A 121,896-nucleotide genomic window follows, 5' to 3' on the forward strand; every position below is an offset into this window, starting at 1 on the left:
TTTGACAATTTTAGATGTTAACATACCAATATCTAGTATACTTATAATATGATTTATATTTTTGTTCCACTTCCTTTTGTGCACAATTGTGGTTCAATCTTCTTATTTTAGTTAGGAAGAGAGAAGAGTTCAAAAATAATTGATTCTTTGTTACATTTGTTTTACAGTTTCATTGCTTCGACCGTTTGCTTGCTGAGAATTAAGCACAGTTCTTTCATGTGGTTCGCAAAACTTTTGTGGTAATTTTTTCTTTCATTAATTTAACATTTAGCCATTAGTTCAAAATAAAAATACAAATAAGCTGTCCATGCAAATGTAATGTTCTGCATTTGTTAGGACATGTTTGTAAAAAAATTTAAACCGTCCTCTCTTTCAGTTTAGACTAATACCCCTTTACAAATCATGTCACATATTAAAAAACCATTGCCTTAATAAATTGCTACAGGTACCATTCCATCTATAGGAATATTACAAGTCACAACATTGGACTCACACTCTTTACAAAATCATTCCATGTGGAAACTCAAATGCGTTTTCAATTTCACATTTTTTGCATAACCATGACATGCATGTACCATAAAAAGGAATTGATTCACATTAAAAAGAATGTGGGTAGCTTACAAACACAAATATCATATTCGATACCCTATCATTCTCTTTCATTCTCTTTCAGTAAAAAAGAAAAATCATATTCGGCATGTTTCATTATACAAAAAAAGATGTTATTTAGAACCTCAAGCTAAACCCTAAACCATAGCTTTCACAAGATTTGACAAATAGTTTGACATCAGCATTAATAAAACATAAAGCAAAACAGAATGGCAAGTTGAAGCCAACCTCTCAGATTCCTATGACACCCCCATTTGAATCTCTCAATTGATTGCCATACCAAATACACATCACAAGTGTAGTACCAAAACAGCTACAATACAAAGAATACACCCCTGAATAATGCTTCTGGTTCTTTTGTCCCAATTTATCATTCTCTTTCGATCTGTCTGTCTTTTGTAGGATGCCAGGTAGCCAAAATGGACAGTCTTCCAATAAAATGAGACCTATTAAAACAAAGACCATCCAAGGCTGCGCGCAAAATGGATGTCTCCATGGCCTCGAGACCATCCATGGCTACGCGCAAAATGGATGTCTCCATGGCCTCCAGAGAATTCTCAAGGAGAATCCCTCTCTTCTTAATTTAAGAAATTCAGCGGTACTTCGACCCTCGTATAGATTCTAATTTAATTTTGCACTTTTACTCATTTCAATAATTTCTGTTGTTTAATGCTTTACATCCCCAATTTGATTATGTTATACTTTTTCCCTTTTTCTCTGATTCATATATTCTGGTGTGGAACCATCTTATCTTGAATATGCAGACCTAGGTCCAAACATTTTTTTTATATTTGATTTTTAATCAATTAAATTGTAATATTAGGAAATTTTGATAGAATGTGTTCTTTCTTCTTGTTCTCTCCCTGTTCAGTTTGATGAAACACCGCTGCACAAGGCTTCAGCCAAAAACAATGTTGGTGTTTTGAAGTATCTGCTTGGCTGGACGGGTCCTGGAAAGGTAGAACTGGAGGCGAGGAACAGGGTAATTCACTTAAATCACCGTAATATCTCCAGGCATGTACATTCTATATTTCAGTTTATATTTGTAAATTATCAAACACATTAAGTACGACAGTTTCTTTGACAGTATGGCGAAACACCTCTTCACGTGGCAGTAAAATATACGACAGTTTCTTGTGAATCTGCCAAATTGCTTCTTCAACACGGAGCAGCTCTTGAAGCCAAAGACAATGTAAATTTACTTGACCCTACTAATTTCAAGTTAAATGACTTACTTATGCATGTATTTAGCACATCATGAATTGATACTGTATTTAAAACGCAGCAAGCTTTAAATGTAACTTTCAAGATTTAACTATTGGTTTATTCTTTTCCTTTTTTTTGTGCTCTTTTGCATATTGCAGAATGGCATGACACCATTGCATCGGGCAGTTTTGTATGCAAACCCTTTAGGCGACTACACCACTGTTAGCATGTTACTTTCCCATAATGCTGAATGTAGCATAAAGGACAATGTACAAGTTTGATTTCTTTTAATTAGAATTAATTTATGTTATCCTGTTTCAAAATTTTTCTAAGCCCTGTCCTAAATTGAACACTCCTAATCAGAAAGGGAAGACTCCAATAGACTATCTGTGGGCGGGTCCCACTAGCGAGAGATTGAGAAATTTGCTTAAACAACAGCAACTGATGCAGAGAAAGAAAAAGGCACTTCAATCATGTCAAGAGGCAGAAGTGATGGCTAAGTTTGACAAATCTATTTCTCATGTTATTGGACTGAGAAAGATGAAGTTGCAAATGCGGAAGTGGGCCCGGGGATTGCTTTTGGATGAGAAGCGGCTGGCCATGGGCTTGGGCATTGAAGAAAGAAAAGTTCCACATATGGCTTTCTTGGGTAACCCAGGGACCGGTAAGATTTTGCTCCAAGACTACCGAAACAAAAACTTGTTTTTAATCAGGCTAATACATTAATATTTTTTGGTGTAAGGTAAAACCATGGTAGCTCATATCCTCGGCAAGCTTCTGCATCGTATAGGGATTTTACCTACAGATAGAGTAACTGTTGTGCAAAGGACAGACCTTGTTGGTGAATTTGTGGGGCAGACAGGACCAAAGACAAGACAAAAGGTACATAGATGCCCTTTTTTAAATTTCTGATCTACTTTTTGTCTCAACTTTAAAATGTCACTATTGATGTTAGAATTGAGCGCTAGAAATTAGAATGTGCCCGAGCCTGACATTAATTATACAGTAATGTAAGGTAAGGCATCTTCAAGTCTTAATTGTACTGCTCATGTGCTAACTGATATGATGCATTAATGCATTAAATTACCAGAATCCAATATTTGTTTTATTGAATTGAATCAAACCAACCCATACATTCGCAGATAAAAGAAGCAGAAGGAGGGATACTCTTTGTGGACGAGGCATATAGGCTGATACGGATGCAGAAATCTGACAACAACGACTTTGGGATAGAGGCGCTTGAGGAGATCATGTCAGTCATGGATGAAGGCAAAGTCGTCGTCATTTTTGCTGGGTACTGCGAAGCGATGAAGCGTGTGATTGATGCAAATGAGGGTTTTCGCCGACTGGTCGAGAAGTTTTTCTATTTTGACGATTTCACCCCTCTAGAACTTGGTGAGATTTTACACCTGAAGATACGTTGTTTGAAGGGGTACAAATTGCACCGGTGTTGCACTATTGACGCACTTGCCAAGCTTATTGAGAAGGAGACGACTGAGAAATTGAGGAAGAAGTGGAATGGAGGTTTGATTATACCATGGCTGAAGAATGCCAGGGATAATTTGGACGAACGGCTAGATTTTGATGTGGAGGATACTGAGGTGATGGTGACTTGGAGAAGGGGCTTCATCAGATTTCAGAGGAGAGTCCGGATGACTGTGTCTAGGACTAGGTTTGAATTACATTTGTTTAATTTGTTTAAATTAATATTTTTATTCTGGAAATGTTATTAATTAAATCAATTTCTAAAGTTAGATCAGAATGTCATTTATAGCATTCCCATTGAGTAATGCATGCATGCATTATTGGTTAATTATGACATTTTGGAAATGCCTTAGTACAAAACATGGATATGGATCAGTATGGACCAAACTTTCTGCTAAAATTGGAAATAACTCGGATCGAGTGAACTACATTTGTATTTGTATCAGTAGCATGGTTCAAATGCTTCAGGTCTTTCATGGACCATGGTACATGATATGTTTATGTTTGCGCATTTATGATTTATGAGAACAGAAGTTAAGTTAAGGTGTGGTGGTTTGGCATGAGCAAAAGTTGACTTGCAGGGATTGTAAAAAAATGTAAATCTCACTGTAAACTATATAAAGTTACCAGCTGTCAGAACTCAGAAGAAGAGAAATTAAAGACATGATGTATTATTTGAAGCTACTCTTATATAATATTCAATTATTGGGCCAAGGAAGGGACTTGAAGCGCAATAATTGATGCTTTACGAATTGAAGCTCCAAAATCACAACTCGAAGCACAATTATTGTGCGCATCTTCAACCACTATTATTGTGCTCACGTTTTTGGTCCAGAGACGCACTTCAACTACCGATATAAGCATCAATTATTGTGCACTTCATTTTAAATTTTTTATTTTACAATTTCAGTACCGATATAAGAATCACCTAATGTGAAATTAATATCAAATATGTTTAAAAATCAATATTTATTTATTTTTCAAATGTGCGCCGCGTCTTTACCAGTTAAACAAACCCAATCTTAATAAACTTCTTATAACAAGAGTACGGCTATAGACATTAAAATTATCTATTTTTCCCTTCTTCTTTTTTCATTTTCAAGAAAGCTACTAATAGCTAGGCTTGAGGAATTTCTTGAAAACTATTATTTGCGCATGAATTTTAAAAGAGTAGAACTAGAAGAGTGTTCTTAGTGTTCTTAGTGTTCTTAAGTTCACCAAATTTTTGGTGAACTCAAGTCTAAAACTCATCAAATCGGTTTCAAATGACGAATTCGAACCGTTGAAATCCGTCTACCTTACGAGTGATGCGTCTACTAATTTTTTTTTTAATTTTAAAATTAATTTTGCATAGAATTAAGTGGTAAAAAAACATTCAAAAAATGAATGTATTAAAATTAATTTATTAACCTTTTAATTTTGACCGCTTGACTTTATACTAAATTTTTTAAAATTTTTAAAATTTTCACATGTAGATACGTCACTATTAAGTAGACAGATTTCAACAGTCCAGATTCATCATTTGAAGTAGATTGATGAGTTTTAGACTTGAGTTCACTTAAGAACACCCTAGTTCTACTCATCTATATAAAAATATTAAAGAAGATTGATGAGTTTTAGACTTATACATAGTTTGTGTATTTGAATATGAGTGTATCAATTGTTCGTTTCATAGTATATTTAATGATTAATTTACGTCTATTATAGAATATTGGGATATTTATCATTTTTAATAACATGACAGATGGCATTCGGTTATATATGGAGATACCATATTGGAATATTTTTTGAATTTAAAGATTCACTAATTAATTAAGTCTAATATAAATTAACGGTTGGGAATACACAGGGATATTACAAGGGCTAGGCTACTATGACATTGGTGTTATTTGAAATTAAATAACACCAACTTTTAAACCCTTAGATCTGCCTTGAGATTCGTACAAAATAAAGTGCTTGAACAGTAAAAGCGGATATTACGAATCTCAAGGCAGATCTAAGGGTTTAAAAGTTGGTGTTATTTAATTTCAAATAACACCAATGTCATAGTAGCCTAACTCATTATTGTAGCTTGCTATCTCTTTTTTATATTAATTGTCAGCATTTTTCAAACACATGGAAAAGAAACCTCTAATCAATTAAGTCTAATCAATAGATGATGCATGAGATTATTGTATTGCACGAGAAAAAAAGAAACCTCTTCTTTGTTGGCTTCTTAATTAGTTTCTAAGTCAATGTCAATGTCCCCTAATAAAAGCCTACATGTCAAGATATAGAATTTGTTTAACATAGATGTCGTTGTACCTCAACTATACGTACACATCATAAGTTAAATTATTATTATTAGCTACATTTTTAATTATTAGATATAATATATACAATCAAACTTTATTTGCCACTTGATCATCTTTAAAATGAATTTAAAAGTTTAGCAAATCAATTTTGATGGTTCTTTAAAAGAGGACAAAACGAAAATCAGATTGTATCAAATTATCACTTGATATTTTTTATTTTGACAATTTTTTAAAATAAATTAAAATTAAAATCTAACATTACAAATATTATTTATTTTATCCACATCTATAAAATACTAGTATCGTGTATGTGCGTTGCAACGGAGACATATAATTAAAATAAAATTATACAAAATAACATATTTTCATAAAAAAATTAGGCTAAATGATAAATAACATTCCTTAAATGACATTCACATGTAAATATCATTCCTTAAATGATATATTAAATAACCTATTAAATAACATACATTTTTTTTTTAAATCTTTTGACATATTTTCATAAAAAATCTTATACGAAATGACATATTAAATTACAAATAATATTCCTTAAATGATATAATAAGAATGAAAAGAAATGAAGACATGACCAATTAATTATCAATCAATTCAAATTTCTTAATTGATATTAAAAATATATAAATAACTTGTGACCAATAAGAAAGATGATACAATTTGCATATGGAGTATACATGTGGCGGCTACTTGTCTAAATAAATTTAGACTTCTACATTTAAATAAAAACATCAAATAGATGCATAGAATCATGATATCTCGCAAACTTATCTATATTTTGACCTATATTTTGTACCAAAACCTGTGTTTAAACCATTAAATCGGTCATATTTCATTGAAATATCTATAGAATGCGGTACTGCTGCAAGTTTGTTCTTATTTTGTAGGAATTAGGCGTAATCGAGGAGAATCTGGAATTTGAGAAGTTTTTACACGGCCCGTACAACATTTTGTCCGGCTCGTATCAACCTCGACTCGACCACAGACTCGACCGCTGACTCGACCATAGAAGAAACACAGGCACACGACCCGGACAGGATCTTGTACAGGCCGTGTCAGGCAAATCCGGAAACAGATCCAGAATCTGGAAACAAGGCCTATTGAAGAAAGGTCGGCCAGAAAAGCATATAAACGAGATTTCTTGCACTAGATAGCTCATTCTGGAGTAGAAAAGCATTTTCTAGGTTTTGGATTGGCGGCTATTGCTTGGAGGCGAAGTTGAGAAGCAAAAGACGCGAATTTTGTTGTGGATCTTCTTCTTCTTTGGGTTTTATCATGATTTTTCTTTATCTTATCTGTTTTATTTGTTTTAGAACTATGCTTGAGTAAATTTCTTTGTTTCTAGGGTTAAGATGTAATCGAATGTTTTATTTTGCATGATAGTTATTGGATTTTTGTCTTGAAATTTGTGTTTGCTTGATTGTGTTTTATTTTAATTGCTTAGATAAAATTGTTTGATATATATTGGTTTGTCACTAGATGCATGATCACATCTAAAGCGCATTTCACCCATTATAATCTTTCAACCAAAACTAAGTACATGAGGTAGGTTTAGTGATCCGAAAGGTGAAACCAAATAGTAGCCGAAAGGTGAATATTTTCTCTTATCAACAGATAAGAGGTTTCCTTTAGAATACCAAACAAGCAACTAGGTAATTTGGACCGATACGAAAGTTGAGGTCTAGAATCCGACGAGGGTAAATATTGCAACTCCATACCAAGTTTTATGAACCAATATACGAGAGTTGAGGTTTAGGAACATTAGGTCTAGTCAGTAGAATCTTACACAAAGGAACCATACAAAGAAACATTAACTGGTGCATTAACTCGAAGTTCACACGGACCGTGTAAGACAGTACCCGACCCATGTAACTTGACTCGACCCGTGTAGGAAACTGCACGGCCCGTGTAGGAAACTGCACGGCCCGTGTCAGGGACTGAGAGGCAGAACTGAGATGAGTCTGAAACCCTGGAAACGCCTTTTTATTATTGATTTAAACCAAGTTATTTACTTTCTCGCATTTAATTATTGCTATTGAACTGTTTAGGAAACTTAAACAACCAAACCAACTTTTTCAACTTCTAGTCTTTAATTAACTTAGGTAGAATCTGGTTAAGACTTGAACCATCCCTTGGATCGATACCTGAATATATTACTCGATAGGATTATGCACTTGCAATCTGACTCGAAAGGTGTAACCAAGGTTTAAAAGGTACAGTTTATTGTACTGAAACTTTGTGCATACGCTTTTGTGTGAAGAAATCATAATATTTAATCGGAGGGCTAATATTCAATCTGAAATGTTATTTTTTAATCAAAATCGTTGACAAATCAAAAAAATATACGTGATTAATATAAGAGTGATTAATATAAAAATGGAGATGATACAAATTTCTTGCATTTTTACCGTATAGTAAGTGACATATATATATAATTTAAACTATTCAAAATTATAATGATCATTTATGCATTATCAAACAATACTTATATATTAAGTTTGATTATTAGGTAATCTATATGCTCAAAGGAAGACGTATAAATTTATTTTTTAAGTTTTAATTATTATATAACTTATTTAGAAATCTATTGTCAAAACAGGAAGGTTCAAATGTCTCTACTTTTTTTTGGACTCAATTATGTCTCAATTTTTAAAACTTGAATAACTTCAAATTTAAATATCAAATAAAATTTTGATTATGATTTATATTATTTTTACTATGCACACGTAAAAGATTATGGCATTTGAACTTTGTTTTGATTGTAATAAAAAAATAATAAAAATATACTAAATATATTGATGATGTGGATAATTTATGAAATTTGACTTTTTATCTTATTGATTCATATTAAACACGAGAAATGATAATTTTTATGTGCAAGTAAAGAATATAATATAAATCAGATGTAACGATTTTATTCTAACATATAAATTTTTGAATTTTTATTATTAAAAAAATAGAAAATAAAGGTGTTTGAACCCTTCTCATTCTCAACATTATCAAATAATTAACTACATTACAATGTGATTTCTCCTTGTCATTGTCAAAATTATCAAAATAACTTTTTTTTTTTTTTGGAGGATACTAATTAATAAGGAACTCTACACAGAGAAGCAAATTTTTTTGGAAGATGTAAATGCGCCTCCGCCGAAACTTGCAAGGTTGCGTAAGATACCGCTTCAATGTTATACCAATCCAATCACTATAGTTATAGTATAGCATGTTCCTTGCATCTTGATTTTACTTGTTGCCGACAGTTAATAGTCTTCAATTAATATACATATTTGTATTCAATGGATAATTATCCTTAAGTAAATAATTTATTTAATTCACATCATGAAATATGAATGCACTACTTGCATCTTTCTCCACAAACAAGTAAGAGGGCAGTTGGGAGTTGATAGTTTTAATTTAGAAGAGGTCGGCGCTAATTAGTATTAATTGCAATTTGCAAATGTATATATATAATTCGAAAAATTAATCAATCACAATCTAAACAGAGCCACAAAAACTACAGTGTTTAACACTAAGATCCCTTTGACAATGGAAAATCACAGAGATCATAGAAATTCATGCGCCAGACCTCAAAACTTGCTAACAGTACAACAGTATTCCAGCTATAAGCCTATAATACATGTACCAGGTGGTATCAGTACACAAAGAGGTACAGAGAACCACACAAATTAATCAACAAGCAATCAAACAACAAGCTTTTCAATTATAGGAACCAGTACAGACTGGTACCTAGGGGTATGCATTAAAGCACTGGTACCAGTGAGGTATGCGCGCATCAACCAGTAAACAGAACCAAATATTCATGTTAATTCAACACATGTATATATTAGCCTTGTCAGAAGCACAGCCTAAATCCCTCCTTTTAATTCCTATTCATTTTCGTCGGATTGATAGAGAGAAAAGGAAGGGTAGTGACTAGTGAAGTAGAGAGGCAGATTCATCCATAGAGAGAGAGAGAGAGAGAGAGAGAGAGAGGTGTGTTCATTGGCTCCACTTGGCTCTGCCTGACTAAGAGGAAATGATATGACATGTCAGCTTTAATTTATTTAAACCTGGCCTTCACCTTTTAAGTTAATGAATTCATGTGTTTTATGGACGCTATGACATATCAGTTTAAAAATTGATTCTACATATATATATAATATCAACATACGTGTCAAGATAAATGTCAAACTGATTTCAATGTTTGACTTTAGAAAGACATATCAGTTTAAAAATTGATTCTACATATATATAATGTCAAGATACGTGTCAAGATAAATGTCAAACTTATTTCAGATAATTTGGTCTTAATTGACTTCAGATGGATTTAATTAGTATCTTAATTTAATGATCTGTTCGAAAAAAAATGTTTACTATTCAGACGTACTGTGTTTAATTTCCTAAAAATAAAATGTCCCAAATATACTTGATTTATAATAAAAATTTGAAATTCTGTCTATCTTATTTGTGCCTTATCCTAGCTTGCTTCGCTCCTGTTTCGGGACGGTATTATATATATATATATGATTTAATTGGAGACGATACAATATAATGCAATTATCAATTTATCATTCATTTAAAATTTTTTTTTTTTTAGAATTCTCTACTCTGTTTTAGTCTATATATACGAGGACACCGTTTTGTGTTTCTTCAACCTCCATGCGATGTCATATGCATGCAATGTTATCCAAAACATTCCTCAGTCTCCTCTCCTTAATTTACCCACCACAAAACTTAATTAGCACATGCAAAGTCTTTTTCACAACCTAAACCTGACTGCTTTTTTGTAATCTATATATACTATCCATACATCATCTATTGCTCTATTTGGTAGAAATTATTAGTTCCTTAATTAAAAAGTAAAAACCCCTTCTTAATTAAGTACAGCCATGACTACCAATTGCAATGAGCAAATCATTATCATTACCGCACCAGAAACAGCCTCATTGATACTACAAAGAGAAGAAACTGACACTCTGATCTATCAGTATCTAGAAGAGGCAAGGTCTATTCTCGCCTTATCTGTACCAATGATCATAACCGGTTTAATCTTATACCTCCGTTCCATGATCTCCATGCTCTTTCTGGGACAACTAGGTGGCCTTGCTCTGGCAGGTGGGTCCCTTGCTATTGGCTTTGCAAACATAACAGGATATTCTGTTCTCAGTGGTCTAGCTATGGGTATGGAACCGATATGTGGCCAGGCATTTGGAGCACGCCGCCACAGCCTCCTCGGTCTCACTCTTCAACGCACTGTGCTTCTCCTTTTATGTGTTTCCATTCCAATTTCATTACTCTGGACCTACATGAAACCAATCCTGATTCTCTGTGGTCAGGAAGAGAATCTCGCATCTGCTGCTCATGTGTTTCTCATATACTCCCTTCCTGACCTTCTTCTCCAATCTTTCATCCATCCATTGCGAATATATCTCAGGACTCAATCCATAAATTTTCCATTGACTTTTTGTGCTATGCTTGCAATATTTCTTCATTACCCAATAAACTATCTTCTAGTGTCAGTTCTTGACCTGGGTATAAAGGGTGTGGCATTGGCATCTGTCTGGGCCAATCTTAACCTTGTTATATTTCTCCTGACATACACATACTTCTCAGGGGTGCACAAACAAACTGGTGGGTTTAACATTACTAAAGAATGTCTCAATGGATGGGGTTCTCTTCTTGCTTTATCCATCCCTAGTGCCATAAGTGTTTGTCTCGAATGGTGGTGGTATGAGATAATGATCATACTTTGTGGCTTGTTATCGAACCCACAAGCAACTGTTGCTTCAATGGGAATACTCATCCAAACTACATCTCTCATCTACATATTTCCATCATCTCTTAGTTTCGGTGTCTCCACCCGTGTTGGCAATGAGCTAGGTGCAAACCGTCCTAGCTATGCCAAGAGAGCATCAACTGTTGGCATAATACTAAGCTTTATACTTGGCTCCATCGCATTTGGTTTTGCCACATCCGTGCGATATTCATGGGCAAGAATGTTCACCACTGATGCCGATATCGTTAAACTCACGGCATCGGTGCTTCCAATTTTGGGAATGTGTGAGTTGGGAAACTGCCCACAGACAACTGGTTGCGGGGTCTTGCGAGGGAGTGCTAGACCGAAAATCGGAGCGAATGTAAATCTCGGTTCTTTCTATGTGGTTGGAATGCCCGTAGCGGTTGGTCTCGCTTTCTGCTATGGAATGGATTTCAAGGGACTCTGGCTCGGGTTGCTCTCGGCGCAAGGCACGTGTGTGTTGTTGATGCTTGCGGTCATTAAATCTACAAATTGGGAGTTACAAGCTGAGCGTGCGTTAATGCTCACTGGTACCAGTTCTACTAAGGAAGAAGAGACTAATGGTGAAATATTGGAGATGGTTAACAAAATAGAGAAGCCGCAAACAAGCGCCGCAATCGATGGAGATGAAAAATCAAGTTTGGTTATTGATATTAGAGAAGGATTGCAATCGTTGGATTAGTTTAATATCTGGGTCTTATCTGCTTGTAATCTAGTCCATGTGATATATATAATATATATCTAGCTAAGACAAGTTTGTTTTTACTTTTGTTTTTGTTAGAATATATATAAATGATGTAAACAATTTTTGATTGGTTATATATTTTTTGTATATGCAATATTGTATTTGTTTATTTATGATGTTGTAATTGGAAAAGTCAAACTGCAAATGGTACTAATGTAATTCATTTCTTTCAAAAGTCTTGGTAGTGGACTAGTGGCTATCAAGACTTGATAAAAATTGGCTACATGCATGAAAGAGATATTTTATTTACTTGAAAATAGCAGACAGCCAAAATAATTGTCTCCGGTCTCCTTAGAGCGCCGAAATTGGAAATTTTCAACCAAAAGTCAAAAATATAATGCCAAATATAATAGGCTCAGTGTCGGTGTAGGAAATTAATTGGAAATTTTCTTTTTTGAAAATTTCTCTAGAACTCTCACCACAACTTAAATGGCTACTGATATTGACACTAAAACTTATTGTTATCAGCGCAACATAATTAAAAAGTTTTAATTAATGGACAACTTTACTCTCATTTATTTTCCTTATTTCAATTTATTTTGTTTCTTTAATTAGCAAAAAAAAATTTTAAGAATCTTTTGAAAAACAAAACAACTCCCTTATAGTAAGAACATTCAAATTTGTCCGCATTTGTTTTTAACATATAAGAAAAATTCAAACTTATATGTATTTCCTTTTGGCATGTTGTTTCATAAAATTAGTAATTATAATCTCAAATTACCAGCCAGAGTAGAAATTAAAGATTAATTTTCTTTTTTCTTCTTTGATTTCCTTGAAATTAATGAAAGGAAATTTTAATCAAAATATTTTGTAATTTGATTATGAAAAAACTTTTGTTTTTACAAATGGCTTAAATTGTTTCTTTTAGCTTAGTCGATTGTTTTTGTTTTTTGAAAAGCTTTTAATATATGGTTAGTATAGTATCTTGATTTTTTTAATTGCCATATAATATGAACTTGTAAATAAAAAAAAAAACGTGTTAATTTGTCATGATATATAAAATAAAAGGCTTGATAAACTTTAAATTTCCAACAAAAAAGGATTTACTAATTGCTTCTCATCTGAACTTAGATAGCTACAAGAATAATTATGTCTCCATTAAAAAAATTAACTGGTCTACTAGGGGGATTAATTGTACAAGATATTTGTTTACTGTGTACGATTGTTTCTTAAGAAAATTAACATTGCAAAATAATTAAGAAAAGATGATTAAATATTTGAGAGGCCGTAATTGAAAGATAAATTTGTCTATCAAATTAAAATTTTAAAAAATATTGTGCGGATATCATTACCCAACTTAAATGTATTTATGTTTATAACTCTTAAAAAAATTATGTCAAATCATAAAGAACAGTAATTGCTTTCAAGCATATTAACATGCATTCATCAGAAAATAATATTCGATCCGTGTATTGTGAATAGTGTTTTGAAAAACGCCGGCCAGTTCAGAATCAGACTGGATCATCCGTGGACCGACATGTACTGATGGACCGTGGTTAAAATCTGAATCGGCCTGGACTGAGGATAAAAAGGGTATTAGCACGATTTTTGGTGGAGTTTTTTCCACTAGATCCCGATTGACTTGGACGGCTCTAAACTTGTGGATCTTAATCGGACTAAATTTGTCACGCCCCGGCGGCCAGGCCGGGCACGCGACGCGACAGAACGACATTCTCGCATCCATCCGCCGTCCTGTCAACCTACGTCGCAATAGAAATAAACAGAAACAATACGAAGTCAGCTACAAAGCCGAGTAACCAGTTATTTAACGACGCAGCTTCTCTATAATTGGCTTAATAACAGTAAACAACCATTTCAATAGGATAGGATTAATGCACACAATTAAATATCAAATTACGTATGCAAATTTAACCGATAATATCAGTTGGGTCTATGTTTTCAGTAAAATCAGTTCCATTCCAGTTGGAATCCCTGAAACAGGCGATTCCCAATATTTCCAGTCCATTAAAAATAATTTCAGTATCTAGACCCCATATTCCAGTTAAATGTGTTATCATAATCCGATTACCCAATTCAATAGCAAATAAACCATACAAATCGAAACCACAGATTATAGAGAAGTCTGGTTACCTGTTAGCGATCAGTTCAAAAATCCAATTCGAGATGCAACACTTGTTCGGAATCAATGCAACGTAGTAGGAATTCCAATCGGATATGAAATCAAATATCAATATATTTATCATAATATTTCTTTTATTTTTCCTTGAATTTTCTCTCTTTTTCATTTTCGGTTTTCATTTTTATTTCATCTCTTACATCAAAAGAAAGAGATGACAACCTTTTAAGGGTCGGGGTCAAAATATTTTGGAGGTATGCATGAGAGCCACGCGGCCAAAATGCCACGGTAGCATTTTCTTTTCTGTTTTTAAAGCTTGAATATTTGTAATTTAAACCTTTCAATTTTTTAGTATTATACATAGGGTCAATATCTTTTGAAAAAAATTATAAATTTTACTGGGGTGTTACAAAATTAGGACCGGACCGTGTCTAAACCATAAACTGTGATAAACCAGACTAAACCGTGATAATCCGGACCAAACCGTGATAATCCGGACCGGACCGTGCCTAAATTGTGATAACTCGTGCCTAAACAGTGATAAACCGGACCAGACCCAAACCGCCAGTTTTTAAACAATTTAACCGGGTTTTAAAACAATTGATAAAAAAAATGGACCGGCCAAACCCGGACAGACCAAACCATAGACCAGACCAAAGACCGGATCAACCCATGTGGGTCTGGACCATGGTCCTTGGCACAGGTTTGGGCCAACCATTCAAAACATATTTAGAGAAATGTAAAGTTTAATTTCTCTGGAAAATTACAAATTGCATCAAATGAGATATGTTTTCTTCAAAATATGATTTGAAACGGACACAGGCATGCACGTTGCTACACAAGTAATTTGAAATTCAATACAAATTAAATTCTGTTGACAATGAGAAACTAATTTATTTTGTTATCTAATCGGTTAACATATTTTTTCAGTTGACATAATTGTATTGTATAATTAAAAAATATTGCTTGCGATATATATAGATATATATAGCCGAATTTTTTATTAATATCCAAATTTAATATTAAATTTCAAAAAATAACCGCATCAGCAACGTTTCTCGAAATATACCCTTTCCGGAAATTTTTTTTCCGGAAACAGAGAATGACTACAAAGGGCGCTGGCTCGTCCCCGTCCACATCACACCCCATCAGCGTTTTTCAAGGTATTTTTTTTTTAATTTATTTAATTTATTTAATTTATTTAATTTATTTAATTTATTTAATTTATTTAATTTATTTAATTTATTTAATTTACTTAATTTACTTAATTTATTTAATTTACTTAATTTATTTAATTTATTTAATTTATTTAATTTTTTTAATTTATTTAATTTATTTAATTTATTTAATTTTAAATGGTTTAAAATAATGTCCAAATAATTTAGGAAATACCGAATGGTCTAGAAAAATTTAGAAAATACCAAAATGGTTTAGAATAATTTAGAAAATACCGAAATAGTCTAGAATTGTTTAGAAATTACTGAAATGGTGTAGAATAATTTAAAAAATACCAAAATGGTGTAGAATAATTTAGAAAAATACTGAAAAAGTGTAGAATAATTTAGAAAAATACCCAAATAGTGTAGAATAATTTAGAAAATACCAAAATAGTGTAGAATAATTTAGAAAATACCGAAATAGTCTATAATTGTTTAGAAATTACCGAAATGGTGTAGAATAATTTAAAAAATACCAACATAGTCTAGAATAATTTAGAAAATACCAAATGGTGTAGAAAATTACCTTAGTAATATAGAAAATTGTTCGATTAATTTAAATTTTTTTTAGGAATCTCTTTTACTTTCGGGTCCCTTTCGGAGCTCTGATTGTCTGATCGATCGGATCTGCGATTCAGGTTTTTAGATTTGAATTTTTTTTATTTTAATATAAAATATAATTAATGAGTTCATTTTAATGGTTTAGAATATTGTCTGATTAATTTAGAAAATACCAAAATGATGTATAATAATTTAGAAAAATACCAAAATAGTGTAGAATAATTTAGAAAATTTCTAAATGGTGTAGAATAATTTAGAAAATACCAAATGGTGCAGAATAATTTAGAAAATACCGAAATAGTGTAGAATTATTTAGAAATTACCGAAATGGTGTATAATAATTTAAAAAATACCAAAATAGTTTACAATAATTTAAAAAATACCAAATGGTGTAGAAAATTATCTTAGTAATGTAGAAAATTGTTCGATTAATTTAAATTTTTTTTAGGAATCTCTTTTCCTTTCGGGTCCCTTTCGGAGCTCTGATTGTCTGATCGATCGGATCTACGATTCAGGTTTTTACATTTGAATTTTTTTTATTTTAATTTTAAATATAATTAATGAGTTCATTTTAATGGTTTAGAATATTGTCTGATTAATTTAGAAAATACCAAAATGATGTATAATAATTTAGAAAAATACCAAAATAGTGTAGAATAATTTAGAAAATTTCAGGTGATTTACAATATTGTTCGAATTTTGTAGTATGGCAGACCCAGTACTTAAGCATAGATTTAGCCCCCTGTTGTGGATAGTTCACAGTAATCACAGGATATCTGAGGCGTCTAAGGAGGTAAACATTTACTTATTTCGTTTTTCATAACTCTGTAAGTAATCAAATAAATATTGTAATTAATTTTTTCTTATTTTAGAGTAAAGAGATTTTAATCGTTAGATATTATCGGCACAAATGTGAGTATAATGAGAGGTACGCACCGTTTTTAATTCGAATGGGCTTATATCAGCTCGCGACATTGCCCGATATCGCCCTCGATGCGGCCCTCATTCATGGACTTGTCGAGCGGTGGCGTCCGGAGACGCACTCTGGAAGTGCTTGTTTGGTAATAATCCAAGATTCTGAAAGACCGTTCTGCTTTGCGGACACCTTAAATTTACAAAAAGCATCTCTGCACCCCACCTCGTAACGTCTAGGTTCGCTCCTAATAACCCTGCACTCACAATTATTTTCAAGATGAAACTCATTGATTGCTATCTTTAGAGCCGTTTTCGACTCATAAAATACACCTTTAGCCAATGGATTATCTGTCATTTTTTTTGAGCTGCCGAAAAAATCGACATCCGCAGGCCGAAAACCGGATATGTCATTGAAACTGTCAACCGGATGTGTCATATTTTCCCGACCAGTAATCGGGTACTGTGATTGACGGGACTGTGGTTGTGACTGATTGGGCTGTCCGATATCATCATCGGAACCCGACGACTCACCGGAGAGCATCTCATCTCCACTCGCCAAACTATCAGAATCAATTGCATCCACAAGTACATGCGAATAATCGCGTACATGTCTGCGGACCGCACTGGAACTGGGTCGGGATCTCATTGGTATATCCACAGAGTGCCGACCGGTACAAGGTCGGGATCTAACTGGTATTGGGTTTTGATCCACATGATTCTGACTGCTACTGGGTCGGGATATAACTGGTTGATCCACAGAGTTGCTACCGGTACTGGGTCCGGGTCTCATTCTTACATCCACAGAGTACCGACCGGTGCTAGGTCGGGATCTAACTGGTATTGGGTCGGGTTCCACAGGATTCTGACTGGTACTGGGTCGGGATCGAGGTTCAGGAATCTGACTAGTACAGTTCGGTTCCAATTCTACATATAACTCCATAATCTTGAACCTTTGTGAAAAAGACGACACAATTCCTAAAATCATTTCGAATGATTGTTGGTCCATTACCGGTACTAATTGATAGTCACGTTGTCCATCGGTGGACATATTAAACCTGGCTTGAATTTCCAGATTTGCTTGACTAGCATTGTACCCAACAAATTTATAAATCTCATTCTGAAGATAATCAAAATTGTGGTTCACGGTTAGCAGTAATGAGTATTTAGCTTGGGTACTGTAATAGACCCCGTCATCATTATATTGGATTCCCCCCAGTATAAATTTTCGCACAAATAGTTGTCATTTTTAATTTCGATTGGTCTGGCAATTTCAAAAATAACAACATATAATTAATTAAAAATTGTGTTGCCATTGGTAAAAATATTCTAGACAATTTTCAATAATTATTCTACACTATTTTGGAATTTCATAAATTAATAGGGCAACATTCTAAACTATATTGGAATTTTTTAAATTATTATAAACCATTTTGGAAGGTTGTAAACAATTCTAAATTTGCTGGACAATATTATAAAAAATAAAAAAAATGTTGGAATGAAGTAATTAATTATAAATTAAATTAAATTAAAAATAACATAAAGAAAATAAAATTACCTCAATCGAAAACCGGTCGATCTGACTGTCAGAGCTCCGTAAGGAATCCGAAAAGCAAAAAGTTCCTAAAACAATTCTAAATCATTTCAGAATTAATCAAAATTATTTCAGAATTAATAAAATTATTTTAGAATTAATAAAACTTTTAAATTTATTCTGCACTATTTTTTATTTTTTTTCATTTAATATGACAATATTCAGAATTTAAATAATTTCAAATTAAATAGTTACATATTTAAATAATTACAAATTAAATACTTCTAAATTTAAATTATAAATAAAATAAATTTAAATTACAAATAAATTAAATTAAAATTATAAATAAATGAAATTAAAATTATAAATTAATGAAATTAAAATTATAAATTACTTAAATTTAAAATATAAATAAATTAAATTATAAATAATAAATTAATTAAATTTAAATTATAAATAAATTAAAACTTACTGTGAGAGAGCGGATGATGTGAAAGCGACGACACTCTGCGAATTTATAAAGTAAATTTAATGCATTTCCGGAAATTCCGTCTATTTCCGGAAAAAAAATTTCCGGATTCGGAAAGTTTCCGGAAATTTTTTTTCCGGATTTAGCCGGTTTCCGGAAAATTTTTTTTCCGGAAATGGGGCCTGTTTCCGGAAAAAAAATTTCCGGAAAGGGTATATTTCGAGAAACATTGCTGATGCGGTTATTTTTTGAAATTTAATATTAAATTTGGATATTAATAAAAAATTCGGTATATATAGTTTAGCAGTTCAATGTACGTGTCTTGAAACAAATTAAGATCATCTTCCAGACTGGCTTATATGTGTTGTTAACATATATTTAATTATTTATCATGCACTAAAATTATATTGTTTTGACTTTTTGGATTATGCCTTAGATACTACTTCACTGGATAACATATATTTGACTCTCTTTTTTTTTTTTCTTTTTTTTCATTTGACCACAATTTTGCTCATTTTATTATTATTAATAGTCAAACCACTGCAACAAATTAAATTTGTTCTCTCAAATAAATTCATTAGAGAACACGCTGCCAAATTGCCAATATCAACATGCATCCCAAATCTATTGTTTGTTTTATGTCTAAATTAACCTACATAAGTATTATGTGTAAATCTACATGCATGTGTCCGGTTTAATTAGTTTCTAAAATTTTGCTTGGCATTGCATATATTATATATATAACTGTTATATATTATTTTCTATTAATAAAAATCGGAAACTTTGGAAAAGAATATTTGACTTTATTCTGACTTCATGAATACATTGAGCTTATGATGTGGCCTTTTTTTCTTATTGCCCTTGTTTGGAAGCTAATTTGTAATTTTATATTGCTCAATTTTTAATTGGATTTGTAATTTTAATGGTCATAATAGGCATCCCTAGCTTGCACCTTCAATTCAGATGTTTTTGTTAAAACTGGATATTTACTATTTAAATTATTATTATTTTTCTTTCAACTTATGAGAATCAAAATTCGTGTAATGCTAGATGTAATATCATGAATCAAATAACTTGTTTTTTATTTGTTTTTTTACTTTTCCCTTCTGAGCTTGATTGCTAGTATTAATTACACCACTTGTATTTTCAACAATTTATTATTTCAATTTTGTTCATATTTCACATTTAACACAAGTGACACCCGACATTTTTATTTTTACCCCATTAAAAAATTATTTTAATAATAATAACCAAAGTTTAGCAACAATTTTAAAAATACCCCACCCGTGAAAATTTTCCACGGGCTGGAATTTTAATTCCCATTTTTTTTTTTATAAAACAGAAATTTGTTTTTATTTTTTGTATTGAAATATTAGAAATGTTGGATATATTTCTTTGAAAATAGATGGAATACAATATAATTTGATTTATTAGAAAGACTGTAACAAATAACCTGGATCAATATTTTTCAGGTCGGATTTTTCGCGGCTGTAAGAAAAATTAATATATTTTTGTATGTGTTATTGGAAAAAAATAAAAATGCTTAGATTCTGAGTTATTGATCCCGGTTCAAAAGTCACTTCTATGTAATCTAGAAAATACTGTGATCCTTCTAGGACATTTAATTTATGGAAAGTTGTATCTATTTTTGAAAAAAAATAAAAACTTTAAGTTATTTAATAATTATTATTAAAAAAGAATTCTCAAAATAGATACAACTTTTTATAAAGTGACTAGTTTAGCTGTCTCCTATTTATTAATAAAATTAATATTTCCTTATATTTGGGCATGTATGTCATCTCTATTTATTACAAGGAAATATTTTATGCTTATTCCCTCTGTGTAAAACATTAAATTTGGGTTGTCTTAAATTAATTAATTTTGCGAGGGAATTTCAATTAGACCATCACAAATATAAGCCATTAAGCCCTCATCTTTTCATTTTTTTTTTTACTTAACGGGAGGGAGCCTTGTTAAACATAACAAGTTAATACAATATATCTTGATTTTTAAAACATATAATACAATATATTTTATTTATGATGCCATATTTATTATCCTTGAATTAACAAAAAAAATGTAAGTTTCATAAATAAAAATCAACATGTATTTGTTCTAGGTGTACTTGTTGTAAGTTTCATAAATAAAATTCAATAACATGTAGCATATTAGTGAAATTATATATATATATACACTAATATCGTGCCCGTACTTTGCATCGGGACATATTTTTATAAAATAATAGACAAATGAAAAAATAGACAAATTAGACTCGTGCGTTCTGGTTGGCCAAAACCAATCGATGAATATATCTTGCCATCCATTTCGTCAGATGCGTCAGAAAAATCCAAATATAGATATACTAATTGAGTTAATACTCTTTTTTCTTGAGCAAATTCCAGAATGTAGAATCTAACCTTTCTGATATTGTCTTCTCTAGATCAATGAAACCACCACCACAATCCACATATGAACAGACTATGTTTTGTATTTATATACAAAAGGATATAACAGTTCCTTTTTTAAACATATATAGCAATTGTTGAAAGACAAGCACCACCACAGGCTAGGTGGAAAATCTAAGTTTGATCATTTTGAAAGAAAATATATTCTATTTTTTGCTGACCTGAATATTGTTACCGCGAGGATATTTCCTTGCTCCCTTCTCTGGTATATAAATACTATTATCCTGCCCATGCCCGTGCGTTGCAACAGAGACATATTATAAAAAAAAAAATTATAAAAAAATATATCAATCAAAATAATAATTATCCAAAAATTAAAAGATATGTTAATAGAGAATTTATATGATTCTGTATTTTTTAATTAACTTGAATCGTGATCTCTGATAATAATTTGATGACATGATGATTCTTTATTTTTAAGTACCAATGATATCAAATAATAGCTCGATTCGAATCTAATATCAAATATCGTACAACAATTCAATATCGACATATAATATGATATCGAAAAACATAAAAAAAAGGTGTTATCGTGTGTATATATATAATACACACACATTATAAGAGAAATATATCTACACACACACGTTCCAATTTATATTTTTCTTTTTTATTTTCAATTTAGAATATATACACACACACATTGATATATTCTAAATTGCCCACAACAATATGTATAGAAACAAAGAAAAAAAAAGTTGATTTCCATTGTGATATATATAGAAACCAAGAAGAAGCAAGGAAACAAATAAATAAGAAAATGGAAGGTGAAGTCTGCTCAATTGAAAATGAAAAATATAGAAACAAAGAAATAAGAAAACAGAGAAATATATCGCTAAATTTCATAGTTTGTTCAATTTTAATTGTAACGTATCGTATGGTAACACATGTAATAAGTATGTTTTTAACTAAATTTAGACTTCTATACATAAAACATATGTATTTAATCAAAATAAGACAAATCATGTAATTGAAGGGCTGAGATTAAATCCGAAATTTCATTTTTTAATCGTAGCCGTTGGCGGATTGGATATCCAACGTGCTTAATAATATAATGGAGATAAACTCACTACTGATCGCAGGTGACAGAAATAGAAAAAGAGAGATCAAGTTTGTAAATGGAATTTTGTTTTCCATTTGATTACAACAGTAAATTCAAGTAGCAAGGTTCATGTAACAGAGAACAGTGAACATAGTTCGAGCATATTAGAAAAAAAAAACAAAACAAAAAACAAAGCCTATTAGAACATAGTTCGAGCAGCATTACTTTAAATCATGCTCGTAATTAATTAATGTGCCAACAAGTTTGAAAAGAAATTATAAAATTTTATAAATAGTTTTGGCAACATAAAGTAGAATGGTCTTGAGTTTTACATTCATAATTTGTGTCAATATTCTCTTGGAATTATTTCTATATACTATTAGAGCAACTAAATTATTTACAATTTCTGTGAAAATTATTTGAACTCAGGCCAAACCAGAATAATAAATGGTCAATTGTAGAATAAACAAGCCGCAGTTATTCAGGATCCGCATTCCTTCAATTCTGCTTTCAAAAATACTCATAACCTTCCCAAGTTTTGAAACAGACGTAAAGTTTGAAAAAAAATATTATTTTTCTAAAAGTTATAAATTTCTTGAAGGTATCTTTGCATAACCTAGAGCACTTAAAAAATAACAGTACTGATCCCTGGCAAAAAAAATTATATATCTGGAACTGGTCTTGAAATACTCAAAACTGAGGTTTTTATTATTTTTATTTTCAGAATTTTCTCTCCGCGTCAAAAGATGATGATTCTACATTGAAGACTATTGATTTCGGCTTATCTGACTTTGTATGAGAGTTTTCTTCTTCTTATAATATGTATCCGTTGTAACGCACGGACATAATACTAGTCATCCAATAATCCATCCAATAATTCATATACTCTCTTGCTCTTGTTCTTTCTCTTAGCTCTATAATTTATAAAATGTATTTTTTATTTCTCCACAAACAAATATATGTTATATAGTAAAAATATTATTTTGCTATTATTGTTGAAAGAAGCTATATCAACCTCTATTGCAGTTGCACCTGCAGACAGAGGAATATCAGTGTAACTTGAGGCAGTCTTAATTGATTATTCTTGTGCTTAGGACGGGAAGTTGCTTTAAGCTCGCATTTTGCAGCTCCAAGTAATAAAGTTTTAATTATATTATTGATTATATTTTTTAATATATTTTTTATTTATTTAGTGATCAAAATTCAGATTTAAAACTAATTAATTAGTTAATATTTTTCCAACACATTTTCTGTATTGAAAATTTCTATTCTGATTATTGAAAAGAAAATAGGTCGTGTTTGGTTGTGGCTTATGATTAAGGTTGATTTCTTTACTTAGGTGGCGTAGATTTTTTTTATTGTTTTGTATAAATTGAGATATGGGCTAGTTTTCGAAAATTTGATCAAACTAGGCTTGTTCGTTAAAATAATTTAAATGAATTCTATTTAAAAAAAAAAATCCGGACTCTGGCTATTTGGGGATAGCGCAGGGGACAGTATTATTTTTGCTTTGAGATTCGTGTACAACGTATTTGGACGGTTGAGATTTTCCAGAAAGTCATGGAGTCCTTCAATCCGGCCTGTGGTATTCCTAAACGCACAAACGCACAGGCCTTCTAATATTCATTCGTGTTAGAGTAGATCGGACGGTCCAGATCAAAAACAAAAAATCGGGTTGCGAATTCCTGAGCAACGCGGTCAATCAATCCCAAAATTTTTTTCTTTCTTTTTGTTCATTTGGGAAGGCAGAAGGCTACCAGTGAGAGGTGAGATGGCGGAGGTAGAGGAGGATCAACCAAGGAAAAGCAAGAGAACGAAGAAGGCGAGTGGAGTTGGAGGGAAAGAGAGATGGCCTACCATTAAACCAAAGAAGGATATCCAGATCAATCGTCTCAAATCTACCCATCTTTTTACGGTTTCTTTCTTCTTCAATTAACCCTAATTTCAGATTCACGTTCTTGTCTTGTCTTGTCTTGTTCAATCAGCTGAGAAAAGAGAACTGATAAATATATAATTTGTTTTCAGATACCAAATTTACTGAGTTCTGGAGAAGCAAAAGCATTTATTGAGACAGCTGAGTCACTTGGCTTTGTTCACCAGGGAAGCCAGGGACCCACCAAAGGAGAAGCTTTCAGAGACAATCATCGCATTTCTGTCAATGATCCCCAACTTGCGCGCTCTATTTGGGAATCAGGCTTAAGTGCAATTTTCCAAGATATTAAAATTCGGGGCAAAATAGCTGCAGGGCTCAATCCAAATATTAGATTTTATAGGTGATCACTTGTGATTTCTGTTAACCCTTGCTTCTGTCAGTATAAATTAGCGGTATTATGACAAAGTTAAATTCACATCACACTTGTCAAATTAATTTTGTTAGCACTTGATATGTGACCAATCAAATTGCATATAGTTTTGTTACCAGTTTATGTAACAATTGCAGGTATACAGTTGGCCAGAGATTTGGCAGGCATATAGATGAGAGTGTGTACCTTGAAAATGGACTCAGAACATATTATACCCTCTTGATATATCTAAGTGGTAGAGGAGGGAACAAGGATGCTTCCTCCGACTCTCTTGTTGGTGGAGAGACTGTTTTTTACGATCAGGGACGAGTCGTAGCTGAGGTAACTATATATTATTATATTTCAATCAAATCTTATATGATTTCTTTCTTATAATGTTCAGCTGCTTGTTTGGTTTTCAAATACTCAATCGAGGTGAAATTGTCACCTAACCATGTTTTAATTGAACATCTGATGGTAAATAAAAACCTGTTCAGTTTAGAGCAGCATATAGAATGCTATCTGTACCTAAAAACCTGTTCGGTTATTTTGGAATTTAGGTAGCTCCGGTGGAAGGGATGGCACTGCTTCACATTCACGGAGACAAGTGCATGTTGCATGAAGCTCGGGTTGTCTCAAAAAATTTTAAATATGTACTACGATCTGATGTTGCTTTTGCTTGAGAGGAAATATATACTGATCTCCTGATTCTCTTTTTTTTTTTATATATTGGATGTATTCTGTTCTGGTTATAAATTGCTTGGTTGTGGCTTGTGGGCTTTTCATGTTTACATTTATTTTTTGCTTTATCTGGAACATTATTTGAACTTTGAAGAATACAAACTAATTTACACCTATAGATATTAAATATAGTAAATAATGGTAGATGAAAATTAGTTGTTGACATAGCCATATCAAAACTTTCAAAAGTTCTATTTTTGTTTCCTTTAGAACTTAAAAGTTGCTTAGCAGAGCTGTTCAAAGTAATTAGACAAAAATCTTTTATTTTTCCTGTTATTCATTAATGAGAAAATTTATTATCTAATGCCCTTCAACTTTTACTAAGCAATTTTCCTTTCTTTTCATGTGCACGTATCCCTTCTTATTTCAAGCAGGATAGAAAAATATCTGACAGAAGACGCACCAGCAAATTGATTTAGGCAAACTAAAATTTATATTCTAATTATTACTTTAATAAATATTTTGTGCAAGTATTAGCTAAACTTTCAAGTATAATTGTCAATTTTCCAGATTTAATCAGAACATCAATTTACATACAACACAGAGCGAACCAGGAAGCAAAAATTTAATAGGAAATAATTGTTATATTATAGAAGGATAACAGTTACTCAAAAAACAATACAACAAATTGTACACATATCAGCCTGAAATGTTAACAAGCTTAGCCTGTTTGGTCACTTCATCTACCTCAACTTTCAATCCCAACCTGGAAATTTCAGGTGTGGTAACTGGCTCTTTCACCTCAAGCTCAGCCACTTCTTTCTGGTTATCTTCATTCCCTTCTAACAAGTTTCTTACTGCCAGTAGACCCCACTCTCGCAGAAACAGATTCTCCTCATCAACCACGCATTGTTGCAGCAACAGTGGAATCGCCTGTTTATCTCTCACCTCATCTTGTACTCTCTTTCTCCGATGCAATAGGTTTCCAATTACTGATACAACATCTCTCCTATACCCCTGGTACGGGCAGACCTTTTTCATCACCTCAACAGGAGAAGATGAATTATCTTTTTTAACCATTGATTTTCTCACAATAGCAGGGGGCTCAAGTTCTCCAAGCAGAGATAAAACAAAATCTAATAAGCCACCATCTAGCAATAACTTAACCAGTCCATCCTTGTCAGTATCAGGTGAGCTTGCATCTTCCCAAGCACAAATATCTCTCAGTATTACCAGTGAATAACCCAACAAGTCAGTTGCAGGGCAGCCCGTTGGAATTGAAGAGTTAATCCGAGTACTGAAATCCACAACATTGTAGGTCATCTTCAAAAGTTGTAAAATTTCAGTTGCAAATTTGTCAGAGACAGTGACTTCTTCAGGTCGTTCAGTGAGGCATTTTGATAGTATCTGCAAAAGGAATGTATGTTGAACGTTGAAAAGTTCGGGTTTCAATTCATAGGTAAGAGATACGTCGAGATCTATTTCTATATTGTCAGATGAGTTCAGAGCCGAAAACAAGCTAGAAAATCTTTGTTCCTCAACACAAACTTTGAAGAGAAGCCATTCTATCCATTCCTCTTGGTAACCAGCTGAAAAAAGGTTAGTAGTAACTGTCAGAAATTTTTCTATGCTCACAAATTATAGTTCTTCCATTAGATATTATTAGCATCATTTCCTCTGTATGCAATAGTGCAATGAATGCAAAATTTCATATTTATTTTGACAGGCATACTGATTCAGAGTAATACCTCAAAACCAGAATCATTTTCTATTTTAGACAATCATAAACCAGAATTAACACCTTAAGAAAAAACAGCCTTCACCTTTGAAAGCAGTTTGAATAATCTCCACAAGGATTGGCAACCCCGAATGAGTACCAGAAAGCTCCTCCAATCTCCTTTTGCCACCAATCCCTGAGCAGCATGTGTCAATCAGCATACAGAGCGGGTCACGCACGCCTCTCTCCCTAACCCTGGCCAGCAGCAAGAACCCGTTGGGAAAAAACCGGTGCCAGACAGCAGCTCGATGCGGCTCTCCGGCTAACACAACATTACCTAGCAACTGAAGCCCGGCACAAAGTACCTCCACCGAGGCTGGAGCAGAAGAAAGGAGAATAGAAGCAACAATATCAGGGCCGGAGCAGTGGATGAAGGAGTCTTGGTTTGAGATCTCACCGGCGCAGAGGTTGCGAAGGAGGCGGAGGTATGGGAGCGTAAGGGGAGAGGAGGAGGAGGAGGAGGAGGTGAGGTGGCGGAGGGTGTTCGGTACAACGCCTGAGGCAGCTAGGCGTGAACGACCGAGTGGGGTTTTGGAAGCTTGGAGGAGAGATTCCAGGGTTTCATCGTCTTCATATTCATATGCCGCCATCGCCATGTCGTCTGTAGTCTGTACTCTGTAGATGTAGAGCAGTGCCACTGGAGGTACTCAAAATTAAAATGATGAATAAACGTGTAGCTTCTGAAAAGTATCAATTCATATTACAAATGTCAATTTGTAAAGTCAAAATCAAGAACTACGTTTCTGCATTTTTCTTTTCAAAAATTTAATAACCCGAAACTATTCTCTGTTTTTTTTTTTTATATATTAAAATCTCGCTTATTGTTTATCATGCAGGTTTAATGTTCGCTTTACAAGCCATGGTGTCAGCATAACTTTATCCTAATTTACTTGAAATCCTAGTTTTGCACAAGTGTTCAGCCAAAACTTATATTTTCTAGTTTTTGTTTTTGTTTTTTAAATCTCACTCACTGATATTCTTTTTCCAATATTTATTTTTAATGCTTCAGTGTCCATCTTTCCAATCAAAAGAACAATACTCGACTGAATGAGTATACAACATTAAATTCCAATTTGCATACAAAAAAACACCCGTTGCATACTTCCAACCCCGGTAAAATAATCCTTCACCTCCTATAGAAAAACAAAGAAAAATAATGGAAACAAAAAAAAAAAAATACACCCATTTCTGTCATTTTCATGTGTTAGTAAATTACATTTCAGTGCTACTCTCTTGCAATTTCAAAACCCTGCAAGCTAAAAATTGAACAATAAAATAAAATAGCTCTATTTAGGACTTCCCAAAACACTTTGATCAAATATCCTGGTTAATTTACACTGGCAAAAGGAAAAAAAAAAAAAAGAAGACAAGATCCAGAGATATTTTGTTTAGCACCTTGTCACAAGAATGAAACCCTAAAATGTAAAATATTGATTTCTTTTCACCACCACCTCTTCTCTATTGATTATTTTCAGGTTTCACGAGGTGTTCAAATTCATCACAATTTACGCCAATATCCTTTAAGAAAGAAATAAGACGGGGCAAGAGTTTAGTTAGGGTTAGCTTGAAACCGACAGAGCAAGAATACTCTGTGCTCTTCGCAGTGGGGCAAGCATCTGAAGTAAGGGACCCGATAGCAAAGCCCTGCAAGTAGGCCACACAAGCTTTCAAGATGTAGTAACCACGTCTATGGAAATGATCTTTAACAAAACCTTCAAAATGCTGCAACCACAACAAAGCAAATCACAACAAATTAATTTTCAGAATCATAAAAACCTTCATGGCAATTGAAAGAAAAAATATATTATTTTAGGACATAAAATACCAGGGGAGGCTTTCTGAGGAGATACAGCATGGATTTCAAGTTAAGCAAGTAGGTATTCTCATTATACGGTAAGACATTCTTCTCCCCTTCTATGGTCCCCACCTGCTTCTCATATCCAGCCTCATTAAAGTACGGCTTCTCATTTAGAACAAGGCCCTGGATTGATACAAGCACCTGCAAAATGGTTGAAGTAGATGGGTCCCACACCTCATTCCCCTTGCCTGTCCATGTGTTCAACAAGCTCAGGCAAACTTTCCCATCTGTGTACAAGTTGGGGTTCAGCCGCAGCCCTCCCGAGTGGTAGTAAGCCGTCTGTCAGGTTTTGCCAGGTTAAAAACTATATATAAAGCACTATAAAAAGGTTAATTTGAAATAAGAGGAAGTACATTTTGAATTTTGGTGAAAATTATGTAAATATATATCTCAACTATTTGTTCAGATTAAGAATTAGTATCATGCTCTACTCGGAAATTGTAGAGAACAAATATTGCAATGCTAAATTGATAGATATGTGAACAAAGTATTGTCTAATTCAAAAAGATGTTCATTTTACTGTTTCAGAAAATCAGATAGCTTCAATTAACCTCGACTTGTTAAGCAAACAAGGAAAGACTATAAATTAAAAAAAAAAAAGAAACAAACAAATCAGCATTAATTATATATTTTGGCTTGCATGTCAGTACCATTTGCCAAAACCAAGCTCCTGACATGGACAACATATGTTATCAAGTAACATAAATGAAAAAGAAGAATAAAAAATCAACGATTCAAAAGAGAGGAAGGGCAAACACAGCATGACAATGCAGTGAATAGAGAGGCCTTGCCATAAGTAGAACCCAATCATCCTTTTTTAAATAAAAAAAAATTAGTAGAATGGCTTACTGGTGGGACTTGAGGGTAGTCATATGGTAGGAGAAAGTCAAAGAAGAAAAGTCCGTCCTGGTAAGGTGTTCCAGGCACACCAACTATCACCGCCCGTACCAGATCCATGCGGTCTTCAAATACCCGTACATATATATCATCTGCAATCGATAGTAAAAAAAAATGACACCTTCAATACCTTTTCCTAGTAAAATTATAGCTGAAAGAACAAGGTGCTATTCTGGTAGAGAATATATTAAACACCTGGTAGATTCTTTTCAAGAATATTCCATTCCTGCTGGACTTTCCTGACCCACTTCTTTCCACCAGTAGTGCCACCCTGCAAATACAAACCCCTTATAAACAAAGTTGAAGTAATTTAATAGATTCAAGAATTTTTTGCAAGAATACGGAACCTGCAACTATTAGTTGAATTATCCTCAGCTACTTGGTACAAAACATGATAAGTTTACTGGTACGGGACCTGGCTGAAACATTACCTAGCCAACAGTGGTCTCAATCAATAATTTCCCTCTGTTATGGCAAATTCAACTACACACTAAAAGCCGAGATATAGCATCATATAAGATGGTACTGAAAACCAAGAATGGGGATGGATGAGGTAAGCTCCACAGTGAAATATACAGCACCAGAATTGACTGGCAACCAAGTATGGCTACCTTTGATCCAAATCACAGTGATAACAAAGAAATCATGACCCACCCTCCCATTGCTGTCCAGGAAATGATGATCCAACGGACTCTGCAAGATATCAAAGTGGTTAAATCCCTGAGCATCACCAATAGTTGTAGCAGCATCAGCATGTGAAGGATCAACCACCACATCAGCATTATCCCTGACACCACCTTCAACTACAGAATCTTCTTTGTCAGAATCTTCACTGCCAGTTATCTCTGACGCCTCAGCACCATCCTCAGATTCAGAATTTGGATGTTTCTTGCCCCGAGAGAATAACCCTGTGGCAAAACGTGCAACATAACCAATAGCCGCCAGTGGCACAGCGAGAGGCCCAGCCCGTGCTTGAGGGGCATTGTTTTCTTCTAGGTAATGAGACACGTTATCATTTTCCTTTTCTGATGTATTTTCTTCATTATGCTGTGCACTAGTCTGTTCCTGATAATGAGGCGGAGAATAGATAAGTGAAAACGGCTCTTATACGGAGATATCATAAAGACAGCAGGAGCCAACATATATTTGGAATGACAATATAAATCAATTATCCACAAAAGATGGATAATGATAACTCAAACGTAACACAGCTATTATTAAATAATCCCAATCAACAACAAGCACTAAAAAAGAATTTTAAATACAGAAATCCCCTCCATGCAATACCATTTAAAGTGCCACAAAGTTAGCACTATGTTCTTTAAGCTAAACCACAGACATAACTTCAGTTCGCAGCAAATTTGAACAGATAAAATTACAGAAAATTATTCATCTAGATAGAATAGCGTATCAAAGAAAACTCAAAACTTCTTATGGCAAGAGTAGAATGATCTTTTGGATAACCATACAATTGAATAAAACTAAGGGTGTATCAAATGAAGCTCAAAAGTCAAAGTGGTGTTTACCTCCATGGTGTTGTCAAGTGTATCCATTTCATTATCATCAACAGTTTCCCAGCTTGCGCCCTCGTCGCTCTCCCCATCAAAGGATTCTTCATCATCCCGACCTACCACATATACCTCATTGGGGCCCACCTGAAATAGCACGTACATTAAATATGAGACATGGCTAACTACATCCATGCATTCTAATACAAAACAACTCTAAATAAAAGCCAATACCTTTGATACTGTCCTATCACCCCACATTACTTCAATGTCACCATCAGAGAAGCCAATAATGTTTCCTACCCATGATAGATTCACCACAGTTTCATCTTTGTCAGCCTCGCTACTTTGTAAGTGTCTCTTGCATGTGCTATCTGCCGTCTCATTTGCCTCATCACCATCCATATCCATATTGCACGGGCTACCAGTTGCATCCTGATACTCCTCCTTTGTTTCGGTAGAGCTTCCATTTTCAGCATTGCTAGATTCAGTTGGATTAGAAACCGGTGGAAGCCGAACAACAACATCCCCAAAGCAATAATCAAAATCAGGGTGCATTTCCAGTTCATATGCACTCACTACCTCGCTCTCAAACTCTTTCTGGCCTGCAAATGTGAAATCTTGCTTGAGCCATTTCACCAACACAGTCCTGTCCCTTGCATTCACGCTCTTGACCAATCCCACACGGCGATTCTTTAGCAGTGGCTCTTCGGTCTCATTCGGGGCCCGCTCAACTACATACTGATCAGGGAAGAAATCATTGTCACTCGGGCTATGAATTGGAAGTAAAGATGTGGACTCTAACCCAAAATGAGTTGTACCATCCTGCCATGCCACAGTGACCTTTGTAGCCGTGTTGACAATAAAAAGAGCCTTCTCAAAAGTCTCCTCTCTCCTGCGAGCTCTCTTGTCAACTTTCCTGAAGAACACTTTCCTCAATTTCTTGCGATACGTCACATTTTCGTGAGCTGATTGCTGGTGTTGTTCCTTTGAAATCTTCAACTGAGACAAAGTCTCAGCAGCTGCATCTAGACTTCCATCTTCAGCATTATTATCAACATTTAAATGGCCATTTGGTTTGCCATCGACAACAACTTCAAGGCTGTTTTCTAGTTGCTCCTCATTTTCTTGCATTTCTATTAGAGTAGATGTTTGATTTGGCAGTGAATCGAGAAGGCACCAATCAGCCAACTGCCAGTTCGAATGAGCGAAGCAAGAGACCAAGGTCAAGTTCCTCGGGTTTTGCTTTTCAGGCGGGATAGACAACTGGGATGGTCCAAAATATGCTGATGCAATCCAATAAACCATTACTGCAACCGTCTCAACTTTTGTCACAACACCCTCTAATCGGTTGGCTTTCCATAAGCCTGAAAGCCATGTAGAGGTTTTAAAAACAGATGATGAGACTGCCTTCACTCGCTGCCCGGGGTAGTATGGGAAGCTGGTATCCTCAACAATTGGCTTTGCCACAGGCTTAAGCCTTAATGGGTCAGCCCGGTTCACTTTGCAAACAGAACCATCATCAAATAACACCGTCACGTTATCTATGACCTCATCAACCCGCCCAAGCCAGCAACCTGATACGACAAAATCACCGACAGTAAATTCAGTAACCCGCCTAAGATCCCGGGAGGACACCCCTCTTATCATATCACCATTCCCGGTACGTAAATCAACTGTAATATCAACATCCACAACCTGTCCAAGCTGGCCAGTGGGATCTGACACAGAGGCTACTATGTCCCCTTGCAAGAAGCTCCTATCCACAACAGTCACAGTAGTGATATCTTCAGTTGTGAAGGTGTTATCTAGCCATGAAACTCTAATCATCCCATCAGGCAGTGAATCCAGGTCATCTGTATCACTTCCTTTAAGACTAGTGCCACCATCACTGTTTTTGTCTCCACCACCATTGTTTTTGTCTCCAGTAGCATCAGAAACTGTGTTGTTGGTCTTTTCTTCTTCTTCTTCTTCCTCTGATTCACTGAAGTCAGAAACACTGGAATCGGAATCATACTCCCCTGCCACCTCAGTAACTATTCCTAGTGGTTCAGATTTGATGTTCAACCTGACAACATCTTGTCTGTAGACAAACGCCTCCTTTGGTGTGGCTTGCACACGATCGTGGCAGTTTGTGTCTTCACCATTTGAGATGTTCTGGTTGAATGTCACAGGACTGTTGGGTGCATTTTCCATTTAGACTTGCAAATAAATTACTAATCAAATAACCTAAATTTCAGAGAAAGTGAGAACATTTGTTAGCTTGGAAAAGAAAGGGTGTGAAGTTGTTCATTTCCTTTAACATATTTTCTAAGCAGATTTTAATATAAAATAAGAAAAGAGCAATTAATGTTTAGAAATTGGTGCCTAGACAGAACACAATCTTACAACAGGACAATGATCTATTAAAAATCAGGATATTATGTATATAATAATAATGTACCTAAAAAGTATATTAACATATGAACCATACATTAGCTAAATGATAAGTTGACCTTTCTTTCTCATTACGTTGTCACTCTTCGTATGATTTAACAATTATTGACCGCAATCTAATCACCCAAAAAATGCATCTTATAATCCAATAAATCCCCAATGAAATACATACAGCTCAAAGTATGTGGAGAAGGCAATCTCTAACCTGAAGAAACAAATCCCGATGTAATCCAGCTGGAAGAGTAAAGATCGGACTCGCGGCTCGCAGAACCAACAAGCGCCGCCGCCGGAGATATCGCCGATGTAAACAACAGGAGATGCCCTAAAGCCTAAAGCCTAAAGCCTAAAGCTGAGCTGATCGAGGTCGAGGCACACCAAAACCAATTTATTTAAATTATAAATTCCAAATTACGAATTTACGATCAAATTTTTTTTATTTTTGTCTGTCACTGTTTCTCTCTCCGTCTTTTCCCCTTCCTATTTGTTTGTTTGTTTGTTTTTTGTTTATAAGTTTACATGCTGTTTTAAACGGCGGTGGGTGGTTAAGCACCTGGGACTGGGAATGGGATTGTGCTTTGCTTGCTTACTATTTCTTTCACCATGGCCCAATTCAATTATACCTTCCCAATTTTGGGCTTTTAGAACTGTGCGATAACTATTATATTAACTTTTCAATATTTTTAAAAAATTATGATACTATGCATAGCATAGCACACAATGATATGTACTATAGATCAATATTTTCAATTTTCAATTCAAACAATTGATCTCAACAGTTTAGTTCAACATGATCTCCATATTAAAAAATTAAAAATATATTTGTACATCAAATTTTATACTTTTAGAATTCTTTTACTAAATTTAATAGGTAGAAGATCACTTGATCTAAAAAGTCACACCATTCAAATATAGAAGATAAACTATCAAAAAAAATAGTATAGAAATTCTAAAAAATTGTAAATTTTAGTCTGCAAGTAGATATTCATATGGTGATCACATTGAATGCTCCAGATCGATGATTTGAACTTTAAAAACGAAAATATTAATCCATAGTACATACCAATCTGTGTTATGTATATAGTACCATAGTCTCAGTCAAAAAATACTCAGTTTTTATTTATATTTGGCATTCTCATATTTTGTCAAATATTAACATTGCTAATTTCCGTCTAGTAAAGCACAAGGAACAATTGGAATTTTTTTTTTTTTTCTAGGTTTCTGACGAGCTGTCTCTTGCAAAGTTATGCTCGTATCAACAGTACTATTCCAAAACCAGCAAAAGTAACCCAAAATTATACATCTTTGTGGGCCAAAATATTTATAGTCCTGCTATTGTTAAAATATTTTTATTGGGCCTTAGTTTGTCAATCTGTTAGCTTTTTTTTTTTCTTTCTGAAACTGTAGATTTTGCCTACCTACTTCCATTTAAACAATAAAAAGAGATTTGAGAAGAAAAAAAAAAAGAGAGAACTCAATATAAGCACCACCTACAACATCTTTTTTTTTTAAAATACAGAAATAAAATGTGGAAAATAGGTATCATGTGAAATATTCTATGTGACTTGTTGTTGTGTCCTCTTGACCCGCCACACCATTTAGGAGAATATAATCCGTCACAAAGTACCACCATGATCCGTAAAAAAAAATAAGCTAATAGTTTTTCTTTTGTTCCTGTAAATAACTCTTTAGAGCTGTAATTATTTTTTCTATTATCAATATATTGTCAGGGCTTTAGCCTCTGACCTTCAAAAAAAAAAAAAAAAAAAAAAGGTCATAGGAAATTCATTGAATCTCCTCACGGCATAACCAGCAACATCATCTAAGTTTACAAATATCACGTTTATCATTTAAATATATAAAACCTCTCACAATTTAACTTTCTAGAACATAAAAGTTAGATAATTTTCTTTTATAAATAAGACTATCATATTTAACATTTAAGTTGTTAAAATTAAATATTCTCACTCTAAAGCATAAAATTCTCTCTTTCTTGTCTATTTACTTTCAAGGGACAATGGAATGGATGAGTCAGATCAAAACTTGGTCAAAATTGTTTTTGGTGGCTTTGCTTAATTAGGGACTAACTCAAAGAAAAGAACTGATTCTTTTTATATAACTTTTCTTTACATTTTGACATTAATTAGCTCATGATATGTGAAACACATTACAATCACTTTATATTTTAAAAACTACTTTACATATATTTTGATGAAATATTTTCTTTCTGCAATTATGTCTCCCTTGCTGCCCATTGCCTAGCCAATCTCTCATTTTGAATTCTGACACCCATGTACCTATTTTTATTTTTGCAAATTAAGGAAGTAGTTAGATAAACTAAATTTAATAAAAGGCAAAATTAGAATGCTTGATTAATTCATACAATAGTCAATAGATCAGATGACAAAAGAAAAGGGAGTAGGTACCTTCCAAGCATCATTACTGTCGCTTGCGGGTTTGTGCCGGGAGAAAACCTAAATGTTGAACCATCCACAACCCGAAGCGCATCGGTTCCAAACACTTTATAGTCCAAGTCCACCACCTGACCAACCTGACAACCCCCATGATAATGCCATATCGTCATAACAGTGTCCCGACAATACTGCTCCGGTGACCTTGTGTCTTCATTACTCCTCGGGAGTGTATTTACCGGGAAACGTGTACTTATATTAAGCAAAGTTCCCATCTGCACATCTGAGTAAGTAAAATTTGAGAAACCAGGTGACTTGATGATTCGCTCTATTGTCTGGATACCCCTTATGCACCGCTCTAGATCTATGGGCTCTTTGAAGTAATTGAAGGTGACCGAGGGGTTGTCGTCGATGTTTCGGTTTTTAAGTTTGAGGTAACCCGTGGAAATGGGGCCCCTTATTTTTTCGAGGATGAAGCCACCTTGGAAATGAGACTCCTCTAAGCTGTTCATGGCTTCAACTGCCCTCGCTATGGCCTCAGGTGTTCTTTCCTTTGGAGGCACCGTGGCCAGCTGGCCTGTCTGTCATAACATAATTATATATATAATCATTAATTACAATTGTCATACATCACATAATGCAATTATGCTAATCCTTTTCCTTTTTGTTTCTTAATAAAGAAATTAAGAGTGTTCAAAAGAGATATATAGACCTGAGGAGAAAACATGCCAAAATTTCTGCCAGGTGTCCCGCCGGTGAAATTAGATCCGGAGATGATAAAATTGGACCCACTAGCACCTTCAATGAAGCACCCGAACTTGGTTATTCCAACAACTTGAATGAGAGTAGTAGCAACCGGGTTTGGTGAAGGCACGAAAATGGCGTTCATGGGGTTGTCAGACATCCCCTGGCCAACCATCGGTTGATCCAATACTACGCTTATGTTCAATGCCTCGAGCTGATCTCTTGGGCCCACGCCGCTCATCATCAGGAGCTGGGGGCTACCAAGCGCTCCAGCCGAGATGATGATCTCATTATCAGCGCCTTGGTTTAGATATGCTTTGTGTCTTTTGCCGTATTGGTCCCAGAATATCACCCCATAAGCTTTCGGCCTTACCCTTCCTGTATATATATCAAGTGGATGGTTTATTTAGTTTTGCTAATTTGCTCTTATCAGAGGCCTAACAGTTAACTAGACTATGCTTTACCTTTAATCTTGAAGAGAATTCTTGATACTCTGGCATGAAGCAACACATTTAACCCTTCTGGGTTCGCATACTCTAACAAATCCGCTGCAGTATGTCGGTTTCCATCACCGTCAAAAATCGTCCCTCCTATCTTTGTCCCGAACTCATGATCATAAGTAAACCCGTTGAAAGGAGTAATCCCAACCTCAAGTAGCCCGTTTCTTAAAGCAGTCTGCCACTTTGGCATTGTCGGTTCAAAAACTACAACTTTCTCTACCCACTCGTATGATTCATTTGCAAGTCTACCATCCCACCCGGCTTCTCTCACATAATTCGGACTTGCACGTGTGTAAAAACCGGCATTGAGACAGCTACCGCCACCTAGCACACGGGCCCGAGAATTTATCACCCCATCCTCGGATACAAACCGTTGAGCGGCAGATGTTGGTGAGGTGTCCGCCAGGGTGTCCGGAAAATTCATCAAATTCGAAACATTTTTGTTGCTATAAGGTGAGTCTCCTCTCTCAAGCAACAACACCTTGTAATTGTGTGATAGTGTGGCTGCTAAAGGGCACCCAGCTGTACCACCTCCTATGATGATGTAGTCATAGTAGGATGTTATTGGCGCCTCTGCTGCTTGGTTCAAAAAGGAGTACCTTTGTGCTGTTTTTCATAAAACATATAAATACACTATATTTAGCATAAATATTGGTAATTGGAATAAATGAGATCGAAGAACAATACCTTGTTGAGAATAACCAGAGCCTACAAAGCTCAGAATTGTGAAGAGGGTGATAGATACTGATCTCCAAGTAGAACATTCCATTTTACACCTGAAAAATCTTCAGAAGATTTTATTAAACCCAAGTAAGCATTGAAGCTTATTCAAGTTTCTGCATTTGTGCATTAATGAAAAAAAAGTTTGAGTACTAATTTTCTTTGTGATCAATATATGCTTTTTTTTTCTTTCTTTCTTAATATTTTCAATGTTTCTACTTCATATGCAGAATTTATCTTCTTTATATATTCATAGAACAGAGCTCCTTGTATCAAGACAAAGATAAAAGGCAACGGCACTACGTACCATGCAAAGGAGGTGATATTTTTGGTTCTATTCTTTTTATGGCAGCAAAAAGATGGCCTCCGTTTGTTACCTGGATTTAAGCTTTCTATAACATCTACCTGAGCTCATGCATAAGTTGTGACCTCTAATTAGTATCTGTTTTTCGAAGTAGAACCTATAATCAACACAACAAATGTAGGTACTAAAGTGTTGGTTTGGATTTTGCAACAGGGGAACATCTTCTTCCCTTCTGTTTTTTCTTTTATTTTGTATGAATAAATGAGCTGATAGCAGTTTGCTTATGAAACAATGTCGTTCCAGCTTATAAGAAAACATTAGTTATCTTTTTATTTGAAGAAAATTATGGGTCATGCCCATATTCGATTCAATTGATAATTGTAGTTAAAGAGATTGTATCTACCAATAAAAATTACAAGTTGCTCAACTGTGTTGAGCTGAAAAATAAGAAACAGAAAATAAAATTAAAAGATAAAAAAGAGAATAAAATGTAAAAATTACTTCTAAGTTCCTAAGTCTCTAGAGCCAGAACCACAAAATTAATTTTGTAGGTGTCTCTTTAAGCCCTAGTGCAGTTCAAAGCATCTCCTAACATCTGTATCACTTGTATGAACAGGCCTTCCTTACTAGTAGACAGAGAATGAGTTCTGTACCAGTGTGCGATAATTCGTACCAGCCGGCGGACCATATCAGTCATGTATCAGTTAGCTGTTTACATCTTCTTCTGCTGGTACGCTGGCACCCATGTCAGCCTCTTGAACTTATCTGCCTCAGTTTGTCAGAAAAGTGACCATTGCAGCTGCGTTGCTGTGTGTTGCTGTTGTATTGTAAGAATTGCAACTGCCAAATAACTTCTTCTTTGTTACGTTCCATGAATGTTCTCGCACAACGCTCTCGCCAAAGGATGAATTGAGTTATTAATATATTAGACCTGTTCCTCTTTGGTAATCTAGAAGTTAAAATGGATGTTGTTTGTGCGCCAGGCATCACTAGTGATGTCAAAGCTCACTGTTGCCTTCAATGTGTTTGGAAGATTGGTGTGTCTGGTACCAATTCATTTGTCCAGTGATGGCTTAAACATAGGTTTCAAAGAGATTGATTCAGTTTCCCACTGGTCATACCATTTAATAAGAAGTGCCTGATTGAACATCTTTAGATCCATAATTCCGAGACCCCCAAATTCTTTCGGTTTACATACCAAATTCCAGTTTGCTAAACTCATTTTTTTCGGTTGATTTGAAACCCCATGCCATAAGAAGGCTCTTCTTATTTTATCTATTTCATTGGGTGAGTGCTTCATGCAGGACATGTAATAAGTGGGTAAGAAAACATTAATTAATTATGTAGCTGAGATTTTTTCCTGAACATATTTTGCTAAATAAAAATTTCAGCAAAAGGAGAGTTACATTTAATTAGATGTACAATTAATTAATGTTGTAGTTTATGAGAACAATTTTTCTTTATACATATGGTGGACTCTTATATTTTGAAAATATATAAGATGGTGAATGGTTTTCAATATTCAGTTACAAAATCTATGTATAGTAATTTTTGTTACATTTCCTTATCATAGAAATTCACATATATATTTCACATTGATTGTAGTGTAGTGTAGGACTTGTGATTTCTTCTTAATTGAATTGGATTAAGGAAGAAGTCAACTTGTCGGCCTCGATCTATGTAAAGAAACATTTAACTGGTACCAGATAGACAGCATTCAATTTGAAGTCCAGGTCTCCACGCACTAATCGATCGGTGTCCTTCTAAGATCAATAACTGATATCAATACAACTAATACTTAACAATTATTCATTTAACAAAAACTGATAACTGGCATACGTTAACAAAAAGTGATTAATTATGAAGGTAATAAACTAATATTTATAGCCTATACACCGGTCTGCATTTCTTTCTTTCTTTTTTCTTAAGGGGGGGGGGCAATTAATAAATATATTAATATTCATATATTCGTCTTCTAATCTGTTTTTATTTCTTTAACAATTTGATTATAGTTGGTCCAGGTCTTATCCATTTCTTATTAGCTGCATGCTACTTAGCTCTAGCAAAGCTAGTACAAATTAAACAGAATGTACAACTTTTTAAAGGAACGTAATTAATTAGTTCCTTCCTACAATAAGCTAATTAAATAGCTTCTATGTTCTTAATTATATATATTTGAATTGTTTTTGTGATTAACTACTAACCATATTCAATTGATGATATAACGTCTACTATTTCCTTTTTTTAGTCTAATATAATATACATGTTGGTCACCACCTCTCTTGGAAGATGTCACCATCAGCAAATTCTAAAATAGAATTTTATACAATTAGCTTAAATCAAAGTTGAACAGTAGAGAGAAGAATAAAGCCCGAAAATACGGGACCATTGGAATGTTGCCGAAACACATAATAATTATTTAGCAACACCACCTAAATATTTGCTAAATTAATTATACATTTCATTCAATTACAAGTACATGTTAATTCCCCTTTGAAAGAAAGTGGGCCATGTTGGTCATCTATGGCAAGTCTTTTCAATGTTTCTTACTAGTTACTACTACTATTCTCTATTAATTCTGCCAAAGCTTTCTAACATTAATTTTTTTCTTTCTGTCTTTCTTTTTCACCTTTTTCCCCTTCCAGAATCTAATAATGCTCCTCGGGGAAGCAGTCTGTTTAACTCAGACTCTCTAATTGGAAATCTTCACATGTCATTGATTCATTTCTTATTTCTGAGAAAAGCTTTAATTAATTGGGTCAGTCCATCTTACATTTTTCTTACTATAGAAATATATTAATTAACATATATAAAATGAATTCAAAGATCGATATATTCATTTTAATAACATTATTGTCACTTAGTTTAGTAACGTTGTTTGAACTGCTTTTCCGCTACACAAGTTCAATTGTCATTTTGGAAGCATGACTTTGATTTTGAGTAATTTAATTATAATTCCGATAGAAAATTCCAAACAATTGTTTTAATTTCTTGGTGAAATTAATTAATGCATCAGAACACTTGCGCTTTGCGTGTTAATTAATAAATGATGTTATTGTTGTGCATGCTTAATTTTGTGTAACGCATATATATGTGAAATTAACTTTTGACCCACCCACTTGAGAGTTGAGAGTTGAGACTTGAGAGCCTTGCCATTGCCATGTTGTGCAGTAGTATATGCATATATATAGTCATAGATAGATAGAAGCCTAAGCCTAACTTTTAGGCCATAATAGAATAGAGCATGACGCAAACAAATAGCAATGCTTAAAGGAGCTTTCGGTGAAATTAAAGCACAAGTACTCCAGCCTCAAAACTTATTGGAGGATATATATATAATATGATGCGCACCAATATCCATATACAACAATCCAAAGTTCCAAACACACACACCACAAAAAAGAAAAGCATAATTGATAATTTGATATAGATCGACATCTCAAGAGAACTTTACAATTAATTAATTGATTAATTAAGCAATCCCTACTAATTCATTCATGATATTCACATTTAATTTATCATACACTTAAATTGTGACTTGACCTCTTCAAGCAACACTACTTCTCTATCTAACAATACTAAATTATTAATTAAAACAACAAAATAAAACAAAAGGTAGGGATTAAGAAGAAAGATAAATAAAACTCTGATCTACTTACTCGTTCTCTCCTAATTAATTAACTAATTGTGCTTTTGAACTTAGCCGGTGAAGAAGAAGAAGAAGAAGAAGAAGAAGAAGAAGGGGTAATCATGATAACCAACCCCGGGAAAACATCGTCGGGATCATGAATATGTGGATTCCTCTCGACAATAAAAGGATCATCGCATTTATCACTGATGCTATGCAGAGTCTCTCCTTCACTGACAACGTATATTTCGTCACATGGCCGCTGCCCAACCAAACTGCTTCCCTTCACCACAATTCTACTCTGATCAGTCGTCATTTCTATCTCTACCTCATGATCTGACAAGACTGACATGCGGCTCCTGCCTTCGTGCAGAGAGCTCATGAGGATGAGTGCCAAGAGTGCCAGCGCGCATGACCATGATGCTGCGTCGGCAATTGAAAGCGCAGTTTTGAGGATTGTTTTGTCGAGACCTCCAGCCATGAGAGGAGTGAGAAAGTTGTGGTGTGGTTAAGGGGTTTTAGGAGATGAGATGAGATGAATTGATGGTTATGGTTATGGCCTTATGGGTGTGGTTCGGTTTGACTTTGCTCAAGTAGGAAGGAGTAGGAATAGGAAGAGGAAGGTGCGTTTTCATTTATTTATAGGGGCAGAAAAGGAATTAAGATGAGAGCAAGGTTGCGGGAATCGTGGATTGGTGGCTTAAATCCCGTGCTATGGGACCAATTTTGTTTAATCTGAACCGTCCGATGCGATCTCATTGGACTCATTTTTATATTACGAAACGAAATGGGTACTTGATCGGCTCCAAATCAACTATAATTTAATTCGGACTAATCTTATGATTGAATCAATGTGATGAATTTGACCTATTTATTTCATGTCTGTAGGTTGTCGCGCGATACCTCCCTCCCTCGATCAGTGGCTCAGTCCCTCGTTTTTATTTTTATTTGCCTAATTTAATTTGCGAACGTTACGGATCTTGCAATCTGCTATTGATATTCATCTACATCGATCTACCATTCATTCTTACTCTCAACATTGGCACCGCAGAATCTGAATTCTTGTGGCCTTCTCTTCTTGTCATTCCAAAATATGTGACGCTTTTGTGCAGTGATAAACGAATAGTTCGGGTTTGATTTATTGAGGTTAGAAATTTATGATTCAGAAATAATTCGGGTATAATATAGAAATGATTCAGTACTACAAGGAAAAAATAATTTGCAATTTTTTCACGAATAATTTGTGAATTAATATTTTATTTGTGAATAAAATGTATTATACGTTTTTTTTTTGGCGTTTTATTTGGTATTCGGTTCGGAAACATAAAAAAAAAACAAATAAAACACAAATTATTTGTGAATTTATCTCGAGTTGTGTCACTATGATACCAGCCACAATGTTAATTATGAAAAAGAAAGATGATTTTTAGTTTGTAATTTAAACTATATCTCTTTAATGTTGTCTTTAATTATATACCAATTCGAATATGATTGAATTAATATGAGGAGGACTTTCCTTAATTATCATTGGCAAGTAGTAAGTACGTAGCAACAGAGATGAGGTCCACATAAGAACCGGATCGAGTGATCCAATTGTTGTGGTTTTGAATATTAGCGTATTGAGGTTTCTTTATAAAGAAAGAAATTAGCTTAATTATATTAGACTGCTGACTCAGACTGGTTAGTGGATTAGCATTTAGCAGGAGGGAATTTAATTTGTACAACAAATTAATAAAAGGGAAACCAAGACCGGTACGGTAGTACTGTTGTATGGATTTGGAGTATTTTAGGTGACCCACTTTTCAAATCTAATTAATGAAACTTTTTTTTTAAAATAACAAATCTAAGTACCTTGAAATTGGAGACAATATATATGATCCAAAAATTACCAATAGCTCAAATCATATAATAAATAAAGAGCCATGCACCCAATATTGTTTTCATAACAGAAAGTATATATGTGTTAAATAAAAAATGAAAATAAAACAATTTTTTATTTTTTTTTACAACCCTAGGTAGGCCAATTTAAACAGCCACATTTCAAACTTGCACAGGTTTTCTTGTTCTGTTGAAAATTCCAACTTTGCTGCCGAGATGTAAATTTAAATTAAAAAGTGTTATAGTGGTTTTGATTCTTGAGATCCGCTGTTGTCGCGTTAAACGTGGTGAAAGCATTCATCAATTTTTAGGTCAACTATATATATATATATATATATATATGAAAATGCTAATATGTTACGCGTAGCATAGAGGGCCTCCATGCAACAGCTTAATATTTGAGTTTTTAAATTCCTAACGGTTGATCCAAACCGTTCAACATGATCTCCATATGAATATGTACTTGCAAACCAAATTTTACATTTTTTAGAATCTTTTTACTATTTTTTTAGATAGATAGAAAATCACTTGATCTGAAAATTCTACACCATTCAGATCAAGTGATTTTCTACCTATCTAAAAAAATATAAAATTTGGTTTGCAGATACATATTCATATACAGAACATGTTGAACGGTTCATATATTAGAACTTTAACTTTTTTTTGATATATAACTTTAACTTGTTTTCATCCTATTGGCTATATATTAATTGCTTTGTTCAGGTTCTGTGCCTCATACTTTGTAAGAAACTACTGACTTGTGCCCAAATGCTAATAAATTGATCTCCATTTACTTTCGAAATTTATGTGTATATTGTTTAGATTAAAATTTTATGAATACTGTAAATTTAATTTTTATTTACAGTATAAAAACTTTATATAATTGATTTTATTCACATTTAATCTCTATAGTTCAAAATGTGACTTCCCCTCTTAACTTGTGGGCTGAAGCTCAATGCTAATTAAATTGAAATTATTTGAAGCAAAAAGAGCAGCCGTCACTCTTAATTGGAAGAAATTGAGGTGCCCATTGGATTTGACAAAGATGATAAAGTATAAAATAAAATATTTAAGGTCGTTTAATTAATTGGTCTTGGGTCTCTGGGCCTATTAATTAATTGTTCTTATATATGATTTGTTTGAATTCAAAGATCGGAACAGCCTTTCTCAGGGAAAAAGAAAAAAAAAAACTAATTTATAAAAATCAATTAGTGAATGCTTCGTCACGAATAATATATTCGGTATATTATATTATATTATATATCAGCCCCTTGTTTTATTTGTGATTTGTGAGATTCAAAGGTTTCAATTTTCCCAGAGTTTATCCATCCCAATTCCCATGACACTTGTTGTAAACAGCACGCTTCTTCTCAGATTCTTAATTTTAATTATTTTTAAATTATCAGATAGACATATACGGTGATGATGATGACAATGATGATAATTATACTTGTCAGTACATAATAATAATATAAATTATATTTGATGGGGTCATGTATTAAATTTAAAGGCCACCAAAAAGGTCAAGTATTGGGATTTATGGTATATAAAACAGCGGAATTTAAAAAATTTTGATAAGAAAAAGTATCAAAGAAATATCATGTGTAACTGAAATTAAACCAAAATCAAATTTTTAAATCAAGAAATATCATTTTTTTTGTGTTTCTTGTCTCCAAACAAGAAAGGAATGTCCTTTAGATATAGAGTTGAAATTTCTTCACCTCTTTGTTAATGTTAATGGTGGTTAATATCTTGCAGCAACTTGGTGATTGATGTATGCATGAACTAGAACGCCTTGCACCAAATCGAGACTTCAAAATAGAAGTCATCCACGAAATCTACCAAGAAACATATTAGAAACCAAATATTCCTCTTGCTAGAGAGTACTAATTTAGCTGCTACTTAATCCCTATCATCCAAGATAACTATATCTTGATTCTAGGATTTTGTGGGTTCTCAACACATGAGATATCAAAACGAGAGAAAAAAAAGTATTTGGTAGACACAAATAAAACATTAATGACTCAAACACAATTCATATTAAATGTTTTACTTTGTTACGTCCAATCCCCTGATCTCTATCAGGTATTCATTTGATTAGATTGACAACTCTTTTGTCAAAATTAATGTTCCTTGTTAATTACCAAGACTATGGACACTTTAGAGTATTTATTAACTCTTTTATTAATTATTATTTTTTTAATTACCAAGCCTATGGAAGTTAATTATTATTATTTTTTTAACAAGACTAATACAATATTTGTGGTAAAATTAACTAAGTTTATGGTGACATTATGATGATTTCTAATTTCGAAGTGACATTTTTTAAATTTTAAAGTTTTAGAGTAACAAATAACTAATTTTTCCTTTTTTAAATGGTGAACTAACTATTTTGGTTTTGAATTTAACTGAGGATATGCGAAAAAGGTTTGGCGTGGGATATAAAATTGACGGCCTTCATAATAAGGTATTAATAATTGAAAATACTTGGTAGAGCCCGTTACTATGGGCCTCCTATTAATCAAACAAAGAGAATAAAAATGATTTCTCTCTTTGGGCCTACAAGTGAGCCCGTTAAACATCTTGGGCCGATTTCAGTGGTACCCGTCAATCAAATGAGAAACCCTAATTTCTCAGGTTATAAACCTCTTTTCTCTTGCATCTTTGTCTTCTTAAATTGTTTTTTTTCTTAGATGGTTTGGAATGATTAAAGCGAGATTGCGATGAGGATGAATTTGGTAATGGACTAGAGTTTCTGATTTGGGTTTTTACCCATTAGTTTAGTTGTGGTATCGAAAGAAAAGAACAAAGGGGAAAAAAACGGGGCAGGTCTTTGCCCTTTGGGCAGATGCTATTAAATCTGAGCCGTTGGACGAAAGGAATGGTGAAGATGCAAAACCCAATTTAAAATTGGGTTACAGTAGGATCCGGACTCCTCCCCCTCTTGCGACTATGGATATATTTAGAGTTTGGAGAGCATCGCTTCCTCCCCCTCTTGACCTCTTGACCTCTTGACCTCTTGCGACTATGGATATATTTAGAGTTTGGAGAGCATCGCTTCCTCCCCCTCTTGACCTCTTGACCTCTTGACCTCTTGCGACTATGGATATATTTAGAGTTTGGAGAGCATCGCTTCCTCCCCCTCTTGACCTCTTGACCTCTTGACCTCTTGCGACTATGGATATATTTAGAGTTTGGAGAGCGTCATCTCAAGTAATGACCTTTGCCTCCAGAGCCACTGTCGTCGTTAGACCAAGACCAGAATTTAACTTCAACTTTCACACCACCAGCTACAGCTACTACTGTTCCTCACCCTTTACTGTCTCCGCTTCCGCCACTGCTACATCGAATCATCGCCGGCGTACCTCTTCTTCCCTTAACACCTCCGACCGCGAGTTTGTCCGTGCCATTCGTCTCAAAAAGGTCCCACCCACTATTTCTATTCCTTTCTCTTCTCTTGTATTTCAAATCTCATACATGCTATTATCTATCTATCTGCCCATTCAAACTCAACTCGTCAGACTTTGACTGAGGCCAAAATTATATAACTTGACCATACCTTGCCCCAAACCAGCACCTTTTTTATTGTCCACTACTGCAATCCTTCAATGCATGAAACTCTATTTCAGAATTCCTGCCCGATTTCCAAATTTTAATGGTCAATGCAAGGTTCATTTTTAATTATGTTTTTATCTTATCAATTCCTCTTTGCTATGCTAATAAATTGTTCAATTGGGATAACATGGGATAACCTGACGCACGCTTAAGTACCACATTGATCAGACATCATAAGAACAATGTATCAAATAGGACATTTCTGGTACCAATTGGAACTAACATTAGGTACTAGTTTAGGCTGTCAAACTTTCAACTTATTTATTGGCAGGTAGAAGAACTAAGACAAAAAGGTTACGAGCCGTATGCATACACATGGGACAGAAGCCACACGGCAAGGCAAATACAACAAGGCTATGGATATTTGGAGAATGGTGAAGTCTTTACGGGAGTTGCAGTTTCACTGGCAGGAAGAGTAGTTGCACGTAGAGCCTTTGGCAAGCTAATGTTCTTGACACTAAGAGATGATTCTGGTACAATACAGGTTTGTGTGTGGTAATATACCTAATAAAAAAACTTGTTTAACAATTTAATTATTTTTATTGATTTTTTTTGTATGTTAAACCCTGATATGTATGGGCATTTTGTAATATGTCACCTCATAGGATTGCAAAGAACTGCTTTATGAAGCATACCATCGGCATAAAGTAATGTCCCAACTGTTATTTTTAAGTTGGAATTTCTGCTCACCATTTAGCTGCAATTTTTTGAAAAGGTTGTCACCAAATAGTTGTAGACGAGCAGATATGTCATGCTCTTTAAAGCTTGATTTTCAAAGAATTTGCATTGTCTAACAATAAAGAAATTAATTTGCAACTTTTCAGTCTCTAAAGCTAATTTGTTGCATCTGTTGTAGCTTTACTGTGAGAAGGAATGTCTTTCAGAGAATCAGTTCACAAAATTAAAGTCATTTGTTGACATTGGCGACATTTTAGGTGCTAGTGGTTCCATTAAGAAGACTGAAAAAGATTTTGTATAAAAGGAATCCCTTTTGTAATGGGGTATAGGTTGCAATTTTTGTGATTACAGTCAATAGTGGTTTTACTGTTTGGATTTTTTGAGCCAGTGCTATCATTGAGCAAAACCCAACCAAGCCCCAGCTTGACCTAATTATACCTCTTTTTGGCCCTGCAAATCCTGCAATGGAGCCTCAGTTTAGTCAAAGTTTGCCTCCTTTTTCCTCTCAATTCTGAAATCAAACTTAATGTGCCAAAACTGACACCTAGTTTTCCAAGTAATATAAAACAAGCGGAGGAAGAACAAGAGAAGAGTAAAAACGGTTCAAAGGGTGATCAACCTATAAATGCAACCAAAATTGAAACCCAGCATGGTAATTTGTACATATTCTATTTGAGAAATTTGATCCAGATCTTGTTGTAAGTTGAAATTGGTGTTATTGCAGGGGAGCTATCAGTATATGTGAAGAATTTTGAAATCCTTACGAAGTCTTTGTTGCCTCTACCAGACAAGTTTCATGGACTGACTGATATAGATAAGAGATACCGTCAAAGGTTGGCTTATTAGTAATTGATCTTATTTTTCCCTATTTGGATTTTGGTGTGATGATGAACTCTGCTTCACCCAAAATCAGTAATTTCACAATTTATCTTTGACCACATTTTGAACTATTTTGTTCCATAGTGTGGCATAATTTTTCTTTATCATTATTCGGTTAGTAATTTTTGTCCTGATTATAATCATTAATAAACTTATCTGTTACAAAAGTCCTAATGTATAAGCTAGTTTTATGTCTAGAATCTCAGTTCTTTCCTTTTAACAATGAATAAGATATTGCAGTAATGGCCGATGTGTAAGCGGCATTGAAAGCTTTTTGTTTTTTTTGTCATGGGCAGGTATGTTGACATGATTGCAAATCCTGAGGTGGCTGATGTTTTTAGAATAAGAGCTAAGGTGGTGAAAAGAGAGTATGTTATGCCGTGTTTTTTCCTTTACTGTTAAGCATTTTTGCAAAATATATATACTAGGGGAAATAAACCATGATAAATCATATGAACATGTTAAGTATCACTAATTAGTATGGATGCACTAAGTACCTTTAGCTTTTGATGGCTTAGGTTAAAATATTTTCTAGCTTTTAACATATAAATAGTCTTATCCCATCTTCCCTAGTTATGGTTCAAAGTAATTTGTGAAAAAAAAAATTCAAATAAGAGGTTTCAATACAAGACATGAAGGGCTTTTTATATATATATATATATATATATATATATTTGTCAGTTCCTTTAACGTTTTGGTTTGTCCCTTTGCTCATGCACCATTTAGTTATTTTATTGTAAAATATAACATACTTAATTATTAATGCAGATTGTTTCAGAGATACGCAAGGCAGTGGAGTCATTTGGTTTTATAGAAGTTGAGACTCCAGTTCTTCAGGTCTGCAGCTCTAATCTTGCCTTTTCTTTTGTTCTCTTCTTCTTCTTTGTTTTTCTTGTCAGTCATTTGGAACTTTACTGGCATATCAGGGTGCAGCTGGTGGTGCTGAAGCTAGGCCATTCGTGACATACCATAATTCTCTTGGGAGAGATCTTTATTTGAGAATTGCAACTGAGCTACACCTCAAACGAATGCTGGTGAGGAGGTCGTTATTGTAACTGTCTTGTATTTAATTGTTTCCCATCGCCTGTCAGTATTGTTTTTATCTTTTTGCTGCTATTTTAGTTTGTCAATTTGTATTTCATTGTTTCTATTGATGGCTAATTTTTGTCCTCTACTGGCTTACCCGTTGTTCTTTTAGAAATTGGTTTTCCATGAATGTATTAGCCATCTAGTATCATCTTTCTATTTTATAGTGCTGCTATGTGTGCATTATAAATAATTGTTTTGGATTGTCAGGTAGGTGGACTTGAGAAGGTATATGAAATTGGAAGAATATTCCGAAATGAAGGAATTTCTACTCGTCATAATCCTGAATTTACTTCCATCGAGGTAAGCATAGTTCCCTTTCAATTTATTATGTTTGTGACAGCTCTTAGCATGACCATTTTTTAGTTCGCCAAATATTCCTTCGTATTCTTCAACTCCACCTTGTTGAATATGAATATTAATTAATTGAAAATTTAATGTTGCTTAGATGTATGAAGCATATTCGGATTATGAAAGCATGTTGAATTTGGCTGAGGAAATTATAACTAGATGTGCTATGTCTATTCACGGGAGGCTTCAAGTAGATTATCAGGTAAGTCATACAGAGTATTAACAGGTTCAATCCCTTTTCATTTCGGTTCATCTCTGTGTTTTGTATCCATTTTTACTTTGAGCATATTTCCAGTAAAAGTGTGGTATTCTATGCTTCACCTACTCTTATATTGCCAAGACTTGAGTAGGAACAAGGTGTGACCGGTTAACTGGTATATTTAACCAGGGAACTGAGATATCTTTAATGAGACCGTGGAGGAGAGAGACCATGCATTCTCTTGTCAAAGACGCGACTGGAGTTGATTTCCATGAGTTTGGAAACAATGTCGAGGCTGCTAAAGAGGCTGCAAGAGGCATTTTTAAAGCTCGCTCAGAAGGAAAAGATAATAGTAGCAGTCTTTTAGAAGCCTGCTCATCTGTTGGTCATGTTCTCAATGAGGTAAAAGTCCAGGGGTTCCATATCAGTTATTATTCATGCCTTGAATAATAGTGCTGTACTGTTCTAATCTTGTATGTCTGAACTAAATTTGACTGGCTAGATCCATGTTGCTGATGTCCAATAAGGGGAGGGGACCCTTATTTTATCTGAATTATGTGTGAATATACGGTTCAAACCTTATCATCTATATTGAGCAGTCCAAAATGCCTACATTGTTCCTACTATTCATGAGAAGTATAGCAGCCCAGGAAAATATGAATTGTTTTAGTTAAATGTCTTTTATGGAATCTTTGACTTTAATTTACCATAGCATCCATACCTGGTACTGAAACTGTATGCAGTTCTTCATCTTGCTGTACCAGTCATCTTGCACTATACTCATGTGATGTGGTTTCCAATTCATGTCCTGTCTTGGTATAAGTTTAGGCAATGCTTGTTTTATCAGTTACATTCCCTGATTTATTATGAATTTGTAGTTTAAATTTGTAGACTTCAAGTATGCATGTTAGCTGACGAAAATGAACTTGCTTAGTTTATAAAATTTGATTAATTTCAACCATTTTCAGGTTTTTGAAGCAGTTGTTGAGCCTACACTTATACAACCAACTTTTGTTCTTGATTACCCTATCGAGGTTTCACCACTCGCCAAACCCCATAGAAGGTTCCTTTTGAATTATCAAAATGTTATTCTAATTTGTATATGGGTCACCAGGTTGCCAATTACATAATGCGTCTCTAAGTAGCATACTTTGGACCTGCATCTGATGCATATGATGGACCCAGATGATCAGCATGCAATTCATATCAGATACTCCAGCTATTGTATCTGGTTAATTTAGTATGAAAATTTTGGAGAATACAGCCTCTGGATATCCCTGGTCAGACTTATGCGTGAATTTCCAGCTTCCTACATCCTTGTAAGAGGGCTCAGGATTGGGAAGGCTATGCTCAAGGCCATAAGGCCGGTTACAGTGTCCTGAGTTTTTATAAAATTTTGTACTCGAGTCCTGTGGAATTTTGATTAATATAAACATTTGATCTGCTTGCATGTGAGGCCCTGATTTTTCATTAATTTGTTTTTAGGAAGCAGTTAACAGTCCCCCAACTCCAGTCCCCCAAAAATCCCCGGACTAATTCTGCAAACATCAATATCAAATTCTGTAAACATCAATACTAAATCCTGTAAACTAATTCAACAAATCCTGTCAACATAAAATTTTCAATTATGTGTGGTCCCCAATAACTTCCACTTTAACTTTCACTTTAACCACCACTTTAACCACCACTTTAACCACTTTAACTACTTTGACTGGGACCACTTCTAGACCTTTGACTAGGACCACATCTAGAAGATCTCTAATAGCTTTTCAAAACTAAAAACTAACTATGACTACATTAAAACTTTGTAAACAGAAATATGTAAAAAATATTCGATTTTTTTTTTCAAATTTTTTTTTTCAAAACTTTATTTTCGAAATTTTTATTTTCAAATTTTTTATTCAAAATTTTTTTTCAAATTTTTTTTCAAAATTTTTTTTTAAAAATTTTTCTTCAAAATTTTTTTGTCTCCTTCTAGATACTACTTTTAATTATTTTGAATTCTGTAAACCTTACTACATAACTCTATAAATAGTTTCGTTTAATCCTATAAACCGGTAAAAAAAAATTCAATTTTTAAATTTTTTCAATATTTTATTTTATTTTTTAAAAATGTAAAAAAGATTTCGAATTTTTTTTTTCAAATTTTTTTTTCAACTAATTCTGTAAACATCAATACTAAATCCTGTAAACTAATTCAACAAATCCTGTCAACATAAAACTTTCAATTCTATAAACATCAATACTGTAAACATCAATACTAAATCCTGTAAACTAGTTCAACTAATTCTGTAAACATCAATACTAAATCATGTAAACTAATTCAACAAATCCTATAAACATAAAACTTTCAATTCTGTAAACATCAATACTGTAAACATCAATACTAAATCCTGTAAACACAATACTAAATCCTGTAAACTAATTCAACTAATTCTGTAAACATCAATACTATAAATCGGTAAACCAAATTCAAATTTTAATTTTATTTTAAAGTTTTTTTTTTAATTTGTATCTAGATGCTGCTTTCAATTGTTTTGAATTCTGTAAACCTGACCACATAACTCTATAGACAATTTCATTGAATACTATAAATCGGTAAACAAAATTCAAATTTTAATTTTTTCAAACTTTTATTTTTTTTTAAATTTGCATCTAGATGCTACATCGAATTGTTTTAAATTCTATAAACCTTATCACATAACTCTGTAGACAGTTTCGTTGAATACTGTAAATCGGTAAAAAAAAATTATTTTATTTTTTTTTTCAAAATTTTAGTTTTGTTAAATTCTGCATCTATATACTTCTTTCAATTATTTTGAATTCTGTTAATTATATCACATAACTCTGTAAACTTAAGTGTTGAATTATGTAAACCAAAATTGAAATTTATAAATTTTTTCTTTTTTGATGTGCTGTATCCAAAAACTAAAATTGTATGTTTTAAATTTTGTAAATCTTACTGTAAAACTTTGTAAACTAAAATTCTAACATAACACTACTTATAATTATTAAACCTAAGCAATGAATTCTGTAAATTTAAGATGATCTTCTAGTGCTTAAAATCTTAAATTCTGTAAACTTAAATAAAAAATTATGTAAATCTCATGTATGAATTCTATAAACTTAGGTCAATCTAGTCTTTACTAGAGTGAAATCATGTTCCTACTCTAAACCAAAAAAACATAACAAAATGAAGTATAAATTCTTACCAATATTCCTATACAACATAAATTTGAACTAAATCATGTCATTGTTGCAGTAAGGTATATTAAATATTTTAATGCAAATAGCACCAACTAACAAATTCTCATGAATTAATGTACATGCAATAAGACAGACCAACTTAATTTGTCAACGCATAATTTCCAAATAGAGTAACTAATACATCTAATATATATCAATACACCTATATATCTCTCGTGCCCAAAAAAACCCACTTCTTATCATTTTCTCAAATAAAAACCATGAGACAGGCTCAAATGCTGCTCTTAATTTACTTTCTTGTCCATTCACTTTCTACATCTCCTGACATCTGGCTTGAACTTGTGCGTGCCGATTCCTTCTCAGGCTATGGCAAGTTTGAACAGCTCCAACGAGCAACGGTTTACACCGGCAATAGAGCTGAACATGAAAAAATAAGTTGAATAAGAACTATGAAAAGAGTTGAATAAGAAAAAAGAAAAAAAAAACATACTTCAAGGTATATTAAAAATCATATATTCCCAACAAAAATAAATTTGCCCCCGTCTAATAAAATTTGTCTCTGTCTTGTTCATTCATTAAAATTTGCCTCTTCATAAATCAAATTACTAAAGCTACTGAACCAATAAGGATTCATAATTCTATTCAGGCCAAAATCTAAATACTGTACAACTCCAGTGCCAAAATGTTAATACTATAATGGCCATATGTAAAATCAGTATATGCCTTGAAGTTTCCTGTTCATTGAAATGGAAGTTGTACCAGTTTGTTTCAAAGAGAAAAAAACAAAATTCTAAAGATTATATATTAGTGCTGTACTTACAAAGATAGCATCAGCAGTGTGCAAAAAATTTGCCTCTGTCTTGTTCATTCATTAAAATTTCATCTTAGATAACTACAAAACAGCTTACCTGAATATTGCAGGAAGAACAGGAGGTTCGGCGGAGAGCAAATCCATGGGTGAGGAGAGGAGGTTCGGCAGGAGGTTTGGTGGAGGAGAGGTGACGTCGGCCGGCAGTAGGGACGGCACCGCGACAGTAGGGACGCCATGAAGCCTGTTTTTGTGTACACAAATACTGCATCCACTTCCAGGTTATTTGCTACAAAGATACATGATCAATGTGATCAGATACTATTTCTTCCTAGTTTAGAATTGGTAAGTATCCAACCAAGAAACAGGGAAATTAATGTTACTTTTTCTAGTAATATTATCAGTTGGTGCTGCTATCGCTCCCATTAATTATCTTCAAGTTCAAACAAGATATCCTAGTATATATTGGCCATCAAAACCATCATATATTCCCAACAAAAAGCAATTGGTGTTCCTTAGATTACACGGTTACACCACGTGAACCCAATTCTCACCCGCCTTTCCCCGTGCCTAGTGCATGGTTCTGACAAATGCTATAGTTTGACAGGTGATCTAGAATACAACATGCTAAATACCACTGTACAAATTTTTCCATTTATAGGGACTTTGGTGATTTTTAAACTGATTTTTTAATATCAAACTGACAAAAACAAAATTGGTGTAAAATATTGTTCGCTGGCCTATGAACTGCCCCTCACAAATCTATGGGTTTCATAAAGTTCCTAGCCTTCATAAATCTTGATATTTTTTTAGCATACAATACATGAATTGATCATCATTTTCAGATAAAGAACTAAAAAATATAGTGTAGCCAATTGCTCACAATAATTTTCTAAATTTTAGTTGTTTATAATGGTCAAAACAGTCAACATAATATACTCTATGCCAAAATTAATGAAATAAATATATAAAAATCATGAAAAAATCACAAATGTGTATTCCAAAATTTGTTTAACGCAATTAAGTTCAGAGAGGAACTAAACAAAGTAATTGCAATTGGTTGACTTGTAAAATATTGAAAGGTTATCTTATCTACTTTGTTTAGTTCTAAAATCAAAAGGAGATTGAAAGATACCTCAGCCCAAGTAGCCCTGGACCTCTCATCCATTTCTCCCTCTTGAGTCGATGTCACTTGATTTCTCCTCTGTTCTTGCTCGCCATCTCCATCAATGGCATCTAATGCTACATTAATCAATCCCTTAATTAGATCTTCCATTTCTATTTGCTTTTGCCTTTTCTCTCCTCTTCTCCACTAATGTTCTCATTTGACATATCTCTAGATAACTAGAAATCAAAAGATATTTGGTTCATTAGATCTGGTGTAATACATATTAGAGAGGGAAATAAATATGCTTTATCCCAATGGAATAACAGGATTCTGTTATTCTGGCAACATGGAAACCAATCCATCACTTAGACATTTTATCAAGCAGTTGGCGTGCAGAGAGTTTTACACCTCCTCCATGAGTGGTAAGAGTACATACATATTACACCAATTACAAGTAGCTATCAAAAATCAAAATTAAAACCATTAATTACGATAAATTAGCAAAATCAAATATCCAAAGGATGATATTTACCTCGTTTCTCTTTTAAGTTTAGTCTCCAAATCCATGTCTCAGATGCTCCGTCTCATATTTGGATCCAATCGTCAGTGTTGTTCATGATTGAAGTTAGCGATTCGTTTACAACCGGTGCTGCTCTTGATTTGAATCCATGTCTTTTGCAATTTGTAATTTCTCATCGCAGACTCTAGTTTAGTGGTAATAAGTTCGAATTGATCTTGGAGACCGACTCTCGTAAAAGATAGAATCGTCGATGGAAATCAGAGATCGTCAAAATTGGAATAAGAGATTGTCAGATTTGGAAAGAACAGAGTAGAGAAATGGAAAACAATGACAATTTAGAAACTTCGTTTATATAAGGAAAGTGGGAGGAACGGTCGAACCGTTAGCATCAGTTGAAACCGCATCGGCAGATGGTTAAAAATGCGTGAAAATAGAAGGCGGGGATTTTCCGGGGACTGAACGTCGGGGGACGTTACCTTTTCTCTTGTTTTTAATCTTTTAGTTGCCTAATAAAACCATCATTACAACTACATATTTTTTTTTTTTTTGGAATTCCTTATTCTCTGTAAATAAAAATTATGTAGTACACATAATAATCAATGTATTTATAGAAGTAGGATAAAAAACTATGCAATATATCTTAGTTTTTGGAAAACTTGCATTGTTATTGTTTTCAATAAGAAATGGTGCTCACATCCTTAACATTGCAATATAGCTTTGGCTGTCTTTTTAAGTTCAATAGCATATTAGACATTTTAGTTAGAGGGCATTTGTAAATGCATAACATTTTATTTATTTATTTATGGCAGATTTGCTGGATTGACTGAAAGATTTGAACTCTTCATTTGTGGACGTGAGATCGGGAATGCTTTTTCAGAACTTACAGATCCTATCGATCAGGTAACAACACCCCCCCCCCCCCCCCCCCCCCCCCCCCCCCCACACACACACACACACACTGAGACAGAAAATAATTGTATAAGAAAGTTTCTTATAAAAAGAATAAAAATGGACTTGCAGTTCATTACTTGACCTTGGAGCCTTTCTTTTTATTTGTGATTAATACGGCAGAGGAGTAGATTTGAAGATCAGATAAAACAGCACAATGCCAAAAGAGCTGCCCTTGCATCGAAATCAAAATCAAAATCAAGTGAAGAATCAGAAAAGGCAAATAATAGCGATGATGATGATGATTACTCTTACGAAATAACTCTAGATGAGGACTTCATAACATCCCTAGAATATGGCATGCCCCCTGCTTCTGGCATGGTATACTGTTTTTTTTTTTTTTTTTCTAAATTTTATTCTTATTACACACTGATATTGGAGGTGCTGCAAATGACATAAGAAAAAGAGCGTATGACAAATGAAGGATTAAGTTTGCTTATTATTTTTGCATTAGTGGAATTTATTCTAACAACCTATTTGTTATTGTTGTAGGGGCTTGGAATTGACCGACTGGTTATGCTTTTGACGAATTCAGCCAATATAAGAGATGTGATTGCCTTCCCTGTTTTGAAAGTACAGCAATAAAGTTTTTATCATGTCATTCGTTTGAGGTTTTGATTATGGGAAGCGCTATTCTCAGGGCTTGTTTTAAAATATTGAGGGCGCACTTTAATTTTTTTTATCCTTATACCACTTTTGCCCCTAATTAATGTTTTTCTGATTTTTCTGTTCACCCTCACTCCCCTCTCCAAATACTAGAAAACCACCCAAAAAAGGCTAAATGAAAGGCCTCTCTTGGAGCCAAATTTCTTTTTTACCATCTTTGAAAAAAGGGATAAACCCTTTGGCCAGTTTTTTTCTGAAAATTTCTATATTCACCAGGTTCGCAGGTTATACCTGCAAAACCAGTAGACTGGTCCTGCAGATTCTGAGAAATTCCCTTTTTAAATGGTCCCGCAGATTATATCTGTGATACCAGCCTGCTGGTTTCGCAGGTATAAATGAGTGCTTAATTTTTATTTTTTTTAAATGGTCCCACAGAAATTCCATTTTTAATTATATTTGCGAGACCAGCCTGCTGGTTTCGTAGATATAAATGAGTGTTTAAAGTGTTTATTTTATTTTTAAAGATGGTAAAATAGAAAATTCGGCTCTTGGAGATCAGATGAGGAAAAACAAACAAATGAGAGGAGAGAAAAAAAGGATCATATACAAATGTAAAATTAATAAAATCGATTGCACTACGATTACCATAAAGTATGGTTTAAATAGCCAATAAATCCTAATACAAGTCAACGCAATTAACTACTAAGAAGAGAGAGAAAAGTAAGACCTCAACTGGGGTCGCAGGTTCCCGAAAAATTCAGCACGTCAGTCAAGTTGTGCGATAAAGATGACCAATGATACACAGCTGATGCATCTCCATTCTATTATTAAGCACGTTGGGTGTCCGATCTGCCAACGGTTACGATTGAAAGATGAAACTTCGGATTTGATCTCAGCCCTCCAATTACATAATTTGTCTTCTTTTGATTAAATGCATTTATTTTATGTATAAAAGTCTAAATTTAGTTAAAAGCATACTCACCACATGTGCTGCCACACGATATGTTACAATTAAAATTGAACAAATTCTGAAATTTAACGATATATTTATTAATTTCCTTATTTCTTTGTTCTATATTTCTCCTCTTCAATTGAGAAGACTTCACCTTCAATTTTCTTATTTCTTTGTTTCCTTCCTCGTTTCTATACGAATCATAATGGAAATCAATTTTTTTATTTCCCTATTTCTCTTTCTTTGTTTCTATACATATTGGTGTGAACAATTTAAAATATATTTTCAATATATAATATATCAATGTGTGTATTCTAAATTAGAAACAAAGAAGAAGAAAAATACAAAATTGGAACGTGTGTGTAAGTATATATTTTTCTTATAATATGTGTGTGTATATATATCATATACATACATATGATAGCACTTTTTATTTATGTTTTTTTTTATATCATATTATATGTCGATATTGAATTGTTGTATGATATTTGATATTAGATTCGAATCGAGCTATTATTTGATATTATTGGTACTTAAAAATAAAGAATCATCACATCATCAAATTGTTATTAGAGATCACGATTAAAGTTAATTAAAAATGCAAAATCATATAAATTTTCTATTAACATGTGTCTTAATTTTTAGATAATTATTATTTTCATTGATATATTTGTTTCTTATAATATATCCCCGTTGCAACGCACGGGTATGATACTAGTTCTTATATTATGCACGTAGTTGTGCTGATCCGTCAACGGCTTAGATTGAAACATGAATTTTCAAATTGAATATCAACCATCCAATCACATAATCTGTCTTCTTTTGATTAAATGCATCACTTTCATGTGTAGAAGTTTAAATTTAGTTAAAATAAGACTCGCCACAGGTATAGCCACACTAAATGTCATAATTAAATTAAGTCGATTCATTCTTTTAGAGAAATTTATCTGCATTAAATATGTTTCCTTATTTCTCCTCTTCATTTCTATGCAAATCATCCTACGGCATAATGGAATTCGAAGAAATGAAATCATCCTACGGCATAATGGAATTCGATTTTTTGTTTGTTTCTTTATTTTTTTTAATTTGTTTCGATACAAATCACCACGCCAAAATGGAATAACGAAGAAATATTTCCCAATTTTCTCACCCCACGGCTTGAGAAAAAGTAAAGTTTGCAAATAAAATTTTGGTAATTCGTACAAAAGTTTGAAATTGACAAAGCCTCTTTGCCAGCTTTGATTTGTTGTAAGCTCCGCTTCTTCTTTTTTTTTCATTTATAATGACTCTAAGATTCTTTTTTCTGTATTGATGTTGCCTAAATTTTTGTTTTATTTGCTACCATTGGAAATTAATTTAGCAACTGAGGTTTACGATTTTTTTTGTTTTTTTTTTGTTTTTTTTTTGTTTTTTATTTTTTTTGCGTTTGGGTTTGTGCACAAAATTGTGACGTTTGAAAAGAATGCTTGTTTTGAGGTTATACTTTATGAAATTTTTTTTTTACTCTACCAGTTACATGTCAATTTTTTAATGGTTGTATTTATTTTTTCGTTCAACATCTTTTTACTGGAATTTTGTAGTTGGTGCTATGTAGAAGCTGTTGGATCATAATCCAACGTTGAGCATATATGTAATATAATTATGAATTGTTTACTGTCATATATGATTGTCACAATTAAAGTGATCTAATATGGAATTAAGATATTAGACAATCTATGTATTCAATAGGATGTGGTCCATAAGTGTGTAGAACAATTTGGGCAAAGATCAAATCATTGATGGACTGATTATGATATTTGCAATTAAGAAAACTGCCTTTTTTGAGCCCAGTGCGGGTGGTCCACCCGCACTGGATCTGAGTGCGGACGCACTCAGGAGTTAGCCAAATTCTGGAAGGCTTTTGGGAGCCCAGTGCGGGTGGTTCACCCGCACTGGATCTGAGTGCGGACGCACTCAGGAGTTAGCCAAATTCTGGAAGGCTTTTGGGAGCCCAGTGCGGGTGGTTCACCCGCACTGGATCTGAGTGCGGACGCACTCAGGAGTTAGCCAAATTCTGGGAGCCTTTTTTGGTGGCCCAGTGCGGGTGGTTCACCCGCACTGGATCTGAGTGCGGACGCACTCAGTACTTAGCCAATTTTTGGGAACTTCAGAACAACGCAAGAAAAAGTCCGAGCGCAGTGCGGACGCACTGAGCTCCAGTGCGGGTGGGGTTCACCCGCACTGAGGACTTAGTCAATTTTCTGAAAGTTCTGTTTGAGTCCAGTGCGGGTGGCTCACCCGCACTGAACCAGAGTGCGGACGCACTGCTATTTTAGGGGCTAAGTAAGGCGGTTATCAGGACGCTCCTTTCGACCCAGTGCGGGTGGGTCACCCGCACTGGACCTGAGTGCGGACGCACTCGTGTCGCCAGAAGTGTAAAACTATATATAGATGGGTCCCCAAGGCACAAGATTACTAACTCAACTCAGAATTCTTAAAAGAGGTTATTCTTAGACAGAATTTTGAGAGCCTTCTCCCTTCTTCCACCATCAAAGAATTGAGAGGAGAAATCCATTAGAAATTTGGAAAGGATTTCTCAAGGGCGATCTTGTTGCTTTGGAAGACCTAATCTAAGATCCAACCAAAAGGGCGTGAAAGGAAAAGCTTGCAAGAGTCTTGTCTCGCGCTCACGGAGACGGTTGCTTCTCCAACCTAGGGTTTGGTATTCCATGGCAAACGACATGGAATCAGGTATTGTATTCCGCACTAAAGATTATGTTTTGGGTCTCTTTGGCATAGGACGGTCTTAGGTTAAGGTGGGGATTGTTTCTTCTTCCCCGGGGTGTAAGTGTTTGACCCCTAGATGAGATGTAATTGTTTGATCTCTAGATAAGGCGTAATTGTTTGGCCTTTATGATTCCCAACAAGTGGTATCAGAGCCTTCCTATGCCGAAGGATTAGGTCTTTAAGGTCTAGAGAGAATTAGGAATTGATTTTTTCATCGTTTTTTTTCGGATTTTTCATGATTTTTCTTGATTTTTTCTGAAAAATTAAAGTTTGGAAGCACAAAAGAAGTTTTAAATTAAGATCATAACCACTTAAAATTTAAGTTATTAAATTGGTTAGGATTTGCTCGAAGATTTCCATTTGAAATCGCAAAATCCTAATCAAGATTCGGTCTTGGAGTTCTTTGTGGGGCTTATCTTGGCCACACAAGATTCCGCTGCTATTAATTTGGCGTTTTAAGTAGTCATGAAAATTAGGGTTTTGGAAAATTTATTCTTTCGATAAATTTTTTGAAACGAAAATTACAAAATTAGAAATCCTTCTAATTTTGAAAGGTCATTTTAAGGTGCTTCCAATTTCAAAACTCTCTCTAGACCATGTATTAATTTCAGTTTTTATTTTATGTTATTTGGTATAGATTATGATTCTTACAAAGGCATTGTAGTTGTATATATATCTTGAATTGATTAATTGAGTCATTATTGTACCCTCCGGTTCCTCTTTTGACAACATTAATTGAATTCATTATATAAAAGGAAATTAAGTGTACATTTAATGGAAGCAATCATTTATCGGCCCTCCGGAAGATAATGATTGTTGAAATTTTATGTACAATTTAGTAATATTAAAGTATAGTGATGATTATTATGATTAAAACATATGTCAATAATGTCGGCCCTCCGGAAGGCATGTTGTCAATATGTTATTGAATCATCAATACTTTATTATTGCGCCAAAGTATCATAAGAAGTTAATTCTTTTGCCCTCCGGTAATCAATTAATGGAAATCGATACTTTGTTAAGATGGTTAAATTTAGCCTTTGTTTGAACATAATTTATAAAATTCAGAATTTATTTTGCTAAATCGTGGTTGTTTTGTGTGTTTTTTGTTCGAAATTTTCAGCTAGCATTACTACTAGCCTAAAAGACATTCCGATGTTAAATGGTACCAATTTCAAGTTTTGGCAAGAGAGTGTCATGATAACTCTCGGTGTCATGGATTTAGACTTAGCACTCAGAATAGATCGTCCCAAAATTACTGATACCTCAACCGAACAAGAGATAAGGGTTGAGGAAAAGTGGGATAGATCTAATAGAGTGAGTCTAATGATTATGAAAAGGTCCATTCCAGAGGCATTTAGAGGCTCGATTTCTGATACGATTACTAATGCTAAGGAATTTTTGGCTGAAGTTGAGACAAGGTTTGTCAAGAATGAAAAGTCTGAAATTGGTACACTCTTGACCAAACTTGTCTCAATGAAGTATAAAGATAAGGGAAGTATTAGGGAGTACATCATGGAGATGTCTAACGTTGTTTCAAAGCTAAGGGCACTTAAGTTGGAGATCTCTGATGATCTCTTGGTGCACTTAGTATTGATATCCCTTCCTCCACACTTTGGACAGTTTAGGGTGAGCTACAATTGTCAAAAGGACAAATGGCCACTCAATGAACTCATCTCCCATTGTGTGGAAGAAGAGGAAAGACTGAAACAACACAAGACAGAAAGTGCACATGTTGCTACTACTTCCAAATCTAAGGCCTTAGCTAAGCGTAAAAGATCTGATCAGACTAAGGATAATAAGGATGCTGCGGTGACCACCAATAAGAAACAGGATAAGGGCAAGAAAGTTGCCACTTCGGAAAATGCCTGTTACTTCTGTGGTGCGGTTGGACACAAGAAGATTCATTGCCAGAATTATCACGCTTGGCGTGCTAAGAAAGGTAAATCTCTTGTTATGGTTTGTACGGAAGTTAATTTATCTTCTGTATCTAGATATACTTGGTGGATAGATTCAGGTGCAACTACTCACATAAGTATATCTTTGCAGGGCTGCCTAAATTGCCGGAAGCCAAGTGATGATGAGAGATTCATTTTTGTGGGCGATGGCAATAAAGTTGAGGTGGAGGCTATTGGGACTTATAGATTATTGTTAAAATCAGGATTTTATTTGAATTTGTATGAGACTTTTGTTGTACCGTCTTTTAGACGTAACTTAATTTCTATTTCTGCATTGGATAAGTATGGATTTACTTGTACTTTTGGAAATGGAAACTTTAGTTTGTTTCATGATTCAAATCAAGTTGGTTCTGGTTTTCTTTCTGTTTATGATAATCTATATTCTTTGGATGTCAATAGCTCATATATTGAAACCTTGCATGTGGATACAAATAGTAAGAAAAGAAAATTAACTAATGAGAATTCGGCTACATTATGGCACAAGCGATTAGGTCACATTTCTAGACATAGAATTGAAAGACTTGTGTCAAATGACATTCTCCAACCCTTAAATTTTTCAGATTTTGGCGATTGTATTAATTGCATAAAAGGGAAACAAACCAATTTCAGAAAATATGAAGCCAATAGGTGTTCGGAAGTCTTGGAATTAATTCATACCGATATCTGTGGTCCGTTTCCAACGGCTACAAGAAATGGTCACCGGTATTTTATTAGTTTCATAAATGACTATTCAAGATATGGCTACATATATTTAATTAAAGAAAAGGCGGAAGCCCTTGACATGTTCAAAAGTTTCAAAGCGGAAGTTGAGTTACAACTTAACAAACGCATTAAGGCCATTAGATCTGATCGTGGTGGTGAATATTACGGCAGATATGATGGATCAGGTGAACAGTGTAAAGGGCCTTTTGCACATTTCATAGATGAATGCGGGATTGTGCCTCAGTATACATTGCCCGGTTCGCCGGCAATGAATGGTGTTTCTGAGAGGCGCAATCGAACGCTTAAGGACATGGTAAGAAGTATGATTAGTCGTACTACTTTACCAAAGAATCTATGGGGTGAAGCCTTAAAAACAGCAACATATATCCTAAATAGAGTGCCCACTAAAGCAACTAACAAAACCCCATACGAGATGTGGAATGGGCGAAAGCCAAATTTGAAACATTTGCGTGTGTGGGGATGTCCAGCTGAAGCGAAGCCTTATAGGCCTCAAGAAAAGAAACTCGATGAAAGGACTGTTAGTTGTTATTTTATTGGGTATCCCGAGCGGTCAAGGGGCTATAAGTTTTACAATCCCACAGAATATTCAGTTTTTGAGACGGGAAATGCAAAATTTTTTGAGGATGTTGAGTTTGTGGGGGGAGATACAATAATGGATTTCGAATTCGAAGAGGAATGTGAAAATATTCCCACGGGTGTTGAGAGTTTTGTGGATATTGAACTCATTTTAACTCAAAATACAATTATCGAAAACGAAACCATCATTGAAGACCAAACTCAACAAGATCAAACAGCACAAAGTGAAATTCCAGAAATTCTGGATGATGTTGTTGTTGGCCAGATTGTTCAAGACAATGCTGGAAACCCTCAAGAAAATTTAGAAGTGCCAATAAGAAGGTCCACTAGAGAGAAAATGTCTGCAATATCTTCGGATTATGTAGTTTACCTTCAAGAGCATGAGTTTGATGTTGGTATGTTAGAAAATGACCCCATAAATTTTCAACAAGCCATGAAAGACTCTAACTCTCAAAAGTGGATCGATGCCATAAATGAGGAAATAAAATCTATGGCTGACAATGACGTCTGGGAAATTGTCCCATTACCTAAAGGAACGAGACCCATTGGTTGTAAATGGATATTTAAAACCAAAAGGGATTCGAAAGGTAATGTGGAGAAATATAAGGCACGTCTTGTCGCTAAGGGTTTTACACAAAAGGAAGGCATCGATTATAAAGAGACTTTCTCTCCAGTTTCATTGAAAGACTCTTTAAGGATTATATTGGCATTAGTTGCGCATTTCGATTTAGAGCTTCATCAGATGGATGTTAAGACAGCGTTTCTTAATGGTGACATTGAGGAAACAATCTATATGGTGCAACCAGAAAACTATGTGTCGGGAGACGCAAAGTCTATGATATGCAAACTCAAGAAATCTATCTATGGGCTAAAGCAAGCGTCTAGGCAATGGTACTACAAATTCCACAATGTGATTATCTCATTTGGTTTTGAGGCAAATCTTGTGGATGAGTGTATATACCTCAAGTTCTGTGGGAGTAAGTTTGTGTTTCTGGTTTTATATGTGGATGACATATTGCTTGCCAGCAATGATATAAATATGTTGCATGAGACCAAGAAATTTCTGATGAAGAATTTTGAGATGAAAGATCTTGGTGATGCATCATTTGTCCTAGGGATTGAAATACTGAGGAATAGAACCCAAGGTATATTAGGTTTATCCCAAAGGAATTATATCGAAAAGGTTCTGAAAAGATATGGCATGCAAGACTGTAAACCAGGACATACCCCTGTGGCAAGAGGAGACAAATTTAGTCTCAGCCAGTGCCCAAAGAATAATTTGGAAAAGGAAGTAATGCAAAAGTATCCATATGCCTCAGTTATTGGGAGCATCATGTATGCACAAGTGTGTACGCGTCCGGATATTGCGTTCATCACTGGCATGTTGGGCAGATACTTATCAAATCCAGGTCTGGATCATTGGAAAGCAGCCAAACGGGTCTTGAGATACCTGAAGCGAACAAAAGACCACATGCTCACGTATCGGAGATCGGACAGGTTAGAGGTCATTGGGTATACCGATTCTGATTTTGGAGGATGTCAAGATAGCATGAAATCTACATCCGGCTACATTTATATGTTAGCTGAAGGGGCTGTTTCATGGAAGAGTGCTAAACAGTCACTCATAGCATCTTCCACAATGGCCGCAGAATTTGTAGCATGTCATGAGGCATCGAATCATGGTGTATGGCTACGCAATTTTGTCACTAGGCTGCGTATAGTGGAGTCTATTGAGAGACCACTAAAATTGTATTGTGACAATAATTCGGCTGTGCTATACGCAAACAACAACCGAAGTTCGTCAAAGTCTAAGTACATTGACATTAAGTTCTTGGTTGTAAAAGAAAGAGTACAGAATGGTCAGTTGACAATAGAACATATAGGGACAGACTCCATGTTAGCGGATCCACTTACGAAAGGATTACCACTCAATAAGTTTGAAGAGCATGTTGCTCATATGGGAGTAATTGCTATTGAGGAAATTCAGTTTTAGTGGGAGTCCTTTTTTTTTGTTTATTTTGATGTTCTATTTTGTAATTTTGGATAATGAAACAAGTTATTTTTGTTATATGCATGGCATTGCAAAAGGAATTGTTGTATACATTTTGTCTCTAATTTAGTTTTTTGGACCTTACATTTGAGTATGTGATTTGCGAATTGTTTATTTGAATTTTGCATTTTACAACAAGTTTATGAAATTCGGTTTCAAGATTTTAGTGGGAGACCTAGTTAGAAATTGGCACGTAAGATCACAATTGCGTGTAATTTCTATGCTACACATCCACATCATGATTCATGTCATTTGGTTATGTTAGTACTGAGATTATTGATGGTCTAGTCACGACTAAAATAAATGTGACGAAAGCTGCTTTAGTCCCTTGCTAATGTAATTGATGGACGGAATTGGTTTGGGAATACATAAGGATGACAGAAAAGTATGTGCGCACATAAGGTTGACAATACATAATTAAAAGAGTATAACATATTGCTCAAGTGGGAGATTGTTGGATCATAATCCAACGTTGAGCATATATGTAATATAATTATGAATTGTTTACTGTCATATATGATTGTCACAATTAAAGTGATCTAATATGGAATTAAGATATTAGACAATCTATGTATTCAATAGGATGTGGTCCATAAGTGTGTAGAACAATTTGGGCAAAGATCAAATCATTGATGGACTGATTATGATATTTGCAATTAAGAAAACTGCCTTTTTTGAGCCCAGTGCGGGTGGTCCACCCGCACTGGATCTGAGTGCGGACGCACTCAGGAGTTAGCCAAATTCTGGAAGGCTTTTGGGAGCCCAGTGCGGGTGGTTCACCCGCACTGGATCTGAGTGCGGACGCACTCAGGAGTTAGCCAAATTCTGGAAGGCTTTTGGGAGCCCAGTGCGAGTGGTTCACCCGCACTGGATCTGAGTGCGGACGCACTCAGGAGTTAGCCAAATTCTGGGAGCCTTTTTTGGTGGCCCAGTGCGGGTGGTTCACCCGCACTGGATCTGAGTGCGGACGCACTCAGTACTTAGCCAATTTTTGGGAACTTCAGAACAACGCAAGAAAAAGTCCGAGCGCAGTGCGGACGCACTGAGCTCCAGTGCGGGTGGGGTTCACCCGCACTGAGGACTTAGTCAATTTTCTGAAAGTTCTGTTTGAGTCCAGTGCGGGTGGCTCACCCGCACTGAACCAGAGTGCGGACGCACTGCTATTTTAGGGGCTAAGTAAGGCGGTTATCAGGACGCTCCTTTCGACCCAGTGCGGGTGGGTCACTCGCACTGGACCTGAGTGCGGACGCACTTGTGTCGCCAGAAGTGTAAAACTATATATAGATGGGTCCCCAAGGCACAAGATTACTAACTCAACTCAGAATTCTTAAAAGAGGTTATTCTTAGACAGAATTTTGAGAGCCTTCTCCCTTCTTCCACCATCAAAGAATTGAGAGGAGAAATCCATTAGAAATTTGGAAAGGATTTCTCAAGGGCGATCTTGTTGCTTTGGAAGACCTAATCTAAGATCCAACCAAAAGGGCGTGAAAGGAAAAGCTTGCAAGAGTCTTGTCTCGCGCTCACGGAGACGGTTGCTTCTCCAACCTAGGGTTTGGTATTCCATGGCAAACGACATGGAATCAGGTATTGTATTCCGCACTAAAGATTATGTTTTGGGTCTCTTTGGCATAGGACGGTCTTAGGTTAAGGTGGGGATTGTTTCTTCTTCCCCGGGGTGTAAGTGTTTGACCCCTAGATGAGATGTAATTGTTTGATCTCTAGATAAGGCGTAATTGTTTGGCCTTTATGATTCCCAACAGAAGCATCATAAGGAAAACTAAAATACCAATACTACTGGTACAAATAAGTAAATAATCAATTGTTATGGACTCTTATGATTAACCTGGTGCATCATTTCTTACTTCTTGATTATTATTTCTTTTTATTTTTCAATATTTGACAGACATTAATATAGTACACTGATGCTGCTACTACCAGAGAGGCAAGAAACTCATTGGATGGAAGAAGCATACTAAGGTTGTGTGTAAAAACAAAGAAAATAAATTGTTTACCACAATTGTGTACCAATGTACCAGTCAATGATCAGAGCTCCCAGCATGGTTGAAATGAGATAAAACCAAAAGAAAATAAAAACTGGTAAATTAGGATAGGAAAACCAGTAAATAAGAGGAAATTTAAAAAAAAAAGTCAAGCTGATCTGTTTGGAATTGATTCAGAAAATTTATAGATATATAAAGCATGGTTGGACAAGTATGATTGCATAAGTTTTTTTTATTTTTGGGTTAACAAAATAATTGAACGAATTATTACGAGGGTACATCAATTACTTTTGTTTTCGTTAAATATGCATTCCAGTTTTTTTTTCTTTGAATATATTTAAGCTGGTTTAAGAAGTTTGTATAACCAAGTATTGTTGCATTTACTTATTTGTTTATGAGTTTGTTTATTTGCTTATTTACTTTTAGGAAAGAATCTGTGTGAGTTTGCAAAAGCTGCATCTGGTTATCAAAAAGTGTTGGAGGAGAACAAGAAGTTGTATAACCAAGTGATAGATCTCATAGGTGAAAATGAGGTGTTTAACTTTTCATCATTAACATTTGAGAAATTTTGATATATGCCATCATAACTTCATTAATTAGATATTTATCTATTAAAATTTTAAATTTAGTTATTTCCCCATTCAAACTCATTCATTTTATTTATATCTCCATTTAGTAGTTTAAACAATTAAATATACTATTAATATTGATAATAGAAAATAAATGACATTTTTGTTCCTATGTGTGCCCTCCCCTTCCCTTCTCCTCTTCTTCTTCCATCTCTCGGATTTCTATTTCTGATCTGGCAGCTAGAACAACTCACACTTCAGAAAGTTGATCTTCATGCTAAGCAGTCAAACATGCCTGGTCGAGGAGGCGTCAACGAAAACAGTGCGAAAAATGTGTTATGGTACAGGTACAACAATAGCAACATATAATTGCACAGGAACATGCATATCTGTTGGGTTTTAGCCAAAAAAGATCACCCAAATAGACATAAAGCAAGAAATGTTCTTGTCCTATTTATCTACTAAACTTTGTGTGGTACAATTTATATGTAGATTGAGACAGTTCCGGTTGAGTAATTATAATGTAGTTATGTTTGAATTTTAAATTTCTAATGAAGTTCAACACTTAACTGTTTGATAGCAGAATTTGATGAAGATCTGTTATACACTGGAAACATGAATGTGTGTATTATACACTTGTCTTAATATTAAATATAATGCTTCAAATGAAAGAAAACAACTTCGAAAACTTATTGTTAAATTGTTGTCCGATAACTCCATTTATGATTATGTTTTTTGGATTTTGCAACGCACGGGCACGATACTAGTCTGACATGAAGTACGTACACATCATGCTTAGAACTTAGAAGTTGCCCATACCAGGTTAGGTTCCTAATTCCTTGGCTGAAAAAGATTAATATAATAAAATACTTTTCTAGGTGAGAAAAACAAAATTCATTTATTCATTTAACAGAAAAATATGAATTGCTAATAACTTTATGCATGCATAAGCTGGTTTACCAAATATAATAATTCCTGGTTGAAGGTTAACCTTCCAATATTAAAGGAAATTACATAGGAATGTTCGCCATCATATAGTACCAGTAATAGTCAAATTCACCTGGAAGTGAAGGATCAAAGGTTTGACTGCTCTAGCATTATACTGGAAGTCATAATAAGTACTGCCCTTCTTAATTTACTTGCTTGCTTGCATGTCTAACCAAAAGAATACCAAATAAAAATTAAATGAAGAAAATAAATATGTCTTACAAAAGTAAAAGCAATGCTATCTCATAATACATACATCACTAATCAGTCAAAAATAATGTAACTCTAATGGTTCCTTTAATTACAACTTAATTAAGTTTCTTTCTTTAATTGGGCACAAGGCGGTACCGAAAGCTTGTTTTCTTGAGGTTTATTATCAAGATAATTAATGAGGTCATTTGTTCAAGCTTTACCTCTCCTTGCTTCAGCTGATGTATCTGTGATCCTTAATAGGGGCGGATCTACAGTGTTCTAGAGGGGGGCAACTGCCCCCTCTGGATTTCAGAATTTACTGGTAAAAGAAGCCCCGGTTGATTTCTGCCCCACCCTGGAAATAAAACTGCCCTTCCCTGGGAAGAAATAGAAAGAACAGGTTGAAACAAAACATAAAACGCGTGCTGGGCCGTCGCTGGGCTTTGAAAATTTAACACGTCCCTGGGCTGAAGAATAAAACGATTCGCTCGCTCGCTGAAAAAATAATTGAAGTTTTCTCATTCGGCTGAGTCCGCTCTCCCTTTCTCTCTGTAAAATCAAAACCAAAACCAAAATACTCGGCACCCTCTGATTGGAAACGGAAATTGATTGGAAATCAAAACCAAAATACTTGGAAACAAAAATTGTCGAAACAAAAAAATGCAGCACGCGGTCGCTGGTTTGAACCCAAATTTGTACTTTATTAGCTAACGGGTTTGAATCCAATAAACTATTTGAATCCTTATAAGCTGTGAAAAGTTTTCCATTAACAGAGTGAACATGAATATTTAACTTTTGAGGACTTAATGGCATGCTAGTTAGTTTAAGGTTGGGCTAACTCTACCGTTACTATGGGCCTCCTATTAATCAAACAAAGAGAATAAAAATGATTTCTCTCTTTGGGTCTACAAGTGAGCCCGTTAAACATCTTGGGCCGATTTCAGTGGTACCCGTCAATCAAATGAGAAACCCTAATTTCTCAGGTTATAAACCTCCTTGGAGAACGCCTCCGGTAGAAATTCAGCTGGTTGCTTCTCTCTTTTCTCTTCTTCTTAAATTGTTTTTTCTTAGATGGTTTCGAATGATTAAAGCGAGATTGCTATGAGGATGAATTTGGTTATGGACTAGAGTTTCTGATTTGGGTTTTTTACCCATTAGTTGAAGATTCACCCTTGGCTGTCTGAGCACCTCTTTAATCTATTTGTTTCTTTCTCTCTTTTAGCAAAATTGGCGTCCTTATACCAATTCTGAAGGATAAATCAATTTCCTTTGGTATAATGGCTTGGACGCAATATTAAATAAGTTTTGTGGTGATCCTGATCTTTGGACTTGTTTGTTTGTGCCATTTGGTCTTGGAAACGCCTCATATATTAATTTCAATCAATCTTTTTTTTTTTTTATTGGATTTTACATGATGATATTTGATTGTCGCCCCAGTCTTAGGATTCGCATCTATCAAAAGATACCGGATCCATGCTGATTGACTAATTATTTCTATCTGAATCTGAATCCATCTTACTTTTTATGAGCTTAATTAACTAGGAAATGAAATGAAATGAAATGCCATGACTATGAGGTATCTGTACGTTTCTTAAACTCGATATGAGGTATCTTCATAGAAGTTTTTTATGCACAATTCTCAAAATCAATGCAAGGTTGGATTTGAAATTTTAGGATCCTACTATCCCCTTGGGATCATAGCAGATTTATTTCCCAAAACAACAACTCATAGGAATTATTTCCAAATACAATTTCGGAACATTTTCTATATAAATAAATAAATTAATTAATTACTATGAATAATCAAGCTTATGCATAGTGTCTCACAAATATTTGATGGCACTAAAGATCCAATTTCGTAAGGCAATAATGAAATGTTATATGAATCTACTAGATTTCAGCAATGAAAAAATATATATTTAATTGAAATATATTTTCTCTACTAAATTCCTAATACAATGTATATGTTAAAATTTGAACAAAACAAGAATGAAACGCTCCCTCGTTAAATACTTTGTAGAGCAACAATTCAGACAAGTCATTTCTTTCTGTTGTTTGCATTTATTGAGGATGTGATGTGCCCTTTGGTCAGCCAATCGAAGGAAGAGATGCATATTATGTAATGGTCATTTGTTGAACCCTTGTCCCTTGCCGATCTCGCTCTGTCCTCTCCAGTGAAAGAAAGTGGCGCACCCCTCTCCCCACTCGATTCCGCTCTTTCTCCTTGCCACCTCCGATTACCGACGGCGGGTTTGGTCAGATCCATCATCCATGCTCCTCGCGTGACCTCCGCTTCAACATTCGTTCCAATCTCCTCTCTCCGTCTCTCCTGCGACCTTATCTTATCACACTCCATTAATTTTGAGCTAAAGATTGAATTACTCATTTTAAAGCCTCCCTATTTTTATTAATACTAAAAATTATTTGAGATAAAACTGCAACAATCCCAATCGAACTGTGAAAATAGCAGCCTGGATGCCTCTAAAGAAGAAAAGATTAGCGAATGTTAAATGTCAGAAATGATTGAACAAAGTCGGTATTATTTGAATTCTCATTTTTCTTTGTATCTAATTAACTAAATTGCCAAATAATATAATGGAAATGAAATCTGTATTCATTAATGATGTAATTTCCATTTGATTATTTTTATCTGTACTAATAATAGTCCTTGTAATAACATCCAGTTCTGTAAATGGTTCTTAGTCATCCAACTTTGTTACCTACCTCGGAACTTTTTGTAGATGTATAGTATATACAAACTTTTGTTAAAACTATCTTTTAACTATTTTAATTTATTTTGATGTTCTTTGTTCTTTCATGTACTTCTTTTTTAGATATGGAGTGGATATTGTATATATCGGACCAGTATACATAAAGATGAAAAACATGTGTAACAACAACAAGAGGCATATTATCCTTTTAGAGAGATTTTTTTTTTGCAAGATTGCTTCAGGATCACGGGTCAAATAGGAAATGATGATTGGGTTTTTTGTATAAGAAAGAAAAATGTGTGTGCTTGTTTTACTTTTCAAGTTTTTTCTTCATCTGTGATGTAATTTCAGTTGGTAAACATATCAATGATGCACAATTTTTATTTCAATGTGACTCTCCATGTTACTCAAATTTATCTGGATTTGATTGATCAATTTGATGTGTATCTTGTTGAATTAAACACCAAAGACAATTTTCTTTGTTGGAATGTTGCTATTCCGTTTCGATTGATTCAATACAAATGTTTCAAGATTTACTCTTTGACTCTTTGCTGATGTAGGACTCAACAGTTGCATAATATAATCATATGTATTGGAGTCATGTTGATAATACTAAATACCATTAAAGTAGAAATTTTTACATTGGCTCATTTTCAAAGTAATAATGTAAATAATGTATTAGATCATACATGTTTAGAAATATAAAAAAAAATCATAAATATCAAATAAAAGTTCCAAAATCAAAACACATTATGACCGAGAAACAGTAATATCGAGGACCTGACTTTATAGAAAATTAAAATTCAAAATTCCAACTGGTGCATACTAACATTGCCATGAGTCTGGTAAATACCAAACTTTTCTCAAACAACATTTATGTACCAATTTAATTGTTGCATACCGAACTTTTCTCAAACAACAAGTAATAAGAACACGGCAGTTTATACCAAGCATAAAAAAAACATCAATTCGTGTTAACCATAAAGAAAGTAAAAAATGACAAAACTGAACCCAACAACAAATAAGGCTTGTAAATAGCTTACAACATAAAATGCATGTATTAGAAATGACATTACATTCATCTCCAATTTAGAATAAAATCTGAAAATAACATAAACTAAATCCAACACTTTCACATTCTGATATGCCTTTGAACCCATTTCTGATGTAGTGTCACTCTGATTGGATCCAAACCAGATTTAACTGGTATATCCGTGTGAAGCATGTTTCTACAAGGTGATGCCGACAACAATTTATCGAGATCAGGGCTTTTGTATGACTCATAATCAAAAGGCCGAAAGAAGGCTCCTGTGTCGGAATTTAGTACTGAGTTGTGCAATTCTTCCTTACAAAAATTCTGGCATGCTGATCTGACATTGAAGGACAGACTTAGAAAATAGGCATCAAAGCTATCATAATCTTAATTTTCTTCTATTAACTTTGAATCTTCTTCATCAAGGTCAAATGGAGAAACCTAAATATCTACAATTTTGTCATGAAGCAAACACAAGCTATTATAAAGAAGTGTTAATTTTCACTTGAACGCTCATATGATTTAGAGAGAGAGAGAGAGAGTTACCTTCTCAAGATAGACAGAGATCTTAAGATAATTGGTCTATAAGCGAGGAACACTCAGTATCTGAGCAGTCAAAACTATTACACGAAGAGGTCTTGCTAAAAACCTGATCTCGGTCTTGCAAGAAGCGATAATTAGGGTTTTGCAAGAAGCGAGAGAGAGATCTAAAGCATTGCATGGACGGAGGGGAGAGAGGAGAGTTTGAAGTGGGCATGGATTGGGGACAAAGCCCGACGTCGATAATCGGAGGTAGAAATTTGGGTCCTCATTTAACAATTTTAACTTGTTTAAACTTTATGTCTCAAATTTTTGATATCCAAACTAAGATTTCAACAAGTAAAGAATAAAGATGTAATGTTAATGTCTCCAAGTAAGGAAGCCTGTACTACTATATACCAAAGATTCAACATAAGAATCGAAGCTTTTCTTGCTAGAGATATTACTTAAATTAAATTTAAGTCAAAGCCTACATCTTCTTCAATCTAACTAAATGATTTTGATAGAGTTTTTTTGAAATTTTTATTAATACCACTGGCCCAAAAAAGAGCCCCAAATTATAGATAATTTGAAAAATACTAGGACCTTCAATTCAATTTGCGGCTCTATTCTTAAGGGATCCCAAATTAAATTGGAGGCTCTGACATTTTTTGAATTCTCCAATTTCAATAGTGTATTGTAATAGTATTTTTTTTTTTTAGATGATATTAATAAAAATTTCTAAGTTTTCTTGACACATGAGAGGAGAGGAGGGAAGAGAAGGAAATGATAATCATATATTTTCATTCTGCCTGGGAATGTTTGTATCTCAAGACTAAAGTTATATTTAAGAGTAGTATTTTTGGGTCAATGGGTTAAATGGTTTCAACATTAGTCTATTTACTCTCTTCGATTTATTTGATTAAATGTCCACAAATAAAACATCAAATGAATTATAATTGAATCAGTCAATTTAATTTTCTCATATTATGTTGAGATATAAATTCATATGTCATTTCCCACGTGAGCTTAAATTTATTTAGATTTAAGATTGTCATCTTCATAATATTTATTTTAGAAGGAATCCACTTACAACATTTATAAGTTATATCTTACAATAATTTGATTTTACGATTTTTAAAGTCTAAACAATTGATCTAAACCATTCAACATGATCTCTATATTAAAATGTGCTTGGATATCAAAATATTTTATTTTTATTTTTTTTACTATTTATTAAGTATTTTACAAAACTGCTATTTTTAGACAATTATGGACCATTGAAAAACAACGGTTTTGGAACATACTTAATAAATAGTAAAAAAATTCAAAAAAAAAAATGTAAAATTTGATCTCTAAGCACATTTTAATATAGATATCATGTTGAAGGGTTTGAATTGACTATTTGAGCTTTAAAAATCACAAAACCTACAACAATTAGATGTTGTTAGAGGTGCTATCGGGTCGGGTCGGATCGGGTCCGGGTACTATTATATTTGGACCTGTATCCTAAAAGTGTTCGGGTCCGAACTTCAATCCATACACTTATTTGTTCCAAACCGGGTCGGGTCCGGATTCGGATACCTATCTACCTGTAGATATTTCGGGTCTAGTCTTTCGGTTCCGGGTAGATAGATAGTCATAACTTGTTTGTGAATTATCGAGTTCGGTTCGGATACGGGGCGGTTCCGGATCCAGAGCGGGTATAGGTCACAACTCCAAAGTATTTGAGAAATTATTTACATTTAAATATAATTATAATTTCTTAAACATCTCATATAATAAATCATTACAATATAAATTAAAAACTGCTGCAAAATAAAAATTACACTATTGATCTTGTTCATAAATAATAAAATATATCATGCTACATAGCAAAATAAAAATAATAACTCTAAATTATTAGTTATCTATCTAAATTAAAAAATAATATCCTATTGATTCAACATTTGCAAATACATTATCTCAATTACTATTTTACCAATTGCCGTAACAAATGAGAGCTTCAATTGTTGATGCCTCCAAACTTGCTCGTTTGTCATCAATTACTCTGTTACCTGTGCTAAAAGCAGATTCTAAAGCTCATGTGTGTATAAACATAGCAAATTGAATTGGAAGTATCATATATTAGATTAGTCATATGAGCAGAATTTTTTTTTATTAGTAAAATATAGCACAGAAGATCCGAGCTTGTTAAGGCCGTAATTAAAAAGCTAGTGTAAAACAACAGCATAAACCTGGTTAAGTTTTAACAAGCTATAGCACAGCTGAAATATATTATCTAACACAAAAACTTGATGCAGAGTTATTAATATATATTTTATCGGGTATTTATACGGGTATTGGGTTGGGTTCGGTTATGGGTCGGATAATTAAATGATATACATATCCTACTCATTACAGTATCGGATCTGGGTCGGATATTAAATTATTAATTTTGTAATTGTACCCATAATTTAACTGGTTATATTTTTTAAACCATACTCTATCCAAATTAATCGGATCTAGGTAATTGGGTAAAAGTAGCACCTCTAGATGTTGTAAGTGGATTCCTCCTCTTATTTTAGAATCATCTAATGATATTAAAATTAGTTTATCCAATTAAATCTCTTTTGAAGTGATATAGTAGGATTCCATGTTCGCAATAAAATTAGAAGTCATTTTAATTTAATAAATGTTAAGAGATATTTGCCAATTTATATTATGATTACTCAAATGATCCTCAAACAATATTTGACTCGTGTCATTTCTGTTGTTACATGATATCATAAATAAATTCAAAATATGAATGTCACACTTATAAAGGTAAAGCTTTTTCTTGATTCATTAAAATTTCGACTATTTCTTCTCGGTACATAAAATTTTATTTTGAAAAACACATTAGCGATTCTTATATAACTATTTTGATCAAAATAAATATGCACTATATACATAATTTTGATACGTCACAAATTGACACGTGTACGGACACTAGAGATTGAAATTGGTACAAAAAATTCGTCGGTGTGCATTAATATTCATGCGAGCCAATGACGGAGCAATATGGGATCTCTCCGAAATTCTGTCAGAATTTTATGAAAATCAATTTACCAAGTACGCAATTGTTAAATAAATAAAAGAGAAGTTGGGGTACAGTACATAGGGGTACAGATTTTAACAGAGCAGTTTCGACTTCATGCAGCGCACGAACAATATGCAGTGTTAATTTGATACTACAGTCCGTGCGCTGTACGGAGGCAGAGCTTCTCTGTTAAAATAGACCCGTAGAAAGTGTGTAAAGACAAATGGTAGAGTTAAGAGGAGAGGAGAGGAGAAAAGAATAGTAAAGAAGTGTCCACGATTTGCGTGCCGCGTGGTGCTCAAATAATAAAAGTATAAAAACCAGAGAAGCCAGCACAGCACAGCCTCAGCCAGAGAAACAAATTAACCTCATTCTCATTGAATCATTTTCTCTCTCTCTCTCTCTCAAGTCTCAAGTCTCATCCGAGGAAAGCAAAACAACACCTACCCTATTCCTATTCATATTCCTCTCTCCCAACCTTTTCGGGTTCCATTTCTCTGTTTTCGGGTCCAATCAATCCACTTCTCCTTTTTTATACGGAGATTTGATTTATGAGCGATTGATTACTGCTCTTCTTCCATGGATTTTGATTCCTGACTTGACTAGTTTTGGTTTGACTGAAACTGAATTGGATCCATTCATCCATGGGACGAACTTTGGCGCTGTTTCTTCTACTCATAGCTTTGGGTCTTGTGCTTATCGGAGCTGTGCACGCTACCCAAGGAGATGCCGATCCTCTTTATATGTATGCTTTCACCTTTCTTGATTCCTTTTTTATATTATTTTTTCTTCTCAAAATCGTCCTTGTAATTAAATTTCTATTGCTTTTGTTCCAATCTCTTCATTCCACAATTTTAAGATGTGGGAATTATTAACAGTTAATTTCGAACTGTACTGTTTTATATGAAAGTGGCAACCAATAACTTCATGATTGAATTGAAATAATGCAATTGTTGGATTTCATGTAAAGAAATGAAAACCTACGTAGCTATCTATCTATCTATCTATTATTTATTATTATTGTTATTAATGCAGACAGGTCCCTGAATATTGATTGTATTAATTGTTTCACTTACCAAAACACAACATAGTATAATTCCATTCCAATGTGTGGTTTGTTTGGCAGAGAATGTATTGACCAATGTGAAAAGACAGGAGCTTTGAAAGAAAGTTCAGTGAAGCATTGTAAAGCATCATCAGATAGTTTTCCCTCGGATGAACCCTGGTACAAACAAGAACCCCTCTACGTGCAATGGAAAGAATGGAATTGCAAGAGTGAGTGCCGGTACCAGTGTATGATGCAACGTGAAAATGAGAGAGGAGAGCTCGGGCTTGGACCTGTTAAGTATCATGGCAAATGGCTTTTTAAGCGTGCTTCTGTTTTTCAGGTTCCCCTATTTTTTAATACTTGCTGTCTAATTTTCGGATACACCAATCAATTAATTTCAAGCGAGGTTTTCAATAAGCCTTGGAGAAAAAATAATGACTCTAAGAAGCTTATTACCATTGACAGTAGGATACTGGCACACAAATGGAGGGTTTGGTTTACAACAGGGATTTGGATTAGACTTTGATGTAGACTGGAAAATCCTTGAAAGTCTTGGATTTAAATAAGGGAAGCTTTTTTGAGGTGGACATGGAAGAATATGTAACACATGAATCAATAAATTATTTCTGATGAATAATATCATTTGAGCTGTCAACCTAGCTATTTTGTTTTGATCTCTATTCAACTGGTTGACTTGGCAAAAGTACACTATTAGGAAAACAATAATACTCCCTCAACATCCAATTATGATAGTACAACAGATGCATTAAGTCTAATAATATCCACTTAATTATTTAAATCAGGTGTCTAATAGGTTTCTTCCCTGACAAAATAGCTTATATATTTTTCTTCTTTCCTTTTTAAACAGGAACCGCTTTCTGCCATTCTGTCTGCTCTGACACTCTTAATGCAATTTAATGGGTGGTTATCGTTTTTTCTTCTGGTTCATTACAAGTTGCCTCTGAGGCCTGAGACACGTAAAACATACTACGAATTTACTGGCCTGTGGCATATTTATGGGATCTTCTCCATGAATGCTTGGTTTTGGAGCTCCATTTACCATAGCAGGTTAATTATTATCCTTTCGCTGAAAACAAAAGTGATAATAATAGAAATTGAATTTACAGATAAATTGACCGTAAGCCATACAAGTTTAGATGAGACTGTCAATTCTTGTTGCATAACTGACTTGGAAAAGTACTGAAAAGTCTGTTATTTAGCCATCCTCTACAAACTGACTATCACTCCATTGTTTTATCGTATTCCTTTTAGCATCTTTAAGGGGATACTGTTGGTATGTACTAATTTCATGGTGTGTTATTTTGGTCAAGGTGATCCCAAAAAAGAAAAAGAAAACCGTAATCTCTTTTAGGTTGTCATTCAGATGTCTTTTTTTTTTTTTTTGGTAATTGAAAAGATAACTGTGCAGACTAGCCAAGAAAACTTGGGTTGTTTCACAGTTTATGTGAGTTAGCATTTTCTCATTTTCCCCTTTCTAATAAGACAATGGGGAACTTGACTGATTGCTTCTCTTTTATAATAAGACTGCATAAAGCAAAGAGATATATGGTGAGTTAAGAGGTGTTTATTGGCCTCTTATTATCATTATCATTATCATTATCATCATAGTTAACAGGAAGGCTGTTCCTGACGAGATGTGTTTATTGTTGAAGGTATGCTGATTGGACAGAGAAAGCATACTATTCATCTGCGGTGGCATTACTAGGTCTTTCACTAATTGTGGCCATAATACGAGCTTTTAATGTGAGAGTTGAAGCTTCGAGAGTAATGGTTGCTGCTCCTTTATTGGCCTTTTTGACCACCCACATACTTTATCTCAATTTTTACCAACTTGATTACAGTGAGCATCTCTTTCTCTAAAGCACAAGTATCTTAATGTTTTTGATGTATAATAAATCTAATTATTTTTTCACTATTATAATTTGTATTCCATAGGCTTGAATATGAAGGTTTGCATTGCAATGGGCACAGCCCAATTGCTAATTTGGGCCATTTGGGGGTCCATAACCCGGCATCCATCAAGTGCAAAACTTTGGATGATCACAATTGGAGGGATTATTGCTATTATATTGGAAATATATGACTTTCCACCGTACATGGGATATGCTGATGCACATGCTTTCTGTCTACTGTTAGCAATACCTCTCTCTTATCTCTGGTGGAGCTTTGTCAATGAAGATGCTGAGTTACGCACCTCAGCTATCACGAAGAAAACCAAATAGGGGCGTTTCAGTAAATCAGCTTTCTTTTTGCAAAGCTCATTTACTTGTCGGATAAGTGAAATCTTTCACACCTGTTCATAGTTTTCCTTTGATTTTTGACTGTATTCTACCCTTTTGCCAGTTGATGGTTAAAGTGGTTGCAGCTTATTTTTGTTGTTGTGTTATTGTTGGTTTTTGACCCCCATAGATAATTACTGGGTTTTTAATGTATTCACATCACATGGTGCCTTTATTGTAAACTTGGTACTGGAAACTGGTTAGCGCTTCTCTCCCAAGTCAAGTTTATCAAGCATTTTTTTTGTGGTACTAGTAGCTTGCAGTGTTGTTCTATCTCTTTTATGCTCAATCCTTTCTTTTCTTTTTTGGTTGTAACCTTCAAATCTAATTTATTCGACCTAATTTTTGATCCAATTCCAACTTTCTAATCCATAGTTGCTGCTCATTAATCCACATTCAATTTCTACAAATTGATCTTATACTGATAAATAAATAAAATCGTCAAATCCTTATTTATCAGTATACATTGATACTAAACACAGTAGACAGACTATCTATGTCAACAGATAACCTTAATTTGCGAGTTCATTAGCAGCCACTAAAATCTTATTTACCAACGATAGTTGACAGCAAAATTTACTTGAAAAAAAAAAAATATCGAACCCAACAAAGTGAGAGAGGATGCCAGTGAATATTTTGCACAAGAAGTACTTGCTAAACAACAGATGTCTCATTAACTAAAAAGCAACTGAATAAAATAGAGAAAAAACTAAGATTACAAAACCATCATCTTCATGAAAAACAGAAATAACAATGTGAAGATCACATCAAAAATAGCAACTCAGAAACTATACAAGAGGGGGTATTATAGAAAAGTCAAGGTACCAGCTCAATGTCCTTAAAATACTCGTGCTCCAGAGCTTGTCGAGCAGTGATTCTCTTACTTGGTTCCAGACGAAGCATTTTCTGTTAATTTTATAAGCAACAATTAGAAATCAGGATACATCACAGTCACAGCTCACAGGGATATTGTCTGACTCCCCTAATATTGTTGTTATAAATACATTTTGGAAGAGAAATTGAAAGGCTGAACTTACAGAGAGAAGATCAAGTCCGGTTGGTTCAAGATTTGGAACAACTGTTGTCAGATCCTACAAAAGCATTCCCAAACATATCAACTTGTAATAACAAAACCTTATTTTCATTGTGATTCTTACAAAGTATGGGAAACTCCTTGTGCAATTATAACCGACCCAAAGAACAACATTTGAACCACAGGTGGACCCAGACCACTCATAGGTAAACTGAGTTTGTCATATATCAACAATAGCAGGAGAATTTGTTTTGCAATCTTAAATAATGTTTGATGCTAATTGAGGGACAACAACTTTGTGGCTACATTTTGTAATACATATCTGGTTTCAAATTCAAGGGACTGTATGCAAATAAAATAAGAAAGTATAATGGTTTACATGCTGGTAAATTAAGGTGTTTATCATTTTAAGTACCTTAGAAGGCCACTTAGGAAATGCAGACTTGAAATCAGGCAGTGCAGTAACTCCAGGCCATGTCTCTTCATTAGGAGTGCCCATTATCCTATCCATGCATAGTCATAAAAACATGGTACAGTCATTATGATACTTTTTATTACCTCAACCATATATATTTGAGTAGGTAGTGAGAGAGATTAATGAAGAAATGGTGTAGATTGAGACCTGAAAATCTTAAATAACTCATCAATCTCAGAATCACCAGGAAAAAGGGGGCGCTGGTTTACCATCTCGGCAAAGATGCAACCCACTGACCACACATCAACTGGGGTTGAGTACTGACGCGCCCCGAGCAGAATTTCTGGTGCTCTGTACCACAGCGTCACCACCTGACATTCAATCCATTATTTTATTTAAACTCTCTTTCTTCACCTTTCAGCCAGTGGTCATACATCAGAGAGAGAATTATGATACGGGTGCCAATATGATCTTTCTAAGAGTAATATTCTTCTTCAAATTAAGAGTTATAATCAAAATACTTTCAATTTCAAATGAAACGAGCAATCATAGGCCCCCATAAAACATTAAAATTAATGTTATTTTACATATAATTCATTTTCACAATGAATATGCAAAATTGTTGGATTAAGAAATAGACATAGATACCTCATGGGTAAAGGTACGAACAGGAAGGCCAAAGGCACGGGCCAGGCCAAAGTCAGCCAGCTTGAGAGAATTAGTGCGGCGATCAATCAGTAAATTCTGAGGTTTCAAGTCCCGATGAAGCACTCTATGAGAGTGGCAGTATGCCACTCCCCTCAAAATCTGATATAGGTATGTCTGACACCAAAAACAACACCATTTAAATGACAAAATTAGATTATCTACACACTAGTGTCTTTCCTAAGTCTTCTTTTCTGAAGCTTTACATTTGATGTTATCTTTATGCTGTTTACATTTTGTTATTTACACACTAGTGGAAGAAATTCAATAGGAAAATCAGTCAAATCCCATAACTAAAACAACAAGTTTTATCCTCCCCACAAAATATGCTTTCCCGGAAGAACTAAACAGTTTGCTGCTGAGCTTGCAACAGAGAATTCACAGAGACATATAGATAGAACAAATAATTAGAGAAAATGTGATGATGCAAAGAGTCTGACCTTGATCAGGCGAGGGTTCTTAGCTAGTTCAGGACATGAATCCATGTACTTCTTAAGGTCCAGGTCGAGATACTCAAAAACCAGATAAATGCGCTTCTCACTGTGAACCACATCTTGCAACCTATGCATGAGAATATAAGTACATTTTAGTTCTACTTTAACAAAATAATCGACAGTATAGTGTTAATTGCCTACAGAATAACATACCTTTTTTTTTTTCTGAGCTAAGAAGTTTGTTCTAGCTATTCCCTTTATTGTCCACGATAATTACTCAAAAAAAGGAATTATATAAAAATAGACATATGGCATCTCAACGCTATCTGACATACATTATACGAAGAGGGGAATTTTTTTTACAATTGACAAACAGATTGCATAAAGTCAACATCTAACAATAGCAAGTGATTAATCAACACTTATTAGCAACATTATATATATTCCAATAGTAATTTTCTAAATCTGGAGATGAGAAAGAGAAAAGCAAAGCAAAGCAAAAACCTGACTATATTGCCATGTTGCATTTCCTTGAGAAGAGAGATTTCTCTGATGGCTGTGCTAGGAACACCTTCATCCTCCTGCTCCAATCGGATCTTCTTCAAAGCGATCGTCTCGTTAGTGAGCTTATCACGCGCTTTGTACACCACGCCATATGTCCCCTCTCCGATCTTCTCTACTTTCTCGTACTAAATCAATCATAAAGAAACCTATTTAGCCAGATAGATAGAAGGGAATGGATCACATAATAAAATACAGAGACAGACTCAAACCTGGTCCATTGAACGGCGACGATAGAGATTTCCCTACATCGACAACAGAGAAACAAACATTAGTATTCATTCGAATACATTACGAAATATACTCGATTTGTAGAAATAAACGATTAAAGGAAAGAAAGGTCTAATCGGATCAGAATGGGAAGAGATGGAGGGGAGATCTTATTTTATTATTGGAAGAGAAGAGAGATTGATTTGATTAGAGAAGAGAAGAGAAAAGAGGCTTACTACGTCTCTCTCTCCTCGAAGAAGGGAGAAGAAGGGAGAAGAAAGGAGAAGAGAAGAGAGCGTTCGCTGAGCACGGCTGCCGGAACCACCGCCTCCTCTCTCTCTTTTTCCAGTCTTGTCGCTTTCGACTGGGGCTGCCTCTCTGGTTTTTGCTCTCTGCTCCACTTCAATTATAAATAGCAACGCCTTCTCTTTCTTATACATACAATGTATTCAATCTTCTCATCTACTCTCTATATTTCTTCAAGTATCCGCAACTCATATTAAGTATTTTATAAAATGCAATCATAATTATTTCTTCTACCTATTCATAACTTATATTTCTTCTATGTATTTTAAAAATTCAATTATAATTATTTTGTGTATTTAAAACATATTATGTAATTATTTGGTTAAAATAAGTTAATTTATAAATGGGGAAGTGGCTTGTGTTTGACAAATTATACATTGACTAAGAGTAAATATGTTATAACTTCATATTCTTCATAATATTGTATTATAATTTTTCATTTTGCTATTGTACAAGATCATGAACAATGAAATAAAATAAAATAAAATAAAATAAAATAAAGGTAACTGGGATAGTGGAGTTTTTAATGTGCTTGACCAATCAGCATTGAAAATGAAGAGAATTCTGATACATGCAGAGAAGTAGGTGTACGATTTGGGTATGCGGAGAGATAAGAGAGATGGGAAGCGCAGGGTTTGGAATCGAATCGCGGTGGTTATGACTTATGAATGAGTTATGTTATGTGGTGGGAAAAAAAGGTTAAAAAGCCAAGGAATGGCTGCGATCGGATTGGTCAGGTCTGGTTCGGGCCACTATTCGCTTCCTCCCAACTGTTTGACTGGATAACGGAGGTTTGGACCGGGTAGAGACTTAAACGGGATCGCCTCTCATTCGACCGGATTTAATAAAGTAGATTCTCTACACCTCCTGCCAGTTTCCCGAATCGTATATGAAGTAGATTCTTTACGGATGGCTTCTTCAGAGACATGCCACAGGATTATGGGAACCATATCCGCCACAGAGTATATTAATTCTAGTAAATTGGAATGGGACAAATGCAGTTCAGAATCTTAAGTGACTCTTAGTATATAGCCTTTTGTATTGAAAGTGACTGTTCGAGCTTGGACTTGGAGAGCCGGGAGGCAGATTTGTTGTATGCTGATTGCTTGAACATGTATATTAATTGGATGTTCATAGAAAATCTGAAAACTACTGGTACAACATGCCCTCCCGCCGAATTCGTATCCTCTGAGATATCTCAAACTTTGCGTGACTTTATGGAAAATTCCAGCCGTTTAAATAATCTGAAAGCACACATAATACTGACCCCTGCATCATCTCCGAATAGGCACCGGCATGGCTGGCCCTGGTGCTGGGCAGCCCGGGTGACCGCCCCGGGCCCCAAAATTCAAGGGGCCCCAAAAAATAAAAATGTTTGTGTATATATAAAAAAAAAATTGTATATATTAAAAATAAATAAAATATTAAGGCCCAAAGTTTGTATGTATAAATGGCTCAAATTTTTCTATAAATAAGTATGATTTTTCTATAAAAATTAGACCGGCTAATCGCTTCTATAAATACTTTAACACCATATGCTTCTAAGTCGTTTTTGCATTTTAAAAGTCTAAATAATCGATTCAAACCGTTCAACATGATATCCATATTAAAACGTGTTCGGAGACCAAATTTTACATTTTTTTTTTACTATTTTTAAGGTAGGTAGAAAATCATTGTTTTTTATGGTTCAGAATCTTCTGAATCAATGGATTTTCTACCTATCTTAAAAATAGTAAAAAAAAAATCTAAAATTTGGTCTCCAACCACGTTCTAATATGAATATCATATTGAACGGTTCGGATCGACTGTTTGAACTTTAAAAATACAAAAATAACTTAATAAACATATGGTTTCATAAAAAAATTGAGTGAGTCTATGGTACTATGCATATTACGATTTGGTAACGTGCTACGGCTCTATATTTGAGTTTTCAAATCTTAACGGTCGATCCAAACCGTTCATCTTGTTCTCCATATTAATATGTGTTTGGAGACCAAATTTTACATTTTTTGAAATTTATTTACTATTTTTTTAGATTTATTAAAAATCACTGTTTTTGGATGGTCCAGAATTTTTAAATCAAGTGATTTTCTAAATATCTAAAAAAATAGTAAAAAAATTTCAAAAAATGTAAAATTTGGTTTCCAAACACATATTAATATGGAGAACAAGATGAATGATTCGGATCGACCGTTAGGATTTGAAAACTCGAATATAGAGCCGTAACACGATAACAACCTGTGATATGCATAGTACCATAGACTCACTAAAAAAAAATTGTATATATAAAAGGCCCAAAATTTTCTCCCGCCCCAGGCCCCAAAAACTTCAGGACCGGCCCTGGGCACCGGACACGTCGATCACGCAAAAGTTGAGATATCTCAGAGGATACGCACTCCCGTCCGCCTCCGGTACAAGTACAAATGTACAATCTTCTGTTTTAAAAATCCGGCAGGCCAGGCATGCTCGTATAATCAAATTAATTAAGTAGATAGGCGACAGAATGTTAGTTTAAGATTCATTCATCGAGCTTGTGAAGTTGTCATTAACGAGAAGCGTTGAAAGGGAATTAATAAGGAACAATTAAGTTGACAGAGGCAACCCCAGTCCCCACAGCATTGGAGACAATGGAGAGGGAGAGGGAGAGGTGGATGAGAGAGTCACGTGACAATAAGTTATGAACCCAACTAATTAGTAATTGCCTCTGCCACAACACAAGAGTTGCATGTGAAGCAAATAAGAAAAACGAACAAGTTAGTCAGTGACAAATGAAACTTGACAAAAGCTACCTCCAAGCCTGCATCTAATTCTATTCTATATATGCCGAGTCGACTATTCAAGCCTCAATTCAAATAGTTATTACATATTAATTATACTTATTAAGCAAGCAAGCGCTCGCTCGCTCGCTCGCGTGTCCTCCCATATTGCACGGGATCCAAATGCACCCACGTTTTGGGCCACTGAGGGATAGGGAAACAAGGACGGAGTGGGTCACATTCTGGATTTGGCACAGATTTGGGTGTGTGGGGGTATGGTCCTCACCCTTTTTTGTGCAATTTTTGGTCGGATTAATTTAATATTAGAAATCTTAATTTTTTTTCAATTTGAAAAATTAGTTAAGTCCACGTAATTGAGAAACTTGAGACTTAATTTTGTTACTTATAGAGAAGTTTGGCTTAATAAATCTTAGTCTATACCTATGTCTAAATTTTGGACTACCATTACTTCTTTACATAATTTAGGGACAACAAGTATAGAGATTGTACCAGGTAGACATACAAATATTCTATTTTAGACAAATATTTAGTACCAGCAATGTACCATGGTAACTCGGGTTCCCTACCTCTATGAAATTTGTACCAATGTAGAAATTACATTACAACAGATTATTTCTTCACAAGGGGGTGTCATTAAGTTTTGTAGATATTTTATTTGGAATACTACATACTGAATGGCTGGAGGTACTAGAAATCATTAGTCATATATCTTTTACTCATTCAGAGAACTAGCTTGTTATACTAATTGCACCGCTAATTGCTCAAAAACTGAAATTAAATTGCAATTGAAAGTAAATAAATGAGTTGAAAGAAATTTGACACGCGGGATGTTAACAGAGTTCGGCAAAACAAAGGCCTACGTCTCCAGGGCTTTGCAACCTCTTGTGGGTGCACCTTTCTATTACTCTATACGAAAGGATTACAACTTCTGAACCGTTGAACCCTTACACACCAAGCGGGAAGTCAAACGACCAACTCAAAGAGATGAGAACAAGGTCTCTTAGTTCAAGCTACTCAAGAGAAACACTCAATAGATCACTATAATCTAATCTAACTCAAGATTAGTGAAGTGGGTTTGAGGGCTTTGAGGGCTTTGAGGGATTTTGAAGTTTTAAGCCCTCACAACAATGGAGTAAGCTAAGCTCTCAGAAATTTGTTTTTTTGAAGTTTAGGGTCAGCTCAGATACTTTGGGAAGAAAGCTCAAAGCCCTATTTATAGAGACAGCTCAAAAATGAGCTGTTTGACCTAAAACGTTACCAACGTTTTAGTTCAAAATGCGATTTAGGATTTCAATTTTCTGACAGCTCATATTTCATTATATATCTCGTGTCATAATTGATGATGACATAATAAATTAAGTACGGAGTATTGTATATCCTTTGAGATAATATATTTAGAGACTGATTAATTACTTCATCGACCATATTAAGTACATATTGTATCTCCTCTGAAATAATTGAACTTTTCAGTTTGTATCACAAAATTAATTAGAGCATTAATAGAAAATAAAATCCTTTCAAATTAATTCGTACATTTATATTCTCAACAGTCCAAATATTTTAAAGTATATCTCTAAATTAAAGTAGGCTTTGGATTTATTAAGATATATGATTAACTCTATAATGTAATTAAGAAAAAGGTGATCATAAGTTAACCCACGCCCACCTACTCAGACTCCGTAACTTAATTATTACACAACTTTTTTCTCTCCTATTAAATTAAATTTCACTGTTATGGCTTGTTGCATAATTAATCTAATTTATATTTCACAAAGGTGCAAAATGCGCCGAATCGATCATTTTTTTGACACCTCATCAAATATGAAATTCACCCATGACAATTAATGTACATGTGGAACCAGTGGATTCAATATAGTTGTTTAGTGCTACTATCATTGCTGTAGGGGGTTTCATTAATTTGAAATCTTATATATTAAGAATGCATTGTAGAGATAGAATCATAGAATCGACCAAAGAAATTAAGAACACAATGTGATCTACGTTACGTTGTTGCAAGATTTACATTATTCATTTCTAGTTTAATATATATGTTGTATTCTAAAAGATGTCTATATGAAAAGCGGTGATGAACTTTTAGCAATCGACATCATGATTGCGTTGTGGATGCCGTGGACTAGGTGACACATCGATAGATTGATTGTATTTGCTTTAGAGATTAATTCTTCATTTCCATCTCTTCTTCATCAAATGTATATATGCTCCCCAATCATTTTTAGGTGGAAGATAATCAGATTGATTAAAAGTTAAAAGAAATTAAAGACCATTTCACACAATTCAATTCGTTTCAACGAAAGACTTTCTAAATGATAAAAATGAGATGTCTCTGTCAAGTTGCAACTTTTGGTATTAGGTGCACATTGATTAAGGTCCTTTATTTTAAGGAACAGTGAATTCCATAGTACCTCAAATCGACAACACACAGTGAAAGTGAATTAATGCCTCGAGGGTCAGGGGCACATTTCAAAAAGAAAAAAGGAGCAAAAGGTAAAATTGACCGCATCCCAGGGAACAACCAACCATAGGTCCATATTTCACTGTTCCTTGACCGTCAGATTCCAAACTGACGGTGTTGGCGCGTTCTTGCGGTTAGGTCAATTGGCACAGCCACCCAGACTAGCAGGTCCGACGGTTTCTTGTTTTTATTTGTTTATAATTATATGGAGTTGGGTTAGTGTAAATGACATGTTTTCTTTCACGCTTATATTTTACAATCTCAGAGTTTAAATAGTCGATCTCACAGTTCAACATAATTTCTATATTAAATTGTGTTTGGTGACCAAATTTTAAAAAAAAAAAAAAAAAAAAAAAAGCATCCCAGCTGGGCCACAAAACCTGTGAAAGCAAAAGAAAAAAAGGGAAAGCAGGCAGTTCTTAGACGACCCCCAATTCCCAAACAAATAAAAGCAGCTGCCTGCCTGCGTTCTCTGAATAATATCATAAATTATGACACAATTTTAATGTCTTACTCGTACCTCAATTTCAATTTCAATTTCAAATGTTTTAAATGATAATGTTTATGATCAACGTTTTTTAATTTTGATGGCGTTGACAAATTGTTAACTTGTGCAAGTGCCTCAATTTAAGTGTTAATAGGCCACTTAAATGATGAGCCCAAAATTGTTAAACTTCAATTGGGCCGAAATTACACAACCTCATCCATACTGGGCCCAACATTGTTAAACTTCAACTGGGCCACAATTAAAAGAACTATTTTATTTAAAACAACAATCTTACTTGTAGGCTGGATCAACATCAATATCTCAATTAATGTAGCAACTTCAAATGTTAAATTTTACTTTTCATTTTTCACCAAAAAATAATTTTTCATACAACTATAGGAACCTAGCATTTTACCAAAATAATTTTTCATACAACTATAGGAACCTAGCATTTTACCAAAAGCAGCCAGAACTCAGGTAAAATCCAGAATCTTAATGAACAAATTAAACACTGGATACGAATTTCATCTAAATTTAATTTTTGTGGAGCATGCCCCACTATCTTTGTATATTTCCAATCAACAAAAACCAAGTACATGTCATCTCTCTATTTTGCACTCTTAAACCAAAGGTGCCTTCACTTCTTCCACTTCTTTATGCACAGATTGTTTATCTATACGAGCGAGAATTTGAACTTTTCTCGGAAGGGGATGTTTATTCTCAGGAAGAAGCTTCATAATAATCCCCATTGAAATGAGCAACAAACCGGTTGCATGCTGTTCTGTTAATGGCTTTGTGAATATCAGATAAGATAATAGAAGTGTCACCGCCTTCCGTGCAGTTGTTATCTAAATAAATGAGATGATCATCTTTGTAAGCACACACACACACACACCCCGTAAAGACTTGAAAGAAATGGATTAATTGGGTATAATAGTAATTAACAAACAAGGTTGATTAAGTAAAATACCATGGCAGTTGTAGCAGCACCAAAGAGGGCAATGAGAGAAAGGACTGACACCTGGCCCACAAAGGTCGCCATTGCCTCGAACACCAAAACAGCATAAACATACGGATGCTATACGTACACAATTTATAAACTAATCGTCAATTTCTAGAATATCCTAATAGCACCTCGATCTTCAACAATTTTGTGATCTGCTTTAAGCTTTAGGTAATTCACATGTTTTGGATGAATTGAAAGAAATTAAAGCTTACGTACTTGTAAACAGGAATTCCATGCCTTAACAAGTTCACCAGTAAGCACCATTGGAGGGATCAAAAACGGTAATCCTACTACAGTTGAACAAAATAGCATTTCCATCTGAATCAAAATAAAACCAAATCATGCATCATTAGATGTGATCCATCCCTCAAAACAAAATAAAATAAAATATATATCACCTTACCTGTGTTGTATCAGGGTTCAATGTGAAAATGGCCTCTTGTAGATTGCCGAGAAAGGCATCCATGACTAAAGCACCCGACACCATTATAACTCCTATTAAACTAAAATTGGGTGAGGTTTGTGCATCAGCGAGTGTGAATAGAATGAGCCCTACCACGAGAAGTAGTGCCGAGAAGTACTCATGGCAAGGATATTTCCTTCTAAGACCAGGAATAAATGCTCCCATCACCATAACCGGCAACACCTATTAATAATGAATCGATGGTGTAATTAAAAGAAGAGGAACACTTGCAAGTAAAAAATAAATTAGCTAGCTAGGTAGATAATGAAATTGTAAATAGAGATCAAGACCTTAGTGGACTTGAACATGATTTGAGCAGGGTAATTAAGGAAAGCAAGAGAGCCCTTAGTAAGGCCATGAGAACCCATTAAAACAGCGGAGAGCTTGACATAAGTCTTCCATGGATTAACCATCTGCTTATCAGTGAATCCTTGGAGACGTAACAACACAATGTATACAAATCCTTGAACAAAGGTGAAGTACCATCCATAGCTAAACCAAAAACACAAAGGAATTAGTACTTACTGTTTTGCTTCAATTAAAAATTATTAATGATAAATCTTACCTAAACTGAAGCCGATTGTATACATATTCCTGAAAATTGAGAAACAAATTCTTGAGAATTTTGCATGCATAATTGGGAACTAAAGCAATTCAAATTTCAAAATGGGAATAAAACCAATGCAATGCAATAAAGATTGATTCTTTTTTCCATTAATAGGTGAGGACAGCTGCATTTGCAATTGGAATTGTTAGATGAAAGAAAGAAAGAAAGAAAGGTGTAATTGGGGAGGAGAAGCGATACCTCACAGATGCCATTAACGAGGTAGCCAAAGAAGAAGCCTGAAGAGCAAATGAGAAATTGCTGCCACCTGGGTCTATCTGTGAGAGATATGCCAAACAGAGACCTCCTCTGTTCATCCCCTCCTCCCGTCATTAATTCCTCAAACCCTCTCAGAGAAGAAGAAGAAGAAAGGAATAACTTTGAGCTTGCTAAAAATTGAACCCAAAAAAGTGGAGGGGAAATGGAAATGGGACAAGGAATAAGGACTCGGAAAGTAAAAGGAAGAGAGACAACCAACAGCAACAGGTGTTGCTTATGAATAATAAGAATAAAAAAGAAAAGCTCTTTCTCTGTGGCTGCGGATTGAAGGAAGGAAAGGGCTGGGCTTAATTGTTTTTCTCGTTTCCTTCTCAGAATGCGAATTGAGAGGAGGGAGCAAAACGGCAAAATCAAGGAATTAAGGTTGCACTGCAAATATAATATGAATGATACGGTCAGATTTGGTTCTCTATTAATGCATGCACTGTACATGTGCACAACATATATATGATCTACTTGCATGCTTTTCCAGTTATAAAAAATTTGAAATACCATTCACAAATTTCAGATACTCTCTAGTCTCTACACAAAATCTATTTATATTTTTATATTACAATAACTTATATAAAAACTAGCTAAAGGATTAACGTAGCCAAGTAGAACCAGGGGCGAAATCAGACTTTCGAACTATGGGTGTCAAATACATATATGGATCAATTATATAAAGTTTTTTACGAAAAATGGAGGTTAATTTTGAAGTTTCATGTTATTTTACTCACAAATTATATGAAGAATCATACGTAAATATAAAAAATTTGAAAAAAAAAATAAAGGTCAATTGATTCATTACTCCTCTCTCACTCCGCCTCTGAGTAGAATCAAAGATGGGCATTTGCCGATTGACTAAAAAAAAAATTCAAGAATATATTTTTGTGCGCTTTTCAAGAGAAATTATAGAATTATTCTTAAAGCTTCACAATTTTTTTTTTTTTATCAAGATATTGTTACCTCTTTGTATGAATGTAATCTACCTATGGTCTTTAATATTGATGTCTAATGGGATGATTAATATTTGACTCATTCTTATAAGAAATTCTAGACCGAAATATAAAACTAACATAGCTTTAAGAACTCAAAATATTAAAACTCAAAAGTCAAACTAAAACCGTTGAATATCATCTATATCACTTTGTCTATGCACGTATAAAAAATTATGACATTTCAACTTTATTTTAGTTGTCATCAAGAGCTTGCAAAAACATACTTATGTGGATAATTTCTAGACGTTGATTTTTCAAATAATTGATTCATATTAAAAAATTGAAATGTGATTTTTTTTTTATAAACACAGAGGAAATAAAATAGATCACACTTTTTATTTTATTTTTTATATAAGTGGTATACACCACGGATTTCATTGATAAACAAAACCTGCAAAGTTATCAGTACGTTCATGGTATCAAACAGTTGGTACCAGTCCGTCAAAATAAAGACATAGTAGAGGCACAAAAAATAAAAGCATTTGAAACCTCCTCTTTTTTTGTTATGAGATTTTCAAATAGATAATATTTAGAAATGACACAGTATTAGTGTCGTCATTTAGTTATCCTCACCTTATTTTTATTTAAAATTCTTATTTGAAAATATTAATTCCTTACTTGTTGGAGTCCATAAATGTTGTAAAAATAAATAAGGGATCAGGTTCAAATGAGACATATACTAAAAATATTAATTGGTCATATTAATTAAATTACTCTATAATTCAAAAGAAAAATCTTAACTTTGTATTGATAATAATTTCATAATTTCCACACACGTTGTTGTTATCAGGTATTTGCTAAAGTAATAATTTTTTCTTTGAGAAAAACTTGACGGAGGTTTGTCAAAAGAAAACTAATAAACTTATTATTTTTTCAATGAATGGAGTTATAACTTTTGTATAAGTTACGAAAGTTGTTCAATATTTTTGCTCAAAGATAAAATGCTTAAATTTATAATGATTTTAGACCGTTTAAAAAAATATATATTTGTAGATTATTCACTGATTTTCTACCTATATATATCTAAAAAGATAGCAAAAGGAATTCTAAAAAGAATGTAAAATTTAATTTATCGGTGGATATATTTTCTTATGAAAACAATAATATCAATTCGGATCAATCTAGAATTTTCGTCTCACTCTATAATAATTATACGATTGGTTGATAAAGTAATTTGTTAAACTTACAACTACATTTATGAACAATTACTTAAAATATTCGAAAAGGTCAATTGTAATGGTACAACTTTAAATTGATAAAATATATAGGTCCAAGCGGTGCGTTTACCTCGCGCCTTGCCAATTGCCACGTGGTGGCTTGCATGAAAGGATCATTTATTTGTTAAGGTAAGGTGTAAGGTGTTCTTTCTTTTTATTGTAAAAAAAATTAAACCCAAATGATCAGAAATTCAGAATCCAATAACAATCAAATTAAAAGTTGATGGAAAAAAAAATTATCTGCTCAATAATATATTTTAATTTAGTCTAAAATCTAAATTGAGCCGACATTTTTATTTTTACCCCATTAAAAAAATATTTTAATAATAATAACCAAAGTTTAATAAAAATTTTAAAAATACCCCACCCGTGGAATTTTTCCACGGACTGGAATTTTAATTCCAATTTTTTTTTTTTTTTTGAAACAGAATTTTTTTTTTGTATTAAAATATTAGAAATGTTGGATATATTTCTTTGAAAATAGATGGAATACAATATAATTTAATTTATTAGAAAGACTGTAACAAATAACCCGGATCAATATTTTTCAGGCCGGATTTTTCGCGGCTGTAAGAAAAATTAATATATTTCTTTATGTGTTATTGGAAAAAAAATGCTTAGATTCTGAGTTATTGATCCCGGTTCAAAAGTCCTAGAAGGATCATAGTATATACAACTTGAAAAAAATAAAAAAACTTTAAGTTATTTAATAATTATTATTAAAAAATAATTTTCAAAATATATACAACTTTTTATAAATTAAATGTCCTAGAAGGATCATAGTATTTTCTAGATTACATAGAAGTAACTTTTGAACCGGGATCAATAACTCAGAATCTAAGCATTTTTATTTTTTCCAATAACACATAAAGAAATATATTAATTTTTCTTACAGCCGCGAAAAATCCGGCCTGAAAAATATTGATCCGGGTTATTTGTTACAGTCTTTCTAATAAATTAAATTATATTGTATTCCATCTATTTTCAAAGAAATATATCCAATATTTCTAATATTTTAATACAAAAAATAAAAATAAAAACAAATTTCTGTTTTATAAAAAAAAAAATTGGAATTAAAATTCCATCCCGTGGAAAAATTCCACGGGTGTGGTATATTTAAATTTTTTATTAAACTTTGGTTATTATTATTAAAATAATTTTTTAATGGGGTAAAAATAAAAATGTCGGTAAATTGAGAGATCAGATACCCACTCAATAATTTTTGGTTTCGTACCTCTTTTTACTCAATTCCTCTAAATTTGTGCATTCTTTTCCCAAAGTAATTTCTTAATTAATTCGACATATCTTGACTTAGCACATTTCCCGATTAAAGCGTGGCTTGTCTACTCCAAATCAATTCACTTAATAATTCTAATAGTATTATCATATTTCAGGAATTACAACATTACCCTTAAAAGATTGCGTCTCAACTTCTTTTATTCCATTGTATTCAACTATTCATAGAGTAAAGCTATAAACCACGAATTCAATATGTTAAAAACCCATTTATATCTAAATTTATACCATTTCAGTTGGTCCCCTCAATTTTATTTAGAATCTATCCCTTATATCATATAATAATATAGAAACAGAAAATTACCAAAGAAGCACAAATATGTTTTTACAAACAAATTTGCATAAATTATAATTAAAAATGATTTCTAAATTACCGTTAGTTTGTCATTGGTTAATTATATGTGCAAATATTAATTGGCAACATGCAGCTAGCTAGCATGCATGTGTGGTATATAGACATGAAAACACTTCGCCTTTTAGTTGACATTTTGCTGTTAAGATAAAGATGTAGGCTTCAAGAAATTGACATTTAGAATGCATATATATAATTGGATTATGACATAATTAATTAATACACATTTGTTCATATTTATTATAATATTAATTAATACGCGCGTACGATTAATCAAAATGAATTTTTACTAATTCATTTCTTCCAATTGAATATTTATGGATAAATACCTTAACTTTGAAACTCATTTATTCAAATGCCAAAATGCAAACTCATATTAACCAAAATGTAGTTTTCATCTGAGTTACATAACACACGTAGCTATCTTGAACTTCTGAACTAGGGTTGTACAAAATCGCTCAGACTCGTAACTTGCTTATACTCGTTCATTTACAACTCGAGTCAGTTCCAACTCGAATTGACTAACTCGTTTAATAAATGAGCTGAGTTTGAGCATACCCCAATTCGCTCATTAACAACTCGAGTTATACAAAATTCGTGACAATAAATCCCATAGCCTTCTAAATAGCTCCTGAGATGTTGTTTTGATTTTTTTTATTTTGTTAGTTGTGTTGTTAATTATGTTTGAATTATTTGTGTTTAGACAAAACTCTTACTAATATTTTAATTGTTTTTGTTTAGATAAACTCTTACTAATATGTAATTATAACTAAGAAAATTGACTGGTCAAACGAGTTGTGAGCCAACTTGAGTTGTTAATGAGCTGAAGTCGAGTTGACTTTACAGCTCGTGATTGACATCCAACTCGAGTTGACTCGTTCATTTATTAAATGAGCTGAACACGTGTTGGAAGTAACTCGCTCAAACTCGACTCATTTACAATCATATTCCGAACACATTACGTACTCAAACCTTTCTAAAATGAATTTGCAAAATTGCTATGTAAGAGCATCTGCATCGCTGCAATAAAAAGGAATGCTGAATAGGCTAAAGAAAAATTAATTCAAATTTGATTTCCGACGCTCTACATCCCAGCAATTAGTTTTGATTTATTTCCGACACCCATGGTAACTAGAAAACAAATAGGAGAGGAGTCTTTTGCCAGGTTGTCATTTAGAATACATTTCTTTATAAGCAAATTTGCTTAATAAGAAATAGATGTACAACGCTGCAATAAAAAAAGTTACTGCCACGTAGATTTAGCAATCAAATGAGCTATTGCCGATGTAGATGCTCTAAAGGTTGTCAAATTAGATAACTTTTTTCTCACCAATATTCTTATGGAATTGTTATCCTTATTCTAGTAAATAATTTTTTTTCCCTCTGTCACTGGAAGTAATATTCGGTCAAATATATTTAACCGGCTATATTTTTTAAAAGAAATTATTTCAGCAAGATATATATATATATAATAAAGAATTGGAAATCCATGACAATGAATATTTTGACGATCTTAACAATATATTTATAAATCAATTTGAAAAAATTTAAACAAAAATGTACATAAAAAATTGTCGTTGGATTAAATCGTTGGATGTCAATCAAGTTTTATGAAATTTTAACATTATTTGATATTCCACCAAATGTTGTGAAATATAAATCATTATAAGTTTTAAGTCGCTTAATGAACGATAAAATTATAACAAAATTCCATTATTTTTAATTTACATCACATATATAGATACAACTTAAAATTTTAAAAATATACATTATTTTTTTTGTATAGGTAAAATAGTCAAGTTAATGGATTTTTTTTTTCTTTTTTAAATGCCATAGCTAAATCTGCAAGTTAATGAATTGTTGAAACCTTATTTATAAAAAGAATTTGCTTAAAAACGTAGATTTTTGCAATAATTTTGCTAGATGTTGGATTTGATATATGAAATCCTATATAATGAGTTGTGAACTGAATTAATGTTAGATATATTTGATTTTGTCTGATATTTTTTTAATAGCTATTTTTTAAAAATTTATTTTTATACAAGACAAATTCTAGTTAGCATCATTAATCTAATTCATAAAATATATAAACTAAACACTAAGTAAAATATGCATGATATGATTGATATATTATCATGCAAGTCTTATTTTTATTCACACTCTTTTCGCGTGCAAAATTTCTGATCATGTCTGGGCTGGAACGTTGTCCCTGTTACAAAATATGACAAAATAGGCCTATTTATTTGCCTGTGCTTATTTTTACTAGGGATCCACATTATCATAATTAATTAACATAGATCGGTATTCTCACAACACACTTCGATACTTGCACAACATTATTTAAATTTCTTTCATAATTACCTTTTCTTTGTTTCTTTCAAGAATTACTTATTTCATTTCTTATTTTTGTAATTTAAAAAGCAATTGTCCACTAATTATATTTTTCATATTCATTAATTATTGCTGGTATTTTTCATGCTTCATTGTGTCTCACATTTTTTATTTTCGTAATCAAAGTCCAACAATCGATCCGAACAACTCAACATGATCATCGTATTAAAATGTGCCCGGAGACCTAATGTTATTTTTTTTTTCTTTGGCATTTTTTGACATGATCCAAGCACATTTTAGTATAAATTAAAGATCATATTGAGCGGTTCATTTTTTGACACGATCCAATCAAAACTTTGCCAAATAATCCTTAGGATTGTTGAACAATAAGAAGTATTTTGTTTTCTAAGCTCAGTTAAGAATTAATCTGAGATGAAGTGAAGTGCTTAATAGACTAAATAAACATATTAATTAATGCAGAGAGAGATTGTGTTATTCGATAAACAACCAAGCAATGGTTTAAGAACCAGTATTTTGTTTAGTAACAAATACAATTATCTTCTTTTCAAAAAACAAATACAATATCTTCTATGTAAGAGGTCGCAAGTTTAAAATTCAAATGAGAGATCTTTTGTATAACCAACTAGTCTAGCTAGTTGGATTTGGATGGCTTCGCATCCTAACTTTGCTAAAAACAATGTTGTATAAATATCAGCTCTTAAGATATAATTGGATTAATGTAAAGAAATTAAAGGATAGAACAAAAGGAAAGAATTAATGACTTAAATCGTATGATGAACTCAAATGGCACCTATTATATTACTATATATACATTAAGCAAACTTGATTGATTCTCTATGCTGGACAAATTTCTTCTTACATAAACTAAGGTGATCCTACTATTTTCTGAGTTCATGATCTCGATTGCATGCATGTACAGATCAATATGGGCACAATTTATATAATTTGTTAACCTAACAGTTAACATGCTCCTTAATTCCTTCAACACTCTACAATAATATCATCTACCAATTCTTGTACCAGTGCTTCCAAAATGATGTTTTCCAAATCGATACATACCTCCGGTTGTTCCCTCTCAAAGCATCTCCACTTTCTGTTCTTTTCCATTTCACATAACTCCAATTCCCCACGATGTCCTCGTAACTCCCATCGCCATCCCTCATTATTGATCCAATCCCTCGCTTCATTTAACAGTTTCATCTGCTGCACATTACTTGACATTCCTTCCGTAAAAAAATCTAATAGAAGTTTTTCGAAATTTTCTACTGAGCCTAGCTGTACCAGTAGATCCCATGCCATTTCATTTTCATCCATGTTGTATAAAGTACTGTAGCATCTAGATTCCACGGCACTGAACTCCTCTTCGAGATCTACAGGTTTGATCTCATCAATGTTATCAAATCGCCTACTCGTCTGCACTATGTGTAGATCTGATCCTGCATTTTAAAAATTAAGTGTTTAAGAAAGATTTAATAAAGGATATTAAAGAAAAAATAATTTCAAGTTATATCTTGTGTTCCAAAATAATTAAGAGAGGGATAAACAAATCTTGAATAGCTAATTTTGATAACAAATTAAAGCATGGGAAACTATCATTAATATATATATCAATATATTAGTATAATATAATAGATATATAGTAAAATAGTTTATATATATCAAAATTTTCAGAGAGCTTTGTGATTATGAGAAAGCACGTAAGTATGTAACAGTTATAGTGGGGTAGGTAAAGGTTTGGTTTAGTTAGAAAATATTATTATTGGGGTCCCCTCCCCTCCCTTCCTTCCCTTCCCTTCCCTTCCCCTCCCCTCAGGAGCAAAAGTCTTAATTGCTTAATAAGGCCAACTGGAATAAAGCAGTTGAAACAGTTATGATCTATACACTATTCGGCCTCAACACTCGGGCCCATATATTATATATATATAGGTCCCACAGCCCAACTCATAATGCAAATAAGTTATAACAGATCCATGATCCATCCCATGCACACGCCCTTAATGCTAGATTTTATTTTCTAACTAATTAATGCTAGCTGCACTAATTGTTACTTACTCTTTTCTAATAATACATTTAATAACATTAAATTAATAAACAGTAATATAATGTTGTTGTAATAGAATTTTGATCAGCTTCTGTTGCAAAATTTGTGATGCATTATTTAACTAACTTTTTTTTTTGTCAGCATGAGTATATTATGTGAAAAATGCATGTCAACATTATTGTTGATTTTCAGAAGGAAATATTTATAAATATATGTTAAATTCAACGTGTCACTATCGTTGTGTGTTGAGGAGATAGGAGGATACCATCTACCTCAACTGTTTTTTTTTTTTGAAGAAATATGCATTATAAGAGCCGTTAGCTTGAAGCAAAGGCAACCAATTATTGTATTATAATTGAGAGCACATATTCTCATATAATAGTTTCAAACTAAAGTAGTTACCGTTCATTAGGATAATATAAAATGTGAATATATAATAAAAGAGATATGGTTGGAGATTACGCACTCTCAATATGATTGGTTGTGCTCCTGTGAAAAGGAGGTGAAGAACTACTGGTTGTTACTGCCACGTCATCCTCCTCTTCCTCCTCTTCTTCTTCTTCATCTTCTTCTTCATCATGAAATGGGAAATCCATTACTGATACTGGACTCAGCTGTTCCTTCTCTACATCCAGGCACTGCTCCATTGGCTTTGGCTTTGGGTACTCTTTCTCCTCAATCTTAAAAAAAATAAAAATAATAAGATACAATTAATGATAATGTACTAAAAGGCGATCGAAGTTGCTTCAATAATGCATATATGTTAATGAACTTTTTGTTAGCACGAGTGGGTTCTCTTGGATTTATCTGAACAAATTACAAATTAAAAATATGCATATGAACCCACCAAAAAGTGCAAAACTGAAAGCGTATCGAATAGGTTGAATTGAACTGTAATTACAAATGATCGAATTTCGAGAAAGCTGAAGTTTAAATAGGAGAATGACAACTGGAGCAACTTCAATTTATGTGCCACGTGTACCACTGTGGTTCGCATTTTGAGATAAAGCTGAGAGCTTTTGTGACTAGAAGACAAAACAATTGAAAGTTATTGTGTTATTTATATTTCCAACCACCATTTTCATTCGCAATAATCATCCACCTAATCGATAACCTCTCTCTCTCTCACTCTCAGTGCAAGGCCAAGGCCAAGGCCAAGGCGGTGACCAATGTCCAATTATTAGAATGCAATGCTCTTTCTTTTATCTCTTAGTGCATGCATGGCTTTAAAAAACGAAATTTCTTTTGTTCCCCCTCTTTTTGAATTTTGATAGAAACAAGACCAATTTAAATTTTGAAATAAGAATATAAATGCTGGTCAGGTCAGATCAGGTCAGTTCAGGTCAAACGAGAAAGCTGCAACCCGCGGCGCCCGGACAATTTTAGACAGCTGTAGTAAAAATTAATTCCAACTATTTAAGCATAAATGTCAACACTGTTTTGAAGGTAATAAATATTATTTTACTATTGGTGACTTACTCAGTGAGAATGTGAGATAACATCTAAATTGTCGCTCGCATTCGCATCAATTAATAAAATTGTAAAGGAAGTGAACTAATTAGTCTAACCTTTTTCTCTTCTCGGATCTCCTTCCTGCTGGGCAGAGGGGATTCGGATCCGGATCCTGATACAAATTCGGATGCATTTCCCATCTCTAACCAGCTTCTGAAGCTGCTTACAACTGGTGAGGGATAATCAAACGATCTTCTCTCCAATTCCATATCCTCCTCTTCTCTCCAGTTCTCTTGTTGCCACCTCCTTCGCCAGAAGCTTCCCTTTATTAGTTTCCTAGATAAGCTTCTGGAAAGAAAACTCTCCTGCTTTTGAAAAAACCTGAATTTAATCGCTGATGAGATTTTGTTGAGGGTGTTTCTCGACCTTGAACAGACCAATGTCCCACTGCCACCTAGCTCGACATCTAACAGGTGGCGTACTGTTGGCCCGGTATTACCCATCCGGGGATAGCATTGGAAGCCGACGTTGCTGGATTCTGTGTCAAGTGCGAGGTAGTCTTTCAACATTAATGGCTTTCCTGGTACCATCTTTCAGTTTAATTTGAAGTGAAGGAATGAATGAATTGGGAAGAGAGTGGATGGAGATTTTAAAGGAAATTAAAAGAGCTGCCACTTCTAGTTTGAAAAAAGGAATATAATATAATGTATATATAGAGAGAGGAGAGGAGAGGAAGCCAAGTAGAGGGAGGACTGAGGAGGGAGGAGGAGATAGAAAGAGACGATAGATATTGAAGTTGAAGCGCACGGATGGTGATTGGTGACGGTGAGTCACTTTACAGAACAAGGGACAAAAACAGGGAGGGACGGGGTTTATATGCTTCCAAACTCAACCCGAAGCCTGAAGAATTTCCATCCTCTCAGATATCTCATATGGTGCGTCACTTTTTGGAAAATCTTAACAGTCCAACTACGTTCTACACAAATCTCAAAGCTCAAATAAAACTTGCCCCCATGCTATCTCCGAATAGGAATCGGACACGTCGGTCACGCAAAATATCAGATATCTCAGAGGATACGTACTCACTCGAGGGTGTCTTTTTGCATTATAAACCTTACTTAAATTAAATATTCTTCCTTTCGGACACCTACCTTTCAAAATATCTTTCTAAAATTTGCAATTCACTAATCAGTAATCACTACAGCGGAATTGAAACAAATAACACATATTTCACCATATCCATACCCTTCTGACCTTCTCTTCTCTAGTGACTAAAAATTTAACAATCTCAAATTAACAATGCTAAAGTTGTACGCATTTTAATTGTTAGATTATTTATATATTCAATAAGATATGCATAAATTTATTTATAATTTTATTTAGATTTCCATTTGAAATAATTACTGTCATGATTGTTAATATAATTATATATTTTCAAAATCCTTCCTCTGTTATGTTATGTTATGTGTGTGTAATAATTTAAAATGCACAGAAAAATGGTTAAGAATTTTATTAATTTCAGAAAAATCTGTGTAGCTCGGCGATAGCTTTCAATTAGATAGTTCCACAAGTACCGTATAGGCGTATCGCTATCGTTTTTTAATTATATGCAACGGCCACTCGTACCTTTGGAATTTAGGTCATTTTGTTTCCATTTGCATTAGGCACAATCATTAGCTTTTCATGCAATTGATTTTTCAAATTATTGGATTGAAGTTGATTGTGATATAAATTTTATAAATTTATGTTATTGACTTGTATGAAAAATATATTTAAACTCCACCTTGCAAAGAGTCAACAGATCAATCAAATTATTGTTATTATTTTTTTGGTAGGTTTAGCATACATTCATCTTTCATAATAGATTCATTTAATACATTCAATAATAATATTCAGATTACAAAGTAAAATTATCAATATGTTTTTCATTATTTGAATAAAATGTGCATCAAATTTTTTAGACGATTTGCAACAGAAGGTCATTAAAACTCGTTCGTCAAATGCTTAATACAAAGCTAAACAAGCTTTATAATGAATTCAAATTTCACACATATTATATTTTATTAATGAAAAACACATCTACAGTTTTAATTAACTTTTTTCTTGAATTAAATCAAATAAATGTATATTATTAAACTATAAAATGAACATACCATGAAATAGAGAGATGTGCACTGGAACTCCCAAATTTTTTTTATCTGCCATCTTTTAAAAAAAGAAATAAAACATTTAACCCTATTTTCTTAAGAATTTCATATTAAATTAATTCACGCAGAGTAATATTATATGCTCTGTTGGTACCGCAATGTGAAACTGCAGGCCTGATAAATATAGAATTTTTCATAAAATAGAGTTAAATTATATTTTTTTAAAGATGGTAAATATAATAAATTCTGCTAGAACTATCATTTTTTTTTTTTTACATATTTTGGCAACCAAAGTTTAAGCACCGTTATGCTTCTTTAAGGCCTTACAGAGACTTAATTATGTCTGTCAAACATATATCATTCTTTACGAGACAGAATAGTTTTTTTAGAACAAAATGATGGTCAAATTTTTCACATAATCCTTAATGCAGACACTAAATTTTTGACTCATAATCTTCCGCAAAGAGACTTAATTAATTGACATTTTTTTTTCTGAAATCCTTTATTATAAATGATATGAAGCTGTCCTCTTAAGCCATGTTTTTCACGAGCTTAAGGCTTTTTAAGGGTTCATTCTTTAAATTTGTCTTTAAATATAGTTCTTTTTATTCTTACAGAGCTTAATTAAAAGCATTTTCAACTTTAAGATCATACATTCAACAATCAGAGGCGGATTTAAATTGGGGATTTAGGGATAAATTGACCTCCATTTTTCTTTTATAAAATAAGTATATTCAGGTGATATTTTGTTTTTTGCTAATGCAATTTTTTAAAGGAAATTCAAATTAACCTTCACAATTTTCACAGAAATTTGTTCGCTATGACTATTTTTTATTTAAAATGATTAGATTGAAGTTGAATTGTGATATAAATTGGATTAGTTTTTGTTTAGGGTATAAATAGAAAACAGGGGATATGACGCTAGTAGGGGTGTTCATGGATTCGGTTCGGTAGGTAAATCAAAGTTATAATTCTGTTTTCAAAAAAAAAAAATCGAATCGATTTAGTATTGCAACTGAACTGAATCAAAGTTTTATTTCAGTTTATTTGGTTCAAACCAAAATATATTATTATTTTTATTTAAAACAATTGATTTGTAATAACCGAAGTATATTAAAAAATAAATCGGAGTATTAAGAAATAAACCAGAATATTAAGAAATAAATTGAAGTATTTAAAGCAATTGATTAAGAAATGAATCAGGATATTAAGAAATAAATCGGGATAGTTCGGATTAAATTCATAATATATAAAAGTTCAATCGGTTCAATTAGCTTCTTAATAAACTGGAAGACTAAATTTATAATATTTTAACTTTTTTATAAAAGTTTGGTCGGTTGGGGTTGGGTTACTGGAAGGGAAGAGAGAGAGGATAGACGAGTCGATTTCAAAAAAAAATAAAAAATTGTCGGCTTGCCACGTGGCGAGAGTTTAGTAAGAAATTGAAGTGATTGGGCTCGAATTTACTATGCCATTTCCATCGCAGTTATCATGGCGGCGGGGCCGGAATCACTCTTTCTATAAACTCTTGAAATTTTTTAATATATATCTATGTATTTTATGACAGTTAAATGTTTATTATTATAATAATCAAATATATGTACGTAATATAATAAAAGTAAATTAAGCTATTTTGTGCTATGCTCACGGATAAGACCCTTTTTTTATTTTTTTTTATTTTCACAGTAGTTATCCACATGAGTGATGCATATTCAAAATTTTAAAAATTATGAATTCATTTGATACAAAGTTCAAGCGATTAAAAAAATGAAGTACTAAGTTATTTTAATTCATTCATTTTTTATTAATTTTTAACCGCTTAACTTTATACTCAACAAGTTTGAAAATTGCAAAAATTGTATCTACACCTATTACTCGCAAAAGTGGATCGATTTCATTAGTTTGAATTTGTCTCGAAATTTTTATTAATATCCAAAAAAAATAAAAAATTTCAAATTCTACCTGCTTTTCAGCGAGATTTCGGAAAATATGCAAACCGGTGAGATTCTCACCTTTTCTTTTTTGCAAAACAAATTTTTTTAAAATATATTTATTTTTTGTATTAAATAGAAATGTTTAATATATTTCTTTGAAAATAGACGGAATACAATATAATTTGATTTATTAGAAAGACTGCGACAAATAACCGAATCAACATTTTTCAGGCCGGATTTTTCGCACCTATAAGAAAAAATAATATATTCCTTTGTGTGTTAATGTAAAAAAATAAAAATGCTTGGATTCTGAGTTATTGATCCCGGTTCAAAAGTCATTATAGAAAATATTGTCATCTTCTAGTACATTTAATTTATAAAAGGTTGTATCTATTTTTGAAAAAAAAAAAAATTTCAAATTATTTAGTTATTGTTATTCAAAAATAATTTTCAAAATAGATACAACTTTTTATAAATTAAATGTATTAGAAAGATCACAATATTTTATGTATTACCTAAAAGTGACTTTTAAACCGCGATCAATAACTCAAATTCAAAGCATATTTTTTTTCCAATAACACAAAAAGAAATATATTAATTTTTCTTATAGCCGCGAAAAATCCGGCCTGACAAATGTTGATCTGAATTATTTGTTAGTCTTTCTAATAAATCAAATTATATTGTATTTCATCTATTTTTAAAGAAAATATATTAAACATTTCTAATATTTCAATACAAAAAAATAAAAAAACTTATGTTAAGCAAAAGAAACAAAAAAATAAAAAAACAAAACAAAACCGATGAGAATTTCACAGGAAAAAAATTGTATAATTGGTGAGATTCCCATCGAAAAGAAATTATAGAACCGATGAGATTATCATCGATTTGGACATTTTTCAAAATCCCACTGAAAAGCGGGTAGAATTTGAAATGTTAATTTTTTTTTGGATATTAATAAAATTTTTGGAATTTGTCATTTGAATCCAGTTTGAATTTATCGTTTGAAATCAATTTGATAAAATTTAAAGCATATCAATTTGATAAAATTTAAAGCTATTCTTGGTGCGTACTACTTCAGACCTAATTGGTCTGCATTCCGATCGGACGACCGTGATCCAAACTAAAATATTTTGTTATCTCAGACAGAGGATATAGATTCAAACAATATTGGCCGGGCTGTTTTCGTTTTATGTACCCGTATCAATTTATTTTTTGAATCGGTACCAATATCTGATTTTCCATTTTTATATATAATGAACTTTATGCCGATTTTTTTATTTATATTCAAAAAAATATATAAATTTAAAAAACTAATCAAGCCGCTTGTTTTTTTCGAAAACTACCCAAACCGGAAAAAAAAATTTCCGGTTTCAATACCAATTTCCGGAAATTGGATCCTAAATCCGGAATAATTTTTTCTGGATTTAGGATTTTTTTTTATAGGAATTTTTTTTTTCCGAAATTTTTTTTTTTTCCGAATTTTTTTTTTTCATTTTTCAGTTTTTATTTATAATTTATTTATTTTTTTGTATTGAAGTATTACAAATATTTAATATATTTTTTAAAAAATAGATGGAATACTATATAATTTGATTTATTCGAAAGACTATTACAAATAATCCGGATCAACATTTTTCATGCCGGATTTTTTATGGCCGTAAGAAAAATTAATATAATATAATATATGTATAGGTATAGGTATATATAATATAATATAATATATGTATATGTATATATAATATAATATATGTATATGTATATGTATATATAATATAATATATGTATATATAATATAATATATGTATATGTATATATAATATAATATATGTATATGTATATGTAGATATAATATATGTATATGTATATGTATATATAATATAATATATATGTTAAAATGTGTTTGCATATCAAATTTTATATTTTTTTGAATTTTTTTACTATTTATTAAGGATTTAACAAAATCGCTATATTCAGATCATTGAATTTTTGTACCCATCTTAATAAATAGTAAAAATATTTAGAAAAATATAAAATTTGATCTGCAAGCACATTTTAAAATATCCATCATGCTGAAGGGTTTGGATCGACTGTTTGGACTTTGAAAACTTTGAAAATACCGATCGTTGAATGCCTACCGTTGAACGAAAACTTAAACTGAATTTTTGAAGCACTAAACGAGGGTTCCAATGCCTCATTTTTTTTATACCTCATCATACCTCATATTTTATATCTTCATTTTCTTCATATTCAAACTCTAAATTGTCGATCTGAACCGTTCAACATGATATCCATATTAAAATACGGTTAGGGATGAAATTTTTTACTATTTTTTAAGATGGGTAGAAAATCACTGTTTTTTGAACGGTTCGGATCGAATAAAATTTTTTGTTGAACGGTTCGGGTCGAATAAAAATTTTAACATATATATTATATTATATATACAGGGTACGGCTAACGCGCTTCCTCTAGCATATGGGCCGAAATGCTTCCGGTGGAAATTTGAAATTTCAAAATCCAAAAAGTCGATCTTAACCGTTCATCTTCTTCTCCATATTAATATCTGCCTGGAGACCAAATTTTACATTTTCCTGAAATTTTTTACTATTTATTAAGCCACTTTGAAAATTGCTGATCCAATGGTTTTACTGTTTTGTTAAGCCACCGTTGGATCAGCGATTTTCAAAGTGGCTTAATAAATAATAAAAAATTTCAGAAAAATGTAAAATTTGGTCTCCAAGCAGATATTAATATGGAGAAGGAGATGAACGGTTCAGATCGACTTTTTAGATTTTGAAATTTCAAATTTCCACCGGAAGTATTTCGGCCCATATGCTAGAGGAAGCGCGTTAGCCGTACTCTATATATACATATATATACATATATTATATTATATATACATATACATATATTATATTATATATACATATACATATATTATATTATATTATTTTTTTTACGCTCGTAAAAAATTCGGCATGAAAAATGTTGATCCGGATTATTTGTAGCAGTCTTTCGAATAAATCAAATTATATAGTATTCCATCTATTTTTTTTAAAATATATTAAATATTTGTAATACTTCAATACAAAAAATAAATAAATTATAAATATAAACTGAAAAATGAAAAAAAAAAATTCCTAAAAAAAAAAATCCTAAATCCGGAAAAAATTATTCCGGATTTAGGAAAAAAAAAGAAATTCTAAATCCGGAAAAAATTATTCCGGATTTAGGATCCAATTTCCGGAAATTGGTATTGAAACCTGAAAATAAATTTCCGGTTTGGGTAGTTTTTGAAAAAAACAAGCGGTTTGGTTATTTTTTTAAATTTATATATTTTTTTGGATATAAATAAAAAAAATCGGAACTTTGTGCCTACTGTTTTTTTTAAATAATAACAATAATTTGCTTACGGACTTCTATTCAAAATAATAATAATAATAATAATAATAATAGTAATAGTAATAATAATAATAAGAAATAATAATAAATAACGAGGTCAGTGACCGAATAACGAATTATTTGGTTGACTGAACTTTGACCAAATTATTTACGAATTTTACAAATTTTTTCTGAATTTTATAAGTTATTTGTGATTTTTTTTACTCTAGTGTGGGACTGAGATCTTTGACCCGAATAATTCCGAATTATTTCCAAAATACGAAACTTTGATCCTGCCGAATCAAATCCAAATAATTTATTTGTCTATGTGAATAAAAGTATAGAAACCAAATTAAGAGGATAAAGAAGGCAAATAAACAATACATTTGGCGGCCCACTCTCGAGTCTCTTCGGTAGTAAATAAATAAAAGGTATGAACCGGACCGAAAGGATGAATGATTTGGGAGTAGAGTGAGACGCATTTACCTTTCTGTATTAATTAAGTATGCCATTTGTTTCTCTTCTCTTACTTCACCTATCTGACTCTGACTCTGGATTTTCACAACAACCCTATTTATCATCAATGTATTATGTAATTCATGATGATCATACACAATAAAAATTGTTGTAATTTGTAAATATATATATAAATGGAAAACCAAAAGTCTCCCAATTAATATTTTCTAATTTGCTGTCGATCGGCATTTGAGCACGTAATAGTAATATGGCCCGCAACGTGCAACAAATATTTCATTACAGTCCAATTTAACAACTTCAAGATATATCGCTCGCTGACACACAAATTTAATTTCATCAACCCCTACAATACAAGTTGTGGCCAGCTGAAGCAATCGTATATATATATGCTTAATTATTGATAAAACTTGAACTTAATTAATTTACATAATCATTCTTTTGACATTATTTCCATTTCGAAATTAATTAAGTTACAAAATAAATTAAGCGAGTTTGTTTTATCTTTAATAAAGTGAATTAGACAGAATTGAATAAATTTCTATACATACACAATTATGATATTAATTTGCAACTGCAATATAAATAGTATGTAATTAAAATTATGGAACTAATTGTATTGTCCATTGTCCATTGACTTTAAGAATTTAATATTAGTTTTGGTTATCTATCTGTTGTTACCAAATTAAATCGCCTTTGGTAACAACGCGAATCTTGTGGTAAGAGCTTTTTTTTGTTTGATCCTAAATCGGCTTTGGTAATAAATAAATTGTTGTATTGTTGAACCTTCAAATTAAATTACATCTCTCTTACCCACAAGACTCTGGTCTCTACTCTTTATATAATCCTCGAAATTTAAAAAAAAAAAAAAAAAAAAAAAAACCCTCTGGTCCCTAGGACAGAGATACGAAAATCCACGCCCATACGTGCGTACATTAAGTGCTGCTTTGTTTTAATAATTTCTCCTTAAAGTAAAACAAATTAAATAGTAAGAATAATAATAATGAGTTTATTACAGTACATGACACGTAGATTTAGTGTGAAGAAAATGAAAAGTCAACTGAGATGGAAAGTGCATGGAAGGTGTTGCACTGACATAATTAATTAGAAGAAAAGTCAAGAAAATTAATTAAAATAAAATATAATTAATTGAGAGCTGCATATATTGCAGGAGTTGTTGCAGACTTGCAGTGTGTGTGTGATGGCAGGGACTTGTAATAGTTATTAAAAATATTAAAAAGGACAAATTCCTGCTAAGATTTAATTAGGGTCATAATGGGTGATTAAAACAAAGTAAATCCAGCTACTAGAGTTGCTATATCCCATGACCTACGTTACGTACCTAGAGATGCATGACAGAGAGAGAGAGTTGTTAGTTAATCCTTAATCGTGGTACCAGGCTATTGGTATACAGTTGTACATGTCATGTCAGTAGATTTATTAATTAGTTCACTGTTGTATTTACTTCTAAGTGCCAGATGTCACAAAGCATGTGGAATGAAGAGCTGCTTAATTAACTTCTTCGTTAATTCCTTCGTGCAGTCAGATACTTTCAAGTGGTTCCTTATCTGAGAATAGTGACTAATTGGTTAACTTAATTAATTGTAAATGTGAATCATATATAGGAAATGTGCATTTTTGTATGCACATATATGAGACTGTAATTTAACGGTTGCACAGATATTGACCATTCATGGCCTGGAAATAAGAGTAGAACTAGGGTGTTAAGTTCACCAAGCCATGAATGGTCATGAAACCGAACCGTAGTTAAGAAGGCTAAATGGCTGTAGTTAAGAAGGCTGTTGCCTGGTAAGTGATGGTACGGCCCACGGCTGTGACTCTGTCGTGATGGCACGGCCTGTTTGGTGTTGGGCTTTACCTACTCGGCTCTGAAAGACCCATTTAAGCCCATCCCATAAACGCTGATGGGATGAATGGAATCAATGGATGATGTCGACACACGCTCCAACCAGCGAAATTCGAAAACGAGCACGGCAGTTACCTTTTTGGTCTGATTTACACCTTTTCGGCCTGGTCTACGCCTTCAATCAAGCAAAAACTAAAACTAGAATGTCAATGTCTTCTGAGATGTGTGCTGCATGTAGATGTACCGTGCCGTGTTGTGGCTACAAACTACATATAATAGGATCAATTTAAAGGGCATATGACTTTAAGACCAGCAACTATAATTAAAAGCGAATCATTGAAATATAAGGAAAGAAGAATAAAAAACAATAATATTTTGAAGGGACAATCTTAACAATTATTATTTTTATCTCCTTAAAAAACTTAATTAAATAGTCTAAATCATTGAATGAAAGAGTAGCAACCGCGGGACCAGTTTCAAATTAATAATGTATGTAAATTTGCATTTCGGCGCCTTTAATTTCAACGCATAATAATTAAATAGATAAAATATATATAGTCAACATTAATTGCGTACTGAAAAATAGGCGATAGCGGATAGAGATGGATGAGTTGAGAATTTAATTAATGACAGCAAGCAATTAGCAATTAGCAATAGCATGCATGAACTCTACCCAAATACGTCCATTTCAGCATAATAGGAAAGGGAAAAACCTGGGCCCATGCAATGTTATTGTTATTGTTATTGTTATGTAATAGGAGCAACCAAAGAGAATTACAAGTGTAGAAGTGACCTCTTGTCGGCCTGTGCCTTTGGCGGCCTATTATATGTACAGCATCATATCCCACTCACTCTCTTTCGTCGCTCTTTCCTTCTTCTTTTCTTTTCTTTCCTTTTCTTTTAAGTATAGTATAGATTTTCAACTGTAGATACGGCCGGGGCTTTTTGGAAAAGAAATTTATTTTCCTCAGAAAATATATATATTAGATATTAGATATTCCGGTGGACTTTCTCCAGATTTTCTAACCACTTTTTTCTAAGGGGGGCAAAAAACAAGGACAGATTCGGCCGGTGACACATATATGTTGAATAGAATAGTACACAAAAAAGTAGTCTCATTTTTGTAAAAGTAAACCAAATTTTTTTTGGGCTCTGCCATTAATTATGTCATTATACACTATATATGTACACTAATAGGCCAATTCAATTTGTTTTTGAATTTATGGATTTTGATGCAATTAATAAACCTGCATGTGTAGGCATTTAGCAGCGTTAAGAGAAATTAAAACTGCCGTATAACCACTACTAATCTATTGTGATTAACAAAACTTTTTACCCATATATATATATATATATATATATATATATGCTTTCGTTAGCTACACTACATATATATCAGATTAGATTTATAATTAAGAGATAAAACAGGACACTGGAATATATTAAACTTAATTTTCTCCATGACAAGACACTGAAATTAATGTCTACAAACAAGTAATTAATTAACTGGTTTAAATTAAATCTCATCATGGGTTTCTTGTTTATATTTCAACAAAAGAAAAGGCTATATAGTTGAGTATTAATTAATCAAGCTCAATAATGACACGTGTTCAAATTTTCCCTTTCAGCATCGATCAAATCAATATTGGAGAAAATCATGTCAACATATTCAAATGCTTCAATATCGGAATTAAATACCATTTCACACTGCTCAATTCTTTGCTTAATTAATTATAGAGACATATATGTAGGTCCCATGACAAGAGGTCCCAGCGTAAATATATGGATATCGATAATCTGATGATGAACAGGTAGTAGTATATCAAGAGGCTTGTGAAGTTTAATAAGATTTGTTCATTGAAGAGAATGTCATTTTTTTCACTTTTTTTAGAAAGCAACTTGTCCTTCTCTTTATGATCTACTTTTGCATGCCATATATTGGCTGTCCAGGGACCATATTTGTCTAACTTGCCTTTATATATCATTTCTATTTGCATGAACTCAATTGCACATTCAGTTTTTGGATCTTAGATCAATTTACCCATATAATTCGAAACTTGGGCTGAATATGCTAGCATGCTATGCATAGCATAGAGCCCCTCCATGCAACGCCTTGAATTTTGACTTTTCAAAATCCTAACGGTCGATCCGAACCGTTCATCTTGTTCTCCATATTAATATGTATTTGCAGACCAAATTTTACAATTTTTGGAATTTTTTTACTATTTCTTTAGATTTATTGAAAATCGCTGTTTTTTTATGGTCCAGATTTACTGAAAACAGCGATTTTCAATAAATCTAAAGAAATAGTAAAAAAATTCCAAAAAAATGTAAAATTTGGTCTCCAAATACATATTAATATGGATAACAAGATGAACGGTTCGGATCGACCGTTAGGATTTTGAAAAGTCGAAATCCAAGGCGTTGCATGGAGGGCTCTATGCTATGCATAGCATGCTAGCATATTCCTATATATATATGTTATCAGTAATGGTTCGATCTAGAGTGGGAAAAATAGCACGGCGGAGCCGGCTCTGTACGGAACAGTGCGGTTATGGTACAGAATGACACGGTACGTGTGTCGATTATTTATCATGACTTGTGTGTTCCGTACTATGATCATTCGTGTGTCGTGACCATCATTACAAAATTTGACACAACACGTCACGTGAAAGATTTAGTTACGACACGGCACGTGGTCACGCCAGTCACGTGTAATTAGGACCGTTAGATCTTGATCAAATAGTGAATTTTGAATAAATTAATTTAAATTATGATCAAATAGTCACGCGAGTTACGTAAGTCACATTTGGTCACAATACGTTTGAACATGCCGTGACTTGCGTGGCGTGATTATTCACGTGGCGTGACTATTCCTTGACTTTTTAGTCACGACACAACATGACATGTAAAATATTAACTTGATCACGGCACGACACGGCATAAAACCAAAATCACAACATGTTAGTAACTGTACAGCACGACACTTTTTTTCTCATCTCTAGTCCGATCAACATGTTTGATTTATATTAGATGTATATATTTTTTTAATAATACAGGGTGCAAGCCTCCTAATTTAAATATTTCACTATGAATCTTTCAATTGAAAATTGAAGCCGCGAGCGGCGAGCTTTCACACGGAAATTATTATTTTTGTTACTGAAAATGGTTGAAGTATGTTAGATGACATGCTGTTAAATATTAAATTAAGTAACTAAACCAAAGCTTTTCACATATATATTTAAATTAAATATCAAATTCATATAATGAATTGAAATTTAACCCGGACAATTAATTAATTTGAGTCTATTAATTTAAATGCAATCCATTTAGATTAAAGGTAGCAGAGCCAAAAAAAAATTGAGTCAATTTAAATGGAATCCATTTTGGTGACTACTGATCTAGAGCGACTTAATTTTTCTCTTGAATTTTTTTCCAAACTCATTTAACCTTAATTTTAGTGTATATTACTATTGCTTAATTATTGACTTCTAGATAGATATATATATATTATATATGACTCGAAAGCGTTCATATACATAAATTAATACATATAAACACATGTACTTTTCATTACTTACATGACAATGCGTACATTAATTAATTAGGATTTTAATTAGGAAAATGAAACATGTGTCTTTTTCCTCTAATTAAAAAAGCATGTGGAGTTTAGAAAAATTATTGTAAGGTGCGTGAATTGTAGAGGAAGGGGGTGGGACCGTGGGACAGGGAAATCTACAGGAAAGATTGTCTTGACTAGATTGTCTGAAGAATTATTGTTTCATGAACGGCCTCCTGACACGTGTGTTGCTGATGTTTATTCCTAGGTTGCACAATATATTCTATGAAAGTGTAAGTACGACCAACCAACAAGAATATATATGTTATATTATATGCATGTTTGGCTTACTCTACCTAGCTTCTCCGCTAGCTCTATAATAATTAGCTAGGAACAATACAAACCTTCTTCTCTTTACATGGAAGGTGATCCACGTGTGCTCGCAATGCAGGACCATATATGATATATGGACCGTCGTCTTATTTCTTTCTTTCAGAGGAGAATATGAATATGTATTTATTGCCTTCGAGTTGGAGGCTTCCTTGAAAGAGCAAAATTAAGCATGCCTATTGGCCTCGTACGTACGTACGTACGTATAGCAATGATAATTAACTATACATATATATGGTTTCAGAAACTTAATTAATTGGTTTCCATGAATTTCTCTATATATGTGAATGCACAACGAACTAAAAGATTAATTCAAAGAGCAAAATTAAGCATGCATATTGGCCTCGATCGTACGTATAGCAATGATAATTATAAATATATGGTTTCAGAAACTTAATTAATTTCCATGAATTTCTCTATACGTGAATGCACACTTAACGAACTAAAAGATATTGAACTAGAGCGGAAGACCAATCTTCGTTTTATAGACAGAATGATATGTAGATATTGGAGCATCGGTGCCTATATATATATATATATATTTCAATCACAGAGGAGAGGAGTATATATATATATAGTTGATCAATTATATATATTTGCAAGCAATGGAAACAAATAAACTTATACAAGATATCAAAATTTTAAATAAACATACAAGTACGTACTTGCTATATATATATGAGCAATGAACTGATAAATCTAATTGCAAGAACCTAAAATAAATAATTAACCCTGCAGGCCGCTATAACTAAAAACTCGATCGCTACCAGAGAATAACATATATATATAAATACAAGAAATTAAGCAAGGTTTATAAAGCCCTTGATTATTCTCTCCGGTTCTCCCTATTACTTATATATATATGCACTTACGGATAGCTCCAAAGGCTTGAACCCTCTGATGCATCAAACGATTCCTCGGATGTGGTGGGGCTTAATCGAGGCGGACTCATCATCAAACCCTCAGCCATGCTCTCTAAAAGCATCGGCATCTCGAAAAGCATCTCCTCGTCTACATATGATCCTCCCACATTGACATTATTATTGTTGTCCTCCTTTTGTTTCTCCATCATCGCCATTGCCGCCTGAGCCGCTGCCGCACGGATATCCTGTGGAGAGCCTGAAGCCAACACAGGCCGGGATTCTGATGGAAAATTAAGAGTTGCATCTTCTCCTCTAAGTGCGAATGCTGCTACATCGTATGCAACAGCAGCCATCTCAGCTGTCGGATAGGTACCGAGCCAGATACGGCTGGATTTACGCGGTTCACGGATCTCAGAAACCCACTTGCCGCTCCTGCAACGGATGCCACGGTATAACGGATGTTTGCCACGAGGCGATTTAGCTGTACGATGTGGCCCACCGGTAGGGCTTGGAGGTCGGTTTTGGTCCGGTTGTAGTGGTGCATCGTCATTGGTTCCTTGCAGAGAATGGGAAATTACTTGGGCCGGCTTTTGGTTCAGGTAATGTTGGTCATCCATAGAAATATATATGATATATGATGACAGTATATACAGAGAAAGAATTAAGTTGGAGATAGATAGAGAAGGTAGTAGAGTAAGGGATGGATTATAAAGGAGCGAAAAAAGCGCGGGGTAGAAGACATCGGGTAAGTGTAAGTAGTGTATGGTGGTGCCCATGGTGAGAGAGAAAGAGAAAGACAAAGACAAAGAGAAAGGCGGTGAAGAATTCATGACGCGTTTTGGTAAAATTAAGCCTGGCTAGCAATTAGCTGTAAGCAGATTAGCAGAATAAGACAGACACCTTTAAAAGGCCTTTGCCCTTTGCAGAGTAAATAAAAATAAAGAGGAGAGGAGTCACCGCGCGAGTCAGTCAGTCCCCTAAAATTAATAATTTTAAGTTGCATTACTTTAATTTCTCATTCTCTCATATGCCACCTATCTATCGCTCATTTTATTTCTCTAAAATCATCCCACCCAACTTTCCTCTACAATTCCTTTTCTTTTCTTTTTGGGTAATTATAGATTTACTAGCTATATATTTGAGTCCATTTTTTCATTTTGTACAAATTATTATTCTAACTCAAATAATTATACTATTACAATTTGACATCCATCGTGTCATCTAGCAAGGTTAACAATGAGACATCAGACTCATTTTTTAGTTTGATGGTTTTTTTTTGTTCGATCCGTTTTAAAATATGTACATATCAATATTGCACATATTTTAAAGCGGATCGGACACTCTTTATCTGTTATTTATATAATTAAATTCTTTATATCTTGTTATTAATTGAAAATTACAAATCATAGCAAGGATTGATAGATATTTACATAAAAAAAAAAAAAAAACAACGATTGATAGAATAATAAAAAAAAAATAGCAAACAAAGCAAATCTTCAATTAAAGATGTCATCCCAATTATATAAGTCATTTTCATCACGGCCATTGAAGTCATATATATATTATTTTATCATACTTAGAGATTTATTATTGTTTCAAATTAAGCTTATTTAAAATGAAGTTATTACTTTCTTAATTTCAATTCTCTTTCCGTTGAAATTTGAAAATTAATATCCATAATTGATATCAAGGACGACTATATATATATATATATATATATATAAAATCAATACACTTAATTTTGTGGCCTATAAAATATTTTATCATGTACTTTCAATTCCACATAGAATTAAACAGAGTTTTGTTTGGTGGGGAGATGTATATATATACATTGGAAAAAAATCTTGGATATTCCACCGACATTTTTATTTTTACCTCATTAAAAAATTATTTTAATAATAATAACCAAAGTTTAATAAAAATTTTAAAAATATCCCACCCGTGAAATTTTTTCAAGGACTGGAATTGTAATTCAATTTTTTTTTTTATATAAAACAGAAATTTGTTTTTATTTTTTATTTTTTGTATTGAAATATTAGAAATGTTGGATATATTTCTTTGAAAATAGATGGAATACAATATAATTTGATTTATTAGAAATACTGTAACAAATAACCCGGATCAATATTTTTCAGGCCGGATTTTTCGCGGCTGTAAGAAAAATTAATATATTTCTTTATGTGTTATTCGAAAAAAATAAAAATACTTAGATTCTGAGTTATTGATCCCGGTTCAAAAGTCACTTCTATGTAATCTAGAAAATATTGTGATCCTTCTAGGACATTTAATTTATGAAAAGTTGTATCTATTTTTGAAAAAAAACAAAAACTTTAAGTTATTTAATAATTATTATTCAAAAAGAATTCTCAAAATAGAGACAACTTTTTATAAATTAAATGTCCTAGAAGGATCACAATATTTTCTATATTACATAGAAGTGACTTTTGAACCGGGATCAATAACTCAGAATTTAAGTATTTTTATTTTTTTCCAATAACACATAAAGAAATATATTAATTTTTCTTACAGCCGCGAAAAATCCGACCTGAAAAATATTGATCCGGGTTATTTGTTACAGTATTTCTAATAAATCAAATTATATTGTATTCCATCTATTTTCAAAGAAATATATCCAACATTTCTAATATTTCAATACAAAAAATAAAAAATAAAAACAAATTTCTGTTTTATAAAAAAAAAAAAATTGAATTACAATTCCAGTCCGTGGAAAAATTCCACGGGTGGGATATTTTTAAAATTTTTATTAAACTTTGGTTATTATTATTAAAATAATTTTTTAATGGAGTAAAAATAAAAATGTCGGGATATTCCACATAGACTTATTCTAGATTTGTCTGGTAAAATGGAACAAATAAGAAAAAGGCAAGTGCGATTAGATATCATAACTTACGTGGCTGGAGTTGTTTAATGGCTGGTTTCACAATCGATTATATCAAATAATTTTATAATTAAGTGGACTTAAGAATCTTTCATGTTTTACCTCTTTGTCTTGACTTGTTATACGTAAATTTTAAGTTAATTGGGGGTTTCGAGCTCGCTTTGTATCCTTTCAGGGTCAACTTTTTGGAACAATTAATGCCATCGTGCCAGTCAATCAAAATATGACACATATATGCATCATATATCAAATTCAATCACTCAATCACATTAATTATTTTATCATATCAATCTCTATTTTTATAATGTTTTCTAACACATTGCTTTTTTAATTAGCCTTTTCTGTTGATGATAAATTTTATATGTACCACATCGAGATCCGTTTTTTTTAAGTACCACCCCAATAAATTGAAATTAAATAAATACCATCGGATTTCATAAATTTAAGATTCCGCCACGTTCACAAAATGAATTTGCGCACCGACCCGTTCCCGACTGACCCGTTTCCTGACCCGTTCACAAAACCATTCTGCGAACCGACCCGTTCCCAACTGACCCGTTACATGACCCGTTCGCAAAACCATTTTGCGGACCGACCCGTTCACAAAACCATTTTGCGGATCGACCCGTGGACCCGTTTCCGACCTGACCCATCCGCCGGTACCCGTTTGCGACTGACCCGTTCCATAACCCGTTCACAAAACCATTTTGCGGACGGATCCGTTCACAAAATGGTTTTGCGAACGGGTCATGGAACGGGTCAGTCGGGAACGGGTCGGTTCGCAGAATGGTTTTGTGAACGGGTCAGTCGGAAACGGGTTGGTGCGCAAATTCATTTTGTGAACGTGGCGGAATCTTAAATTTATAAAATCCGGTGGTATTCATTTAATTCCGATTTATTGTGATGGTACTAAAAAAAAAAACGGCATAGAGATATATCATGATAGTTATGTTATATGTTATATATATATGTACCACATATATTGTTTTCACTAAAAAAATATTATCCGTATATGTTATGTTTGTACCACATATAGTTATGTTATATATATATGTTATATATATATGTTATATATGGGGATGGGCTATGCTACTTCATGGAGTAAAATGAGTTAGTGCTCCACGCCGTTATATTTCTATTTTGAAAATTTAAACGACCGATCTGAACTGTTAGATGTGATCTCCATATTGAAATGTGCCTGGAGACCAAATTTTACATTTTTTTGAATTTTTTTACTATTTATTAAGCATTTTTTAAAATCGCTGATCCAATGGTCCAAATTTTTTTACTGTTCACAGCAAAACAGAATTTTTTTAAAATGCTTAATAAATAGTAAAAAAATTTCAAAAAATGTAAAATTTGGTCTCCAAGCACATTTCAATATGGAGATCACATCTAACGGTTTCGGATTGGTGGTTTGAATTTTCAAAATGAAAATACAGCGTG

At 33.4% G+C, this 121,896-nt stretch overlaps 13 protein-coding genes, 3 non-coding genes and 1 pseudogene across 17 annotated transcripts; 9 read left to right on the plus strand and 8 right to left on the minus strand.

Annotated features, from left to right (window-relative positions):
- Positions 1 to 997: 997 nt before the first annotated feature.
- Positions 998 to 3,793, plus strand: LOC144549362 (uncharacterized). Its single transcript, XM_078298067.1, has 8 exons — positions 998 to 1,207; positions 1,481 to 1,591; positions 1,697 to 1,801; positions 1,974 to 2,084; positions 2,179 to 2,479; positions 2,558 to 2,697; positions 2,958 to 3,487; positions 3,769 to 3,793. Exons 1-8 carry the CDS (start codon positions 1,013 to 1,015, stop codon positions 3,791 to 3,793), a joined length of 1,518 nt encoding a protein of 505 aa, XP_078154193.1. The 5' UTR covers positions 998 to 1,012.
- Positions 3,794 to 10,523: 6,730 nt separating this feature from the next.
- On the plus strand, positions 10,524 to 12,179 carry LOC144549691 (protein DETOXIFICATION 49-like). Its single transcript, XM_078298461.1, has 2 exons — positions 10,524 to 12,110; positions 12,149 to 12,179. The coding sequence occupies exon 1, from the start codon at positions 10,637 to 10,639 to the stop codon at positions 12,083 to 12,085; it is 1,449 nt and encodes a 482-aa protein (XP_078154587.1). The 5' UTR covers positions 10,524 to 10,636; the 3' UTR covers positions 12,086 to 12,110; positions 12,149 to 12,179.
- An 11,900-nt stretch (positions 12,180 to 24,079) lies between these two features.
- Positions 24,080 to 25,559, plus strand: LOC144549641 (2-oxoglutarate (2OG) and Fe(II)-dependent oxygenase superfamily protein). Its single transcript, XM_078298408.1, has 4 exons — positions 24,080 to 24,340; positions 24,451 to 24,698; positions 24,866 to 25,049; positions 25,268 to 25,559. The coding sequence occupies exons 1-4, from the start codon at positions 24,197 to 24,199 to the stop codon at positions 25,388 to 25,390; spliced, it is 699 nt and encodes a 232-aa protein (XP_078154534.1). The 5' UTR covers positions 24,080 to 24,196; the 3' UTR covers positions 25,391 to 25,559.
- A 437-nt stretch (positions 25,560 to 25,996) lies between these two features.
- MEE50 (ARM repeat superfamily protein) lies at positions 25,997 to 27,785 on the minus strand. The gene is made up of 2 exons (XM_078298392.1): positions 27,212 to 27,785; positions 25,997 to 26,977 (listed from the first exon to the last, which is right to left on the minus strand). The coding sequence occupies exons 1-2, from the start codon at positions 27,759 to 27,761 to the stop codon at positions 26,088 to 26,090; spliced, it is 1,440 nt and encodes a 479-aa protein (XP_078154518.1). The 5' UTR covers positions 27,762 to 27,785; the 3' UTR covers positions 25,997 to 26,087.
- Positions 27,786 to 28,322: 537 nt separating this feature from the next.
- UBC23 (ubiquitin-conjugating enzyme 23) lies at positions 28,323 to 34,364 on the minus strand. The gene is made up of 8 exons (XM_078297989.1): positions 34,070 to 34,364; positions 31,663 to 33,657; positions 31,447 to 31,575; positions 30,575 to 30,985; positions 30,116 to 30,191; positions 29,873 to 30,012; positions 28,991 to 29,302; positions 28,323 to 28,887 (listed from the first exon to the last, which is right to left on the minus strand). The coding sequence occupies exons 2-8, from the start codon at positions 33,622 to 33,624 to the stop codon at positions 28,624 to 28,626; spliced, it is 3,294 nt and encodes a 1,097-aa protein (XP_078154115.1). The 5' UTR covers positions 33,625 to 33,657; positions 34,070 to 34,364; the 3' UTR covers positions 28,323 to 28,623.
- Positions 34,365 to 36,094: 1,730 nt separating this feature from the next.
- LOC144549364 (protein HOTHEAD-like) lies at positions 36,095 to 38,385 on the minus strand. Its single transcript, XM_078298068.1, has 5 exons — positions 38,204 to 38,385; positions 37,481 to 38,122; positions 36,985 to 37,394; positions 36,288 to 36,853; positions 36,095 to 36,158 (listed from the first exon to the last, which is right to left on the minus strand). The coding sequence occupies exons 1-5, from the start codon at positions 38,283 to 38,285 to the stop codon at positions 36,095 to 36,097; spliced, it is 1,764 nt and encodes a 587-aa protein (XP_078154194.1). The 5' UTR covers positions 38,286 to 38,385.
- A 3,589-nt stretch (positions 38,386 to 41,974) lies between these two features.
- On the minus strand, positions 41,975 to 42,736 carry LOC144549547 (uncharacterized). The gene has a single exon (XM_078298316.1). The coding sequence runs from the start codon at positions 42,647 to 42,649 to the stop codon at positions 42,218 to 42,220; it is 432 nt and encodes a 143-aa protein (XP_078154442.1). The 5' UTR covers positions 42,650 to 42,736; the 3' UTR covers positions 41,975 to 42,217.
- A 4,435-nt stretch (positions 42,737 to 47,171) lies between these two features.
- On the plus strand, positions 47,172 to 58,110 carry LOC144549629 (lysine--tRNA ligase, chloroplastic/mitochondrial-like). The gene is made up of 14 exons (XM_078298402.1): positions 47,172 to 47,469; positions 47,933 to 48,145; positions 48,518 to 48,634; positions 49,069 to 49,172; positions 49,515 to 49,572; positions 49,987 to 50,055; positions 50,145 to 50,252; positions 50,515 to 50,607; positions 50,753 to 50,857; positions 51,044 to 51,256; positions 51,823 to 51,917; positions 57,307 to 57,397; positions 57,569 to 57,766; positions 57,938 to 58,110. Exons 1-14 carry the CDS (start codon positions 47,224 to 47,226, stop codon positions 58,028 to 58,030), a joined length of 1,803 nt encoding a protein of 600 aa, XP_078154528.1. The 5' UTR covers positions 47,172 to 47,223; the 3' UTR covers positions 58,031 to 58,110.
- Positions 58,111 to 62,488: 4,378 nt separating this feature from the next.
- On the plus strand, positions 62,489 to 64,012 carry LOC144549493 (uncharacterized). The gene is made up of 2 exons (XM_078298247.1): positions 62,489 to 63,711; positions 63,819 to 64,012. Exons 1-2 carry the CDS (start codon positions 62,925 to 62,927, stop codon positions 63,845 to 63,847), a joined length of 816 nt encoding a protein of 271 aa, XP_078154373.1. The 5' UTR covers positions 62,489 to 62,924; the 3' UTR covers positions 63,848 to 64,012.
- A 7,904-nt stretch (positions 64,013 to 71,916) lies between these two features.
- LOC144549700 (small nucleolar RNA Z157/R69/R10) lies at positions 71,917 to 72,015 on the plus strand. Its single transcript, XR_013509775.1, has one exon. It is a non-coding gene; the product is annotated as a small nucleolar RNA Z157/R69/R10 (small nucleolar RNA).
- Positions 72,016 to 72,064: 49 nt separating this feature from the next.
- LOC144549696 (small nucleolar RNA snoR80) lies at positions 72,065 to 72,197 on the plus strand. The gene has a single exon (XR_013509771.1). It is a non-coding gene; the product is annotated as a small nucleolar RNA snoR80 (small nucleolar RNA).
- A 30-nt stretch (positions 72,198 to 72,227) lies between these two features.
- On the plus strand, positions 72,228 to 72,329 carry LOC144549697 (small nucleolar RNA U31b). Its single transcript, XR_013509772.1, has one exon. It is a non-coding gene; the product is annotated as a small nucleolar RNA U31b (small nucleolar RNA).
- Positions 72,330 to 78,538: 6,209 nt separating this feature from the next.
- Positions 78,539 to 81,751, plus strand: LOC144549597 (uncharacterized). Its single transcript, XM_078298377.1, has 5 exons — positions 78,539 to 78,893; positions 79,275 to 79,536; positions 80,065 to 80,264; positions 80,870 to 81,057; positions 81,153 to 81,751. Exons 1-5 carry the CDS (start codon positions 78,793 to 78,795, stop codon positions 81,437 to 81,439), a joined length of 1,038 nt encoding a protein of 345 aa, XP_078154503.1. The 5' UTR covers positions 78,539 to 78,792; the 3' UTR covers positions 81,440 to 81,751.
- Positions 81,752 to 82,112: 361 nt separating this feature from the next.
- CDC2 (cell division control 2) lies at positions 82,113 to 85,277 on the minus strand. Its single transcript, XM_078298202.1, has 9 exons — positions 85,091 to 85,277; positions 84,857 to 84,889; positions 84,588 to 84,772; positions 84,090 to 84,210; positions 83,593 to 83,766; positions 83,152 to 83,315; positions 82,945 to 83,032; positions 82,534 to 82,587; positions 82,113 to 82,402 (listed from the first exon to the last, which is right to left on the minus strand). Exons 2-9 carry the CDS (start codon positions 84,863 to 84,865, stop codon positions 82,313 to 82,315), a joined length of 885 nt encoding a protein of 294 aa, XP_078154328.1. The 5' UTR covers positions 84,866 to 84,889; positions 85,091 to 85,277; the 3' UTR covers positions 82,113 to 82,312.
- A 6,097-nt stretch (positions 85,278 to 91,374) lies between these two features.
- Positions 91,375 to 93,369, minus strand: LOC144549582 (UDP-galactose/UDP-glucose transporter 4-like). 2 transcript variants are annotated; one of them, XM_078298362.1, is made up of 7 exons: positions 93,172 to 93,369; positions 92,932 to 92,960; positions 92,657 to 92,858; positions 92,307 to 92,549; positions 92,120 to 92,221; positions 91,868 to 91,975; positions 91,375 to 91,745 (listed from the first exon to the last, which is right to left on the minus strand). In XM_078298362.1, the coding sequence occupies exons 1-7, from the start codon at positions 93,301 to 93,303 to the stop codon at positions 91,518 to 91,520; spliced, it is 1,044 nt and encodes a 347-aa protein (XP_078154488.1). In that variant the 5' UTR covers positions 93,304 to 93,369; the 3' UTR covers positions 91,375 to 91,517. The 2 variants fall into 2 exon arrangements, with proteins under 2 accessions (XP_078154488.1, XP_078154489.1); XM_078298363.1 differs by lacking the exon at positions 91,868 to 91,975 and having other exon boundaries at positions 93,172 to 93,324.
- Positions 93,370 to 100,236: 6,867 nt separating this feature from the next.
- LOC144549566 (uncharacterized) lies at positions 100,237 to 103,574 on the minus strand. The gene is made up of 3 exons (XM_078298340.1): positions 103,056 to 103,574; positions 101,954 to 102,167; positions 100,237 to 100,882 (listed from the first exon to the last, which is right to left on the minus strand). The coding sequence occupies exons 1-3, from the start codon at positions 103,527 to 103,529 to the stop codon at positions 100,428 to 100,430; spliced, it is 1,143 nt and encodes a 380-aa protein (XP_078154466.1). The 5' UTR covers positions 103,530 to 103,574; the 3' UTR covers positions 100,237 to 100,427.
- A 13,888-nt stretch (positions 103,575 to 117,462) lies between these two features.
- LOC144549486 (ethylene-responsive transcription factor ERF024 pseudogene) lies at positions 117,463 to 118,207 on the minus strand (annotated as a pseudogene).
- Positions 118,208 to 121,896: the final 3,689 nt, after the last annotated feature.

This window comes from Carex rostrata, chromosome 35, assembly GCF_964058835.1.
Source record: "Carex rostrata chromosome 35, lpCarRost1.2, whole genome shotgun sequence".
NCBI lineage: Eukaryota > Viridiplantae > Streptophyta > Magnoliopsida > Poales > Cyperaceae > Carex > Carex rostrata.

Excerpts from the sequence above, each read along its gene's own strand:
- LOC144549362 (XM_078298067.1), top strand. The coding sequence starts at position 1,013 with ATGCCAGGTAGCCAAAATGGACAGTCTTCCAATAAAATGAGACCTATT. Across the intron at positions 1,208-1,480 it reads TTAATTTAAGAAATTCAGCG|TTTGATGAAACACCGCTGCA; the intron begins GTACTTCGACCC and ends CTCCCTGTTCAG. Across the intron at positions 2,480-2,557 it reads CTTGGGTAACCCAGGGACCG|GTAAAACCATGGTAGCTCAT; the intron begins GTAAGATTTTGC and ends TTTTGGTGTAAG.
- LOC144549691 (XM_078298461.1), top strand. The coding sequence starts at position 10,637 with ATGATCATAACCGGTTTAATCTTATACCTCCGTTCCATGATCTCCATG.
- LOC144549641 (XM_078298408.1), top strand. The coding sequence starts at position 24,197 with ATGGCGGAGGTAGAGGAGGATCAACCAAGGAAAAGCAAGAGAACGAAG. Across the intron at positions 24,699-24,865 it reads CCAAATATTAGATTTTATAG|GTATACAGTTGGCCAGAGAT; the intron begins GTGATCACTTGT and ends TAACAATTGCAG. Across the intron at positions 25,050-25,267 it reads AGGGACGAGTCGTAGCTGAG|GTAGCTCCGGTGGAAGGGAT; the intron begins GTAACTATATAT and ends TTTGGAATTTAG.
- MEE50 (XM_078298392.1), bottom strand. The coding sequence starts at position 27,761 with ATGGCGATGGCGGCATATGAATATGAAGACGATGAAACCCTGGAATCT. Across the intron at positions 26,978-27,211 it reads TATTCAAACTGCTTTCAAAG|CTGGTTACCAAGAGGAATGG; the intron begins GTGAAGGCTGTT and ends ACCTTTTTTCAG.
- UBC23 (XM_078297989.1), bottom strand. The coding sequence starts at position 33,624 with ATGGAAAATGCACCCAACAGTCCTGTGACATTCAACCAGAACATCTCA. Across the intron at positions 30,192-30,574 it reads TCCTGGACAGCAATGGGAGG|GGTGGCACTACTGGTGGAAA; the intron begins GTGGGTCATGAT and ends TTGTATTTGCAG. Across the intron at positions 30,013-30,115 it reads TCTTGAAAAGAATCTACCAG|ATGATATATATGTACGGGTA; the intron begins GTGTTTAATATA and ends TATCGATTGCAG.
- LOC144549364 (XM_078298068.1), bottom strand. The coding sequence starts at position 38,285 with ATGGAATGTTCTACTTGGAGATCAGTATCTATCACCCTCTTCACAATT. Across the intron at positions 37,395-37,480 it reads AATTCTCTTCAAGATTAAAG|GAAGGGTAAGGCCGAAAGCT; the intron begins GTAAAGCATAGT and ends ATATATATACAG. Across the intron at positions 36,159-36,287 it reads ACAGTAATGATGCTTGGAAG|GTACATGGGTGTCAGAATTC; the intron begins GTACCTACTCCC and ends AAATAAAAATAG.
- LOC144549547 (XM_078298316.1), bottom strand. The coding sequence starts at position 42,649 with ATGGCTGGAGGTCTCGACAAAACAATCCTCAAAACTGCGCTTTCAATT.
- LOC144549629 (XM_078298402.1), top strand. The coding sequence starts at position 47,224 with ATGGATATATTTAGAGTTTGGAGAGCGTCATCTCAAGTAATGACCTTT. Across the intron at positions 47,470-47,932 it reads GTGCCATTCGTCTCAAAAAG|GTAGAAGAACTAAGACAAAA; the intron begins GTCCCACCCACT and ends ATTTATTGGCAG. Across the intron at positions 51,257-51,822 it reads TTGGTCATGTTCTCAATGAG|GTTTTTGAAGCAGTTGTTGA; the intron begins GTAAAAGTCCAG and ends AACCATTTTCAG.
- LOC144549493 (XM_078298247.1), top strand. The coding sequence starts at position 62,925 with ATGTTAAATGGTACCAATTTCAAGTTTTGGCAAGAGAGTGTCATGATA. Across the intron at positions 63,712-63,818 it reads CGCTTGGCGTGCTAAGAAAG|GGCTGCCTAAATTGCCGGAA; the intron begins GTAAATCTCTTG and ends ATATCTTTGCAG.
- LOC144549597 (XM_078298377.1), top strand. The coding sequence starts at position 78,793 with ATGGGACGAACTTTGGCGCTGTTTCTTCTACTCATAGCTTTGGGTCTT. Across the intron at positions 79,537-80,064 it reads AGCGTGCTTCTGTTTTTCAG|GAACCGCTTTCTGCCATTCT; the intron begins GTTCCCCTATTT and ends CTTTTTAAACAG. Across the intron at positions 80,265-80,869 it reads AGCTCCATTTACCATAGCAG|GTATGCTGATTGGACAGAGA; the intron begins GTTAATTATTAT and ends TTATTGTTGAAG.
- CDC2 (XM_078298202.1), bottom strand. Across the intron at positions 83,767-84,089 it reads AGAACCCTCGCCTGATCAAG|ACATACCTATATCAGATTTT; the intron begins GTCAGACTCTTT and ends TTTTGGTGTCAG. Across the intron at positions 83,316-83,592 it reads TTCGTACCTTTACCCATGAG|GTGGTGACGCTGTGGTACAG; the intron begins GTATCTATGTCT and ends ATTGAATGTCAG.
- LOC144549582 (XM_078298362.1), bottom strand. The coding sequence starts at position 93,303 with ATGACGGGAGGAGGGGATGAACAGAGGAGGTCTCTGTTTGGCATATCT. Across the intron at positions 92,859-92,931 it reads TACAATCGGCTTCAGTTTAG|CTATGGATGGTACTTCACCT; the intron begins GTAAGATTTATC and ends TTTTTGGTTTAG. Across the intron at positions 91,746-91,867 it reads GTGCTGCTACAACTGCCATG|ATAACAACTGCACGGAAGGC; the intron begins GTATTTTACTTA and ends TCATTTATTTAG.
- LOC144549566 (XM_078298340.1), bottom strand. The coding sequence starts at position 103,529 with ATGGTACCAGGAAAGCCATTAATGTTGAAAGACTACCTCGCACTTGAC. Across the intron at positions 102,168-103,055 it reads AGATCCGAGAAGAGAAAAAG|ATTGAGGAGAAAGAGTACCC; the intron begins GTTAGACTAATT and ends ATTTTTTTTAAG. Across the intron at positions 100,883-101,953 it reads CACAACCAATCATATTGAGA|GATCAGATCTACACATAGTG; the intron begins GTGCGTAATCTC and ends TTTAAAATGCAG.